Source organism: Sinohyriopsis cumingii, chromosome 7, assembly GCF_028554795.1.
Source record: "Sinohyriopsis cumingii isolate HCF-2022 chromosome 7, ASM2855479v2, whole genome shotgun sequence".
Classification (NCBI taxonomy): domain Eukaryota; kingdom Metazoa; phylum Mollusca; class Bivalvia; order Unionida; family Unionidae; genus Sinohyriopsis; species Sinohyriopsis cumingii.
Window position 1 is genome coordinate 119,856,407 of NC_142967.1, and position 144,179 is coordinate 120,000,585.

General features: G+C 36.7%; 1 protein-coding gene across 3 annotated transcripts; it reads right to left on the reverse strand.

Annotated features, from left to right (window-relative positions):
- Positions 1 to 2,716: 2,716 nt before the first annotated feature.
- LOC149796021 (carnitine O-palmitoyltransferase 1, liver isoform-like) lies at positions 2,717 to 90,661 on the reverse strand. Of its 3 annotated transcripts, none has more exons than XM_089965935.1 (17): positions 90,411 to 90,660; positions 78,847 to 79,001; positions 74,208 to 74,330; positions 69,383 to 69,491; positions 61,078 to 61,272; positions 58,291 to 58,395; positions 54,815 to 54,946; positions 53,709 to 53,763; positions 43,114 to 43,243; positions 38,568 to 38,707; positions 36,060 to 36,259; positions 25,993 to 26,146; positions 9,827 to 9,898; positions 6,678 to 6,838; positions 5,594 to 5,750; positions 4,378 to 4,494; positions 2,717 to 3,464 (listed from the first exon to the last, which is right to left on the reverse strand). In XM_089965935.1, the coding sequence occupies exons 1-17, from the start codon at positions 90,533 to 90,535 to the stop codon at positions 3,267 to 3,269; spliced, it is 2,328 nt and encodes a 775-aa protein (XP_089822061.1). In that variant the 5' UTR covers positions 90,536 to 90,660; the 3' UTR covers positions 2,717 to 3,266. The 3 variants fall into 3 exon arrangements, with proteins under 3 accessions (XP_089822061.1, XP_089822062.1, XP_089822064.1); XM_089965936.1 differs by lacking the exon at positions 25,993 to 26,146 and adding an exon at positions 32,316 to 32,463; XM_089965938.1 differs by lacking the exon at positions 74,208 to 74,330 and having other exon boundaries at positions 90,411 to 90,661.
- Positions 90,662 to 144,179: the final 53,518 nt, after the last annotated feature.

Below are 144,179 nucleotides of genomic sequence, written 5' to 3' on the forward strand. Positions count from 1 at the left end.
AAACATCTGATATTATTACTGTTTTATCAAATTGAATCGATGAATGTCATATGAAAATAACAATACGTAATTGATATTTTTTTAAAAAGGATAGCTGTTAACTTTCATTAATTCCAATTTGGAAAAGTTGTATGGTAGCCAATGAAAAGATACTGGGTACATCGCTCCAATGAAGTGTATGACTGTAGTACAGTTTATATGGGTTGGACTATTCTTGTGAAATTAGATATGTATTACTATTATATATCATTTACCTTCTTTTAGGAAGAGGTACATCTGTATGTGACATACTGGTGTTGTAATTTATACTGGTTGTAAAATTACCACCATGTATTAAAGATGTTTCAAACACAATACCAGCTGATAATCATGTGTGAAGATTTTTACTTCATGGTTGCCTTGCAAGTTTATATTTTTTTATTTTTGGGGGTGTTTTACAAAGTTTGAAACATTGCTGTTTGTTGCTAAATCTACAGTATATTGAAAGAGAACTTAGACTGAAGTCAACTTGGGCAAGTTTGTACCCACAGCTATTTTTTTATGAAGCTACTCAACTTTCTTGGCCCAACTGGTGCCCCTAAATCTCCATTGCTCATCTGGCCCCCAGGTGAATCCTTGGTTTTTCATTATCTGTGTTTCTTACGTCCACCCCGTCCTTGTCTTTGTATGTCTCTCGTTAAACTCAAAATAATTTAAATTAAGTTGACAATCTTGCTTTAAAGAGATATCTCCCCATTTGATGTTTCTGTGTTCTTCACCTCCTCCCTGCACTCCAAAGTGCTAAGATATTGTTAAGATATTAAGTGTTTAATAAGGTTGATGATGTATTAAGATCCAACAGCTAGGATTCAAAGAGGTTTATTCATGTGATCAGCACTGAGGGCATTAAAGCCCAACATTGCCATTTTTCATAAATTTCACCACTGTTCCAAAGTAACTAAAATTTGGAAGGATGGAGATGATTTGTTACAAAAGCTATCTAACATAAACTGTTCTTTGAAATAATCAAGGTGTTAGATTTAAATGACATTCAAAATTTCAGTTCAGAATGAAGTGGTCACTTTCCTTTATTCAGTCAACGAAATCACTCGTAATTCCATTTTTTTTCAAGAGTGCTCCAAAAGTAGTGATGTGATACATTTGACCGATTCCATTAATGATTAATAACAATAACATTCGCATATGGCACACAAATTGATTAAAGAGGGAATGAAGAGAGGCAGGCTCGCAGGATAGAATGAAAATAAAGAGTTCTAGTTTGTATGCACATATTGGCATTACTTACTTTTTGAGTGACATCTGAATGAAGATTACTAGTTTGTGAGAGAATATCGCCAATGGTTACTTTTTGAGTGACCCTTGAATGAATATTACTATTTTGTGACAGAATACTGCCCTTGGTTACTTTCTGAGTGACTCTAAATGAATAGTACTAGTCTGTGAGCAAATATTCTCAATGGTTACCTTTTAAAAAGTTATTTTGGCATAATCTAAACAACTCTAAAGAAGAAATGTTTTACGCTGGTCACAATTTAACTTTTGCAACAAAATGTTATAGGTCGCAAGATCCACAGGCTTTCCTGAAATCAAAAAACACTATCTCAATTAACCATTATTCATTTCTTGAAGTTAAGAAATACTATCCCAACAAACCATTATGTTCTTGAAGTCAAGAAATACTATCCCAAAGAACCAATATTCATTTCTTGAACTCAAGAAATACTATCCCACTCAAAGAACCATTTTTCATTTCATGAATTCAAGAAATACTATCCAAAAGAACCATTATTCATTTCTTTCTTAACTCAAGAAATACTATCCCAAAGAACCAATATTCACTTCTTGAACTCAAGAAATACTATCCCACTCAAAGAACCAGTTTTCATTTCATGAATTCAAGAAATACTATCCCAAAGAACCATTTTTCATTGCAGGTAGTCATAAAATACTATCCAAAAAAACCATTATTGATTTCTTGAACTCAAGAAATACTATCCCTGTCAGAGAACTGTTATTCATTTCTTAAATTCGAGAAATACTATCCCAGTAAAAAAGCCGTTATTCATTTCTTGCAGCCAATGATGTTAACTGTGGATGAGTAATACTTGCTGGGAGTAATATTTTCTAAATGCTGACTGTACCTTATGAAATAGTGCTAGTATGAATGTTTGTTTAGATTTGCTTCTTGCTTCAGAATAATTCTGATAATACTGGTTATCCCCTGTACATGCATCAACAGCAGACTGAAGGGAAAAAATACTGATACTGTAAAACTTCTCTGAGACCATTCCAACACAGTGTTTACTCAGTATGCTATAATTAGTTAATGTCAGTCCCTTTTAACAAGGAAGGTATAATCATCATGGATCCCATTTCATTATTTAATAAACAGTACATGTATCTACAAAAATACTATGGTTTTGCAGGTCACATTTGAGCAAAGTGCTATTGGAACATTAAAAATGATTTATGGCTTTGCTGTTCACATATGAGCTAAGTGTTAGCAGAGCATTTCAACTGATGTATGACTTTGCAGGCTGCATATAAGCTTGGTGCTAATGGAACATTACAACTATCTACAGCTGTGCAGGCCTATTTTGTTATGCTGAAAATCACAAGGAATTATCAGAGTGGTCTAAATGTACTACATGCAATCTGGAACAGTAGGGTGGTCATAGTACTGGAGATGTGAATCAATGAAACATTGAAGAAAACATTTGCTTCTATGAATTTTTATTTTAGCGTGGTATCCTAATCCAGGGTTTTATTGTACAAGTCAAAACCAAAGTGGAAATCAATGAAAATTATTGATACTATTTGTTAAAAATTCACCTTACTTTCAACAGCCATTACTCAAACTAATTGGTCAGCAGAACTGTTTTGGTACAAAGGTTTCAAAAGGTCAGATGCTTCAAAACAGTTCATGATTTTAATCTTGTACCTGTACAAAATTAAAGAAAAACCCAACAATTTATATGATCAGAGTAAAATGTAAAGGTAAAACTCACTGGGTGATATAGACATACACTTTAAGTTACAAAACCTCTTACTGCAGTACAATTACACCAATCAAAGTAACAATCCAAATTCTCTGCAACTATACAGGATAATGTCTAGAATTACATTAAAGACAAGAGACTGCATTTGGATTAAATATTCAATCTGGAAAGTTAAAGCCTTTGTGGCTACATTACATTCATTCTTTAAAATAAAACAAGTTTTTTGTGAATGCATGACAATTTTAGAATTTAATCTAATATAAAACATCAACAATGGTCATTTCCAAACAAATCCTGCATCTGGTCCAGTGTTTCAAACAACAGTCTCATGAAGGTGCTGGAGTTAGTGTGATTAACTGACTTCTTGGAGGACACATGGAAGAAAAACTTGAGATCTCCTGGAATCATATAGGATACTCCATATCCATCATCTGAAACAGGTCCAAACCCTCCACCCGGACTCACCTAAATATGAAAGAAAAGAAAAAAACCAAACCCAAATAAAATAACAGTAATTCAAATTCCCAAAAACTGAATACAACAATCCATTAATATTACAATCAAATGGTTAAAGGTAAACACTTTAAGATGATGACTCACATTTATGTGTAGGTGAAAGTAGGTCAGGGTGACCTGACTTTAGGTGCAGGATAAAGCAGAATGCATGTTAATGATGATTTATATTTATATTTTGAAACAAACACAGGGAATGTTACTCAATCACATGAAGTTTTGGTGATAAACGTATTTTAAAAAATTAGTATCTTTGAACATTTGCCTGCTTCTTAAAGGGCATGGGTAAAGTCACTGAACAATTGACATTTAGTGTTTTGAGGGTGCATACTATGTTTAATCAGTCATTTTACTGTAACTTTTGCTTTCTCAAAGAGTGACTGCTTTGTTGACTGACGTGGTTAGAGCGTCTACCTCAGATGAGGGAGGTCATGGGTTCGAACCCCTGCCGAGTCATACCAAAGACTTATAAAAATGGTACTAACAGCTGCCTCGCTTGGTGTTCAGCATAAAGAGGTTAGTGTTAGAACTGGTCAGCCTGGTGTCAGGATAATGTGACTGGTGCTAGATTCCACTATAAACTCCACAATGCAGACATCATAGCAATGTGACTGTAATTTTTTTAAAGCTACATTAAAAATCCAAATAATACACATGCACTGTCAAAGCTTTAAAAATGTTATTGTCCCACTAACAAATTGCACAAATTTCAAGACTTTACTAGTTAATTGCACCTGAAATGATCTCAGACATAATCATTTGGCTTTATTAAGGAACATTAAACAATTAAACGAGTTTCTTTTGATAATAATATCTACATATCAAAGAAAGAAAGGCTTAAAAAGGAAGAGATTTTGATCCCCACCATATCCCTGTATTGAGGCAGATCACAGTTCGGAGAGGTGGCTATCTGCTGCTGAGGTTGCTGACTTGTGGAGAGAGTCCAGGGGATGCTGAGGGCTTTCTTCAGAAATTCACAGTCCTGAAATTAACTAGATCTGAGTTTTTGTTTTTGCACATGTAAACTCTAACTGCAAACCTAAATGGCCAGGTCCAAGAAAGATTCACAAATTTAACAAAAAACTGGAAAAATTGCTCTACTGGCATGAAAATCCAATCAGGTCATCAGGTCATACAAAACATGCCTGCTAAGTTTCATTTATCTACATCAAGTGGTTTAGGCCAAATTGCACTAACATAATATTTTAGTAAAGCGAAGTAAAATAAAAGTTTTAAAATGTGTAAAAAAAATTGTAAACCTGCTGTAATCACCTGAACATCTGATCAGAACATCTATGGCTGAATACAAATAGACCTACTAAATTTCATTTGCCTATGTTAAGTTAGTTTTTTTAATTAATAATCATGATTAGGTTTTTGTCAGAAACCCATAGTCAAAGAAGTATAAAAATGCATTTACAAAATCTGAAAACTTTCTGCTATGGCTTGAACCTATCTAATCAGGCCATCTACATTGGAAAGAGTGTTCTTGTGCACAATCCGCTAAAACTTGAAAGAATACTGTACTTATGATGTACATAAAGACAGATGGACTGGACCAAATCACAATACTTGTTTCGGGGCATAATAAAACACGTGTATAAGATACCTTGCTTACCCCAGTATAGTACACAACTATTAACAGCTTAGACCCAGATCTGCTGGTACATAATTCCATAGTAAATCAGGGTCAATGCTGTCTAAGATGGGTACACACTATACACATAATTCTGTTTTCTTTTTGGAAAAATTATATCCAAGCAATAGTAGGATAAACAGAAGTTGGATACATTATCAGAAGTTAACCATAAGACACAGCAGGCTTCCGAAGATGATGCTAACTAGGTTAAAAGATAACATGTCTTAATTTTCCATATTTTCTCAAAATTAAAATGCCAATGCTTAACATCAAGAATGTCATGAAAGAGGAAAATTAGCCAGCCCACTTAATCGTCATATTCCATTAAACATGGGAATTATTACATAATCAATAATCTGAAATGTTTGATCAATTTCCCTAGACTAATCTCTGCAAGAAAACCTGGTGCTATATGATATAAAGTATACATAAATTTACTCACATATTCAAGTCCTTTGCTGACAACATACAGAGCAAAGAGATGGCGATCAATCCCCTTTCCAGTCATAGAATCTTTATAAAGTTGTTGGTGAACTTCACATGCTTTCTGTAGCAAGCGAATCTTCTCCTGTTTTGATACATTTTCATCTAGAAAAGCCCTGAAATGTATACATCATTCACTTAAATTTGTTCTAACCTCCATTTTTAAAGAAAACCACCTTGTTAATCACTTTTTTACAATGAAATTTTGACCGCTCCATTGGCCTAGTGGTTAAAGCATCTGCCTTGGATGCGGGAGGTCGTGGGTTCGATCCCCGGTCGAGTCATACCAAAGACTTACAAAACTGGTACTAACAGCTGCCTCGCTTGGCACTCAGCATTAAGATGTTAGTGTTAGGACTGGTCGGCCTGGTGTCAGGATAATGTGACTGGGTGGGACATCACGCTACATGTCTGCAGCATGATGCCCAAGTGCTAAACCTCTCTATAAACTGTCACACTGCAGACATCATAGTGATATCACTGAATTTTTTTTAAAGCTACATTAAAAATCCAAATCACACACACACACACAATGAAATTTCTTGAATCTGCATATCATTACACTATCAACTGAATTCTGGCAAGTGAACTACATGTACAGAAGCATTCCCCATCTTGCTCTAAAACAGTTCTGTTTGGCCTGTAGACAATATTCAATGACATCCAACTCATTTACATTAAATAGTTACAGTCAACCAAGTTAATATAGAAAATATTTAAAAATCAGTGAGTTGGACTTGCACCACAAGATATTATTGGTATGTCTTCTGAGCTTTTAATATATCTTATATTCTTAACATACAATTCATTTTCTTCTAATGCTGAGGGTTCAACTATGTATATATATGTATATATAATTTGACAAGTCTATCAATTTTGGTAATATTATAAAACAGGCCAACTGCTTTATTAACTTTTCTGCTTTAACTGCAATATTTTCATTAAAAAATGTCTGTGCTGAATTACAGGTAGACAGATATGAATGTAGTTAGGTACAAATGTAGATAATTCTAAAAGTTCCATCTCTGTTCATTACGACTCACCTTACAAAATCACACCCTTCCAAAGTCAAAGACCTCACAGTTTCTGTTCTTCCATGCAGATAAAGGCGTGTCATGGAAGATTCATATGTCAGTGCAAACTTGCCAGCATCCTTGAAATAGGTCACCTGCAATGCCATCTGAATGTATGCATCAGGACTAACCTGTAAATATCAAATATAATGAATCAAGATGAAAGCTATAGTGTACTTGTCCATCAGAAATATCTGCCAAAAGGTTAAATCACTCATATACACAATCAATAACTGTCTGGAGTTTTCATTAGACCCTTTTCATATTATCACCTCTCTGTCACTACTCTCCACTTCTAGCGAAGATTATGCATGGTTTTAGCGAAGGACATTAAATTGTCCTTGCTAATCCTGTAGAGAGAATGAACAAATGAATGTAAAAATAAATAAATGAAATGAGTGAATGGTGAAAGAATTTGAAAGTTTTTATTTGTCCAAAAATGTTCAGATCATAAAATGACAATTAACTTGTAAAAGAAATTTAAAATAATATAAGGGAATGCAACTCAATTTTGCAATTTCAGATGTGATCAAAATGATACTTTTCACAAGAGGCTAAAAGAGGGCTTCATATCACTCACTTTCTTACATAACTCAGCAGCTGACCATTTCACTAAGCTGGATTATGTAGTATTATAAAAACACAACCTATGTAAATTATCTCCAGAATTGTATAGAATGTCGATTTTGTCTATTTTACTACATACTGTTACAAAAAAATTCTAAAGATAAAGCATAATTAATATACACAGTCTCTCACTTATAATCAAAGACAACCAAAATTTTAATACCAACCCATTTATTATCGTAAATAGTCACTCAAGTGTTGACAAACAGCCAATCAGATGCAAAATCATCTCATTAAAATGCATGGATCTTGTTCTTAACTCTACTCATCCAAGATCTTTGTGATTTAAGCCTATTTACCGAGTTTGATCAAAATGTGCACAGAACTACAGCCTATAGAGTTGTAACAAGCACAGCAAATTGCATGCAAAATCTTCTCATTAATACGTGTGGATATTGTACATTACTGAACTCTTGTCATAACCTGATCATACAAGCACACATTCAATGTTTGATCAAAATCAGGTAACAAATATGTCTTCCAGACTAATAACAAGCCCAGCCAATCTGATGCAAGATCACATCAATGGATCTCATCATTATCAGATTCATCCAAGATCCTTAAGATATATACTTATATCTACGCATGATCAAAATTAGCTCAGAAACATGGCTTCATACCTTGTAACAAGCTCTGAGTATCAGATGCAAGATTACCTCAATAACTGTGGATATCGTTCATTATCAAAGTCACACAAAATCTTGATGATACATCCAGAATTGCAAAAATGTCAGCCAATCAGATTCAAGATTATCTCCTAAATACACTTGGATCTTGCTCATATATCAAACATCTTGATAACATAAGCCCAAGTTTCATCAAATCTGTATCAGAAATAAGACTTCCAAAAGTGATAAGAAGCCCAGCCTATCAGATGCAAAGCACTTCATTAACATGTGTGCATTTCACTATAACATGAAGTATTAATTCACAATTTCCTGAGCAATTTGGGTTATAAGGCAAAAATGGGCCCAACCATTTTGTAATTTCATGTGCTTTTGAACTGGGATAATAGTCAAGTGAGACAGTTATCATCTTATAGTATCAGAAATCCTTGGATGCTCACGTTACATGATCAAACTGACCATTCTGAAATTTTGAATGAGCAAAGTCACATATGATTCCTTGATATTAATTTAAGTCTATTATTCACCTATGTAGCCAGGTAATTCAAAACTGCAAGTGAAGGTAGAGTTGTGTTATTGCATATGTTAAACAATATTTCAGAATGAATGTAACTCAAGTCATACATTAATGTGACAAGACTATCTGCCAGGTATTTCATCAAAATAAAGGACATTTTAGGGAACTTGTGCAGAATATAATGCAAAGAATAGTTTATTAAACTGCAAAACAAGTATTATATTAAATGCAAAGAATAGTTTATTAAACTGCAAAACAAGTATTATATTAAATGCAAAGAATAGTTTATTAAACTTCAAAACAAGTATTATATTAAATGCAAAGAATAGTTTATTAAACTGCAAAACAAGTATTATGTTAACTATTTTTGTTACAAGTTAACAAACAGATCAGACGCAGAAATATACTATACAGATCACAGAAAGGCCTCATCAAATGACCATAACTCAAGAGCTACATGTCTAAGAACAGCTGACATGTGCACTGATGTGTTCATGGATAAATCTGTCTGCAATATTTTCAATGTTTTATGAAAATGTGCGGCTCCAAACCACCAATCAACACCATTACAAATTGTGGGGTGGGGTGGTGCTAATAAATCTATCTGCAATAATTTCAATGTTTTATGAAAATGTATGACTCCAAATCACCAACCAACACCATTACAAATTGTGGGGTGGGGTGGTGCTGATCAATCAGGCTATAGATTTTATTTACTTTTGTGTGAAACAATTTTTCATCAGTACCATCATTCATGCATTGGGCAAAGAGTACTTCTTTTTGAGCTCAATGATCACTGTTTGTTGGGTCTTTAAATTTGTGTTTTTGATGCAACAGAAAAATCAACAAAAACTGGTATCCCTTGAAACAAATTTTCTTAAAATAAATTCTGTTTGAGTTATCACAACAAAAAGAAATAAACTCTGCTCCCTAAAAAATCCAGCCCTTTCATGAAAGATGAAAAAAAAGTCTCTTAGTCTATAGATCGTATAAAAAGGTAAGTAACCTCAGTGGCCAAGTGGTCTAAAGCTCTCTCCATTACGGATCACTGCCATCTCACCTCTGTCTGCATGGGATCGAGTTTCGGATTCGGCCAATGTGGGTATGTGAAAAAGCTTGCCAGTAGCTTCTCGAGGATCTGTGGTTCTTTCCGGGGATTTCTTGGGTTCTTCCTCCACCATTAATACTGGCCGCCATGTATAGCCTATCGTGTGCTGAAAAATGGCGTTAAACCCTACAACAACAACAACAGATCAGAGAGTATGTAAACCATGGTTGGATGTAGACTACACAAGAATAGTCATGATGGTCAGAATAATTAGTACCTTAGCACAACAAAGTTTACTTACCTTACATGTTTTGATAAAGCCCTTTCCATAGCGTGCATATTCACTTATACACAGATCCAGGTCATCCACATTCTGTAAAATATTAAACCAAGACTGAACACAAAGGAAAATGATTTTTGAAAAGTATAATATGATTTGGAAAACAAAATATCACAGCTCAAAAGTCAAATTGAACATTGGAAGTTTGATTTCTTGACACCTTAGTTTTAAACAATATTTTGCAATATATACAGATATGTGAAGACACTAAACTAAGTGAAGGCGACACTCAGCTATTTTTCACAAGTTATCACATATTTTAATGGTTTTCATTCTTTGATATTCACATAATTTTTTTATGCATAAAATTTATTTATTTTTTCCAGGGAAATTAACGTAATTTAAATAGTTGTCTCTCACTATAAAACACATCTTTATAAAACAGTCTCTGATATGACATGAGTGTAACCATATAAAACACACCTTTATAACACAGTACCTGATATGACATCAGAATTATTATAGAAAACAACACACATTTATAACACAGTTACTGATATGACATGGGTATGACCGTATATAAAAAAACACAGGTATGGCTAGGAATTCCATAATAAAGTACTTAAGTATAACACAGTCCCTGATATGGCATGGGTATAGCTTGGGATTACTTTTAAAATAGTTGGATTATATTTTTCCATATAATGTAGAGATGCCAATCTCTAAGCATGCTTGTCATAATGTTTTAACAGAATATAGGTTGTCTGTCTGGAATAGGTAACTCAACTTCTATACCATCATACTGCATACACATACACAACTTCTATATCATCATACTGCATACACATACACAACTTCTATACCATCATACTGCATACATATACACAACTTCTATACCATCATAATGCATACACGTACACAACTTCTATACCATCATACTGCATACACATACACAACTTCTATACCATCATACTGCATACACATACACAACTTCTATACCATCATACTGCATACACATACACAACTTCTATACCATCATACTGCATACACATACATCTATACAGTTAGAAACAATGAATGCTGATGCCAATCCTCCAATTGCAAACCTTGAATTACTTAAATATTTATCTTTAGCCAAAACAATGACCATAAACATTAGTACTCACTAAATATCCATATCCTTTTTTCTTTTCATATCTTCTGCCAGATACAGTCTGACTGGTTTCTTGTTATACTCATATTGTTTTATACATCAGAAACTACATTCTTTGTATCAATCTATCATACTGGTTCTTAAGTACTTCTTGTCTCTACTTCTGGACAAACAGAGCACTCCTGTACAAGATTTTATCCTTTAAATTATATTTTCCATAATTCTATTAATTTAGAATGCAGAATTTTCACTAGAAATAAATGAATGTCAGAAAAATGTAAAGACATACTGTACATTTTAGATGTACTCTATGAAACATTGATTTTCACGAAATCACTGCTAGGCAAATATTTGCATCCAAATGACAGATTACCATGACCTGCAAAATAAAAGTTCATGGATCCGTTCTACCACTCAACATATTAAGTGCAAAATTAATGGCAATGGTGTCAATTATGAAATTGTTATTACTGTACTTGACGAAGTGCATTTAAATTGCTGTCTATAGAATTTCATGTTGAATACCCATCATGCAAATTTATATCGTATCTCTGGTGTCTAGAATTTGAATTAAAAAGCTGTTTTTGGAGATGTGGTCAGTGCAAGTTCAAGCTGAGTTTTTTATGTGCGTTATAATGTGAATATCATTTAAGTGATGTTTACATGCCCATAAGTTTTATATATGCAACATGTGTAATAATATCTCAAGAACATCACAAATGACATCATAATGTAATGCAAAGGACAGGCATAATTACCAAGGCATATGAATGTATTTCAAAGTTATTTCAGTACTCTATGATGAGACTTTGGCAAATTAAATCAGTACCCTAACCATGTAATAAACAGAATCTTACATTTTTGCTCATTCCAAATGAAATTTATTAACTCAATAAATTCAATCTTTGGGTCACCAAGGCTTGCAAAATAAATGACTTGTTTCATGAGGTTCATTTGAAATGAGTACTCATGTAAAATTCTTCATTAATGTCATTTTATTGCATTGCCTTGATTACTTGAATACCAAAGGTTACTATTTAACAGTACAAACAAATTTTATGCCAATAAATGATGTAATGGCATTGAAAATCTGCAATACTGGTATTCATGAGTCATCTATAATACTGTTACTCAAGAGCAAAGTCTACAATACTGTTTATTCACGAGTCACCTACAATACTGTTACTCAAAAGTAAAGTCTACAATACTGTTTATTCACGAGTCACCTACAATACTGTTACTCAAGAGCAAAGTCTACAATACTGTTTATTCATGAGTCACCTACAATACTGTTACTCAAGAGTAAAGTCTACAATACTGTTTATTCATGAGTCACCTACAATACTGTTACTCAAGAGTAAAGTCTAAAATACTATTATATATGAGTCACATACAATACTGTTAAACATGAGTACATTCTGCAATGTACACTTTAACCCTACAAAGTTAATCAAATTTTAGTAAATGTTTCTTTTTATTAATTTCCTCGCAATTCTGAGATTTTTGCATATATAATTTATTGTGTTGCAGAAAATAACGGGAATCGTGTGAGACGTATATAATAATATTATGAATAAAAAATTACTCTTTACTTTTAAACTCTACACACAAGAGAGTCCTTTTAATCTTGAAAAACAGTAGAGAAATTTCTCAATTTTCCTGATTGATAAAACAGAATTCCAGGAAAATGCATTTTAAAATGTGCAATATTTATTACATGCCTTCCTTTTCCAACACTCATAGTCCCTTGTCCAAGCTGATTTTTCACTCCTCCAATTAATATTGGAGGGCCACGATTGAAAAGAACATGGTCTCAGTCTGACCACTTAATCACAGCCAGCCTATGGAATACCATTCTCTTTAAGTACAAGCCATCATAACATGGAGCAAGGAGGGAATCTGTGCAATAGTAACCAGGTAAGTATTACATGATTAAAAAAATGTATTTTAATAAAAGTAATACATAACCTGCTACTAATGCATTGCTGAATTTATCAGGAGGGAGGCTGATGGTGACAACAAATCTGGTATAGAAAACTACTGTACTTATCTTTATAGTAACAGCATTCACAATTATAACCTGGTAGAAGGTTGGGTCACATGTTGTGCCACCATTAAAGGGATCAACGAAAGAATGCTTTCACTCTGTTGTGTCAAAGACTGAAGTCAAAAGGAGAAGGTTGTGTGAAACTGTCTGAGGGTAGCTCTTATAACATCATCCAGAGACAAGTGATTAAAATAGGCCCAAGTGTTATTAATAGCCACAATTCCATTAGCTTAAAGTTTTATGAAAAAAAGGCTCCTCTCAGTGAGGGACTGAAAATATCTCTTGAAAGTGAAGACAATCCACCTGGAAATACTGGTAACTGAAATATCAGAGAAACCCTTAATAGGTAAGAAGAGATGTTTCAACCCTTCTTCCCCCTTTAGAAGAAGCCAAATAAAAGCATAAAGCCCTAGCTGGTTAAAGAGGCCTAAACCCCAGTACAGATACAACTGTGCTTAGGGGTCTTCATAGGAAATGGAGCTACTGAAAGTAGCTCATTCTTGGCCTGAATCCCAGGTTGGCAAAGAAAATAAACTGAATCATGATTATCACTGAATGGAAAACAACCTTTTCCACTGATAAGGCATGAAGCTTGCACCTTTTGTGAATGATGAGGAGAGAAGGATAACAGTCTAAGAGTTAGATTCTTGAAGGAAGCAAGACTAGAGGGTTCATAAGGGGGTTTCAACAGTACCCAAAGAACAATCAAATGATTCCATCTAGTTATTAGTTAGTGAGATACCAGTCTTTGAAACACAAAATACTTGATAAGAAAGATGATATCCAATGGCAGAAACCCTAAAGAACTTGAGTCTTAGAAATTTGTGCCCTATAACCCTTAAGAATCAATGTGGAATATTCTCTTCCCACAAAAATGAATGGTAAATTTTCAACTGTGCTCAAATGGAGACGACTAGGATCAATGCATTTCCTACAGAATCACAGTACATTCTCCACTTTGCATTGTGAACCTTGAAAGCAGATTCCCTCCATGCCTGGATGCTGCAGTTGGTAATTTTCCTCAATATCTGGTCCTCACAGATTGAATGCTTGAGATGATTCAAGCATGAAAGTGGAGAAGATGTGGGTTGTTGTGGAGAAGAAAACCCCTGTGCTTAAAAAGCATGTCAATTCTCTGGTAATCTCCTAAATTCATCTACAAACAGGTCAAGCAGGTCACTAAACCATGACCACTGAGGCCAACAGAGCTGAGCAGTGGAGATTCTGACTTGGTGGAGTATCTGTGAAACTATAGCAAAAGGTGGAAACACATCCACATACAGTGATCCCACTTCAGACAGAAAGCATTTACTGTCCAGACTTGTTCTTCATTCCTGTGGCAAACAAGTCCACCAAGGGTCTCCCACACATCTGAGAAGTGACTATGCTACTGATTGGTGTAGGAACCATTCCATAAGGATTGCAAGGCTCCTTCTAGAATGGCTGTCCATGAGTATTGTCCTCTTCCTTAGGATATACTGATCCTCAGAGAATGATCTCAGAGATGGCTGCCCATTGGAAGTTCCAGACTTCTGGGCAAAGAGATGGAACAAATGTACATAACTGATGCCTGGAGTATGGTACTAATGACATGTTCTCTGAGGTGACCAATAAACAACAACACCTTATGAAGTTTACACCTCCTGTAAGGCTTGATAATATTGCCCAAATGTTTTTGGGTTTATTTAAAATAATGGTTAATTCTTCCCAGGACCAATCTCCATGAAGAGGTAAACCCTCTGGCTCTAGCTGAGATCATGAATATAATTTGTTGATATACAGAAAAGAGGGAGTTTGGACAGGTGAACTGGGACTCCTGCCTGAAACCAGTATCGATTTCCACACCAATGCAGGTGGTGGTGAAAATAAGAGCCTAGGGTATCCAAGCTGATAGAAGAGCTCTGTGTGGTCTATAACTTGCTAGAAGAAGGAACTGAACAGGATGCAAGTAAAGTCTTCATAAGGGAACCAAGTCTGCAGCAGAGATCAGTCATCAGGTGAGAGAGATAAAGGTCAACTGAAAACAGGTTTTTGAAATGGAAGGTCTGGTCAATATACTGCCACTGAAAACCTCTCTAAGCCAGTGAGAATCTTTTTGTCCAAAGCCAGATGGTTTGGACAAAAGTCTGGAGGAAGGAAGAGGAAAACATTGTCCACCATCTTGTTAAACATCCAAACTTCCTTCTCTCCAACATTTGATGAATAGGTGAGAAGTTGTTGCAGACATGAAAGGGGAGAGACATTTTCTATCAGTTCCAAAGCAAACTTGTTTGAGTTCACCATGAAAAAAATAGCACCATCATCCTGAAGTCACCACAGAGATGAGACAAGACTGTCCCTCCTAGTGTCTCCTTCCAGTGAGGTAAACAATGAAATGGTGCTGCCCTCATCCTGAAGCTGCTCACTGGAGGAAAGACTAACCCACCTAGTTGATCTCCCAGGTGAATATGAACTCTTCTAAATCAACTAACCAGTGAGTGGAACCCACCATTCTTTTAACTGGCCTAGGCCAGAAGAGATGGTGCAGTCCCATCCTTTGTCACATTGACCCTACCTTGAAATCAAGGGATGGACATCCAGGGTGACATGGTGAGGAAGATTCACTTTCAGGGAGGATGAGTCCCCTTATCCTACTGGGATTAAACTGAATCACAAGGAGGGGGAATGCCAATCGGATCTCCCTCACTAGTCTGGTGAGTACTACCCATCTCTTTTAAACACTGACAAAGAAACAGCTGGGATATCAACTCTATCATTGTCTTCAGACTGATAATCAAACCCTAGTGGCGGGTGATTGACTCCTTATGACTGGTTTTTGATAACCAGAGTTCAGTCCCCAAAGACTAGTCCAGTGATAAAGGTTTGAATAAGGTCACTGCTCTTCTCTCTTAGAAATTCACTAATATCATTTGTTGGGATACCAACCTTGTGAGGATACAGGTCATTCCTAAGTTCTCAAGTGTTTTTCGTTCCCTGCGAGGAAAAAAAACCCAATACCTCACTGGCACTGACAGCATTGCAACAAACATCAGGGATATTTTGGCTTTATGTGCTTTCTAAACAAGGAGGCAGCAGAATGTTCTTGCCCCACAGGGGCAGTAGTCTTCCCCGACAGGGTAAGATATCCAGACCATTCCTGCGATTGGAAGTGAAGGTCCATTGAAGATGCAAATAGGCACCCCTCTTTATCCCCTTGAATGTATGGCAATTTTCAGCTAGGTCCCATGCCTGGTCTGAAAAAGACAACAATTTGGACAATTAGGTCCATGCATGCACACATAGTGTATGTTATTCAGGTAGGGTTAATATCCCATGTGGCCTTCTTGCATTCACATCTACCATGTGTCATTTTGTAATCCAAAACATTAAAATATGCACATAAAATCTAGAACTAAAACAGACAAGACAATACTTACCCTAACACCAGAACTATCAAGGAGGATAAATTTTAATGATGGACTGCTTGCTAAGCAAGGTGCAGACAAAAAAAATACAAAATGAACACAAACACTAAATTAATGCAAGGACGGAGAAAACCAATGCAACCAATACAAATAGTACATAAAATACCAGAATTTAGCTTAAAACTGAAAATGTGAATTTTGAAGAGTTAAGTAGCACACATGTAACTCGTGCCATCGAAGGGAGAAAAAAATGGAAATGTATAAATGGATATGCTGGCTGTGCCTAAGTGTCATCCCAGGGGAAAAAGAATGGAAATATATATGCTGGCTGTACCTATGTAGTCTGATTAGGATCATATTCTGGCCCTCCAATACTAACAGGAGAGGGAAAATTAGCTTGGACAGGGGAATAGGAGCCTCACAAAGGGAAAGCAATATGACCATAGCAGGCATTGCGTTACTGCTCCCATATTGCAGTACTTCCTTTACATTTCCACGCATGTTGAATTTCACTGATAAACCCATAATTCCAAACCAAGCAATAAAAACAATCTCAATTTAATCCGGAAAATTATGTTAAGTGAAACTGGGGTAGGTGCAACTCTTCTTATGTGTAATGTCACTGTCTTGATTTTCCTTTTCTTTCATTGATATCATGTCTATATATCTAGGTGTTACTAAAAACTGTGACAATTCTGCAGAGACATGATAAAAGTTATGTGCATATGGCAAAACTCAAGCTCAACAAACACAATATACATACTTCCACCGATGTGTAATGACAAATGAAAACAACTCCAATTTAATTCAGTAGTCATTAGTGTTTGACCTGAACTTAACCATAATTTTCACAACAATAAAATTAATTTCCCAAGTAACTATTAGAATAATAGAAATAAAAATTAACTTGCTATTACACTTTTTTGTAATCCTAAAACAACAATAAAATAAATTAACAGAATGATTTCATGTTGTAATCTTCAAAGGCACATCGCTGCATTCAAATAATTTTGTTCCGATCTTTACCAGTGAATGATAAGTAAATCCTGTCTAATATGATACAGATGATTCCTTGTGATTTTTATAGTAATCAGTTGTACATGATGCATCTCAATAAAGAAACATCAGCCTCAAAGTAATTATATTTCAACTGTTCACTATTTTCTGATGAGGTACACCTGCCATCATTTTAAAGAACACACAACATGGACCCAGATCTGCTGCTGCAGAATGTCACCAACAGGTCAGGATCCACACTTGTGTCTGACAGACCTGGGTTCATTATACTCATAGCTATTATACATTCCAAATATTAAAATTCAACTGTAAATTTTCAGTGTTCATTAAGTATATCAAAAACAAAAAGAAAACTGATAGGAACTGTAACAATAAAAATATGAATTCATTTAAATTTGTATAATTACAACAGCAATGTGACTGGAAGTCTATTAACAAACAAATCTTAAATCTACATAAAGATGTATGGAGGTCCCTCACTGTAAAGTACAGAAGTCCCTGATACAACACAGGTATGGTCAAGGATTCCGTTATAAAGCACTCCAATATAGCATAGTCCCTGATAATACACAGGTATGGCCATTGACCACATTAAAACACACTCCTGTGTAATACAGTCCCTGATCAAACACAGGTATGGCCATTGACCCCATTAAAACACACTCCTGTGTAACAGTCCCTGATCAAACACAGGTATGGCCATTGACCCCATTAAAACACACTCCTGTGTAATACAGTCCCTGATCAAACACAAGTATGGTCACTGATCCCATTAAAACTCATTCCTGTGTAACATAGTCCCAATGAAACACAGGGATAGCCATGGACCCCATTAAAACATACTCTGGTGTAACATGGTTCCTGATCAAATGTACCTCGAATAAAGTAATGCCACATAGTTCATGGTATGTTTTTATAGCTCCCTTGCAGCATTACAGTGTGACCACTGAATGTAGTATCTGCATGAACAAAGCCACACAAAACAAGAAAAAAATTATTAACACAAGCAATGATTGACTACTTCATATTCTAAATATCAATAAACTTAAAATCATCTTGATAACAGATGTGCAACACACCAACCTTTTGCACAAGTAATAATGGATAGTGTAAGCAACAAGAATGCAGTGCCTCACATACAAACCCTGTCACAAAAAATAAAACACTGCAAAAATTACCACTATAACTTGATTGTTGACAGCAGAATTTAATGTTTACATCAATGTCAACAAAAGTGCTGCTGAAAAAATGTTCATCTATGTCTCATAAAAGTCCAGGTTATGCAAGAAATTGTACTTCAATGTTGTATAATTAACCCAAATGTTTCCTCACTGAAACAGTGCTATGAACCAGCCCAAATGTTTTCTCACTCAAACAGTGCCATGAACCAACCCAAATGTTTCCCCAGTGAAACAGTGCAATAAACCAACCCAAATGTTTCCCCACTGAAACAGTACTATGAACCAACCCAAATGTTTAACCCACTGAAACATTGCTATAAAATAACCCAAATGTTTTCTCACTGAAACAGTGCAATGAACCAACTCAAATGTTTCCCCACTGAAACAGTGCTATGAACCAACCCAACATATGTAAATTTAATCGAATAAAGACGACGATCAAAAACATGAGGCTCATGACATGCATGTCAAGCTCACCCAACCCAGGGATATCCCAAAATCCAAAGTGGGTAGGATAAAATGGAACTGAAGCAGATGTCATCTATAGATGACATATTCCTCTGGTCCCCTGCTTATGTAACAACCAATGCTAAAAGTACACTATAGTCCAAATCTGAATTTATACACTTTACTAAACTTTGCTTCCATGGTAACTGAAAAAAATATTGAATTTGGAAATTTTGAAATATCAAAAGCAATTTTCTTGATATCTGTACCAACTTGGGTTGAACCTGTACCAACTTGGGTTGAATCTGTACCAACTTGGGTGGAATCTGTTCCAACCTGCGTTGAATCTGTACCAACTTGGGTTGAATCTGTACCAACTTGGGTTGAATCTGTACCAACTTTGGTTGAATCTGTACCAACCTGGGTTGAATCTGTACCAACTTGCATTGAATCCTTACCAACTTGGGTTGAGTCTGTACCAACTTGGGTTGAATCTGTACCAACTTGGGTTGAACTATTTTAAATGGTGTAAGAGTTATAATCCAGAAACTAAAATGGCTAATGAACAGAGAGACTGATGGACACAATGATCATCCATCCATAAAATGTTCTTGGAGGCTAAAAAGAAAAAAAAGACGTCCCAACCCTACCCAAATATCTGCTAGGAGACAATTTTTGTCAAGGATTTCATATACAAGAAGCACACAGGTACAGAGCACATCAGACATTACAAGTTTTGCTCCAGAAATGAAAGTATGAATAGTTGATAAATGATGATGAGACAAACGGACAAGAACATTAAAAATACTTAAACAGAAGGATCAAGAATAGCAAATGGCTCATCTACATCAATAGTCTAATATGTATACCAAATTTTAGAGAGTTATTTCAAATGATTCAACAACAACAGCTTGGATGATAACTGGATGTCAAACAGGTAAAAATGTTGGAACACTGAAACTAAAGTGTTGTGCACAGTAAAAGACACATCTTGAATATGTGAACAAGAATAAAAATAGAGATCTTTAATAATTTTGGTGTTATATTTTGGAATAGGAAGTGTGAAGGATATAAGAATATAAAAACCAAAGAAAACAAGGTTCAACTACACCACTCTGTGTGCCAAATTTCAGAGAGATGTTGGAAATAGTTTTAGAGTTCTGCCTCAGAAACTCCAGTGTGGATAAATGGATGGATGGAGAACTAAATGAATTAAAATATTTAAAAATATTAAAACTAAAGTATTGTGAATAGAGAAGGGCATGTCCACAGCACCGGTCTAATATGTGTACCAAGTTTCATTGAGATATCTTTAGTTTTGCCCTAAAAACAAATCTGTAGATAACGAATGAATGGATCGATTGAAAAATATACATAAACCTAAAATAAATACTGAAGAATTGTGAGTAGCAAATGGAGCATGATCCTCTAGTAAATATGTGCATATACCAAGTTTCATAGCGATATCTTGAACAGTTTGAGAAATGCTCTGGAAATTAAAGTGTGCAGAATAAAGGCTAGATAGCAAAATGGACTAAATTATTAAAAATATAGCAAATTACAAATTGGGAATCACTATGGAACTTTGCCCCCAAAACAAAAAGTTGGATAACAGATGGCTGGATGTACAAATGGACAAAAATATTAAAATCTTGAAATTAAAGATTTGTAAAAAGCAAAATGCATATCTTGACCACTAGTCTCATATGTGTACCAAGTTTCATAAAGATAACATGAATGGCCAGAGTTATGCCAGGAATGAGTGCATGTACGATGGACAGATAGCCACAAAAACAGGCAAGAATGAAAATACTAAAGCTACAGAATTGGGAAGAGCAAAAGATAAAAGTAGTTCAATATCTGTGCCAAGTTTCATAGCGACACTTTGAATGATTTGCTAGTTAAATATCTGTGCCAAGTTTCATAGCGACACCTTGAATGATTTGCTAGTTCAATATCTGTGCCAAGTTTCATAGTGACACCTTGAATGATGAGCTAGTTCAATATCTGTGCCAAGTTTCATAGTGACACCTTGAATGATGAGCTAGTTCAATATCTGTGCCAAGTTTCATAGTGACACTTTGAATGCTTTGCTAGTTTAATATCTGTGCCAAGTTTCATAGTGACACTTTGAATGATTTGCTAGTTCAATATTTGTGCCAAGTTTCATAGTGACACCTTCAATGATTTGCTAGTTCAATATCTGTGCCAAGTTTCATAGCGATGCCTTGAATGATTTGCTTGTTCAATATTTGTGCCAAGTTTCATAGCGATGCCTTGATGAATGATTTGCTAGTTCAATATCTGTGCCAAGTTTCATAGCAATGCCTTGAATGATTTGCTAGTTCAATATCTGTGCCAAGTTTCATAGCGATGCCTTGAATGATTTGCTAGTTCAATATCTGTGTCAAGTTTCATAGCAATGCCTTGAATGATTTGCTAGTTCAATATCTGTGCCAAGTTTCATAGCGACACCTTGAATGATTTGCTAGTTCAATATCTGTGCCAAGTTTCATAGCAATGCCTTGAATGATTTGCTAGTTCAATATATGTGCCAAGTTTCATAGCGACGCCTTGAATGACCTGCAAGTTTAATATTTGAGCCAAGTGTCCACAGTGACACTTTGAATGTTTTTTTGAGCGAAAGCAAAGGCACAATAAAAAAGCCATGATTCAGTTTCCTTTCTAAAACATTCAAAATTATCAACAATATCAGAGATTTACAAGTGAAAGACTAATATACACTCAGATACAAATAAATATGTTTATGTCCAATAATAATGATCTGAATATTTAGTCTATAATCACAGAGAAATATTAGCTATGTAATTTGTTGCTTAAAAATACATGTCACTAGTCACGTAGACCCTCAACTTGATTTTGGACAGAGGTCAATTACAAAATACATATAAACAGAACATATAATCATTGAGAAAATCCCACAAACAATATAAATTAAATATAAATAACATGGACAAATCAACACAGCAAAAGCTATATCCTGTATCCCCATGTATTATATACAGTGGGGGGGGGTCAAGTGTGTTGCATTCCAGGATGGATTTCCCTGTATTACATAGCAGATGGAATTACCCTGCGTCACTTGGGGTGGATTGGTAATAAAACGAGAGCGAAAAACTTTGAATTTTGGTAATCTAAGGTGTGAGCAGATGATGTATGGACTTATGTTAATGGCATGCCCATCATTCTACAGATAGAAAAGACAATCATAAAACATTAACACTAGGTTACTCTAGTGCATAGATGTACAATCAGATGGACAGATTGAAGTTTGCACTGACACTAATGTAACTGCTATAATGAGCTTCTGCTTATCACAGATTAGAAGTTTGCACTGACACTAATGTAACTGCTATAATGAGCTTCTACTTATCACAGATTAGAAGTTTGCACTGACACTAATGTAACTGCTATAATGAGCTTCTGCTTATCACAGATTAGAAGTTTGTACTGACACTAATGTAACTGCTATAATGAGCTTCTACTTATCACAGATTAGAAGTTTGCACTGACACTAATGTAACTGCTATAATGAGCTTCTACTTATCACAGATTAGAAGTTTGTACTGACACTAATGTAACTGCTATAATGAGCTTCTACTTATCACAGATTAGAAGTTTGTACTGATACTAATGTAACTGCTATAATGAGCTTCTACTTATCACAGATTAGAAGTTTGCACTGACACTAATGTAACTGCTATAATGAGCTTCTACTTATCAGAGATTAGAAGTTTGCAATGGACACCAGAGTAATTGCCACAATGAACTTCTGCTTATCACAGATTAGTAGTTTGCAATGGACACCAGAGTAATTGCCACAATGAACTTCTGCTTATCACAGATTAGTAGTTTGCAATGGACACCCGAGTAATTGCCACAATGAACTTCTGCTTATCACAGATTAGTAGTTTGCAATGGACACCAGAGTAACTGCCATATTGAACTTTTGTTTACTAAAGATTAAGATTGTACTGGACACCAATGTAATTGCCATATTGAACTTCTGCTTAAAACAGGTTAGAAGTTTGTACTGAACACCAGTGTTATTGCCATACTGAACTCCTGCTTATCACAGATTAGAAGTTTGTACTGGACACCAGTGTAATTGCCATATTGAACTCTTGCTTATCACAGATTAGAATTCTGTACTGGACACCAATGTAATTGCCATATTGAACTCCTGCATATCACAGATTAGAAGTTTGTACTGGACACCAATGTAATTGCCATATTGGACTCCTGCTTATATTGAATTCCTGCTTATAACAGATTAGAATTTTGTACTGGACACCAGTGTAATTGCCATATTGAACTCCTGCTTATCACAGATTAGAATTTTGTACTGGACACCAATGTAATTGCCATATTGAACTCCTGCTTATCACAGATTAGAAGTTTGTACTGGACACCAATGCAATTGCCATACTGAACTCCTGCTTGTCACAGATTAGAAGTTTGTACTGGACACCAATGTAATTGCCATACTGAACTCCTGCTTATCACAGATTATAAGTTTGTACTGGACACCAATGTAATTGCCATAATGAACTGCTTGTCACAGATTAGAAATTTGTACTGGACACCAATGAAGCTGCCATAATGAACTCCTGCTTGTCACAGATTAGAAGTTTGTACTGGACACCAATGTAATTGCCATATTGAACTCCTGCTTATCACAGATTAGAAGTTTGTACTGGACACCAATGTAATTGCCATATTAACCTTCTGCTTATCACAGATTACAAGTTTGTACTGGACACCAATGTAATTGCCATATTGAACTCCTGCTTATCACAGATTAGAATTTTGTACTGGACACCAATGTAATTGCCATATTAACCTTCTGCTTATCACAGATTACAAGTTTGTACTGGACACCAATGTAATTGCCATATTGAACTCCTGCTTGTCACAGATTACAAGTTTGTACTGGACACCAATGTAATTGCCATACTGAACTCCTGCTTATCACTGATTAGAAGTTTGTACTGGTCACCAATGTAATTGCCACATTGAACTCCTGCCTATCACAGATTAGAATTTTGTACTGGACACCAATGAAATTGCCGTATTGAACTCCTGCTTATCACTGATTAGAATTTTGTACTGGACACCAATGTAATTGCCATATTGAACTCCTGCTTATCACAGATTAGAATTTTGTACTGGACACCAATGTAATTGCCATATTGAACTCCTGCATATCACAGATTAGAAGTTTGTACTGGACACCAATGTAACTGCCATATTGAACTCCTGCTTATATTGAACTCCTGCTTATCACAGATTAGAATTTTGTACTGGACACCAGTGTAATTGCCATATTGAACTCCTGCTTATCACAGATTCGACGTTTGTACTGGACACCAATGTAATTGCCATATTAACCTTCCGCTTATCACAGATTACAAGTTTGTAATGGACACCAATGTAATTGCCATATTGAACTCCTGCTTATCACTGATTAGAAGTTTGTACTGGTCACCAATGTAATTGCCATATTGAACTGCTGCCTATCACAGATTATAATTTTGTACTGGACACCAATGTAATTGCCATATTGAACTCCTGCTTATCACTGATTAGAATTTTGTACTGGACACCAGTGTAATTGCCATATTGAACTCCTGCTTATCACAGATTAGAAGTTTGTACTGGACAACAATATAATTGCCATATTGAACTCCTGCTTATCACAGATTACAAGTTTGTACTGGACACCAATGTAATTGCCATATTAAACTCCTGCTTATCACAGATTAGAAGTTTGTACTGGACACCAATGTAATTGCCATATTGAACTCCTGCTTATCACAGATTAGAATTTTGTACTGGGCACCAATGTAATTGCCATATTGAACTCCTGAGTGTCACAGATTAGAAGTTTGTACTGGACACCAATGTAATTGCCATATTGAACTCCTGAGTGTCACAGATTAGAAGTTTGTACTGGACACCAATGTAATTGCCATATTGAACTCCTGCTTATCACAGATTAGAATTTTGTACTGGACACCAATGTAATTGCCATATTGAAGTCATGCTTATCAGATTAGAAGTTTGTACTGGACACCAATATAATTGTCATATTGAACTCCTGCTTATCACAGATTATAAGTTTGTACTGGACACCAATGTAATTGCCATAATGAACTCCTGCTTGTCACAGATTAGAAATTTGTACTGGACACCAATGTAATTGCCATATTGAACTCCTGCTTATCACAGATTAGAATTTTGTACTGGGCACCAATGTAATTGCCATAATGAACTCCTGCTTGTCACAGATTAGAAGTTTGTACTGGACACCAATGTAATTGCCATATTGAACTCCTGCTTATCACAGATTAGAAGTTTGTACTGGACACCAATGTAATTGCCATATTGAACTCCTGCTTATCACAGATTAGAAGTTTGTACTGAACACCAATGTAATTGCCATATTGAACTCCTGCACATCATTGATTATGAGCTAATATTCGACAAGACTAGCATATCAACATGAATCAATATAAATTAAACTTCATTCAATGCAAAAGTCAAGTTCAAATTAAGAGTGTTATTGATCTTAAATATTGTTGACAAATGTTGATAATCTAATCTGACCAAGATATCATTGATGTACAATGGTAACCTAGTCTGATCACGATTAATGACAATCAATAGAGTTTTAAGTTACTAAGCAGATTTGGATGTTAAGTTGATTTTTTTAAAAACAAAAGTATTAGTGTTACTAATATCTATATATATATATTTGATACATTTTCTCCAAATTCAACGTGAAAGCAAAAGACTAGTTTTGAAACAAGCAACAAACACAAACATATATAAGGAGTAAACACATCAAAAACAAAAAAAAAATCTCAAAAGAAAAAATCCGGACTAAGGGAGAAAAAAAGCATATCACCATGTACCTTCTGTATAAATGAGACAGCTCTAGTGATAATGGAAGACAGAGATGATGAAATCTCCCATTCCAACCACAAGGGGTGGCACAGAGGCAGCTCATTATCCTCAATGTGTAAAAGTTTGCAGTTTCCGTCACTATCATACACACCTTCAAACACCCTAAATTTAAGAAGGAAAGTTATCTGTGATATCAGTTACATGATGTAAGACCATAAGAAAAAGCAACAGCAAGAAGCCAAAAGAAAAAAGCCATACAACATGCAAGAAATAAACCACTTGCTTCCTTTTTTCCATCTCAGGCCAAAGATTTGCACACATAATGTAAAGTATTTCACACTGACCTATTTTGGGTCAATTAAAGCAATGTGTAAGAATTAAGTTTGAATAAACACAACTGCACTGGCAAAATGAAATTGAACACAAGATCTTTCCTTGAATTAACACCCTGGTCAAAGTGACTTTCTTTTGTAACAGTGATTTATTTCCACTCCAACTGCATACAGACGTCAAGTTTCTGACAGCATATAAATGAGTGCTATGATACAAATCTAACCACAAACGTGACACATTTAAAGTTGCTTATATTGGCTCACTTCAGACAAAGCAGTACAATTGTTCTTACACATTACAAGTTTCAGGGCATCACAGACAGTGGCAAGTGTGACACTGGAAGCGAAATGCACAAAACCCAACACTATTAATAATTAAAATGCTAAACCTGCAACAACAAAGCCAAGAACTCAACACTGAAGGTTATGGCTTAAGCTCTTATACAAATGTTTGCCAGGAAGCATAAAAATATAACATATACGTTTATATCTCTTAAAAATAATAAACAATTTAATGATTAGTCACTCTATATCCATGAATCTCCAGCTTGCATGCTACAAGCAAACAAAATTAGCAGCACCCACCAAAAATTAATTGATAAATGACATGATTTCACAGATCCTAACTGATGCAGGGATATCATCAAGTTGGCACTGTGTATATGTGATTTAGATTTTTAACGTAGCTTTAACAATTTTCCAGTCATATCGCTATGATGTCTGCAGTGTGGCTGTTTATAGCGATGTCTGCAATGTGGCAGATTATAGCAATGTCTAGCACTGGGGCATCATGCTGCAGACATGTAGCATGGTGGCCCACCCAGTCACATTATCCCTATACCAGGCCGACCAGTCCTAACACTAACCTCTTAATGCTGAACACCTAGTGAGGCAGCTGTTAGTACCATTTTTAGAAGTCTTTGGTATGACTTGGCCGGGGTTCGAACCAACAACCTCCCACATCTGGGGCGGACAATCTAACCACTAGGCCACCAGTACAGTCTCAAGTTGGAACTAATTATAAACATTAATTTGCCTAAATTCCATTAGATATTCATATGAAAATAAATTAGGAAAAGGAATTTCATCACAAATATTTTTTTAAAATTTCAGACAAATTTTAGGTTTGTGAAAGCTGCTTGTTGAACCCCAAAATGATAGAAAAAAGAAGCTTCTGATCCGTACTGGACATGTTTTAATTTTGAATTTTGAATTTCTTTTATTTATAGTGTGAATCATGAAAGATAGTAGCACAACACTGACTGCAAATCAAAATTTACTACATAACAATTTTCAACTAGCTTAAATAGAGTTAATTTCCACAAATTCCATCCAAGACAGATTATTACTGTACACTACTTTAATTATGGCAACTGAAAACTGAAAACTCACCATCACAAATTCCAAATATTTTGGTACAAATTGCCAAACAGCATAAACATGTACAATTAATTGGATAAAACTGGACAACAAAATATAAAAGTAAATATAAGCAAAATGCTGAAATTACACAAAGTGCAAACTGAACTAAAAGATTTATAAAAGATGTCAGTGTGCCATTTTACTGTGCAAGTCTAAAATTAAAAGCACTACAAATAAAATCCTCTTGATTAATAAGAATGTGCAAAAGGAAGCATTAACCTGTGATGAGGAATGAGAAAAGATGTATGATAACTGTAATTTCTTTACTTTTTTAAATACTTCATTAAGTCTGTAAATAATTATAGATAAAATCCTAATGATAATTTTGAACTTCAGTACTAAAATATGGAAATATCTGAAAAGTTGTATGTTCCAATAAATATTTGAAAAGTTCTATGTACCAATAATTATTTGAAAAGTTCTATGTATCAATAATTATTTGAAAAGTTCTATGTACCAATAATTAAAGTACAAAACATAAATATCTCTGTAATGAATTTACTTTGTCTCACAATATTTGGTATTGCCTCCTATTTCACAATGTTGTTTTCAGTAAATTAAAACTAAACTGTATACACTGCAGTCGTTAATGTACCAAACCACACATGATGGCAGAAATGCAAATAGTGATCTAACAAAACCGGAAGTAATACCAAACATTCACAGCTGGATAAAATTCAAGAGTATGATTTTATGGATTGTGGGTGTACACAAAATTAGTAGTGCAATATACAACACAAAGCAAAGCTGGTTATTTGCACAGTACAGAGCTACAACAAAGAAATCAATGGGGTAACTGATCATGACAAGAAACAAAAATATTACATAAATCTTAATTTATTACTAAATAAAGACTTATAAATACTTGCTTTAAGTACTTTAAAATTTTCCTATAAAAAAACAAAATGCACACTTGGCATAGGCCAATCTAGCTTTGCACACTTGGCATAGGCAAACCTAGCAATGCACACTTGGCATAGGCCAATCTAGCAATGCACACTGACATAGCAATTCACACGTCAGAGGCAAACCTAGCAATGAACACATGGCATAGGCTAATCCAGAAATGCACACTTGGCATAGGCCAATCTAGTAATGCACACTTGGCATAGCAATCCACACATGGCATAGGCAAACCTAGCAATGCACATATGGCATAGGCCAAGCTAGAAATGCATGCTAGACATAGACCAAGCTAGCAATGTGCATGTGGTATTGACTAATCTAGCAATGCACACATGGCATAGGCCAAGCTATCAATGCACACATGGCATAGGTCTAGCTAGCAATACACAATAGACATAGGCCAAGGGTTAGTTCCACTGCCACAGACTCTAACTAGTCGGTTTTACCAAATATGCATTTCATCTGCATTCTATTTGCATTCCATTCATGTTTGCATTGCATCTATCATCTCATATGGTCTCAAAGATGCACTCTGACTTTGTGTTTATCACTTTCATCAATCATTTCCTTTCACTTTTACTCTTCTGGAATGAAAGGTAATGCATGTGTTGAAGTTGGGGTTTCCATTTTTGAAAGTGCTAAATGGAGATATAGCTTTTATATTTTGTCTCATGAAAAGTGTGCTTTAATGAAACACAAAATACCAAAATTGCAAAAGACTGCATACAATTTATAGCAGATGTAGAGTATTTGTTAGTAAATTCTATTATTATGTTTCACTCCAATAAAAGTTGTATAGATACAAAAACCAGTAATATCATTACATCAATGGCAGTTGGTTTTGAAATGTCATTTAATGTCTGCATATTGTTCTGTTTTTGTTTATCATTCAACATTCTGTGCTTTGCATTTATGCCATCCATTGTGATCAAAATTTCTTTCACCATTTTGTTAGTGTTCATTCAGCAATCAGTTTACATTTATTCTACATTCTGTATTTGTTTCACATGTAAAATTACCTATTTCAGGGTCTGTTTCTACATTCTGTATTTGTTTCACATGTAAAATTACCTATTTCAGGGTCTGTTAGGTATTTATGCTTTTGGATGCAAGTCAAACTTGATTTACACGGATCAACAAAAATGAGAATATTCCAAAGTCTATATTTGATTATTATTCCAGAAAACAATAACTTTCTTTTTGTATCTGATAAATTTGAAAATAAATTCTAGTGTTTTGCATACAGCCTTAAAAAGCTTGTTTATGGCACAGGGGATAATTTCACAGTTGCTGAAGTTGTAAAGTTTAATAGCATGCCATAATTAGTGGCTATATGGTGTAAAGTTAACTGAACAAGAAATATACAAAAAATACATGTCTCTACCCTACTCATATCATATCATTAAAGACCAACATGTAAATTTCCATTACAAAATACATGTCTCTACCCTACTCATATCATATCATTAAAGACCAACATGTAAATTTCCATTACAAAATACATGTCTCTACCCTACTCATATCATATCATTAAAGACCAACATGTAAATTTCCATTACAAAATACATGTCTCTACCCTACTCATATCATATCATTAAAGACCAACATGTAAATTTCCATTACAAAATACATGTCTCTACCCTACTCATATCATATCATTAAAGACCAACATGTAAATTTCCATTACAAAATACATGTCTCTACCCTACTCATATCATAGAATTTAAGACCAACATGTAAATTTCCATTTCAAAATCTTACTTTTATCTAGCCTATCTAGTTTAAGTTTAATTTTTTTATAAAAAATCCCCATTAAAAATACTATTGGGATAAATTGGATCTTGTATAAACATTTAAACTGCATTCTTTGGAAAAAATATTAAAACGTGAGATAACTACATCGTATAATTTTATGGCTCTTCCAATGAAATGTAACAAAAATGTTTTCCACCACGATGCACAAGAGTTAATAAAAAAGTATAGACCAAAAATAACTGACGATTTTAGCATTTACAAAAGGAGAAGTATTACTTGGTACAGTGTGCCTCACACATTCATAAGAAAATGTAAACAACCAGATCGCCACGACAAAGCCAATTCATAACTAACAAAATGAGGGATAGCAAAGAATAGTGTAGAAAGCACATGATCTGACTGTACAGCTGTTGCAATAACATGATTTGTGCCCAACTTAAAACCTGGCAGGCAACCATCTGAATGCAGTGCATGTTTACAATTTAGGAAAGCAAGTCTTGTTAACCTCCCCCCCACCCAAATTAAAAACAGTGTTAAATAATACTATTTTTATATCACAATAAAAGGGTTTCCCAAACTGAATGATCTAGCTGCATTTGGGTGGTAAAAACTTCAGTTGACATTCTTAGTCTATGCAAAGAACCACACTCATAACATTTGTTAAAAATTGATTTGGGGAAGGAATGCAAGAAATTAGTCACATTATCATAATCTTTATATTGGTTAGATGAATTGATGCAAATCACACCAACAAGACTAAGGTAAACCATGATGATTACTATGGCAGAGAAACGAAGTCATAAGCCCTGTGCACAAGTGCCCCATAATGAACTTTCATTTGTACAAAAGTTTTTAGACACTGCAGTGTTTTAAGATTAATAATTTTTCAAGTTACCACAAAAAGCAGAAACCTGAATTCAGTAAATATATCATGCCCTCATAATATCTTCCATTTAATAAATAAATTAACAGTAAAACACTTGAAGTTATTGATTGCTTTTAATCAGCGCTTCAAGTGGATAGAAATAGAATTTCACCCCTCCCCAAATTTTCCAACTTCTGCCCCAACTCTCCTTTCATTTACACCCTGTGTGCTGACTGGCCCTTTATGCAAATCCCTGCAAGATACCATCCAACTGTCAGTCTGCATTAATTCCTAGCAGGTTTATTTCACTAGTTTTCTGCTCACAACCATTTTATGACTTTTATCGTTTTTATCAGTAAAGAGAAAATATAGAATATGATGAATTGATGAACTGACTCCTAAGTATGGTTAACCAAACATGGACCATTATTAAACTGGCCCCCCCCCAAGTTTATTAAAGATGTAAGCATAATTATTAAACTGCCCCCCTCCCACCAGTTTATTAAAGATGTAAGCATAATTATTAAACTGCCCCCCCCCAAGTTTATTAAAGATGTAAGCATAATTATTAAACTGCCCCCCCCCAGTTTATTAAAGATGTAAGCATAATTATTAAACTGCCCCCCCAGTTTATTAAAGATGTAAGCATAATTATTAAACTGCCCCCCACCCCCCAGTTTATTAAAGATGTAAGCATAATTATTAAACTGGCACCCCCTCAGTTTATTAAGTGTGTAAGCATAAATATTAAACTGACATCCCTCAGTTTAATAAGTGTGTAAGCATAATTACAAAACTGGCACCACCTCAGTTTATTAAGTGTGCAAGAATAATTATTCAAGAAAAAATATACTCATTGTGCGAAATAGGGGAAGATAGGGACAAGTGCTTCATTTTTATTATTTGCCATGTGATTAGTGCTAAGTTCCATTATTTGCCAAAAAAAGCAAGTTTAGAGGGAAAGCAAAGTTCATTTTAAGTGTTGAGAGCCTGTAGGAAAGGAAAGAGTTATTACATCACTGCAAAAAGGGTTCCAAACACTTTTATTTACCTTTCGTACAAATTCATTGCTTAATCTTACAACAGGGGCAAGCTTGCTGAAAACATCCCAGACTAGCCGCTGGGGTTTGGATAAAGGCTGATCAGGCGTGCGGAATTTATCATCAATAGGAGCTGAACAAAATGGGCCAACAATAGCTCTGTGCAGATCAAATAAAAAAAAGAAAAAGCCATAACAACATGAGAGATGATTTCTTTAAGAGTCAACCCATTACCTCTACATGAGTTTCTGGCTACCTTTATGCAACATTTCACAACAACAAACTTAGTGGACCAGTATAAAGAAGTTAGAGGTAAGAATTTCAAAAAAATGAGTCTAATATGAGAAACTTGAGGTCCTAGAGAAAATCTAACTACCAAACACTCTGCTGGTGGCTGCTTTAGATGTGAGTGGTCCCATAATTTTAATGGTGCTGGGCTTCAGACATATTTTTTTTTGGCCAAATGCATCAGCACTACAAAAATCATTTGAGTCAATGGGAGAAAAAGCCCAACGACACACAATAGCTGCCAAACAAGATTTGTCTGTGCAGGATTCGAACCCACAACATGCTGACTGCAATTCCAACATGCTGATTCCTGAGCCCCATGGCACCCTAAGTAAGAAACAATAGTCACTTTTTAACTGTAGGTCACTCAGAACCACATTCAGAGTTGAAAAGGATGCAGTGATGGCAGCCAAAAGCTCACGTGAAAGCAAATGAATTTTCTTAACGTCAAATGAAGGTGTTATTTAGTAATAAAAATTGTATTCTTTCTGACATATGATAATGGCACAATCAAGAATACAAATCAGTCTCCAGCTAACCGAGTTTTGATGTACCCCTTGTGTAAATGACTTACAACAGAATCACAACTATACAGAGTGATGGTACTTTGGTATACCTTTGTGTAAAAGAGAACAGAATTGTTACAATACAGAATAATAGGAATTAAGACGTTCCTTTGTATAAATGAAAACAGAATTGTTACAATACAGAACGACAGGAATTAGACATTCCTTTGTGTAAATGAGAACAGAATTGTTACAATACAGAACAATAGGAATTAGACGTTCCTTTGTATAAGTTGCTACTATAGTGAGAAATGGGACTTTGATGTACCTTCGTGTGTGTGTGAGTGTGTGTGATTTGGATTTTTAACGTAGCTTTAACAATTTTTCAGACATATCACGACAATGTTTGCAGTGTGACAGTTTATAGTGATGTCTAGCTCTGGGGCATCATGCTGCAGACATGTAGCATCAAGTCCCACCCAGTCACATTATCCTGACACCAGGCCAACCAGTCCTAACACTAACATCTTAATGCTGAGTGCCTAGCAAGGTAGCTGTTAGTACCATTTTTATAATTCTTTGGTATGAATTGGCTGGGGTTCAAACCCACGACTTCTGGCATTCGAGGTGGATGTTCTAACTACAAGAGCATCCACCTCGGATGCGGGAGGTTGTGGGTTTGAACCCTGGCCAAGTCATACCAAAGACTTATAAAAATGGTACTACCTTTTGTGTAATGACTTACAAAACAAAGACAATGAACTTTGATGTACCTTTGTGTAAATAAGTTACTACAGAATCGCTAACTATACAGAGCAATGGGACTATGACGTGCCTTTGTGTAAATGACCTAAAACAGAATAAAAGTATTACTTGCATATTGCTCCAGACAAATCTTTCTTTCAAGTCCATTATGAAACCATAGTTTAATTAATAAATTATGAAAGTTTTGGTCTTCAACCAACATCTCCTTTATTAAAACAATAAAAGTTTTACCTGATAAGAAACAACAAAGCTTTTTTCTCAAAAATGATGAAAAGATTTGTCAAAATTCACAACAATAATGAAAAAGTGATTTGCATCATGTATAGGTTACACTTTCTCAATATGTTTTCACATTTTAAAAAAAATGTATAACTAAATTTAAAGTTTAAACTGTTCTTTTCATGATCAAGACTGATTATTAAATCATGCAGGGCAACTCTACTGCACATAAATGCAGTCATGCATATCAAATGGATACAAGAGCATTTAATTTCAGGTATATGAAAACAATTAGTAAGGCTTATTTTTAGAATATGCATTTATTGAGAAAAAAAACACCACCAATGCATGCAAACAACACTTAAGTAAACTAAGTCCATGACAAATTAGCTAAGCAAAACTCCACATTTAAACAGGATTTACTGGTGCAAAAAATGTTACAAGTTCAGCAACCAGTTTTGCATTATTTTTGCATATAAATCACATGATAACAAGTGACAACAAAGTGTCAAAAAAAAAAGGATATTTGTTTGTATTACCAGTCTGAACATCAAGAGTCAATTAATTACAAAATCTTAGAAATTATTTTTAAGGACTTCGGCACCTGAAAACCAAAAAGATTATAATTTAGCAGGAACAAGTACACTGAGCAAACTACAGATGTAGTGGCAGGAAAATAAGTTGTGAACGAATCCACGATTTTAAAACTTCTTTATTTTAATTTTTTGTTACAAATACACAAATTAAGTCCTTAAGATCTGGTGGTTTCTAAATAATATTTTTGTTTGGACTCGAGGAAGAGTAACAGTAGTGATATAGTTTCAATCTATTGTAGATTCATATTGGTGTTTTACATCACATCAACACCATTAGGCTATTTAGTACCTTGCCAATTTCAGGCTGATCCAAGGGTAGGATTCAAGCCCACACCCTTCCAGTGGACTAACTACTGGGTCACCATGGCTCCTGTTTCCATTAAGTAATCTCTTACAACATGCTGGAGGGTGTATTTTGGCCTATTCTGAATCCCCTAGTATGCAAAGAGGGAGGGGATAGTAGATCCAAAGTGGACATTTAACATCAATGTAGATTACAATATGTCTATAAATTATATATAATTGCCATATTGATGACACTGTCCTCCCAGTACAATATTCTCTTTTTTGTTACTTTCCTTGCTGATGATTCCTTACTGATCCATGCTGTAGGTATACTACCTTTCGAAAAACACTCAATAACATGTCTCAAATCTAAATAAAACTCCTCAGCCAAATACCAAAACAATAATATTCATTAATCTCACCAAATTACATGATAAATTAACGTTTTTTTAAAAATGTACATCTGTGAAATTACAGGCTTTTATGCACCACTTTAAGAAAAAGTACAAATAAAACTAGGGCTATCTTAATTTTAAACATTGCAGTAAAGTAATGCCATTTTAGTTTTAAAAGTATAGAAAATCAGACAGAAAAGTAAGGCCAAGTCAAACAACTGAACAACAATATCTTTACTCACTTCTCTGCTCCTGTAATCAAGAAAAAACATCTTTTCCCAGAAATAAATAGGTTCCACACTACAGTAACCAACCTTTCTCTGAACAAGGCTGACCTGCCTCCTGTACTAGTCATGAAGTACAAGAAATAGGTGGGTCAGGTTGCCATGGCAAAATCAAAACATCTGAGCACCAGATGTTCCCTTAAAACTGCATTAAATTCCTGAAAAGAAAGCACTGAGGGGCAAATAACCTCTCCATAATGGTTAGCACATAAATTAATAAACAAATGTATCAACAATTTTCAACAAGCATGTATAGTTGGGATGATTTTTTTTAAAATGAGGGAAAATGTATGAAGCAAAGTGAAAATAGGGAAAAGTAGGTCCATTTGAAAGCCTGAATTTATGATTTTGTAATAAAATCAAAGAATAATTTTCAAGAATAAAATAATTAATTTTACAAAGTCTAATTATACATACTCTTGTGTCATGCTGAATTCAATTACATGAGCAACCACAGGGGCATCAGCATAGGAATGTTCACAATTCAAACCCATGTGACCATCAGAAAAAAAGATCATGCTTAATGACTTGTCAAACCAGATGCTGCTTCCATCTCCATGGAACAAGAATTTTCCTCGGCTTGAAAAATCAGAAAAACTTCTTGTTTCCAAGTTTATCTGGCAAAACAAAAGACAAAGAATATGTCACAATTTTACACAAATATCATATCTAGTAGAGTTACTCAGTATTACCAGTTTACTGATTTACCACTGTATTTTTTCTGGTGGTATGTACCATGGTATGAAATGTGGTGAAACATATATAGCTAACTCCTACTTTCAGATTTGAAAAACAAAACAACTACAACAACAACAAAATTCCTCATTATTTCCTAGCATATCTGAATGTTTTAAGTAAATGTATTTGTTTATAAGACAAAAATAACAGCATGCTTGTTTTCAGTCTGAACTTTCATAATTTCTGAAATCCATTAAATATTTTCTCGTTTAATGAGTAAATGTGTTTTATGTTTGCTGACCCTCTCTGCTAAATATCTTACCAGGATGTTGCTAGAAAAGTGTAGGCTTCAGTATTAGCTCTTCCCATTTTTATCAATTAAGCTTTCCAATGTGAACATGATGTCCTTCACATTATCAGCTATTATATAACCCTAATCATCTCACTCTAGCTACAGATGTTAGAAATTATAAACAAATAACATATGCAAAGCAAATTCATCTGTATAAAGTACTGGCCATTTAATTTAGGCAGGGAGGAGGGGCTGTGATTTTCCTGAGCTGAAATAATTTCTTTTATCTCAAGATAATTAATATTATTTTTCCAAGTAACATCATGCATATAATATAGTGTTATTTTTGCTATAAATAAGAGCAAGATATTTTTCCAGCTAATGACAGACAGAAACCAAACAAAAAGTGTCGGGTCCCTGCTCCAGAACACTGAATTGTTGGTCCCTACTATAAATGTGGTATACCATGGTATATATCGCAGTATGTTCAGAAATACTGCAGTACAAAATTCGTTTTGGTACCCAGCTGTAATATTTAGTATGGGAAATTTTAAAATGACTTTGTTTTAATCATATTTGTATGAAGATAATCTGATCATTGGAATGAAACATTGATATCAATAATGTTTAACCAGACAAAAGCAACCTGAAAAAATGTTTGAAATATGCTACAAGTCCTTCCATTAACCTGCAGATCAGCCAAAAACGATTTTATAAATTCTTCTGGCTTATATCAGCACCAAAAGTGCTAAAATGTACTCTGCTTACATTTAAGTCAGATGAGAGTGATCTCTCCTTGGATACAGGGACTGGTGCCAAATCCCATGACAGTTATTCATTACTAATGCAGTGGAAGTGCTCACTATTTAAGAGCAGGGCTAAACTTGGGAGGCATGCCAGTATTATGATAGGGTAAGTATTACTGAAGAAACATACTTTACTTTTTCAGAAATTGGTTTCTTATAAATACCATGCCTGATGATAATTTGTTCTTACAAATCCAGCAGAAGCAGAGTAATCCATATTGTTACAAAGCTACTTATCTGGGCCCTACAAAGTCAAATTAGGTCACTATCATGTTTACCAAGGTGTTCCTTTACTAAAAACTGATAAGTTAAAAACAAAGCTAAAAACAAATTTACTCCATACATTTGTTTGTATTTCTATTTATACCATCTAGAGAATAAAAACTATTGTATGAGCAATAGAATATATTCACAGATATAACTGTCTGGATCCAGTTAACTGGAAAAAATGTAGTTACAACTAAACAAGGTTTACTGAAGTGAATATATCTCTCAGTAATGGTAACACTGACTTGCGAAGATCTGTCTCTTTATTATGTATACCCTGTTATATACCTGTTTAAAATAGTCATTTCTACATATAAATCTCTCTTATTTCTGTCATAATAATTAAAGCTTCATTTCAAGACAGAAGTATTTTAATACTTATATTGTGGCTGCAGAGATGAACAAAATCATTCTTATGAACTGGTCCAGGAATGGAAAATTTTAACTCGTGAGATAATATCAAACATAAGGCTTTTATGATTCTTGTGGCATATTCTCATTCTTAATATGCAACTGTCTTATCTGCACAACGAATAATATTGGATTATTATCATATTAATGAAGCTATAGCACAATGATATCAAACTGATAATGTCCATGTAGATTTAATTTTATGACAAATTATCCATTCAAAATCTGCTGATCTGATGAAAGCTCATTAAAATTAAATACAGAAGCAGCCTATCTTCAATATTTAATATTTCACTGTGCATGTGTCTGAGTATTTACAAAGCAGATGTTTGGGTGTTCATGTTTTGCATTTGACAAGGCTGCATGAGAACTATGTATGATGTTTTGCAAACAATCAAGAGATATATTCAACAGAAGAACCTGTCAGGAGTGCTCCTTCTTACGTATCCTTTAAATCTCTCACAGACTTACACAGAATAAAGACTTCTCAACTGCATCTAATGATTCTTTATTAACCCCATCAGAGAAAAATTCTTTTCGTGCTTTGGCCCAGGAAGTTCTATCTAAACCTGTCAAACTTGGAATGTTTTTACCGGCAGTGCTAGCTTCATCTGTAAATAAAGAAAAAAGTACTCTCATGATCTTATTGGTTCCTTCTGGTTTGTGGCATGGATTTATTAGCTGCTTTTATAAATCGGAATTTTATGTGCCAGTTCTTGTTTTGCACATGCCTGTTTTAAGAAATTCTGTATAAGCAACAGACAAAAGAAAATGTGTCAAAGATTGAATGAAACTCCTGGAAGAGACTGACACTCTTAAGGAAATGTGAATTCATGAGAAGTAAATTTCTCATTTTCTTTATATCATTTTTAATTCATGCACATTTAAATCATCTTGGATAATCTTAAGAAACTCCAACCTACCAAATTCTGTGATGAACATTTTTTCTTTAACATGTTCACAAGATAATTGGAGTACAACATCTTTTGGCATGGACTTTGACCTTGAACCGAACAACAATATGCTCATCTCAGATATTGTCCAGATATATCCATGTGCTAAGTTTGTTTTAATCCATAATTGATATCTTTAAAAAGGAAACAAGTTACTGAACTTACATCATATTCTTCTGATATATCCACAAACTGCAAGATGTGTTTTAGTTAAAACTCCACACCAATGCCACCACTCTTCAAGAGAAATAGTCATATTAAGACTTTTCAATGGTCACCATAGTTGCCATATCGAAGGTCAGCTCACCATCATTTTTATTCAGGATTTGCTGCATGTTGTTACAGTAATTTAACCAATATCCGACTGTTAAGTATCAATTATATATTAATGTGCAAAGTAATGGATGAATTTTTTATGCATGTCACAATATAAACATCCATACCAATACTATATTATGTTCAAGAAATTGGATGACACTGACATATGAACTTAAGCTGGGAAAGTGAGAAAATAAACAAACAAAAAACAGTTACTTTCTAATGGGTTGGGTTATGTGTGGATAATTCAAGAACTTGTTGTTATAACCAGTTTTCTAATAATGTTCAGACAATGCCTAATAGATTCTTCCTTTTATATCTGGAACAGTAAGATATCTGACCGTACCAAAAATGTCTTTCAGTCAGTATCAGTCATTACAGGAAAACAGAAAACAATATTTGATATTAGGTGTGCCTTTTATCTAATGCAGAAATTTTGTCAGTAAGATATCTGACTGTACCAAAAATGTCTTTCAGTCAGTATCAGTCATTACAGGAAAACGAAACAATATTTGATATTAGGTGTGCCCTTTATCTAATGGAGAAATTTTGTCAGTAAGATATCTGACTGTACCAAAAATGTCTTTCAGTCAGTATCAGTCATTACAGGAAAACAAAACAATATTTGATATTAGTTGTGCCCTTTATCTAAGGGAGAAATTTTGTCAGTAAGATATCTGACCGTGCCAAACTTTAAAAAGAAACAACTAAAGCAACATTTAAATTAGCTGAAGACAATTGCTAATTATATTCTGTTTTAAGATACAAAAAAATACCTCATTGAATTGTATTATCAATCCTTCAAAAGATACATTTATAGGTCCAATGGATAATAATAAAAAATGTGTCATTTCTCACTTTTCATGATTTGTTTACACTATGCTGTTGAAATATGGCAATTCATATGAAGTCTCTTGGAGAAAAACCCACATCTTGGATGTTAGAAGGCATTCTTCTCATGTAGGACCAAGAAAACTTTAGGATGGAACTGTATGCCAAGTTTCATGACTTTCCTCCGAGTAGTTTAGGTGAAACAGCAATAGTGATTGTGTGTTTTAATGACATTTTAAGCAGATGATAGATTATACATGACAGACGGTATATTTCATGGAAGAAGAACCCAAGAAACTCCTGGGAAGAACCATTGACCCATGAGGAGCAACTGGCATACTTTCTCACATATGCACACTGGCCAAGCTGAGACTCAAAAGCCAAGCATACAGAGATGAGATGTCAGTAATCTGTAATGATTAGCATCTTAACCACTCAGCCACCTAAGGCCCCAGGTATCAATAACAAACAACTGTAAATGGTCAATGGACACATGTTGCACCAACACGTAATCTCCTCTGATTCTTGACCAGTTGGGCTAAAATCTGCTGTAGTAGCATAAAATCTAATTAGGTCATCTACATATAAACACAAATATGACTTCCAAATATCATTTATCTCTATAGTGTTGCACATTGCAAAGACCCAGGCAAAATTCTCCCAGCTTGGGCGGCCAGTACCATCCTAACTTTAACAAATCCCAATATCACTATACAGGGACAGAGGTAGATAAAATGTCAACCTAACAGCTCAAACAAGACATAACACTACCTCAAGTGGTTTTTGTTTAATTGTGCTAATAATGTTGTTGTCTAAAAATTAGAAGTAAAACATGTTCAAAATTGTATAAAAGAAACTGAAAAACTGGTTGGGAGGGGGTGCTGAAAATCTAATTAGGTAATTTACATATGCATACAAATATGCTAACCAGATTTAATTTGTCAACACTGAACAGTTTTGTGCAAACTTGCTAACATTTCTCAGTATAGATGGATGGAAAAATCGACAAACATACATATGGATGGACAGGACCAAATTAAGATGGGGGTGGTGTAATAAATATCTAATAAATGGCCATATTTTTTGGTGGGGGGAACAACCTGAAATTTGTAACATAACTGGGTGCTGCCATTGTAAGTTGTTAACTAGTCAAATCCAACAAAGGGAGACAATTCATGAGAACAGGTTTGATTAGGCTATCACCTTTTTCTGAAACTCAGCAATGTGTCACAAAGAGAATGAGGAAACTTTCTTCTACAGATGACAGCCACAAGACATCCTGCAATATGAAGTGCTTACAGCATTGAAGAATGTATGAGACCCATGTTATTTTTTCATTCAAGTAGCAAGTAAGAAGAGGACGTCATTCAGCATCGGGCATAAAATAAAATTCAACAACAAAATACCATAGATTCCCACACTGCTTATTTTTATCCTAAATTATTTACATGAATTCATGTGACTGATACTGTGGAATTTTATATTTTTATAAACAAATTACTTGTAACAGATTTTTCTAAATTTACAAGCCATAACTTATATTGCTGAAAAAGATAAACTGACTGCTTCCAGCATGTATGGTATCCTTTTATCTCTTGGAAAAAAACATTAGCCAATTTGGTGAAAATTGCTTAAAAACCCCTGTCTCCATAAAATATAAAGGATGTATACCCCCCCCCCATCCCTTTTGTGGCAGTGTTTTCATTGAAAATTAAGTAAGCCATTGATCGTGCAAGTATAATAAAACCTGATTTGAGCCAGCCTTGCTGTAAGTGATCACCTGTAATTCACAACCAAAAACATGTGCAGATTGATTTTGCTGTATAAATAAAATGGCACAAGGGCCAACCTGTTAAATGCAGTCTGCAACCAAGTTTTTGCAGCAAAATTATGTTTCAACTTTGCTATGAATAATTGTATTGAAAACCAGGTGTAAACCCAACAGACCTTGACTGAATCCTTTTTAACCAAATATGCTGAGTAGAGTCTGCAGGCAGAGTGTGGGCTGTTCTGAACTGAGATGCACAAAAAATGAGAGAAAATGTTGAGTCTGGTTAATGATTCCTAAGATTTATAAGGTAAAGTTATATGCTGTAGGCTGTAGATCAGACTTATGTACTTATCAAAAACTGCTATTAGTGTGTCTTTCAAGGAATACCACTCAAGGATGCACAATCATTTCAAAGGATCATATTGTTTATTTATCTGTTGTGAAAACCTCCACCATGTCAATAATTGCTTGCTAAAAGATCCTTTTACTGTTTTTACTGTAGCACAATGGGTACTGCCTTACATCATCTGCGTCTGCATTTACAATATATATTATTTGTATTTTCTGAGTGAGTTAATTACATAGTTATTGTAAAGGTCCGTATTCTTTGTTGTTTTATCAATGTTAGTGTTATTAAAACCTGCAAAGGAAGCCAAATCTGAGTCCTCATCATTAGTTTTCCTTAATGCAACTGTTACATTCTTTTGGTTTTTTTTTTTAGTTGGTCCATTTATTATTTATGTCATAGGTGGCTTTAGGCTGTAAATTAATTTACTGCATGAATGTTATTGTAGTAAACTTAAAAATTTAAAGACAGAATCAGTAAGTGTTACCTTAAAGTTAACCTTTAAATTCATATGATATATTACTATAGTTTACACATGAACACAGAATAAAAATTATATTGTTTATTAACGATGCATTTTTAGTGCTATATAATCATTTATTATATAAAAACATGTAATATTTTAACAAGATCAATAAAAAATAAATATTTGTACAATAATAATGGGTATTTTTGGCTGTTATGTACTAAAATATTATTACATACTAATGCCATAACATGATCCTTTTGCCAGACGTATGATAATCTCTCCAGCACTTTAATGCACCTCAATGCAAAACAAGACACTTTTTACAATACCCTGATGATTATCAGCATCCTCTATAATCCAATCCAGCTGTCTCTGAAGATTCCTGGGGGTGATAAGTTTCCTCTTGGCATCAAACAGCTCCAGCTTGTACATCAAGCCCTTTCTGAACACCACTATGTGCTGTAATATATGAAATTTAAACTCGATTCACTTTATATCATAACAAGTACTAAGAAGTTATACAACATGCCCTTAGAGACTTTGATGGTGATGTACTGAGGTCCTTCAGGTGCTGGAAACTGGAGAATCCAGAACAATCTTCCAACTTGCGGAGACAAGAAGAGGGGTTTAATGTCATTTTCCACAACACATTATTGGCTGCATCATGCAGAGAAGGAATATAGAGAGGCAGTCAATATAGTCTGGCCTGGGCAAGTATTGAACCTGTGATGCTAGCAGTTTGAGTCTAATATGCAAAACAACTCTGCCACCATGGTTTCCTTATTTGCTTGAGCTATAACCCGGAACTAAACCCAAATGACAACAATGGTATCAAGTCCCTAAACATCTATTTTATTATATCTCCTGAGTTCATTTTTCAAATCTTTGTTCCACTTTATAAATTTTTTTTTAGAACAATTACTTCTGTGCTAAATGTTGCTCTCATAATGAAGTTTAACATACATCAATCTCATCTTGAAAAACATAATGATTTACCGTGGTCTGAAAGTATATCTTGTAACAATGAGATACTATTTATCCATTCACTAACACTAATGGAACAAGCTTAGAGATAAATACTTTTATTTGCCATGTCCAGGATTTCATAACATCACTACAATGCCTAAGAAATGGCAAAGGTTATAGATTCTGCGCTAATTCATGAACAGGCATGTAGAGTTTTTCAAGGGGTATTCAACGGTTTCCAAAACAGAACTTTTCTAATGGAAAGTGGGTCACATTCCAATTTTTATTTGCAACCACTCTTTATTCTTAGCCAGGCCATATCTGATACTAAATTAGTCACCCATCTGCAAATTAATATCTACACTGCAGCAGGGGGACATTCCTCCATGTGGCAACTAATTGTGTCAAGTGTCATTTGATCCACTCAATTATAACAAATGTTTAAAAATTTATTCATTAGTTTTGTAAAATACACAAATAACATCTTTAATTTTAAAAGTTATATTTTTAATTAGTTTAAACATTCTTTCTTCCCACTGGTAAATTCAAGAAGTTTGTACATAATTCATGGAATTTTTTAAAACACAAATCTTTTCAAGAATTCAAGAAACAGTACTGTAGTAATACACATGCTTCTCACCTCTAATACCATGTGGGTTCAACCACTGGTTATATCAAAAGCAAATACCACTGGTTTTATCAATGCCCATCTTAAGCATCCTCTGCTATTAGTGACCACCTATCATTTACAACCACAATCATCATGCATTGATTAATTTTATTATACAAACGCACTACCATCAGCAACCACCTGCAGAATGTGACCAGGATTTTCAGGGAACAAAATGCAATTTAACACAGCTACGAACAATTATTTTATAAAACAAAGAAACATTGCTAATGTTTATTTAATCTGTTGTAATCAATGCCACTTAGGACAAAGTGCAAATCATTTTAAAAGAACACTGCTATGCATGACTGCATCACAAAAACAGATAAATACCACTGACCTTAATTTAATCCTCAGAAGGAACGACCATTTATGAGAGTGTTTGTGCAATAAAAAATATATAAAAAAACCCACAATAATCAAGTCTGGCTACTGGTTCCCAAAATCTACAGGCAATGCAAGGTGCAGTAACAGATTATAAATCTTGCTACAGTATACGTCACTAACCGCCACTGTAGTGCTGAAGTCCTCTGACTCTCCAGTATGATTAACCATTGCTTCTTTAAAATGAGCTGTCACAAATGTACATAGGTCAAAGATCTGTATTAATTATAGTGCAAAATTCTGAAAATGCCTTTATGAGAACTTCTTGAAAGGGCTTCATTATAATGGCTGAGTATGTTGTCTGCCTTTGGAGTTGATATGTAATTGCAGGAACGGCTGAGGTCTTTGCTCTTATCTTTAAGGAGTGGTTATCATTTTCCAGATTTGACTATCATAGTAAACATTTTGTGATGTTTGCTGATTTTTTTAATGCTACTATTACTAAAGCCTACATCAAATCATCATCGGTTTACTGTGGTGCAGGCCTGTTACACGCTTTGTTTATAAAGTTCATTTCTTTACATTTTCAGTAAATTAATTCATTTTGGTTTTGTCTTCAATAATTTTTGTTTGTTTCTGGATGGGTTCATTCTGTCTTTTGATTATACATACATACATATATATATATATATATATATATATATATATATATATATATATATATATATATATATATACACACATACATACATACATTACACAATTTAAATTAGTTTCATGTCCCAGCACTAAATTTTAATATCAGTAATGCACTATCTACTACCCTGCATGATTAATTTACCTATCAGAATGGAGGTTGACAGCCTCAATGACCATGGTATAGAAAACTAATCCACAGTTCAGAGACAACTGCAACTAAAATCACAGTCAAAAGTTTCAGGCACAATTTTTAATTTTAGTGGGATTTTAATAACTGCATGTCCTAGATACAACCTGTAACTGTGGTTATGACACACCTTCTAATGATGTATACCAAGTCTCATTCCAAATGGACTGAAAGTTATAGAGTAAAGAGCATGGTTCCCATGCTTTTCTAAAGATAAATTTCTAGGTTATTTCCAGGGATTTTCCAGGATGAAATAAAAAAATTCAAGGTTCACATATGACCATTACTGAATGGATTTAAAAAACATTTTAGATTATAATACATGCATTTTCTAAATCTAAAGATGGTTCTCTTTCAAGACCCTCCAAAATATCTAAGCCAGAAAAGATGATCATGTACAAAACCACAAAATGTATCACATGAAACAACTTTGATTATATACCTTTAAAGTGGCATGTAAAATCATTTCAATGTACAAAATAAAACTTCTAACTTTATTTTGCTGACCTGCATTATATTGCTAAGTGGGAACAACATAATGAACATAAATTAGATTTGTCTCCTTTCAGACCTTTAATTCTAAAATTGTTATTGTTGTTGTTGTGGGGTTTAATGCCATTTTTCAGTACACGATAGGCTATACATGGCGGCCAGTATTAATGGTGGAGGAAGAACCTGGGAAAACCCTGGAAAGAACCACTGACCCATGAGAAGCTACTGGCAAGCTTTCTCACATACCCACATTGGCTGAATCTGAAATTCGAACCCATGCAGACAGAGGTGAAATGGCAGTGATCCATAACAGAGAGCGCTTTAGACCACTCAGCAACTCAGGGCTTCTAATATTAAAGAATTCTATAACAATATATATGTGCATCTTATAGACAGTAAACACTTCCTATTACAGCATATATATAAAAAAAAACAACAAACACAAATAATTAGAATCTTGTCTTGTAACGAAGAAAGTTTAACCCTGAATTTATCTTTGCCAATAAAATCCCAAAGAAGATTTTTCAAACAACCTAATCTCCTTAAGACATTCTGGTTAATAATCCATCATTTGAAAAATGATTTCAAAAGGATTTAATTAAATTTTGATAAAAGACATTCAAAATTATATACTATTGTAAAAACAATGACTAAATTTTCTGTAAAATTAACTTGTCTTCTTGTAATTAGTTAAACCAATCCCCAAACCTGTATTGATATAGGGGATCGAATTTTCTTATTATTATATAATACACTGTACAAGGGATGACAATTTCTCATTTCAGCTCTGAGATTCAACAATTTGGACTATAAATTTGGTTTAAAACAAATAGCAGTCCATTTTCTAATTCAGGTTTCCTCTGATTATTCCCAGCCCATTTTTGATATTTGGACATTTAGGTTGGGGTGTGGGGTCGTTGCATTTGCACATAAAAAATTTGGAATTTGTCACCATGCAGAAGTGACATATGTTAGTCCTTTACCAGGGAGCCTAGAAAATTTAAACTTATGTTATATCGACTTATACCTGCATGAAATCTATAGGAAAAGGATTTATTTTATAAGAAATGGCAAGTATTATAATTGTTATGTCTTTAATCCGCTGACAGACTAGACAAAATTACGGCATTGATGAAACCTGACCTGGCATTCATCATTTGCATTACTAGTCACTTCGCAAATATCAAATGACGACATCGGAAGTCAATTAGTCACGTCATATCAACAACAAACTCCATTTTAATGTTGTATAGAAATTCAATTATATTAAATGAAAGTCAGATACTTTTTGTAAAAACCAGCAATCTGGCCAGTCTGATTTAACAAGCTGAGAGCACATGTCAACGTGGCAGTCATGTGATACAACAAAACTCCAGAAATTGTTCTTGGGATATATAAATATGGAAAATTTAGTTTTCTTTCGTTTTTGTATTTTTACTACAACCAGTATACGACCTTCTTTTAATATTATTATTATTTTTTCTCTACAACATCTGAAAATGTGGATTGTTAGATTTATGTACTCATGCAACTAGCAATGCAAATTGCGAGTACACCGCTCCCTCGATAACTTGTGCCCGGATAACTCGCGATCCTGCTTATAATGCGGTGTCCGTCTTGGTTCCCGATTTTTTCCAGAGAAAATGTATCTAAAATATCTTTAAAATATGCTGAACATGAAAAAATTACGATAAGAACTGATAAATTAAACCTTGATACAATGCTCGTTTTATCACCGAAAATGGTGATTAATGCCCGTAAAAATATAATCCATATTTTGAAATTTGCAAGTTCTAAATAAGAATTAATTTCAGAGATCTCAAAAACGCTTAATTACGCGTGTTTGGACGCCAATTTTTGATCTGGGACGCAGAAAATCACTGAGGCGGGAGTCCTCCATACGCATGTAATAGGTGTGCGGGATAATTCAAAGATTTGCCAGTCCTGTTTCAGCCACCTGCTTTGTGGGAAAATGTGTTGATCAGTTAACTGTGCTGGTATTTACAACGACAGAATTCAGTGACTGAAAGACTCTTTGATGTACATACATGTTGCCATTTTATAAGAGTACATAAAAAAAAGAAAACATGATGCAACAGCTAGGCGGCTAGTTCAAAGGCTTTGAATGGCGGCCGGGTGAGATATTTAGTGATTGAATTCAGAGGCAGAAAGACCCAGTTTTAAAATCCTAGCGAGACCTCTGTTTAAAGATATCATATATTATGTAAGTTTTTATGATAAATAGTTGTCAGTATACTGTAAATAAACAGTCTGGTGAAATAGCGATCAATGAAAACTTCTGGTAAATGCTAACAGGTGGCAACAGAGAATGAAATAAACACCAGTTAAACGTCTTCCTGTGTGAAAGTCACGTTATAATCCTTTAATTCCGTTTCAGTGTAAACATTATAATCACAACATATTCTGTTCATTGAAAACACGAAAAGAGTCAATCGACCGTCACATCGAAACCTGTGAGTACTTCTGTGAGAACCTAATTACATGCCAGCTTTGTTTTGATCAACAACTTGGGGAAGTGTTTGTTGCATTAAAAAATCGATTACAAGAGACCTGGGGTGCTGGATTAAGGGTCTTGGAGCTGCCTTTGACGTAAAGCAAAACAGTAAAAGAGACAGCGACGATGATAGTGACTTCAAAGGTCTCAGTGAAACTGATGTCATTAATGCCGAGGCTGTTTGGGAGAAATTCGTACAGACTCATGGTCCTGAGGTGGGCGTTTCTCTTGATGATATGGAGGAGTGGATTTGTGCTGACAATGATTGCCCCACAGCCGAATACATGTCAGATGAAATAATAATTAATTCTATAACGAACAAATTTTCAGCAGAAGACGATTCTAACTGGAGTACCACAAGTGTTGAAAGTGATGCAGACGCAGATCTTGCACCACCTCCCCCCTCTGCACAGGAAGCAATCAAATATTTTGATATTGCCATAAGGTGGCTGGAGACCCAAAATGTTGACTACGTAAAGCTCATGCGTTGAGAAATCTGAGGGATTTTGCTTGGCGGGAGAGAAACCATAGAGTACTGGTAACACAAAAAAAATAAAAATAACTGATTTTTTCAAAAAGTGAATTGACATTTGTCAAGCGTGGCACAAATGGCAAGTATTAACATGTTCTAATTTACGTTGTTTTAAATTTGTAGACCAATTAAATATGTTAGTACTGATTAACCCTTGTTTTTTTGTTTTCCATTTTACTTCTATCGCATTCAAATCTATTGTTCGATCAACACTGTTTCTTGAAAAGAGTCGATCTTTTGTATATAAAAAACGTCTAATTTGGATCAAACAATAAAACCAGAATGTATCCAATTCAACATAAAAATTAGTGACGTAGTACACAATGTGTGAAGTGGTACACATGTTAAGCAAACGGAAACCACGTGGAATAATGTTTTCGATGATCACCTCAATATACTGTAATTTATCCTGCAATTATTGTTGCCCTATGAGGAAATAATGAATAAAGTACACCGTTATGAAGAGATATTTATTCACAGTTAATCTCAGCACGATTATAAAGTGAGTATTTAACACTATAATCTGCCTACCCCCTCCCCTTATTTTTCCTTTATGTCGTCGATCACTTTATTGGTTTTGGGCTTATTTTATAGGTCCCTTGATAACTCGCGCCTCACTTATAGTGCGGTCGATGTTTCTGGAACCCGATGTGCACGAGTTATCGAGGGAGTGGTGTACCAAGTCACATTTATCAACGCTGTAGTTTTATCATGTCTTTCAACAGATTAAAGACATAACAATTTTAGTACTCACAATTTCTGAGACAATAAGTAATTTTCATATCCATTTCAGGCATGTATCACTCAATCTAACAATGTTTAAAGTTTGCTAGACCATCAGGTAAGCAGCTATGCTTTGGCACCATGATGTTTGCCTCTTGTGATGCTAGACTGATTTTCATACCTTCCATGTAAGGAAAGATACGGATATCAAGCTGAAAGTGAAAATAAAAGTCTACCAGATGAATCTAATCCAATGAGAGTTTGAATTGACCCTCTGAATATTCTGGTTAAAACTCGATAAATTTAACTCACAATCAGTTACGACTCAATTACGTTACTGTTTCATGCATCAAGTGGTGGCGGAAAATTCCAAGGTTTTTCCTGACTTTCATCAATATTTGCGAAATTCCAGGATTTTTCATGGTCAGGAACAAAATTATCATTTCTCCCGACTTTTTCCAGATTTCCCGGTAGTGTGGGAACCCTGAGAGAGGAAGGCGTGACCAAAATTTAAAACTAAATGAGCTGTTACCTTGAATGCACAATGAGGTACAAGACACACTTTCTAGTGATGATCTATAAATACACCCAGTTTCATCCCTTAATCTCAAACAGCTTTAAAGTTAAAGAGTGAAGTGAAACTGTGATGATAGATAGGCATATGAATAAATGGAATAGCAGATGGACAGATGGACGCAAAGATGCTATGACTGAGCTGCACCATTTTTATTTAGCACCAACAAAACATGTGTTAAGAAATCTATCAGTGAAAAACTCCTTGGTAGTGCAAGCACAATTTCATCTGGAGTAGCAATAACATATTTTCAAGACAGCAATAATACTTTGGAAACAACAATTCTAGACCATCCATAAGACCACACAATGGGTTAGACATAAAGGACACACTGGGTAACAGATGAAGGACAATAATAAATACCACACACTGGGTAACTGATGAAGGACAAGTATAACATACCATACACTGGGTAACAGATGAAGGACAATAATAAATACCACACACTGAGTAACAGATGAAGGACAAGTATAACATACCACAAACTGGGTAACAGATGAAGGACAATAATAAATAACACACACAGAGTAACAGATGAAGGACAAGCATAACATACCACACACTGGGTAACAGATGAAGGACAATAATAAATACTACACACCGGGTAACAGATGAAGGACAAGTATAACATACCACACACTGGGTAACAGATGAAGGACAATAATAAATACCACACACTGGGTAACAGATGAAGGACAAGTATAACATACCACACACTGGGTAACAGATGAAGGACAATAATAAATACCACACATTGGATAACAGATGAAGGACAATAATAAATAACACACACTGGGTAACAGATGAAGGACAATAATAAATACCTCACATTGGATAACAGATGAAGGACAATAATAAATAACACACACTGGGTAACAGATGAAGGACAACAATAAATACCACACATTGGATAACAGATGAAGGACAATAATAAATAACACACACTGAGTAACAGACGAAGGACAATAATAAATACCACACACTGGGTAACCGATGAAGGACAATTATAAATACCACACACTGGGTAACAGATGAAGGACAATAATAAATATAATAAATACCACACGCTGGGTAACAGGTAAAGGATGATGACAGATACCACTCACTGGGTGACAGATGAAGGATGATGACCCCAAATACTGAACACTGTTTGACAGATGTAGGGCTATCCAATAAGACCACACACTGGGTGACAGATAAAGATAACAAATACCACACATTTGGTAATAGATGAAAGATGATGACAGATACCACACTGGGTGACAGATAAAGGATGATGATCAATAAATATCATACACAGGTTGACAGATGTAGGACCATCCCGCAAGACCACACACTGGGTGAAAGATAAAGAACTATACAGTAAAACCTGTCATGAGCGACCTCTGCTATGAGCAACCACCTGTCATTTCCGACCACAATCGTAATGCGTGGATCGATTTTACTATATAAACACTCTGTTATGAACGACCACCTGCTGAACGCAACCAGCGACCGCGATTTCTTGGCAAAATTTGCATTTTGACACTGCTATGAACGACCGCATTGCCAAAAAAACAAAACAGATTGACACCACTGACCTTAACTTAATCCTCCTTTGTAAACACTAGAGCTCGGGATAAATGTAGTATACAAACAAAGTGCACATTAAATAACACTATAGCTGAACAACCATATATCGAGATAAACACCTCTAACCATCATTTAATCTTTTGTAACAAAGACTGCATAAATAGTAAAGATTGCTCTAATGAAGTATTTAAAAAGAATTTGTCTTGCTACAGTACCAGTTCTGTGAAATTTACAACTCCAGCGTAAGTACATGTCACAAACCGCCATTGTAGTGCCAAAGTCACGTGAATAGCCAGTAAGAGTAACATCAAAGGGAGTAATGATGGATATACACAGTCAATTTAGAGGTTTGTATGTTTTCTTTATCTTTATGAAAACTCACAAAACGCCGGTAGTCCTTATGTCCCAGTGAGAAATCGTTTGAAAGGGCTTCAGTGTAGGTTTGAGTAAATTGTTTGTCTTTCCAGTTAATCCATAAGGCCTGGAGGGTGAAAGAGCTCATTGTCTTTAATACTAGTAAGTGAGAATCATTTCTGGATTTTTTTAAAATTATTTTTTTATTTCTTTTGTTAGTGTTTCACCAAGCCACCATCTGTTTACCTAGGTGCAGATGGCCGCAACCTTTGTTTATCCAGCTATAACGCTGTTGATTTAAACTTTGTCTCAGAATAAATGTATTGTTTCTTGATGAGTTAATTATGTCTTTTGGTTTCATTCATTGGTACATAATATATATTTATTCCACATTTCCCCAAAACATGATCAAAACCGATAGTCTTTATAATGTCAACACTAATAACAATGGCAGAACCTCCGCTGAAAAAAAGAAAAATTTTAACACTGGAAGAAAGGATTAATGTCATTGAAAGAAATGAAAAAGGGGAGACCGCTCGCAAAATAGTAGTCAACTTAAGCGTCGGTAAAACGCAAGTTCAAAATGTAATCAAAGACAAGGAGTCCATTAGAAACGAATGGCGGAAAGGTGCACAAGCACAGAGGAAATATGCCAAGGCACGACGGACAGTTTACGGAGACCAAACAGCTGAGTAAAACATGTCAACAAAGAAGTATAATGGATTTCTTAAAAAACAAGTGAATAAGTGTATAGAATAAGATATATACATCATATCTAACTGTTCATTTTTTGTACATATTAATGTGATGTTGAAATATAAATTTTATTCTCGTTGTTTGATAGATGTATATCTTTATTATATAAAGATATTTTGAGAGGAATGCATGCAATATTTAACAAGATTTATGAATAAAGGATATGATACATGTACAGTGAGTATGGGTATTATTTATTTTTCAACAATGCTAATGACTGACCCTGAAAACCAGTCCATTTTCACACACCTCTTACGAGAGACCACCTGTCTTGAGAGACTGCTTTTGGTTGGCAGAAGGGGCGGTCTCTCATAACAGGTTTTACTGTAATAACAAATACCACATACTGTATGATAGATGTACGACCATCCCATAAGCTCCACTGGTCTTAAACTAAACACAAATCTACAAATCATCCTCTATAATATCCCAGCATTTGAACCTCTATCCTAAACAGTTTTTGGATGTAAAGGAGATTAAAATACATAATTACATTATCATTTTATTGTCACCAAATAACTGATGGTTGACAGATAAGAGAACTTCATTAAGGTATATACCTTGGACTCGGCTGAACTATAGTGTATCAGTGTGTCACAATCTTCCCCTGGAATTCTGCAATCAGAAATACACTAATAAAATAAATGGATCATAAATGTAGGATGTTTTGAGGTTGTACTGGTCATCAAAGTGACTCAATGTGTCATGAAAACAAGGTACAACATAAGTACTACAAATGGCACATAAATCACCCATCTTATTGCCTTTTTGCCTCCTAATAACCCCAATCTCTGAGCTAAGTACTTCACTAAATGATAAGGTGTGGAGCTGGGTAATGTTTCATCCAGATTTGCCAAGATAAAACAGATACAGCTTAGAAAACGAAACAGTCCACTCAGCTGCATTGTCCTTTTATGTCCTTTACCTTGAGGCAAGGGGTGTGCCTAAATACACAGGACACTGTTGTGTCAAGATATATAAAAGGCTAAAGTTTCATTAAAATAACTTTGCTAGTTCAAATGTTATTCTCTGGACAAGGATACAAGTCAGTCTGTTTCCCTTGCTGTGACCTTCACCTTGAGTCATGGGTATGGCTATGGTGTGCATCTAACTGTCTATAAAGGATATATAATTGGCTACATTTATTAAATGTATCTTAAGTGGTTCAATATAGTACAGCCAAAGATACACATCAGAGAAAGACCATTTCCGTTTCTTTTGATCGTAAGTATGAGTGAACGGATATATATATATGGCACATGTCACACCATTTAATCATGAAATATATTTGGGCACAATCTTATAAAATTCTCTTCAACTGTAGCAAAGTTATGGGTGAAGACAAACAAATTACCCAAATTAAGGCAGACATAAAAAATCTTATCATTCAACATAAAAAGTACATGTATGATGATCTGCCAATGTAAAATATCAATCCATTATGGACAGGTTTCATTTACATTGGGGTTAAAAATCTATATAAAATTAAAATAAGTAGTCAATAAACATTATCAATGGTAAATAGGAGGCCTCCATACTGATATGTCTGCTAATGCAAGTTTCAATGTAGAAAGGCAAACTGACAGACATATATTGATGGATGGATAGGTGTGTAGGCAGACAGACATACAGACAGAAAGACCAGAGAGACAGACAGACAGAATACCTGGTAGTGGAGAAGACTCTCTCATACTGAGCCATACAAAGAGGGATAGTGTTTCTGATAAATAAAGGCTGAATTTGTTCCCTGTCAATCTTCTGCTTTATCAAAAAGAAGTAATACACAACACTGGCTGCCCTGAAACATAATACATCATATCCTACACTACTTAAGTAACAATCAACAAACCACATGGCTACACTGCAAACAAGATTTATCCTTTTGAATCTATGATTTTGTTATAAACAAAAAGTCCATTAACATATTTATAAGTTACAGAGATCCAAATCATTGAAAATACTTATCAGGAATCCAAGTACAGTGGAACCCCGCTATAACACGATAATTGGGGTCTGAAAAATTGGATCACATTAATATCGGGGTCAAGGTAATGTGGGGGTTTTACAGTATTTTACTTTTCTGATTCTGAGAACAACTCATTGGCACATATATGTGTGTTCATGTCTAATGTATATGATGAATAGGGTATCAAAACCATTTACTATCATGCCGTCGTGGCATGCAGTTCATTTATAATGCATGTAATTCCATTGAAAAACTGCACAGATTTACAATATTCAATAATTTTTTTCCCACATCATTGTGTCTGAATTCAGCATCTAATATACAGTATGAACAGAGTATCAACACCATTTACTTGCCGTCTGATATCGTACCTTTGGCATATGTAACTTCAAAAACACATGTACAGTTCATTACGTTCCAGGGTCTATGAACGGTGTCTGTACAAATTTCATACAACTAAAATTTTCTCATATGCGTTTCCATGTACATTTATCCATTGTAAATTTCCAATAAGTAACGCTTGTATGCCTATTTGTCTGAACGACTACAGCAAGAATAATTAACAATCAACACATGCTTTCAACGTGCATATAACTTTTACTTCAGATTATGTGAATATCGAAAGAAACGTGTGAAAACTACTATACTAATCATTGTGCAAAGTGCAGAGAATGACTTGCTTTTGTGAACTTGCTTTTCCATAATGGTAAATTATTTTTATAAAAAATAGGAAATTAATAACGAGTTCATAAACAAACATTATACCCATGTAAAACCAGAGAACTAAGTGCAGCAGGGCTGCAATGGTCACGAGTCAATTTTTTAAAAACGTTTTAGCTAAACACATGTACAATTTCATACCCTTTCAATTTCCAGCTAATAAAGCGGGCATTATTTACTGGTCAACTGATTGCACTTAATGCCACTGCCAAGTCTATACAATATTTTGGCGGCTTTCATTTTTTGATGTTTTTTAAATTGTGAGAATCTTTTATCAACCACCGCATTGTCTGCTGCTTGGTTGTGAAGAAACACATGTCGGCTATTGTTTGAGCAGCGATTGTATACAGAATTAATTGAAGACAATCACAAAGACAACCTACTGGCTTTACTTATGGATCAGCAATAAGTAACATTTCCAATAATGTTTATTTTGGCATAACACTTCAAGAACCTGGTGAAATGGTTAAATTTCAGAAGCCAAGCCACGATTGTATTAGATTCGAATTCACACGTGAACTTTTCCCCAAAATGATAAACATTTTACACACTATTTCTTGTACTTTAAAAAAAGTATTTTTCCATGTATGAGAAAAATACACGCACATGTATTTAAAATTTTAAGAACCACACCACGATCATATTATGTATCATATTATATTCTAATTCATACACGATCTCTTCCACAAAATGATAATAATTTTTTTGCGCAAAGTGCAGAGAATGAATTCCGTTTGTAAATTTGCTTTTCTTTAACAGTAAAATATTTGTATAAAAAAAACAGGAAATTAATAATGAATTCATAAGCAAAAACCATACACATGTGAAACCCAAGAACTAAGTGCAGTAGGCCTGCAATGGTCACGAGTCATTTTATACATTTTTTAGAAGTTGAATGCATGTACAATTTCATATCCTTTCAATTTCCAGCTAATAAAGCAGGCATTATTTACGGTCAACTGATTGCATCTAATAATACTGCCAAGCCCAGCAAACATCTTGGCAGCTTTTGTTTTTTGATGTTTATTAAACTGTCAGAACCTTTTATCAACCATCACATTGTCTGCTGCTTGGTTGTGTATGCAGTTAAAGAAGATTCACATGCTGGCTATTGTTTGAGCAACAACTGTATACATAATTAATTGAAAACAATCACAAAGACGACTTACTGGCTTTACTCATGGACCATAAATAAGTAACATGTTTGATAATGTTTATTTTGGCATAACACTTCAAGAGCCTGGCTATGTTGTTAAATTTCAGAAGCTATGCCATGATTGTATTATATCAAAATTCATATGCGAACTCTTCCACAAAATGATAATAAATGGTTTACACACTATTTCTCATACTTAACTTTCATATTAAAATTTCAATCCACCTGATCCATGCATATTTAATCGAAATGAAACAAACAATACAGTAAAATGCTAACACCACAAACAATACAGTAAAATACTAACACCACAAACAATACAGTAAAATACTAACACCACAAACAATACAGTAAAATACTAACACCACAAACAATACAGTAAAATACTAACACCATAAACACTACAGTAAAATACTAACACCACAAACAATACAGTAAAATACTAACACCACAAACAATACAGTAAAATGCTAACACCACAAACAATACAGTAAAATACTAACACCACAAACAATACAGTAAAATGCTAACACCACAAACAATACAGTAAAATACTAACACCACAAACAATACAGTAAAATACTAACACCACAAACAATACAGTAAAATGCTAACACCACAAACAATACAGTAAAATACTAAAACCATTGCTTGAAGCACAAGTACCAATTACATATTATGTATATATACAGTAATTACAGTCCAGTAATAAAGCTCACACAACAATAACAAGACCAATAAATAAACATTGTGTCAATCAAGTCTCCTGATACATTTGTGCCGTTCCTATGTAAGTAATCCCAAAGGTCCAGCTTCATCAAAAAATAATTAGTTTCAATGTCTTGTAGGGGAACAAACTTGTACCATTCTTAATATCATGACTGTTGGAAAGTACTAATGAGGCAACCTTATAGACGGTGTTTCAAGATCATGCACAAATATGCTCCAATAACCAAGTGGCATGATGTCACTGGGCACTCAGACAAAAACATGGGGCAAGGGATCGATCTTGACCAGTATTTAATTTGTGCTAATACTGGCAACAATACTGTCTAAACTATTTGAGTGACTATCCTGTTGTTGTTGGCATATTTTTATCCTTTGGTATTCTTTATATTAGGTAAAGAGGATAATTCATCAAATCAATTACATATAAAGATGTAAAAAAAACTAACAAAGGCAAAACATGAAACTAAAGTCCCCAAAAAATGTTTTTTGATCATAATCACAAAAGCTGATAATCAGGAAAATAAATGAAACCACAGCAAATTAAATTACATGTCTTTAAGTACACACTAACCTGGCTGTTTGGCAGCTGGTGGGAATCCAGCGGCATTGATCCATGATATAGTAATTACTGTTGATAGGTAATGGTGTTCTGTTCATCAAGTAAACATACTTCTCCCTGTAAGAATGATAACGAAAGGTGTATATTTTTTTTTTAAATTGTGGTCACAGCTTTGCGAAAATTGATGACAATTCCACCTGCACTGTTTTGAGAAAAAGCATATTTTTGCATCAAAAGCACAAAATAATTCCATAACTCACCTCATGAACTATATTCTCAAGAAATTCTCCAAAAATGCCCATCAAAAAACTTCCGACTGACAATAAATTGCAATCAATTCACTTACAAGTTTCACATGCAAATGACAAAACAACATACCAGTACTGCTCTTGTTAACTGAATGGATTGAACATACGTCATTTTCACTAAAATTATGAAATAATAAATACAATTTATCTCATCTATTTTTGGCTAAATTTAGTTCTGCACCATTCCAATAATTTCAATACATTATACGACTGAACATATTTTTAGTACAACTGAACTAAATGTTCAAGGTTTAAGGTTGCTAACTGCTCTCCAATACTCCAATACTCGTCAGGCTTCAAACGCTACAACACACTGCTCTAAGTACGACACCCAGGAGGCACAGACGAATAGTGAGCTGCCCATTATAGTATGCAAATAATTTTATTTGAGTCTCCTTATACTGTAGTAAAAATTGCTTTAGTGAAAATGTTACAATAAAAAATAATAAGAGTTGTCTATCTCACTGTTCAATGATTTTTTTTAAAAATCCAAAAGGACTTTTAGCTTCCTTCACAAGATCACTGACTGCAGACCTCTGATGACACTGTGATTATTAAGTTCCACACCTAACCAGCTCGCAGTAGTCTTCTGCTCCAGACTTCCCCCTAAATCACTTTATTTTATGAAGATTGGAAATGTCTTCTCTGTTATCATTTGAATGTATCGATAACAAAATGACTAAATTCAGCCTACAAGAAAGTTCAAACTTCACTGGTCCTGTGGCTGGGTTTTTGAGGTTGCTGACTGCTCTCCAATACGCCACCAATTTAAGCTTACATGGACGAGGAAGTTCCTGATCTGGGCTGAAGGGTTTCAAATTTAGTTAACAAGTCACTTTTGGCACTGGGTGAAATAACATGTTTGGCATCTGAACATGAACAGAATTTAAAAAAATAGAAGCTGCCCACCCTAAATTTGCTTCTAAAACATCATAACCAACACAATAACAATTAAACAAATAAAAAAATTCAAAATCTCTTAAGTTTTTCTGTGGATATCATTCTTTTGCTGGTCTCTCCCTCCAAACTACCTCTGAAAAAAGGTAAGCTGATTTTTATTCAAAGACTTCAAAATCATGGACCACCTTTGATCTCTTAACTATATAAAAATCCTCAGGAAAATATCCTACATTTGGCCTTAAACTCTCCAGATTGTAAAAATAAGGTAATTATATAATATTCGGTCATCCAGGCAACTGGGTATAAACATGATGATCACACAAAGTAGATTCCAAGAAACGTCCACAATTTACACACCATTTTGGGTCTTGCTTTATGCTTATTACAAAGATCCCAGGAAATGTCCAGAACTATCATACCATTTTGGGTCTTGCTTTTTTGCTGCCACATTTTTTGGCATAAGCATTTCTTTTAGGAAAACACTTAAGAAAATGTTTCTCACTGCATTATGCTCCAAGCTCAAAAGTCAAGCTGACAGGAAAATAAAAATTATAAATATCAAACATGTGGATATCATCATTTTGCAAGCTGGACTCTGGCCTCCTTGTCATCTTCATATTTGAAACTTTTTTGTTAGTTCAACCTGCTGACATCTGCATAGGCTGGTGTGTGTGTGTGTGTGTGTGTGTGTGTGTGTGTGTGTGTGTGTGTGTGTGTGTGTGTGTGCATGTTTGTGTTTCAGATCATTTGCACTAAAAATACCAGACCTTTTCTTAAAATTCAACTATTTCTTGAAAATGTAACATAACCTATTCTGATTTCTTTATATTTTTTGTCCAAGTAATTGCTAACATAAGATGGTATTGGTGCATCAGAAATTATAACAATCACATACAATTTAATAAAAAGTACAGAAAATGAAGGAAATATACCAGGAACTTAATTAGGAAAGTAATACCCCAGAGGCCCATTCAAAGAATTCTTACTAAAAAGTGTTCATATTTAAAAGTCTTCATTAATTAATATCTTTTTCTTTATCTGGTATTGAAGCAATATAAAAAAAAAGAGTTCAACCAAGACACTAAGGATTGTCATTTGTTACATATCAGTCTCATCATTATTCCCTTTTTCTTCCTTTTCCAAGTTCTGAGGAGTAACACAACTTGATGGGTATTTAAAATTAAGTCATTTTCTGTCAATCAAAAGATCTGACCTTATGTCTTAGCGTAGCTTCACCAAACCCTCTGGCTTAGCTTAGCCGTATCAAGCCTCATGTCTTAGCTTAGCCTTATCAAACCCTATGGCTTAGCTTAGCCTCATCAAGCCTCATGTCTTAGCTTAGCCTTATCAAGCCTCATGTCTTAGCTTAGCCTTATCAAACCCTATGGCTTAGCTTTGCCTTATCAAGCCTCATGTCCTAACATCATTATTTTACATTAAAGTTTTTTTTAAACTTGTATATTATTTCTGCTACTATTCTCACTTGAAAATATTACAGCTTTTTTGAATAACACTACATCTGAAGATATAAATTTCCAGAATTTCAACCATACACTGCCTAAGACTTAATATATTTTGTAGAAGTTCTTACCACCAGTCACTGACATAGTTTGGGGACCACCAGGACTTCAGATATAGGATCCTCTGTAACTTCTGGCCCAGAGTCCTCTCGAACTCTTTGGACTCCTTCTTCAAGGTCTGAATAATTTCTGAACCATCACCATAAAGGGGCTTCAGGGAGTGAATAAGACCTTTCAGGGTATCCTTTAATGGTGGTACATGCAGCCTATAACATAAACAAGACAAGTTCACTATGTAAACTAAATTACTAAATCCATGAGATAGTCATATCATTTAATTAGCAAAGATTATAAAGTATAAATAACAAATGTTGATTCATAAAAGATGGCCAAATAATTAATAAAGAATTTTCAGTTACATGCAACCTCCCAAAAACTGAATGGACATGAATTTATAGCAATCTGAAGATGCAAATGTCGTATACTGAAAACTGATCATGTATCAAATCATTCTGGGCCAAGGATAGACAAGCTCAACTGATATCTGTGAGAGAAGCTTCCCCCATCAAAAAAGTAAAAGTATGCAATAACCCTTGCAAAACTTATGAAATAACATGGAATAGTCAGGGACATCTTCATATGATGACCATGATATGTACCAAGTATCACTGAAACCCATCTGTAATCTGTAACCCCAGTCCCATGTACATTTTAATGGAACAGCCCTAAGACTAACTGCAGTCAGAATAGTGTAATACAGTAAAACCTGTCATGAGCGACCTCTGCTATGAGCGACCACCTGTCATTTCCGACCACAATCGTAATGCACGGATCGATTTTACTATATAAACGCTCTGTTATGAACGACCACCTGCTAAACGCGACCAGCGACCGCGATTTCTTGGCAAAATATGCATTTTGACACTGCTATGAACGACCGCATTGCCAAAAAAACAAAACAGATTGACACCACTGACCTTAACTTAATCCTTTGTAAACACTAGAGCTCGGGATAAATGTAGTTTGCAAACAAAGTGCACATTAAATAACACTATAGTTGAACAACCATATATCGAGATAAACACCTCTAACCATCATTTAATCTTTTGTAACAAAGACTGTATAAATAGTAAAGATTGCTCTAATAAAGTATTTAAAAAGAATTTGTCTTGCTACAGTACCAGTTTTGTGAAATTTACAACTCTAGCATATGGTGTCATTTGTAAACTGCAGTAAACCAGACTAAAGTACATGTCACTAACCGCCATTGTAGTGCCGAAGTCATGTGAATAGCCAGTAAGAGTAACATCAAAGGGAGTAATGATGGATATACGCAGTCAATTTAGAGGTTTGTATTTTTTCTTTATGAAAACTCACAAAACGCCAGTAGTCCTTATGTCCCAGTGAGAAATCATTTGAAAGGGCTTCAGTGTAGGTTTGAGTATATCATTTCTTTCCAGTTAATCCATAATGCCTGGAGGGTGAATGAGCTCATTGTCTTTAATGCTAGTAAGTGAGAATCATTTCCGGATTTTTTTAAAATTATTTTTCATTTCTTTTGTTAGTGTTTCACCAAGCCACCATCTGTTTACCTAGGTGCAGATGGTCACAACCTTTGTTTATCAAGCTATAATGCTGTTGATTTAAACTTTGTCTCAGAATAAATGTATTGTTTCTTAATGAGTTAATTATGTCTTTTGGTTTCATTCATTGGTACATAATATATATTTATTCCACATTTCCCCAAAACATGATCAAAACCGAGTCCATTAGAAATGAATGGCAGAAAGGTACACAAGCAGAGGAAATATGCCACGGCATGACAGACAGTTTACGGAGATCTGAACGAGCAAGTATGGGAGTGGTTTTGTGTTGCAAGGAGTAAAAACATATTAGTAAGTGGAAAGTTGATTCAGGAAAAGGCAATAATTGAGATACATGTTCAGACCAAACAGCTGAGTAAAACATGTCAACAAAGAAGTATAACGGATTTCTTAAAAACACAAGTGAATAAGTGTATAGAATAAGATATATACATCATATCTAACTGTTCATTTTTTGTATATATTAATGTGACATTGAAATATAAATTTTATTCTCGTTGTTTATAGATGTATATCTTTATTATATAAAGATATTTTTGAGAGGAATGCATGCAATATTTAACAAGATTTATGAATAAAGGATATGATACATGTACAGTGAGTATGGGTATTATTTATTTTTCAACAATGCTAACGACTGACCCTGAAAACCAGTCCATTTTCACACACCTCTTATGAGAGACCACCTGTCTTGAGAGACCGCTTTTGGTTGGCAGAAGGGGCGGTCTCTCATAACAGGTTTTACTGTATATAACACCATGCTACAAATCAAAAAGGGAAATAACTCTTACTAAAATGGTGGGAAAACAATAATTGGTCGATGTGCACATCTTCAGAAAATAATAACAACAATTAGTAGCTAATATGACAACATCCATCAGTTGTTGTTGCTGTGGGGTTTAACGCCATTTTTCAGCACATGATAGACTATACATGGTGGCCAGTATTAATGGTGGAGGAAGAACCCGGGAAAACCCTGGAAAGAAACACCGACCCACGAGAAGCTACCGGCAAGCTTTCTCATATACCCACACTGGCTGATCCGAGACTCGAACCGACGCAGATAGAGGTGAGATGGCAGTGATCCGTAACAGAGAGCACTTTAGACCACTCGGGGCCCCTCCATCCATCAGTAACTTCAAAACTAGAAGAGTTCACAAGACTATGTTACATATTGCATCCATAATTTTTTTTAAAAATCCAAAAAGTGTAATTATTTCTTCAGAAAAAATACAAATAGTGATTGGCAATGGACCAACATGTACATCTTCTGATGAAAACCAAAATATATCCCAAGTTTTGAAGCAATCCACTGAAAACAAAGAGAATCCTTGTAACAGCATTCACAAGATTATATATCATATACTGCATCCTGCTGGTAGTCGAATGAGGTTGTAACTCCAACAAAAATCATAGTAGCAGTGACTTTGTCAATAAAAGCATCTTCAGATGACCAAAATAGGTACAGCAACAGCTTTCTTCTGAGACAACCCCTTCTGCCAATAAAAAGTGTTCTCTCCAGGCTGGATGTCTCTCATAACAGGTCTGTGCAGGAGGGTCAGTTTTCACAGTCAAAATATAACTGACTTTAAAATGGAAATTTTTTACGATGACCATGCATGTATTTTATTATTTATTTAAAGTTATTGTGCAAAGCTTTACCTGCATTCATCTCTGAATAATTTTATACAGCAAAAGCCATAAACACTTACCATAACAATTTACGCTTATATTTCTGAAGATTTTAACATATCCGGGGCAGTGGTAATAATGACTGGAGCAGTTATGATCAAGCCCTGGGTAAATACGGAATATATATGCACCAATTAATTCACCGAATAGAATAAACTACCCAGAAATAGAATACATTTATTAGAGACAAAAGTGGTAAAATGGGTAAACTGGAATAATAAAGTAAATAACCAATACTCCATGTTGGACAATTGAAGAGATCTCTGACGGAAATAACTAATTCTTACCTATAAGGGATATATTATATATCACTTTTACCTGGCACTTGTAATGAATTGAAATGTTAGTCTCTTATAAGTGCATAATATTAAAACAATATTAATCCATGCTTCACCTATATTTTACATACAAGTCGTTTATATGGGGTTTAAAGGAGACTAGAAATCAAAATTTTCCTTTTACGTATGTAATTCTCTACAGATTTTAATTCGACTGTCATGTTTGTAAATTAAATATCTTAAGCAGGTAGTGATTTTATTGCACGGAAGATACCAAGATTCCGTAAATTGCCGAGTTTTTCCGAGTTTTGATGAGACGACAGATCACGTGGTACCGTGACGCAATACTAGCCAGTCCTCGAATACAAACATAAACATTGGCAAGCGAGGCAGACGGAAGGAGACCACATCTGGGTTGCACATTCAAAACTTGAATCTGCAGTCTGATATAATAGTTTATGTACTGTACTGGTCAGTGCTAAAAGAAATGTTTTAGGCGCAGGCCCCGGGCTGGTGACTTAAATAAACTCAAACCCTGACTGAAATTCCACAAGCCCGGACAGTTCATACCTGTCAACTCTCAAGCCGGGAGAAAAACCTCCAGATTTTGGGGGTATTTCCTCATCTACATCCCGATCTCGTAATATCTCTAAATTTTTTGCAGTGAAGTCCAGATTAATACATTATGTCTGTCAATTTTCATTTGTCAGAAGAAAAAAAAAACAACCCCAAAACATTTATAAATAGATTTAACGTATGCAATCCACAGTCTAAACTGCCACACTGCAGACATCGTAGTGATATGACTGAAAAATTGTTAAAGCTATGTTAACAATTCAAATCACACGCACACACGTCTAAATCCGGCACTGGACGAATAATTAATATCACACAACAGTTTTGTTTCTTTTTTTTTCTTCTTCAGTAAATAGAACGTGAAAATTAAACATTATTCAAGTAAATTTCAGATGTTTTTAAACAACTACAACAGTACTATAGTATACAAAAATTAAAAGAATAAAATAGTCACCAATTAGCTTAAATGAATGATCACTCTGAAATTTTCTCTGCAAACAAAATCGCATCTCCATTTCCGCCAAAGAAACTTGGCCAGTTAACACCGGACATTCCTCTACCGCATATGTCAAGTTTAATTACCATGATTAAATTACAAGGAATAAAACAAAATATACCATGCAGTATATGTGGCCCTATAGAACTAATTCTGAATAAATATTTTGTTCAGCAAACAGTGTTACATGCATTAAGACTTAAACCAAAAGTCCATGGCATCGTAAGTAACAACAAAATAGGCATTGTTTATTTGGCAAGCAATTGCTGGTGCTTACACATACACACACTGTCGAACATGGTTTCTTTGAAGTATGTCCGAAGGGCAGTCCTTTTCACAAGATCAATGCAAGGATAAGGAGTATGTTCATTAGTCACACCGGCTTTATTGTTTGCGTACTTAAATCAAAACTTTAGCTATTTTGCAATTTAGCCAGAGCTGACCAGAATATGCAAAATGGGCTTGTCCTGGGCGAATAATAAGGCGTATCACATGGATAAAAGGTACGTCCCATGGGTGCTCGCACATTGGGGCAAGGGGTTGGGGGTTGGGTCAATAGCCCCCCCCCCCCCGTGTCTATTGTCAGCCATTTAATGTGAAACTTTGACCTCTTTTCATTTAATCGCTGCTATTTAAACTGCCCAAGGAATAGTTTTATATCAGTTCCAATCATTACAGATTACCGTTTATACATACTACATGTACACAATGATTTTTTTTTAAATTTGTACTTTTTATAAGATTACTGAAAATTGTGTTTTCTCGAAACACGACAGGTTTAGAATCTTACTTTTGGCAAAGCCTCCATTTGATTAAAATCAAATCTAAATTTCACCTTGGACAGTAGTGATTTGATTTAGATGGTGCCGTGTTAAGGCATGTATGTCAACATCTTGAAAATACATTTACTCATTTCATCCGGGCGATCAAAGTTTCCTCAGCCAAACAATTTTTGTTTCGATAAGCCTGACGGACACCTCACTTTGAATACAGGATAGGTCAGAACTAAAACCAGAGGGGCCCAGGGTGTCGGGCTATCAGATTTATTTTTAGCACTGCTGGTGTAGATAAAAGATCTGTGAATTGATTGTTGTATTTTGTGGTCACTTACTCGGCCTTCTGCCTATTTTCGTAACTCGCACGTTTAACACTTTTCCCAGGATTTAAAATATTCAATGTTATGTCTGGAACAGCGCCAACTTTTAGTCTAGGCCTAGCATTTGGGTATCCTTGAGCTGCCATTTTTTCAGAATCCCTCTCGTAACAGTCCTTTGAGAAATGTAACGAGCACAGAGTGCTGTATGGTGTTGCTTTGAAATCGACTTGTTTGTAATAATTTATCCATTCTTTCATTATGCCTTTATCTTTCGGAAAAGAGAAAAAAATGTTGTCCACAGGCTTTTCTTAATGTTCTATTACACCAGTAAGCAACGCAAAACAGTATTGTCTTTTACTCTGGCAACTCCCATTTGGGCTGCTGGAGTCGCTACTATGACGTCACATCCCGAAAGTAACCGAATAGGTGCGGAAATTTTGCATACGAGGTCACGGAAATTCAGCTCCTAGAAGATAGGCCAATATTTTAATATTGGCATTACGGCCGCAGATGATACTTCAGAATAAGGTTTTCTGCTACAGTACTTTTATTATTATGCTATATTTCCATTGGTTTCTGGTCTCCTTTAAGCCTTCATTAGCGGAGTATAAGTGAACTGTAAATTCTTGGACACTGTAGTTCTCTGACCAATTATTTATCGCAAAATAACCTCAAGTTTAAGGTTTGATGCAATATATAATCCAAGTTCAATGAAGGTGCTGCTATGATTTTTTCCCCAAAATTCATAACTTCCCACCAGATTTATCAATTTCAGTGGGTTGTATCAACAACAACAAAACTGGACTTCACATTTCCTTTAAAATACTCTAAGTTTTAAAAAATACATTCAACTTCGATAAAACTTATTTACAAAGCTAGAATAAGCAATGTGTGTGTGTGTGTGTGTGTGTGTGTGTGTGTGTGTGTGTGTCTTTACACATGTGAAAATTGCATAAATGCGGACCTGAATGAGAATACACAACCAAAAAAAATGCAGACACACTTTGTAAATAAAAAATTTCTGAGCATCAAACAATAAAGCATTTTTTTACAATTACATTTAAAACAGCACTATTTGGAACCAAACACTGAAATGATATATTCTAATGAACATTATCATAATTTGGATGTGGCCATGCTTCCTCTCCTGTTTCTGTAATTTAAATCATGGCAGTGTCTGCAGCTTTGGAATCATGTTATGCCAACTTTATCCTATGGTGGTTTTGTTTTGTTGGCTCTTTGTGCTTTCCAATATCATGTGGGATATATATATATATATATATATATATATATATATATATATATATATATATATATATATATATATATATATATATATGTATACACATCTGTTGTAAAATGACCATCAGAATGTTAAAGAAAACTCAACTGGCACCAGTGAGTTTAAACCTGCTTTCAAATTTTGTTGTAAGGGCATAATTGATAATGATAGTTTATGCTTTGAACATATATCTGAGAGAAAAATTGTATTTGTTATTTGGGAACTAAATTATGTTTATGTTTATCACTCTTATAAAACCTGTGCAGGCAAAACTGACTTGTCAATATGTGTATCTTTGTATGATAACCAGAACATGTGCAAATTTTTAGTAGTCCATGCAAAAGGTTCTGAATATATTCCTTCTAGCTCCAAATCAAAAGTGCAATAACACAAGCAAAAATTGCTTCAGTCAAGTGTTTTGATGAAATGTGCATCTCAAATAATGGCCACGACATGTACCAAGCTTCACCGATATCAACAAAAAACCCGGGAGACTAGTTTTCCTCCATACGCTGAATTCAGCAAGAAGATAATAAGGGCAATAGCTCTAATAAAAATTGCATGAACACAGCATTTTTAGGTGATAATCATGAAATTTACCAAGTTTTATGTAAATCCATTTAAAAAAAACTGCAGGACTAGTTGCATACACAAGATTGTGTAACGGAAGGAAAGATGGCCACCATGAATTCATACATATCCAATGAAAAAAAAAGGTCGGTGACCAACCTCCTGTATTGTGGTATAATATTTTTAAGGAGAGATGCTATGGTATTCATGGTTTAGTCAAAGATGTACTAGACAATGGCCACAACACAAATTTAGCCCAACATAACAAGCAGAAAGAATAAAAAAGAAAAGACTCAGGTAAAGTAATGTTATCACAAAATGTTTTCTGTTCTTTAGAATGGAGAAGCATAAAAGGCGTTATGATTTGCAAATTTAATCCACCTGACTCCATATCCAAAACATTTTTTTAAAACATATTATATGTCAATGCCACTACTACAACTGTACTATAAAGAGCTGTTGAGCTGATGACAATAAAAGTTTCATCTGGTTTATTATAATTAATTTAAAGTTTTAATGTTCAATTAAATACAAAAATCTGAATACACGTAACTTAATCACTATATTCTAATACATAAAAAGTTTTCTCACTTGTGTCCATGTGCTGATGACCCCACCCTAACCAAAACTTAAACACTTCTGAAATGATTTCCATGCCATAAAATTGATACGTATGTCGCACAATGCTAATACAGGTGATATAAAAATTATTAATATCACATATTCTATAAAGGAATCTGATGTAAAGAGCATGTTTTAATGTGTAAATGAACTCTACATACCTAGGCAAACTCTGCTGACATCCATATAATAGAGGACTGTAGCCGCCGACCAGTCGAACTACAAATGCCCAGAGTATTGTGCTTGTAGACTGTGTCTTGGGTTGTTCATCTGAAGAGGTAAAATCTAATTTTTAATTTCAATGGCAGCAATCAAAGTATCCATGATATTGGTGTGGCCATCGGAAAAAAGTAGTGGAAAGTAGTAATTGCACAAAAAATGAGTAGCAGAAACAGAGATATACCTTATTGAACATATTTACAACCACTGATTTAGACTACGGAACTTCAGAACAATCAATTTCCAGCTCTTATGACAAAAAGTAATGCAGCCACCTGACTTCTCAAATTACCCATTCTCTGGCAATTTTTGAAGAATACTATGCAATAAATGAGATAGAGGACAACAATTAAACCTTAGTATGCATCAAGAAAGTTTCAATAAAATCCTTCTGGCAACATGGGAGGAAAAGCTAAGGCAAACTTCATCCTAAAACTGTACTTTTCACAATATTTCCTTTTTGAAAATTTCAAAAAATAAAGTTCTCCAAAATGACAAAGAAAAACGGTAAAGCCTTATTTCCCATCATTTATTCAGCCAATGAAGTTTCAATAAAATCCTCTAAGGAGCATGAGAGAAAAATATAAATAAGAAAATACACACTGCACATCTAATGTGACAAAAATGCCCAGGTTGGCCTGATTTTGATCACCTGGGTAGTTGAAATATGTCAGCTTGTAAATGCAAATTCTCTGAAACTATAAAAGAAAAGCCTGGTGCACATAGTTGCTTTATGTTAATTTGATTTATATTTTTTCCTTGACCACATATGTAAAAATATGTGATCATTTTCTCTGCAAAAAGAAGCCAAGTCATTTATGCTACCATCACTGTCCCCTGGATCTCTCCATGGTCCTGAGCACTAGGCCCTAATTCATAACTTCAAAGCCCCTCCTTTATGGTATATACTTTTACCTGGCATTATAAAGGAAATGATCTGGGAGTTAATTTGTGCAGTGGCCCTCCTCTGATGCCCTGCCCATTAAGTTATAACTTGGAAACCAGTACTGAATGGAGCTGTGGTGGTTCAGTGATTATGGCACTGGCCATGCAACCAGAAGTATACAGGTCAAGTCCCAGACTAACTACCAAGTTTATTTTCATTTTTAAGGTCATAGGTTTAAGTATTCCAATAATTTAATTTGAAAGTGTTGAAGAAGGAAAGCATATTGGGATTTCATAAAGCTGTTGCATATTAAAAGCTAAAACTTAACAACTGTACAGTTAAAATATTGTGTGAGTAATAGCACTGAATATATATACATATACATATATATATATATATATATATATATATATATATATATATATATAAAATGTCAGACAGCAATGCACAATACATGTTGTAACATATCAACAACAAATGTTTCCGTCACTTTAACATGGAAATACTAGCAAGTGACCCCATCTATACTTCACCAAACTTGCTTCAAAATAATCATGAATTACAAAATGTGGTCAACATTTTAGCAAAATATTTCTGCAAATAAATTTATAAACTTGGACATGGTTTTCAAACAAAAATATTCTTCTTAAAGCAAAATCTTGTTCTTGCATAAATTTCAATACATGAAGATATTCTGATACTTAGATACATTTATTGGAGTACATCCAAGATATTTTTAGTTTGGCAGCCAAGAAGGTACAGTGCATAATTAGTAAATTCCTGCATAGCTTTTTTATACTTATAAAATTGTTTTGTGTGCACCATATACACACATAACCATTCCTGGTGTGTTTGTGTGTGATCTGGATTTTTAATGTAATGGATGCTTTAACTACTTAGGCCACTGGAGCAGACTGGATTAGTTGGTCTGAGCCCCTTTCAAGGTGTTTTGCATAGTGGCTTTAGTTAGCTTTTCTTAGACAATGACCATAAAGTATCATGCCTAAGGACACAAGTCAGCAACCAATATGGCCTGGTTTGGAATTAAATCCAGTACTCCTGCATAGCAATCTCACATGCAGACCACTGGTAACCACAATCTGGTCTTAAAAATGTAATAATGTTATCATATTATTATCAACATAGACTGTTACTTGATATATTGTTAATATATATTCTTTCTTCAGTTTATATTGTAAATCCTTTACTATGTATTTTTCTTTTGTTTTTTTAACAATATTTACTTAATGTATTGAAATTTAATCATCTTGTATTAAAATAAAATTATATTTATTTAATGATATTTTGACAAAAGGAATGATTCTGTATAACCCAAAAACTGTGATTATAAATAGTCATGATCACTGATTACTTCCCTTTCTGTACTCTATAAAGAAAAACAGCGCAGTAAGTTGCGTTATGTTTAAATATCTCCAACGTTTTTCATTGCTTATGTTATGGAAACAAACATTTTAAGGTTTCTTCAGCAATAATTGGTGGCACAGCAGCAGCATTGCTCTGGTAATGAAAAACCCATATACCAAGATGCATTGCGTCAAAGTGTATTCAGCACTTGTTTTAATATCAATTTGTGTATTAAAAAAATTTCATTTCACTAAAGGCAGCAACATTTGCTTATGGAACACCATTTGTATAAATATGAAAGGTGTTCAGTGCTTATGGAACACCATTTGTAAAATATGAAAGGTGTTCAGTGCTTATGGAACACCATTTGTATAAATATGAAAGGTGTTCAGTGCTTATGGAACACCATTTGTATAAATATGAAAGGTGTTCAGTGCTTATGGAACACCATTAGTATAAATATGAAAGGTGTTCAGTGCTTATGGAACACCATTTGTATAAATATTAAAGGCTTTCAGTGCTTATGGAACACCATTTGTATAAATATGAAAGGCTTTCAGTGCTTATGGAACACCATTAGTATAAATATGAAAGGTGTTCAGTGCTTATGGAACACCATTTGTATAAATATGAAAGGCTTTCAGTGCTTATGGAACACCATTTGCAAAATATGAAAGGTGTTTAGTGAGAACACTTTCAGTCATATTTGATCAAAATCTGTTCAGAGGTACCTAAGGAGAAGTTGCCAAAGGTTTTCTTTTTTCAGCAACCATGGACATACTTGATGTCCAGAATGCCTTCTCAAAAATTTGGTCAAATTCTGTTTCGTAATTTTGAAAAGTTGTTTCAAACATTGTACATTTTTATTATTGACAGTCACACTTGATGGCAAATTGGCATCATTTACATAATACTGAAATCATTACAGAGATGCTTTCTGACATATTGGGCCAATCTGTATTAAGCAGTTTCTAAGAATCCATCATTTAAAGCTCTAATGTTAATAATGGCAGCCATATTTCATCGTGGATTAGCATCATTATGTCATGATGATTTCTGATAATCTGGTCAAATTTCCATTGAGTAATTCTTAAGAAGTTATTTGAAGATTAGTCTAATTATTAGACCCTGCAGCCATATCTGAAGGCAGAGAGGCATCATTTAAATAAATTGGGAACACATCCATGCCAGGATTCTTTCTTTTAAAATTGGTAAAATTCTGTTGAGCAGTGTCTGAAAACAAGTTACAAATATCAATAAAAGACTAAAGAAAAATGCTGTAAGGTCACTAGGCCTCATGGCCAGGTGAGCTAAAACACTGCTGTAGTAAGTGAACAACCCTTGTAACAAGTAACAACTGGAAATGCCTTTGTTTTTCCAACAGGACAGCTACAGCTTTTACAGATAATGGAATGCTTTATTGCAAAATATCAAACACTTAAATTAAAGAATCTTAACAACGTTGACGTTTCTAATTACATTAAGCTGGAAATGTATCTGATTCCCAGTTCTGAAAATTCTAAAAATCTAATTGGCTAATAACCCAGGCAAATCATTCCTTATACATAATCTCAGACAGATAATATGAAACACATTATGTAATATGAAATTAATATGACAACCACCTTTTCAGAAACTCATGATAGGCTATGGCTTTAGCTGGTGCAAGAAACCAAAAGTTTAATCTGTCACTCATAATCTGTAATTTTTTGCTTCAAACATAACTGGCCATGGCATAGAATAAATGCACATTGCATGATTGGTTTTGAGTTGAACACATTTAGACAAATGGCTGCTGACTGACAGGTTGTCAGTTATAAGAAGAATTGTAATTGAAATGAAAAGTTTTGAAAGATTAAATGTAATGAATTGATGGAACCGGGCTTATATTTCTGTATAAATATAAAGCTCAGCACATATGATTAAATTTAGATATTGCAAGCCTCCAAATGAGTGTTAATTTCTACATGTCGAATAGTCCAACTGGATTTTATAGAAACACGCTTCCTTTTTCTCTCAGCAATGGCCAGTTAGTGAGAAATTAGTTTACGAAAACAGCTTCTGTTTTCAGTCATCTCATTAAGTTATGAAATGCAAATAAAACAACATCTAAACCTTAAATTAATTTCATTTTAATTGAAAACATTTGCATCTACTCATCAAAGTGCTTTATATTATGTCCATACATGACTACATTCACATTCAAATCAATTCAATAAAGAGGCTTGAATCTCCTACATCTAGATAACATTAAACACTCTTAATTTTTGTTGTTTGTTCCTAAGATTTTTTTAATGGGGATGAAATCATTACATGATGTTTTAGCAGGGTGGCTAGTAATATTCTAAAGTGCCTAATTACATTTTACACTTCATCTTTGACTCGGCTGAAGGATATTAAACAGTTTTGGAAATTCCCATCCACCCTGCTTAAACACCATGTAACAGACAGTCCCCATCTGATAATCTGCTGAAGCAGAAAAAGCAACACAGACACAAATTTCCCTCCAGGCTTACACATCCATCCTCTGTAGGAAAGAAGGGCTCTCAGAAGATATCTCCTGACATACAACAGGATGAGGAAAAATACAAAACCAGCCAGACAGGAAATCAAGAGTCCTCTCACTATGGCAGGCCAGTCTGCAACAATTTTAGAAGTTTAGATTTATGCATAGAAAATTAAATGAAAGCTAGTCATCATGATTTTAATTTGTACATGTTACATAGTGAAAGCAGGACATCAGTGAAGCATGCTACCTCAGTGTCAGATTAACACTACACCCCAGATATCATTACATAACTAGAGCTATGACTGATACATTGAAAAATAACCAGCTAATTAGAATTCACTAGAAGGACCTTAAACAAGGGACCTCATGTAGTGAAGAAGAAAAAAAAAATGAAGAGAATGGGCCATCTGCAGATATAACCCCTCTAATATAGGATGTGAAATGCTGAAAATTTAACTCATTCAAAGTTTCATCAATATAAGTGCATAAACAATATGGCTAAAATCCAATATTCCTTCCAAAATTTATGCTGCTGAAGCCAACAACAAAAAAGAGGGACAGTCAGAAGCCACAACTCAGTGACAACAAAGCATACAGCTACTTTAATTCACTCAAGGCCTCGTCAGTGTAAATCTGCGTGTTAAATATTATTGAAATCAAACCTTTCTATTCACAGTAATGCTGCAGAAACAAAAGTTAAGAGGACAGACATTCATGGGGCATAATTCCTGTCAATTATGTCATGGAATACTGAAAAGTGCTCTTGTTGAATGTCTCATCTAAATAAATCCTTATACCTAATTGGTTGAAAACCAACCAATAAATCCTTATACCTAATTTGTTGAAAACCAACCAATAAATCCTTATACCTAATTTGTTGAAAACCAACCAATAAATCGTTATACCTAATTGGTTGAAAACCAATTATGTCATGGAATGCTGAAATGTGAGCTTGTTGAATGTCTCATCTAAATAAATCCTAATACCTAATTTGTTGAAAACCAACCAATAAATCGTTATACCTAATTGGTTGAAAACCAATTATGTCATGGAATGCTGAAAAGTGAGCTTGTTGAATGTCTCATCTAAATAAATCCTAATACCTAATTTGTTGAAAACCAACCAATAAATCGTTATACCTAATTGGTTGAAAACCAATTATGTCATGGAATGCTGAAAAGTGAGCTTGTTGAAAGTCTCATCTAAATAAATCCTTATACCTAATTGGTTGAAAACCAACCAATAAATCCTTATACCTAATTGGCTGAAAACCAACCAGATAAAGTTATTCTGCAGCATATGTATCAGTAACTACCTTAAATAGCCACACTTCAGCTGAGGCCTCACATAAAAAGTATGCTGTCCACATATCTTACTTCTATACTCATTTACAGGTACAATACACTGTAAACCTTTTGAGGAAAACCTATCACAATATACAATTTATGGTCATTAGTATCCAAAGTTTACTGCTGAATAACATATTTATTCTGACTTCCATATGCTCTAGTCAGTAAGGGTGTTCTTTATATGCTCAGGTCTATATAGCATGAACAAATTTAGATAGTCATGATCTAGACCAGAAATACTTAACCTATGTTAGTAAAGCATAAAATGGAAGTCACAGTGACCTTCTTTGGGTGTAAGGATATTTCACTAATAGATATGTATCCCATGATCATGTTTCTTGATCTGAACATAAACAGCACCCCTAAATGAACTCTGAGCCGAAAATTTCAACAAAGTCAGTGCCACATGAAATATAAATCACGGAGACCACTGTTTACAATAAGGGTGTTGGACTTATCAAGATTCACTCGAACCAACTCCAGCAAAGTTCATGATTGTAGGAAGGATAGCATGCATATAGCACATCAAGTGGTCATGAGCTACAAGCATGAACATAACTAACCATGTAAAAGATGACACATTTGTCACGTTCATTTTTTTTTTTTGTATGAAGGGTGTGGTACTAACTGAGATGCATATCATCTTCAATTTCAGCAAGAACAGAGCCGATGAAATGAACATCGAATATAAAATTTACCCCAAGTTAGTAAACAGGTCTTGAAAATAGGGTCTATGTGTGGCAGGTCCAGGACCTAGCACCCTCTGTGGAAGCCAGGCCCAATATACATGTACATATTAACAGGTCTGAGTTCCACCAAAGGAACCTCAGATACAATACAAAAGAGTTACAAATGTTCTTTGCATCAGCATGAATTTGGTCAACTTTAAGCTGCATGCACCAGGTAAAGGCCATCTAAACCAAGAAACTTCAGACAGGTCTAACAAGAGTTTTCCTGTCTTCCCAATATTTGTCCAGCATTCTTTAAATAACTGTGATACTTTGAATCACTGTTGTTGTTCTTCTGTTGTGTTGGAGTGACGTTTTTCTCATTCTGCTTCCTACAGCTTTTTGAATCTGCCACTGGATGAATGGCCAAAATTACATAAACTCATAACTTACAGTCAATGTTAGAGAGGAACCATATATAAAGGTCGGTTCACCTTTCAATGTACTAGGTAGTGATTAATTCAACATTATAATTTGAATACCATCTTTTGCATCAGATATTGCAAGTCTCACTTAATAAGGCTTCAGGTGGAAGACTGAAAGGTTCTATTTCCAAGTAACAAGTCCTAGTCTCTTTGAATGAGAGTTGTTTTAGGTCCTGATGCTTTGATGTGCTTGTGGACTGGTAAATGAAACTAGAAGCAAGAATAGCATAGACTCACACTATTCTATATACACAATGGCCCAGTATAGCTGTCTAGTACACAGCAAACCATAACTACACTTGAAGTAACATTAATAGGAACAGGTTTCTCAAGATATCTCCGTTAATATTTTACATTCACTGAAGCAAGAACCACAGATGAATAGTTGTAATTTCCATTTCTTAGAAATTGGGAGGTCCAATATGCTTTTCACAGATTTAGCTATGTCCAACAGTAAAATCTGCAGGCCCATGGACCTAAGACCATCGCTATTTTCAGGCCCGTGGACCTAAGACCTTCGCTATTTTCAGGTCCGTGGACCTAAGACCATCTCTATTTTTAGGCCCATGGACCTAAGACCATCGCTATTTTCAGGCCCATGGACCTAAGACCATCGCTATTTTCAGGCCCATGGACCTGAGACCATCACTATTTTCAGGCCCATGGACCTGTGACCATCACTATTTTCAGGCCCATGGACATGTGACCATCACTATTTTCAGGCCCATGGACCTAAGACCATCGCTATTTTCAGGCCCTGGAGAAGGACAAAATATGGGTCATAATGGCAACTTTCTGTAATGGGGGGGGGGGGGCCATGGCCGAGTGGTCTAAAGTGCTCTTCATTATGGATCACTACCATCTCACCTCTGTCTGCTATGGTTCAAGTCTCAGATTCAGCCAATGTGGGTATGTGAGAAAGCTTGCCAGTAGCTTCTCGTGGGTCAGTGGTTCTTTCCGGGGATTTCCCGGGTTCTTCCTCCACCATTAATACTGGCCACCATGTGTAGCCTATTGTGTGCTGAAAATGGCATTAAACCCCATAACAACAACAACTGTAATGAATGAGTAGCACCTATTTGGATGCATACCCTCATCAACTTTCCTGATTTTAGATTGGAGAGTATGTACATAATACATAACATGCAAAAGACCTATGTAGTCATGAGCTAAACTCAAAACTTTAACCAAAGCTAAAACAATGTATGTGATGGTCACAGTAACCATCTTTTCTGTATTTGTGTGTGGTACTAATTGCGATGTATAATTTATCTGCCATGGTTTAATAATTATAGCATAAATAGTCATAAGCACAAAATTTAACCAAGTCAGTGATCACTGTAATATCGTCATACTTGCCTGTTTTGGTGACAAGCGTTTAAAACACATCAATAGGCATCCCATCAATAGTATTTGTACAGGGTGCAAATATGCAAATATGCCCATGCAGCCTTGAGCTAAATGCAAAAGCTTAATCTATACCAGTAAAATGAAAAATGTAGGTCACAGTGACCTTCTGCTTAATGGGTATGGTACTAGTAGCGATGCACACAATCATCTAGTTTCATAATTTTAGCATTTAGAGTGGTTAAAAAATGAACTTAAAACACACACACACACACAAAAAGTCGGTGAACAGTGAAATATGGGTCCCCTCATTAAGTTTCATGAGTCCAGTGATAACAGTGAACAAAACAACTAAATGCAGAATCTTACCTGAAAATATACAACTAATGTACATATATGTATAAAGTTAGTCCCCTTAGCCCCTCCCGAGAGGTCAGGTGCTAGGACCTAGGAAGAAAGAAAGGCTGAGATGCAGTAATGCTGTATGCATGTAAATGCTTTCATACGTATAGATGCCAATGCCTGAAGCAATACAATATTCCTTTCTTACACCTGACAGAGGCAAGCTAAAAATTCATATCTCATATTATATGGAAGCAGTGGAGTTTCAGTTGGTATAGTGCCGCACTCACTGGTCATGGTTTTGTCCAATCCAGCCTAGGACAGTTGCCTTGGTGACTCCTTGGAGAGGCAATTACCATAGCTCCCATTTCCTTGGCATGATACAGCCAATAACATGTAAAAGTACCATTAAAGAAAACAATAATAGTATTACATGTTAACAGCAAAACTTTTACCTTGTGGTATATGCATTGTTGCTTCAAGCCAATGCATCCTGGAGGTGATAGATGTACACAATTCCCAGTCACCAATGTACAACACTGACAAAAGCAACACCAGCATACACAGGTTCCAGACTGATGTTGGCCACATGCCATTCACCAACAGATTTCTAAGGAATAAAATAAACAGTTTGTTAGAACATATGGTTATTGCAGGATGACACTGGAATCAAGAAATGCAAAGTTTTCTTGAAAGCTAATACATATAGAAGATGTCTTGTGTTTCTTGCTGTGAACTGCAGAACAGGGTTAGAAGCAACAATTATGGTTACCCAGTAAACATTTTCTTGCAACTAGTTTTCATGTGGATTACTGGACAGTAATATATAAGGGGAAAAAAAACACCTGAATTTCTAGGCCAAAAGTAAATGTGATTCTGGTTGGGTGACCATCCCTGTTTTTTGTTACCAACAGTAACACTTTTTTATCCCCAGACTTAAAAACAAGAATGTAAAAAAAAGTTCCCAAATTAATTTGTTCACCTACTTGTGCAAGTTTAGCCCAGTACATCAAGTACTTGTTAATATATATATATATATATATATATATAAAAAACTTGCAAACATGTTAGTTTTCATACTTTGAGAAATATTATGTACATTTAATTTGTATTGTGAACTTGACAGTAGTCATGACTCTAAGATATTTACTAAAATTTGAGTTCTAGGTCAGTCTTGTCAACAGGTAATTTAAAACTACGTTCTTTCTGTTGGAAATCTATTACGTCATAGGTCAAGTGAAATTTGTATATAAAGCAGACTCATTAACAATTATTCATGCATGTTTCGTATCTGTCTATTATTTTATATCTGTGTTCAGATATAATCTGAGAGAAATTATTTATTTAAACTACTGAAATTACAAAGTACTCACCGACTTTTTGGATTAAAACACTACTTTGGAATTATTCAGAACTTATTCAAAGACATTCTTGTATCACATCAGGACATTCAAGGCTACTGGAATTCATTTTGGAACATACTATACTTTTGTGCTTGTTATAAAACATTAATTTTGGAAATTAATTCACAATACTGTTAAGCGTCTCTTAAATTTTCCCATAGCTTGCAATTAAATTATTTGTTGATTTTACTAAACCTGCTTGTTTTGCTTCTTTCTGTTATACAGTATAAGACATCTGAAGGAATCAAACAATGGTTTCGGACCCTAAAAAGCTTCTTAGGTTACCCCAAGCTACCTCTACATATCCCAACTCATGCTGCCACTTACATGAAAAAAGAGCATATTATTCGTAATGTTTCATATATGACAGACTTCTTAAAGGATATAGAAAAAAGCACAATTTACCAAATGAGCATTTATGATGATGGTACGGCCAACAAAAGGATACCCTTGTAATGATGTAGAATGCTGAAAATTCAACTATTTCAAGGTCACATCAAAATAAAGGTACATAATAAATTTGATTACAATTGAGCCACTCTTGGAAATCTATGCTGCAGAAACAAAAATCGGGGGCATAATGCTGGTAAATGATGCAGTGGAATGTTTGATATAAAAAACTCAATCATGATGTTGTCAATATATAAAAACTGCAAGCCAAATTTAGTTGAACTCATGGGAAGAGTTATGCTGTAGAAACCAAAAGTAGGAGGACTGTAAAAAAAGGGGCATAACTCTTATCATTATGGTGGAGACCTGGAAACTGAAGGTCATTCAAGGTCTTATCAATATAAAGTTCATTTCCAGTTGTGGTAATAAAAGCCAATAATTGTTGATAAAGTTATGCTTCATCAATGAAAGTTAGAAGGTTAGGAAATCAAGGTCCATAACTCTTGTAAATGACACAGAAGGCTGAAAATCAAACTCTTTTGAAATATCATCAATATAAAGCTACAAAACAAATTTGGTTAAACTTGAATTATTCAAAGTAATATTGCATGCAAAAAAAAATTCTTGATGGAGTGATGAAAAAGTGTATTGACAACATGATTACATTGGGTTTCTGACTTCATCAAGTATGACACTGAAATAATGGAACAAGTGAGGCCCAATGACCCCTACCAAATAAAAAAAGGGGGCTTATATAGGAAAAACAGTTCACAAATAACCATACCTGCATCTTGTTCATTCAAAAAAGTCACACAAATCATTATCACATGACCTCATTGCTCTGTAAAATCCTATGGTGTAGTGTTTTGAAATAAAAATGATAGTTCAAAAATATTTAATTTATGAGGAAATTAGTGAATCATGATAGAATATTACTACTGTAACACTTATGTCACAAAACTGAAACCAAAATTGATATATTCTGCTACATTTAATAATTAGGTATCTCCCCATTTCATATTTTTATAATAAATTTCAATATAATTATAATTTAATAATTTATGAGTTTTTCTTTTGATGTGCAAGAGTGTTTTATGATTACTGACCCTCTCTCATAAGTATCTTGCCTGTCTGTTGGCATCTCACTCAAAGTTAACTTGCCTATTATAACAATAATGTAGCTAGAAAATTGTAGGTTTTATTGTCAACACATCTTATTTTTATTATCAAACTCTCAAATGTCAGCACAATGTCTTTAACAGGATGTCAGCTATAACATAAACTTAAATATCCCCCATTTTAGTTACAGATTTTAAGTGGCACCTTATACATCAATTAACAGAGACACGGTGTATTTATTGATTAGTATCTAGGATACTGACCATTTAATGGGGAGGGAGGCTGCAATATTTGTCTTTTTTTACAAGATAATTTTTTCTTCAAATAATGATATGGATATAATATGAATATGATGTGGATATAATATGATATGATATAATATGAATATGATATGGATATAATATGGATATGATATGAATATGATATGGATATAATATGAATATGATATGGATATAATATGGATATGATATGGATATAATATGAATATGATATGGACATAATATGGATATGATATGAATATAATATGAACATGATATGGATATAATATGGACATAATATGGATATGATATGGATATAATATGGATATCATATGGATATATTTTGATACAGATATAATATGGTGTTATTTTGCTTTAAATCAGAGCAAGATACTATTTCCAGCTACTGAGCAATGGAAGTTGCTTCCTAAAAAAGTGTCAGGTCTCTGCAGACTGTGGCACATATTTTTTTGTTGTACCCTGCTCAAGGCAATACATATTAAGGCTTGTAATAAGGGTTTTTTTTCACTAGCCCACAGGAGAACTGTAATAAAAATTGTACTGATTCTAGATAAATTTCACTGATTCTTCTAACATCAGCAATTATATATATATATATATATATATATATATATATATATATATATATATATATATATATATATATTCAGAATAACACTGGAACAAAACCTTTTTTGCCTGGTCAATACAAACCTGATTCCCTATACTTTTTGTTATCAGCAATAAATATATTAGTGCTTGATGCCAGTAAACCAGGCTAGTTAAACATGCACAAAGACTGTTCCAACAATAATCACAAGAATTCACTTGATGAGTGGATAAGTGGTTTAACACTTTTCCATTTGCATGGAGAGTATTTATTGCACCTGGTCAAGTGCAGGATATTGGTATGTACTCAATTAATATGACAAGCAAATAAACTAACCATTAAACATAATGCAGGATATTGGTTGTTGTTGTTGTTGTTGTAGGGCTTAACGCCATTTTTCAGCACAAGATAGGCTATACATGGCGGCTAGTATTAATGGTGGAGGAAGAACCCGGAAAACCCCCGGAAAGAACCACTGACCCACGAGAAGCTACTGGCAAGCTTTCTCACATAACCACATTAGCCGAATCCGAGACTTGAACCGACGCAGACAGAGGTGAGATGGCAGTGATCCGTAACGGTGAGCGCTTTAGATCACTCGGCCACTCGGGGCCCCCCTCAGGATATTGGTATGTACTCAATTAATATGACAAGCAAATAAACCATTAAACATAATGCAGGATATTGGTATGTACTCAGTTAATATGACAAGCAAATGTTGTTGTTGTTCTAGGGTTTAACGCCATTTTTCAGCACAAGATAGGCTATACATGGCGGCCAGTATAACTGGTGGAGGAAGAACCCTGGCAAATCCAGGGAAGAACCACCGACCCACGAGAAGCTACTGGCAGGCTTTCCCACGTACCCACGTTAGCCGAGCATTGGACTCGAACCCACGCAGCCAGAGGTGAGATGGCAGTGATCCGGAACGGTGAGCGCTTTAGACCACTTGGCCACTCGGGGCCCCGACAAGCAAATAAACTAACCATTAAACATAATGCAGGATATTGGTATGTACTCAGTTAATATGACAAGCAAATAAACTAACCATTAAACATAATGCAGGATATTGGTATGTACTCAGTTAATATGACAAGCAAATAAACTAACCATTAAACATAATGCAGATTCCCACTTTATTTGATACATCTAACAGAAAACTAATTGTTAACTGTTATGATAGCTCCTAGGCTAGTAGTAATTTTCACTGCTCCAAGAGATTAGTGAAGGCTTGGGTTTTAGTGATCTATGGGTAAAGTCACCAAGCACAGGTTAGCATTAACATTGAGCCCTGTGTGTGTGATTATATATGAATGGGCTACCACCTCCCTTACCCCAATAATTTGTTCTCATTTCCCTTATTTTGTAAGCAAAGCAGGACATTTATTCTTCTCTCTCTGTAAGTAAATCCTACTATTAAGTATCTGTGTTTGTTCTTGCTTTCTCTTTGTATTATGTGCACACTGTATATTTTTAATAAATTATAAAATAAAGTTGGTTTTTTATCTTGTTTTTTTTAAAAAAGTTAAAAATATATCAGCAAAGAGTTACATGACTGGATGGAATTTGAACCCAATGAACACTTGTACGTCTGAGAGACTACCACAGCCAGCACACAACCTTTGTTCCGTACATAATGTATATGTGGATACTAATGCATAAAATCTGTGTCAATTTGGAGATATGGAAATGACAACATATTAAAGTCTAGTACAGTATGTATGCACTTATCTAGTAAAATCAACTAAATATTTAACCTAATTTATTCATAGCTTGATTGCTGCCAAACTATCGTGTCTTCATATGCTCTTCATTATATCAAATTTAGTCTAACTTATTAATGTCTTTTTTAAGAATTTGTCTTAAATGTTTCCTATTTTAAATGAGTTTCCAAATTTGGTAGTATATCAATAATGTTTATATATGAATCAATCATTGTTGTCCCCAAACCACTAATCATGGCAGGGTACTACTTGCCTTACAGGTATTTTCAACATATTTGGGTCTCTTTTGAGGTCACATATTTTAAGAAAGCTGTCACTTTTATTCATATAATATTTGCACTATGAATGAAAACTTTTTGTAAATTTACCAAGTTGATGCACAAACTGCACCAACAGAATGCTAGCAAATGCATGTATTAAAGCTATGGAGATTTAAATCAGTGCAACCCAAAAGGGCAAGGCATTCTCCAAAAAGCGCAGAGTACATCCCAGAGAGGCAACACCCAGGATGGGTTGGCAGTAGCATGCTCCTAAAACAGGCTAGGGACAACTGGGACTATTGATTTGTATAAATCTTTTCTTAATGGCCTTCATCAGTCAGTGGTCTCTTCATTACATGATAAAGCAGGACAAAAATCTGCCCATATCTTACCCCTGAAATACCAAACAATGCTTTTGTTCCTGTAATTTTAGGGGTGAAATGATTCATCGATGCATCAAAGATCTTGCCATCTCAATACCGATGTTGACAGGTGATACCAAACAATACTTACCCTATACAAGTAACTTTAATGTCCAGCAGTCATGAATAACATTTACCTATCTTATTCTTTAAATTCTGAATTCATCAGAAACAGCCATCACAAGCTTCTGTCAGCAAAAAAAGAAGAACTTTTGACAAAATCCAGTCTCCTTCTACAAATTAATAAATGGTGACTAATATGTGTAGTTCAAAATCACATACCCTTTGCCGATTCCGTTCTAATTTGTTTATCCAATAAGCATGTTCAGTGACTGATAATATATCAATGTAAAGGAGACATTCCAAACTTATTCTCCAAGTACAATTAAAGTACTTTACTGATAATTTAATACCCACTTTTATGCAAAGTTTGTCAGTTGCATTGTATCTATCTACATCAGGAAAATTTGGAGACCCAAATTACAGCATCTCATGCAGTGAACAGGCTATATTCAACTCTGATTGGTCGTTATTGTTTGCTTCATTCCAAGGTAAACAATAACCACCAATCAGAATCAAATGAAGCTTAATTACTGCATGGCGCTGTCAGAAACAAGTGCGAGATGTCGCGGCACTTGTTTTGCATGTTTCTGAAATACACGTACAGTGCGTGGAATCTAGTTGTTAGTCATCTCTGTTCCTGTGTCTGGCATTGTTCAAGATAAGATTTTCCTTTCACAAGCAAACTGCACAATTTCTTCTGTTAAGACAACTCCATATTCCAAATTTTAGTCAAGGCATGAAAGTGGTATTGTTATGTATATCAACTTTGTATTTTTCTTGCTTTTATAAATGATTATATATTATATATATCTCTGTATTTTGTACTTGACCTTTGTCCAAATCAAGTTAATGGTGCAACAGGCCAGTGAGGTTTATTCTTTGAACAGAATACATAGCTTTTTCTCTATGATTATGGATTAAATATTCAGATCATTATTAATAGTAAACATCTTTACTTCAATCTGAGTTAAAGATAACAGTCTTGATTCTGACCATAGAAACTTCTAGAATGGAAATCTCCCCATTAATCTGATGGATTATTTCCTGAGAATGGTAATTGCAACCATGGTCAAAGGACTGTTACACACTGCCACAATCCAGGCCATTGGCACATTAGTACACATTAGCACATTCAAGACTATGGGTACATCAATACATTCAATAATGAAATTTATTTAGAATACCACTGGAATTCAACTGGAACTTCATACATTTGGATTTGTGATAGAACTTTTTGTACTAATTGGGATTTAATTCACAATACTACATGTTCTTTTTAAATTTTAACTTTGTATTCAAGAGAAATAAATTATCTGTCGAATTTTACAAAACTTGTTAGTTTTTGCTTTTTTCTGTTACTCAGTTTAAAACCATAGTCATAACGGTATTAAGACCTTTCTTGAATTACATTATTTTCAAATCTGACTTCCTTTAATCGATTTCAGTTAAACCATGACCAGTTTGAATGTTACTTCACATCATAATGATATTTATAAAAACTGTATTCAAAACAAAAAGGTGTCTATGTATTTTAAAAATAGCAATTGCCAGTATCTTCTCATTATCTTGAGAATAATTTTCATATTAGGATTTTTTTTATCTCCTTTCTCTAATGTGACAATGTTTCATTTCTGCACAGGAAAATATTCAGGATAAATAGGATAAAATCAAATATTTTAGATCATACTCTAATTTAAATTTTTCAAAATAGACATGTTATATTATGTTCTGGTCTCACAAATTCACAATTTCCTTCATTCTGAAATTCTATTTTCGTTAACAATTAATGATATAAAACATCCGATCAAAAATTGCTCAGTTCTAAAATTAATTTTCTAATACCAATATATTAATGACATAATCTTCGATCGTTTGTTTCAAAGCTTTATTTATTAATTTATTTATTTAATATGGTAAAGTTATCAATAACATATTGGTTCAACACCATCTTTTTAAACTGTGGCTTAAATGAGAAACTCACAGGAAAACACTTTCAGGTTAATTAGAAGAAACATCAAGCATCAAGATAAACCCAACTCAATGAATGATTTTAAAACATACATTTTGACTTCTGTAAAAGACAGACCACTTCCAATACACATTGACCCAATGCTGTTTTATTTTCACAACTCTCATGTAATTTGATGATATCATTTGTAAATCAAATACATGTCAATATTATTATCCTCAATTAATGGCAACGGACTACTAATAACAATAATCATCATCATGTGATCATTATTGTTATTTCTTATAAAAACAAATTGTATTATTAAATTATTACCCATAAATATTATGATATTCATCCCAAAAATAAAGATTGGAAAGAAAATACTTAGAAGTATCTAGTGTTGTTCCGATTATCGATTATAATCGATCATCAGTTGGTCGAGCGAACCAAAAAGATAATCGATTGTGAAACCCCATAATCGATTATGTGTAAAGGGAGACTACTCTTTAGTTGTATGCACAAAGGTTAGTAAAACTCCCAGCCACTAAAGTTGACCTGAAATCTATTAATTCCCTTCACAACTACAAATATAAAACCATATGATATTTCATAGGTGCAAAATTTCATAATTAGGAACACATCCATTATTACATGATCAAGTTGTTAAATAATTGAATTAATAAATTTAAACACATTTTGATGATTTGTTTCAGTTTTAAATGCAACATTATTTGTAGTATTTGTAAACAATGACAAACAAGAAAACCATGTCCTTCTACACTTAAAATTATAGACACATCACATATGAATGAAAGGATTTTGGGGGATTGTAGCAGTATTTCAGTTGCATATGACTTATCAGCCATAAAAAGTTGCGTTCATTTAACAAAGAACAAAACTAACACACAACACAATAGACAAAATGTAATATTATTATCAGGTTAAAGTATACACGTCATTAAAAGAGATTACTCCTGTACATTTACTAACATCTTGAACTATTGATCAAAGATATAGCTGAATAACAAACTAAAATTAAAATTTGCTCTTAGTAACCGATTATAATCGATTATCAGTTGGTTAAGTGGAACCAATTATCGATTATGAATTTCTGACCGATTCCCATCACTAGAAGTATCAAAAAACAAGATAGCTTGTTTTCTTGTTGTTTGTAAGTAGCTTAAATAAAATATGCAAAAGAGACTTGCCTGTATTCACAATGAAACACCTTCTCTCTATTTGTCACTCAAGTTTAAACAAATATATTTAATCCAATAATGTTATAGTGGCAAAAGATTTTTTTGTGTGTGAAAAACAAAACTGAGACAAGACAAATACATATTTAAACACAAAAAATGGAATTTGTTGGACTGGATTCTCTCATGGTGCCAAGAATCAGATTATGGGGAAGTAACTAACTTTCACTGGTTGGGCCATATTTCAGAAGTTATCTGCATGCTTGCCTGTGAGTAACAGTACCAACTAATGGTAGATTTACATCCTTTGTACAAACTGACACAGTCAAGATGCTGTTGAATTTGGTTAAAAATTGTTTGCTTTCTGAGGAAAAAGATATGCAAGAAGTACTGTTTAGTAATGGTAGCTGATTGGCATCAACTTGAAAGCCCTTTCTGCATGATGCTTAAACATTCATTTAAAATTGGTCAAATGTTTTTGTAGTGTTATGTATATATCATTTAATTTAATTGTTTGTTTGTAAGTTTTAAATAAAGTGTTTTCATTATATTACTTGTTACTGAAATGTAACTTTATTTACTTGAATGGAGTTCAGTTCTGAGTGATTTTGTTTATTTCTGATGTAAACAACTTTATGGAAACATTGTATCTAATGCTGACATAGTTCCTGACCTTAATTCAGAACCAGTGACAGTTTGTAGTAAACAACTTTTTTTCATTTTTCTATTCTTTCTCAGAGTAAGATTCATAAAGTAGCATCAAGGCCATACATTATCAATTAGGTTTTTCCTGGGGACTGACCCATATCTGGACATCTGTTTTGCACTGTAGCTAGATTTATTGCTGAAGTTTTGAGAAAGAATAGTCATTTTTGCCTTAACACTGGAGGCATCCATGTGTTTTATGTTGTGACCAGTTTTCAGCTAATTATTTTATTTAATTTAAAGAAAAATGATCTTTTCCCTGGAAATGCTCTAAATTAATTCTTGGACAAGGACATTTAATGAAATTTATACAGAATTCAAATTGAAACATTATTTTCTGTGATTCAACAAAGAACTGTTGACACATCAGTATGACACTTACCACAACACATGTCATCACCTACCACTTTGGATTTCATCGGGATTTGAATTCAGTTTAATTAGAACTTTTTGTTTCTAGGCCTTCTATTGTTTAAATTCTTGGATTATTTTTGGACTTGATTCGTAAAACTGTATGTTCTTTTTCTCATTTTAACTTGTTTTTCAAGGGAAAATAAATTATTTGTTAAATTTTATAAAGCTTGTTCTCTTCACTTTTTTTTTGTTACATTTTGTAAGAGCCTAAACACGTAACAGTAGAACTGGAAAAATAATATATCATGAGATGGATGGCACAAAATATTTTATGCACACAGGGCCATACCATAAATCTCTCTCTTAGCTTTCTGATATATACAGGGTCATCTCATAACCTCTCTTTAGCCTTCTGATCTACTAGCCTTCTAGCTATGATACCAGATACACTTAATGGGGTTGAAATGTATACTGAGTGATCTACTTCATTGGTTCTGATAATTTCATGAAGTTAAACAATACACTGAATTTTCTATTCACCTTCAAAATAATGTTCTGAACAAAGGATTCAAATAGCCTCTTTCTCACATTACAAAGAAATGTCCAATTCCAATCCACTGTTTTGTACTTTGCACTAGGCTGAGGAAAAGTAAGTCTGGATATTTGTCCTTTGGATTTCATATTATTTAAAGAAGACTGGGAATTCTTGGGTCAGCATGAATCAGATTTACTGAATGCAATGTACTGCTTGATGCTATTATCTTAGTATAAGTACCACAAGATTTAAAATGTGAAACAACGCATTCACAGTAAATTCCTTTTTTGAAAATAATGAAGTCATTTATTTTTGGGATAAGAATTCAAAATGTTTTGTTGTTCATATTCCTCAAATTCTGTTGTGATAAAGTCAAATTATTATACTTAAATCTAAATACAAGTGTATGGTGTAGAAAAGTGCCAGAACTGGGAAAAGCCAAAAGTTAAAAAATGTCTTTTAATTTTGCTAGCCCACATTCTACATTTAAAAGGTTGCTGGACAAATGCAACCTGAATTTACATTTAAAATGTAGTGAGGTCATGAATAGTTATGCTTTAAATGTAGTCAGATCACCAATTACACTGGTGGAGAATTTCCATTTTGAAATGTATGAATGAATGAAAAGAGCCCCAGTTCATATCAGTTTTCACTTAAAAGATTTTACATTGGAGGTGGGGTGTTTTTCTACACTAGATCAAGGACGACGTTTTGTTGAAAGAAACTATTCAACAGGCTATTGGCTCTAACGTCATACATCGGCAGAGTGATGGCCGAGACCGAATCCAAGGCACTTTTGTAGCAGCCCGCCCCCCCCCCCCCCCCCCCCCCCGTAATCGATTCAGTTGATTCGCCGGTGAGAGAGAATGATAACAATCGAATCAAAATATAACCAAGTGATTATTAATCCTTGCTGTGTGAGTGTGTTAATGTGTGTGTTTGTCTGTGTTTTATGACGTATGCATTTTAAAATGCATTCGCATAAACTACATTCTGTTTGCCACCCCACCCCCCGCAACTTTAGACTTACCGTGCTCGAAAAAAACTGCGAATTACAGACGCTCTGATCGCAAGATAAAAATCATGTTCCGGGCTTCTTCCCTCGTCAATTCTTCCAACACGAAGTTCACTTACAGCACTCCTTGCCTCCGCCATTATGGGATGTTGAAGGAAACTTATAAATATTGATCACACTGCACCTTCAACAGCAGACAACAATACTGCCTGCTTCGACAGCTACCAAACACTCCACTATTGCTACTGTCAACTATGCGCGCTGGGTGCATCTATAGCACTGTTTTATTTTCCGGCACGAACTAGACTTTGCAATAGATAAATATGTGTATTTACCATAGGTACCAGGGGTACCACTGGGCTATAAGATTGACCCTATACCTTTGTTGTACAATTCTTATTCATAAACACTGCAAGTTTCAAACTTGTGGGATTTCAATTATATCAATGCCAGCTTTGAGAACTTAACTAAATATCTAATTCAACTGATATTCATCTTCTAGCTCACCCAATTTTAATTTTTTGATATATTTTTTTTTAATTTTTAAAGCCAACATGCTGCCACCCACGCTTTTTTGTATTAAAATAGAATGATTCCTGTCTCAGACAGATATAACGTTCTTTATAAAAACAAAACACACTTCCATCATGAAACAAAAATAATTTGATTAAAAAAACAAAAAATCAGATTAAAACCTCTACAGAAAGCGCTCTGGTGGCTTATTGGTTAGAGCGTGCGCTTCGGATGCAGGAGATCGCGAGGACGGCCGAGTCATACCAAAAACTTATAAAATTGGTACAAACAGCTACCTCGATAAGTGCTCAGCATTAAGAGCTTAGTGTTAAGACTGGTCGGACTGGTGTCAATTTAATGTGACTGGGTCTGCGGCTTTATGCCCCAGTTCTATATATTATAAACTGCCACACTGCTGACATCGTTGCGATATGACTCGAAAATTATTAAAGCTGCGTTAAAAATCCAAATCACACACAAAACCTTTGCAGCGTAAATGGCCATGCCTATTATTAGCCTTTTATGGCGTCCTGAGTTACGCAAGTAATGCAAAGCCACGCTCTTACCTCTATAAAATCAGATACTAACTAGATTCAAAGTAATTTATCATAAAATATAAAATCACACAGTCCATTTTTAACAAGAAAAGATGAGACATCTTCAATCGAAATTATGTTCTACTGCATCTCGCTGTCACCAATCATTGTAAGTAATATAGTGGGGCACCAAAGGGACAATGGAAATACAAGTCAAAAAGGTCGTGGGCACGTTTGGGGACAAGGGGAAATGAACATGGGGAATTTTAACATGGGTAGGTCTCTACAGGGACAAAAAGTATTGGAAATGGAACAGGTCGGGTGAAGTCACAGTACTGGAGATTGATAACAATGTGGCAAGGGGGTGACCTCAATCGGACCAAACAGCGGGGGGGGGGGACTAGAACGCTTGACAGGGTGGGACTGGCGGGACATAGATATATATATATATATATATATATATATATATATATATATATATATATATATATATATATATATATAACATATACAACATACAGACAAGCTTTTATACAACCGACTAAAAATATTTAGGTAAGAAAGTAAAGAGGCATATGAGTGGCCCTGAAAAGGGCTTTGGTTTTATGTTAACATCATTCCATTAGCACAGAGGGCATCGCATATGTCTTCTTCTCTTCCTCAAACTTCTTCTGACTTATGGACCGCAGATGATGACTCTCTTTAAACAGCATTGTACATCCTCATATATTCTTCTTTTCCAAACGCTCGTATCGGTGATACGGATGATTGTCCATGATGATTTGACATACATGGGTAAGTCCGTACGGAACAGCATCGACGATACGAGAGTAGATGATTCAACAGTATTCCACAGCTGATTCTAACTTCACATTCCCAATATAGATGGACTAGCGCCTGTGCGCAGTGAATCCATGCGACAGAGTTTTCAAACATGACGGAATCTAAGAAGACGATGCATTGGGTTATACCGGCCGTGGAGTCGAGAAGCGTCGGCGTAGCAGCGGCTACCAAAGTCAACACAGTCCTACTTTCATAAGAGATCGATTTTAATTGGGATTTAGTCAATTTTCTCTCTTCTTCGCAAGAATTTGTTCCGGTACCAGCACCTTCTCCAACTTCTACTTCTTTACCACACATCGAGGATTTGAAACAAAGACAGAAAGAAGAATTGGAGAAATTTTTACAACAGCAGAAAGAAGCTGACAAAGATTTTCTCCTTCAACAACAACAACGAGAAGAAGAGGCAAGAAGAAAACGACAGAAAGAAGAAGCCGAGAAGAAACAAGGTCTATGAGAGAAGGAGGACAGTGAAAATCAAACGGTGACGGTACTCTGAGATATTTTAGCAGAGTTAAAGAGTCTGAATCAAATTTATCAGACTTCTTTAATAGGACCCAAGAGAAAAAGACCTTCCCGAGCCAAGCAGCCCAACCCTGTTACTACACCAAAGATATCCATCCTAGTGATTTCTACCAAATAACCAACAGGAGCCAGTCAAGAAGTAGGCCTTGGCCGTGGCACAGGCTTAAGGTACTGAAAGTGGATCACGTTCCGTTCCTGAGTTGTAGTTTTATTTTTGTTAGAAAAAACAAGCACCCAACGGTCCGTTTTAGGGCCACCCACTTCGCTCGAAAAGTTATACTATTCATTTTGCCAAAATCAGTTAAAACTCGAACCCTTTTTTTTTTTTTGCCCATGATGTACGTGTGTGAATGTGGGAGTGTAGGTCCTTATTCTAAAAAATCAAAACCAAGAGACACTTACATTTTCTGTCTGGTCTCTTCTGGTACAAATTTTACAATCTTATTCACAACACAACACTTTAAAAAATCATAGACTTATTCTGTGTTTTTGTTCACTCTCTCCGTTTTTGTTGAATTTCTTCACTTTCACAGGTTTTTCTTCCTCTTCTTCCTCACTTTCTCCTCGTCTTCTTTCTTCTCTTTTTTTTTTCTTCTCTTTTTGGACTTGTCTGGGTTCTTCCTTTTGGGAGGGTACCTTTTCTTCTTCCTGTTCTAATCCCCTCTCTACCACCTGCTCCTGTTGTTTTCTAGAGCATTCTGAAGACCAATGTCTTTTTTCTTTACAATGATAACAGGTGTCTTGGCTTTTGTCTCTTCTGGCACCTGTCTTGCCTTTTTGACGGTCTGGATATTATGTAGCCCAATGCCCTTTTTCTATCAGATTCAGCAAGTATCTTGACTTTTATCTCGAAAGGAGGGGAAGTAGTGTGTCGGATTGTCTGAAGAAAACTTTCGTATGACGCATCGCAAAGCTCTGATTAGACTTCGATCTGTGTGGGCTCTTCCATCGTTCTCGTCGGTTTGAGAGTGAAATGAATACTGGGAGGGAAAACACTGACAAATTATATAGGGAAGACACTGGTCTGACATGGATATAGGGACCCATGGCGTTTAAAATGTAGTCATTTGACCTTTTGCAGTCAAGATGAAACGAACGCATCATTTTGAGAAGAAAAGAAAAGAAACCAAGAGGCCGAAATGCGATTTATAGTCTCGCACAGTAGCTGAAACCTTGGCTCAAATTCATGCCAGCGATTTTGAAGATGATATGAGTGAGCCAGAATCCAGACATAGAGAGTCTACACCCAACCAAAGTTAACCATCATTAACCCCTGAAAAGTACTACCACATTCGTGAAACGGAAAAGCGGTCATCTATACAATTTAGAACCACGGCTTACACTTACACGGTGAAGTTTAAAGATTTCAAGTCCAACGCACCGCTGGAGAAAGCAAAAGATTTCATCACCGACGTGTGGGATTCTTTGTTGACCACACTGAAACGACATTGTGAAGCCAAAGAAGACGATCGCCTGAGATTTTCCATTCATCACGACAGTTTGAAGTAGACCGTTTGAATCGAGTTTAGCAGCCAAGCAGAATTGACACCTTCCAAAGTCATCGACAAGATTCAACACGTGCAACAACCCAACGACAAGTTTCACATCACCGATGGAAAAGCGACACTGTTCATGACCAATGTGTCTCTTCCCCAAGGGACAGGACGCAAAAAAGCGTTACTGGGGGACGACCTTCGCAGCACCAAAAAAAAGCCTCGTCGTAATTAACAACCGTCAAGACAAGATGTGTTTATCCCGTGCCATCGTAGTGGGACGAACGTATGACAACAAGGACGACACTGTAGATTGAAAGAGAACTTGGGAGAACATTCGAAAAGCGAAACGAGTCAAACAAAAAAGAGAAGCAGAACTCCTGTTAAAGCAAGCGGGACAATCCAAAGACACACCCTGTGGCATTCCTGAAATGCAAAAATTGCCAGACGCCTTGGCGCCACGCTGCACATTGAAAGTGCACCCTCAAGAAGTGCGCGGACCACTGTTGTTTCGAGGCAAAGATTTTAAAGACTGAAAATACATTCACGTCTACCATCACGATGAACATTTCGATACCATTACTAGCATCACCGCATTCTTGGGATGCAGTTATTACTGTGAGAAACGTGACTATAGCTATAACAATCGAGAGCATTACAAGCATTGTGGATCAAAATGTGAGGAATGTTTGGCCCCTCAACCATGTATTGACGAAGGACAACAAAGAGTGCATTGCCCTGCTTATCAGCGAACTTTTGTCAGCCCTGCTTGTTACCAACAACACCTAAAGAAGCAAGGTTTACAGAAAAAAAAGTGCTTGCCAACTGCTGAATTGTGCCCTACTTGTGGACAAGGCATACGTATCAATAATGTCAAGGCACACGTATGTTCAGGACAGAAACAGTGTCATATTTGTCACCAAATCGTGGACTTGGAGCACGAATGCTACATTCTAAAATACCATTCCAAACAAGAAAAGGAAGTTGGCCATAAGAAAGGGAATGTCATCTTTTTCGATTTCGAATGCATGCAAGAGAATGGCATTCACATTCCTAATTTGTGCGTGGCTCATCGAGAGTGCGAGAAGTGCATCCAAGAGCCTGTCTTTAGTTATTGCCATCACTGTTGCAAGATTCCTGGAGGACATGAAAAAATCTTCCGGGGACCGAACACGCTGACCGATTTTGTCCAATGGATCTTAAACCCCATCGACGAAACGAGGAGTCAAGAGGCCATCGAACGTTATGGAGATTGTCATCGCCATGCCACGGTGATGGCTCCCATTTTTTCGGACTAGATGGACAGTTTCTTTTGAGATACTATGCGGAACAAAGTACCTAACGTCCTAAAGTGACTTTGAACGGAACCAAATTCATTTCCATGCAAGTGGGACAAATGCAGTTTAGAGATTCGATGAGTTACTTAGCCATGCCTTTTGAGTCGAATGCCTAAAACATTTGGAATGATAAAAATGACCAAAGGCTATTCTCCCCACTTTTTCAATACCGAAGCCAATCAACACGCCGTTCTACCCCGTTTGCCTGAGACTAACACCTTCGAAACCGACAACATGCGTACCGAACAACGAGAAGCTTTCTGTGCTTGGTACCAGACTCACGCCTTGGACCCCTTCGACTTTCGTGAAGAAATGTTAAAGTATTGTCGTTCCGACGTGGGCATTTTACGGCGTTGCTGTGGAAAATTTCGAGAATTGTTCATGGAACAGGGAGAGATTGATCCTTTGGAAGAAGCCAGCACCATTGCCAAAGTGTGTTTCATAGTGTACCACATTGCTTGTGCGACAAGGAAGATAAATGGATCCAACATGACCACAACGGGGGATGCGAAAAGACCATCGGAACGTATTCGGTGGATGATTTGGACTTCGAAAACTCCAAGATCATATCATGTACGAGTTTAACGGTTGCTTATTTCACAGATATCCCCTCTACTAACCTGAACGTGACACAAAAATCAGTTTTTACAACGGACCATGGAAGACTTATACGAGGCCACTTGTCAGCGGCTCTTGAAGTTAGAACAGCAAGGATACCAAGTGGTGGACATGTGGGAACACGAGTACGATCACCATTTGAAAACCGATCCCGAGTTTAAATGAATAGTGGAAAGTAACAAGCTGGTGGACCCACTTAAACCGAGGGACAGTTTGTATGGAGGATGGACAAATGCCACCTGTTTGCTGTACCAAGCCGACGAGGAGAAAGGAGAAGAAATCAAATACTTGGGCGTGTGTTCGTTGTATTCTTACGTGTGCAAATATTGTCGCTTTCGCGCAGGGTATCAGCAATTGCTGACGCAACACATCGACCTGGACAACACTCGACAATACGAAGGATTGATTAAATGTAAAGTCTTGCCTCCCACGGATTTGTACCATCCCGTTTTACCTCACCATTGCCATGGAAAACTGATGTTTCCCTTGTGCCGTACTTGTGCCGAAACGTGCAACAAAGACCAACTTTGTCAGCTCACCCAGGAAGAACGCGCCTTGACGAGAACGTGGGTCAGTGTGGAATTGTTCAAAGCTCTGGACATGGGATACCAACTATTAGAAGTGTACGAAATATACCACTTTTCGAAGACAGAACAGTACCACAAGGACGACGGGACACATAAAGGCATTTTCGCAGACTACCTGGATGCCTTTTTAAAGCTGAAACAAGAAGCCATCGGATATCCTTCCTGTTGCCAAACTCAAAAAGTACAAAATAAATTCAAAGATAAATACTGGGAGCAGGAAGGCATTAATTTAGACCACATAGAGAAAAACAAAGGAAGGAGATCGTTTGCCAAACTGATGTTAAATTGTTTGTGGGGTAAAATGGAACAACGACTGTGTTTACCCAAGACGGAGTATTTCACAGAACCTTTCCGGTACTTCCGAATGATTCACGACAAAACTAAATACATGAAACACGTGGACGTCGCTCGCGAGGACTTGATCATAATCAATTACGAAGAAGAACTGGACTTTGCAGAAGCCGACGAATTTGGAAATATCATTTTTGCGGCCTACGTAACAGCCCATGCACGCTTAAAATTGAACGAAGCTATAGAACAGTTAGGAGATCCCGTCCAGTACTTTGACCTCGGACAGTTGCATCTACATCGATCGCCTGTGTCAACGTCACCCTGACATCGAAGGAGACCGTTTAGGAGCCTGGATGGACGAGCACCCCGACGACAAGATTATAAATTTTGCTAGTCGCGGTCCTAAACATTACGGCTACGAATACCGGGACCCACAAGAATAAGTGCACACGGAGTGTAAAGTGAAAGGATTGACTCAGTTATCGTACCAGTCAAGTGGTGAACTTAAGCGTATTGAAAGAAGCTTTGCAGGCTGAACAGGATTGAAACTTTAAAGTGACCACCTACGAGCCGCACAAGATTGTACGTTTACCCACTCACCAAATTGTCAGTCGACCTTTGGAAAAAGTGTATCAAATCGTGTACCAGAAGCGAGTGCGACTTGCCAACCACTTCACTTTGCCGTAAAGACAAATCGACATTGGTCAGCACTTAAAAAGGACAACGCCCAAGACCGTTAGTTCAATTTAACTAACAAGACCACTTCACTTTGCCGTAAAGACAAATCGACATTGGTCAGCACTTAAAAAGGACAACGCCCAAGACAGTTCAATTTAACTAACAAGACCAAGCGAGAAAGATGAATACTTTTAAACACACATCATTCAAGCTCGGCGACTCTCAAGTGGAATGCAGTGATGTGCCTTGTGATGAGAGCGATGCCAAATGCTTGGACCTCAGCGATGCAGTAAATCATCATGGGAACTTTGCTACTAATATCAAAACACCTACCATGCTCTTTTCCAAAGGAAACGAAAACTGATTATTGGAGGACACTACTTCAGCCACAAATATAAACGAGGATATTGGCCACGACCTAGCGATTCTTTGAGGACACTGAATGGATACTTTACAAGAGAACGTTCTCTATTTGCCTTTGGAGTTGAGAGAACTCATTTACCGAGAGCTGGTCAATATATAAGTTGAACGCAAAGAACAATTGCATCCGACACGTCACCGAGTTTTGAACCACTGATACCTGAAGTTTATAAGAGCACTGATTCGTTTCAGAGCGTTCCATTGGTAAGACATCGATGAATCGCGTGAGATTCTACCCACAAGAGAGGTACTTCGGCCAGGACCCAACCTTACATTCGCAAACCACGACCTGAGCTGCGGTGACCGCGTCTGCAGTAGCCTCAGGTTCTTCCACGTCTCCCTTGTTGTTGATGACTGACAAGCACAATTTGACACCGGTTCTTCCTCATTTGAGGAAACAATGGAAACCCACCTCTCCAGGAACATATTCTACAGCGGTGATACCCTCCTCCTCTGAAGCAGCAATGGCAGCTGGTCACAAAGTACCCGCCCCCAAAATCAAAGTAAAAGAGAGATTGGGCATATTGCAGTGTTTACTGGATTTGTCCAAGCAAGAACTGTCCCGATTTTGTCTGTTGAGAACCCCTCCACGACGAATGATGCCTGTCATCAAGTTGATACGACGTAAAGACAACCAGTGGCGACGTATTACGGTATAAAACAGACCTGCTCCAAAGAAAGAGAATCAGTGCTTTTGTGTTCCTGAACAAACAAAGATGTGATCCCCAGAAAGTCATCCTTCTTCTCACCCCCAAAAAAAGAAAAGGAAAGGACTTCGTCCTCGTTTAGTCAAACATTGGGATGGGACTTGTTGTCCGTCCTGTCTAAATCCACTCCACCCACGCGAAAACAACTCATTCAAACATCCATAGGAAACTGATGTTCGGACGAAAAATGACTTTCGTGCCTTACAAATGATCGATGGAATTTCATCGATGGTACAAACAACAGACCCCGCATTTGCCTCCCAATCTTCTTTTGACCGACATGTCCCAGTTACAACAAGAATTGCAATCGTTCATTGATCGCAACGATTTGTCCGAAACAGAAAATTCGCAAATGTACGGTCAGCTGTTGCAACGACTGCAACTCTTTCACCAGAAAGCTGTAGACGAATGAGCCCTACCAACCCTAGAAGATGTTAAGACCCTGATGAAACTCCGATCACCATTACCATCACCACTACTACCCTCAGCGGTCAAGACAGACGCAGCCCAACGGATAAATGAAAAAGTAAAAGCACGATAAGTCTTTCAAACACCGTCGACAGCTCCCATCCCGAATAAGATTGCAGAGTCTTTGTTGACACTTCCCCCACTCCTCAATGAGAAGAACTCAAAGACTTGGTTAAACAGATGATGTATACTCTTTCTTGGACAGAAGTGATAAGGAAAGAAGGGAAAATATAACTTAAAAAGAAAAGAATACCAAAGCCAGCCCATTACCACCCCCACCTCCACCAATGGCCTCTACTTTTACTTCTGTGGCACACCGGACACGTAAAACCGTTTCCAAACCACCATCTCACCCCATCCAAAGTTGCATCAGCGAAGACAGGGTGACTTATTAAAAAATGAAGAATGTGTTAGCCAGCATTTACAACGTCCGTCCCATCCTGCAGGTTATAGAGGAGTTCAGAAAGTGTATCGTGCTGCCAAAACTCGACTGAAAAGTCTCCGTTTACCTCAAGTGCAACGATGGTTACAAGAACATGCCACTTACACTTTACACAAACCCATTCGACGAAAATTTTCCAGAAGTCGAACCCGTGTGTGTGTGTGTGTGTGTGTGTGTGTGTGTGTGTGTGTGTGTGTGTGTGTGATTTAGATTTTTAACGTAGCTTTAACAATTTTTCAGTCATATCGCTACGATGTCTGCAGTGTGGCAGTTTATAGTGATGTCTAGCACTGGGGCATCATGCTGCAGACATGTAGCATGATTTCCATCCTATTCACATTATCCTGACACTATGACGACCAGTCCTAACACTAACATCTTAATACTGAGCGCCAGGCGAGGCAGCTCTCAGTACCATTTTTTGTGTTTTTGGCATGACTCGGCCAGGGTTCAAACCCACGACCTCCCGCTTCCGAGGGGGACTCTCTAACTACTAGGCTACCAGAGCGGTACACCCGAGTGGAGGGCATCGATCATCAAATGCAAGCCGATTTAGCCGATGTCTTTCATTTGGCTACCTACAATCGTGGCAACACATATTTCTTTTGTGCCATCGACGTCTTTTCCAAATTTACCTGGGTTTTGCCATGGACTTTCAAATCGAGCAGTGAATTAATGCCAGCCTTCCAAATGGTGTTGAAACAAAGCGGTCGTCACCCTCTTCAATGGCAAACCGACAAGGGCACGCACCTTCTGAAATAAGTCTTCAAAAGGAATTGAAAAAAAAGTGACATTCATTTATACACCACCGAGAACCCCAAAACCAAAGTCAGCATCAGTAATGTTTTCAACGAACCTTGAAAGATCGCATGTGGAAATATTTCACGCATCAACTCACTCTCAAGTCGATCCACGTCTTACCACACCTGGTCCAAGTGTACAACCAATCTTACCATCGGAGCATCGGACGTGCTTCCGAAGAAGTGACTCCCGACAACGAAGTGACCGTTTTATAGATCATGTTTGGTATGTCACCGACGGTGGCTGTCTCCAAGAAAGGTGGAGTGTTGGCAGCAGGAGATTGGGTGCAAACTGGCAAAACCAAACGCACTTTCGACAAAGGTTACTTACCCAACTTGAACGCCAAATTGTTTCATGTCACTTTACGAGTGCGTGGCCGTCAGCCTGTCGTCTTTAAATTAGAAGGCATGAACAGGGAAGTGTTAAAAGGAACGTTTTACTTGCCCGAGTTACAACGCGTGACCAAAAAAGATGAAGTGTACGACATCAAAAGCATTCTCGATCGAAGAACCCTTAAAGTGGGAAAACGCCCTGTCAAAGTAGTCAAGGTACGTTGGAAGGGATATCCTCCCAGTTTTGATTCTTGGATCGATGCTTCGCAAGTCATCGGCTACTAAAAGAAGTGATTATTATGCTTTTCAACACATCATCAGTTACCACAGTGACCATTCCTTCACCCAGTTCTTCTCTGCAAGATCTACGAAAGCAGCCCTTTTGGGTGTGGTGTGGATCACAAGAGCCTAAAACGAAAATCGTCTTTTCTGCCAAATCTTTGTGATGTATTGCGTCATCGGTGCTTCCATTGCCAATTTATGTTTGCAACAAGGAGACAAAACAATCGTGGACCATTTTACTGAGCAGTTGCATCGGTTACCTTATTCCCAATCCTTCCCTGAAATACCCCTCGAACACGAACAACGGGAGAATTGCGTCCAGCGTCAGTATCAACTTCAACAACAACAACCAAAGCAATCCTCTTTTAGACACTCCTGTCAATTCCAGTGACCTGTCGGAGAGCAGAACTCTGGAATTATGAACAACAACAACAAATTTTACTTAATGCTACCCAGTGACAGTTCCATGGAGGTGTTCCCCAATAACATTTTGTGTTGTTACACGGCCTAATTACCTGAGGCCATCCATTGGGATGTGGCTTTGGTGGAAATGATATACCTTATGCAAATTGCAAGAAGAAATAAATAAAATCGGGTTTCAGGTGAAACAAAAAGTCAGCAAGCAATCCATTATTAAGCATTTATATTGTGAACATTCCGCCAGGCATTTATTTTAGCGGTGAACATTTGGTGGACACAATTGCTGACAGGTTCGAGGCATCATTTGGTAAAGCCCTGAATAGAGCCAAGAAAAGTGCAACGATTGAGTACCTTAAAGTGGCTCGTCATCTACTGATAAAATTTCAGGATACCGACACTTTATCGGGTTTAATGGTAGTTTGTTTGAAATTTTGGGTGGACATCAATAGATGGTAACACAGAATCTGAGCCCGAAGATCAACAGTAACATGGATATTTACAGGTCTTTTGGATCCCCTGTAGAAGTGAACCAAGGACTCAGTTTGATCTTTATGTATTCCAATGTGGTGGAGTTCAGCATGGTTGGACACACATCCGTGCCCTTACTGCGTTTCATTCCTTTCAATGTGGACTTCATCACAGACAATGACCAGGGAGGTGGAAATACGTATCAAGTTCACACGAATTGGTACATCTTTACTATTTACCCGTCAGTAAGTCATTTTTTGACGATGTAAACATTACTATAAAAGGAGATCATGGACAAAATATTTCATTCACCAAAGGAAAAGTCGCGGTGGTCCATTTTCGAGAAGATTCTCTTAAGAATTGTAAGTCATGTATCCAGTGTACCGAGGAGTCGTTCGACAGTGAGGACATGTTCATTTTGGGTCAGCGAGAAACTTTTATAAATGCCCTTGACGTTACCGATTCAGGCGTTCATGCTTCCCTGACGCCACAGTAAGGACAATGCAGAAAGAGACGACGAAGACAGCCCTCCAGAGGACTTCAGCCTCCAGAGCTGGATATGTTTGCCATGTCACCCATCATGATGACGATGCGAGAATTTCATTGGGTCAAATTTCATCTCATCTCCTCTTTGACGGCCTCAGCTCCCATCGAGTTTGAAATCAAAGGACAGACCGTTGACTACATTGATCTGAACAGCAGTTACTTGTACCTCAAAATCAAAGTAAATGAAACTGATGATAGCGATCTAGATGGCGATGAGGCAGTAGCTCCCGTCAACAAATTCATGCATTCATTGTTCAGCGAAGTGGATTTGTAATTGAATAACAAGCTGGTCAGCAGCATGGAGGCTTACAGTTAACGATCATACCTGGAAAATCTCTTGACGTACGGAAAAGAAGGAAAAATACCCATCTGGATGCTTGCGTGGGATGGAAACCTGACACGACGGGCAAGTTCAATGAGGTGGCAGATAAAGATTGCACCAATAAGGGATTCGACAAAAGTCGAAAGAAAATTACTGGAAGCTGAAGTTTAGAACTGATAGATCTCTTGCATTTGAACATTGGTTACAAGAGAAGTATTTGCTGAACGGCGTGGATGTTAGCCTGAGACTGAATCGTAGCAGTACCGCTTTCCAAATGATGGCTGGTAATGTCAATTACAAAACCAACATCGAGGAAGCCAGACTCTAGGTGCGACACCTGGGAATGTTACCTAAAGTGGGAAACGACATCAGTCAAACGTTGAACAGAACAGCTGCCAAATATCCGATACGACGCCACCGGACAGTTAGGAACCAGCAGCAGTCACGGCATTACGTACGAACATTATTCACGAGGCTACGCTTTTTGTGGGCTTTTGATTTCACTCCAGACCAAGGCAGAGACGAGGACCCTTCCATCCTATAAAATCCGGCCAGATTCGTGTGGAACTTCAGTTTGCTAAAGCTCTACCTGAGACTGTTAACGTCATCCGATATACCGTATTTGATACTACGATAGAAATAAACAGTTTGAGAGAAGTCATTTCAGACTATTAGAAGCTATGGAAGACAGTAACCCATCTTTGAATGGTGGAGAATCTATGGAAATGGAATGGGAGGATACCTTAGAAGAAGAACCATCCACCAAAAAAGATAAAGACGAAGAGGATATAGTAATGAATGCCACATGGCCAGAACAAGAACAAGATTTAGTCTCCTGTTTTACCAAACACCTGGCAGAAAATAATTACAGAGATGATCAAGAAAGAATGTTATGGCTGTCAAAACGATCATCCCAGTATATATCACCACGATAAATGTCTGATGCTGAGTCAAGAAGAAACATTGGACGAGTATCTGGACGAAGGTTGTGGTTTCATCTCGGAAAAAGCCGTGTTGCATCAGTGGTATGAAGACTTGCGAGATAATTCCACTCCTCCAACGATGGCTCAAGAGATCCATCGCATCGAAGCTCTCTTGGCTCAGAGTGCGGAGACGAACCGAAGAAACGGTTACTTGTCAGCGATTTTCAAGCTGAAAGTTTGGATTGAATTGATGACTTATCATTACCTGTGAAAAAACAAGAAAAACAACAAAACGACACAAAAATTATTACCCGTTGTACCACAGTTCGTACACTGCTTCTTGGAATCCTGTCGTGTTTGATAAAGGTGAACTGCCTCATTGCAAACCTCAAGACTATCAAGCTTATATCATCAACACGGACGACTGTGATCTCCTAGGAACCCACTGGGTAACCGTCTACTTTCCCCGTGTTGGTTGTGTGGAGTATTTTTATTCGTATGGACTGCCACCTTTGCAAGACGACATCATCGACTTTATCAGAAGAAATGTCCAGACGACACGATTCAATAATGTGAAATTACAAGACACAGATTATATGGTGTGTGGACAATATTGTGTGTATTTTCATCATCAACTCAGTCTTGGATATTCTTTAGAACATTTAGTGACTTACTTTAATCGTCACTCTTCTGGAAACAATGACAAAGTAGATCGATAATTTGTGACCGTTAATGTTATCTTTTATCTTTAGCTAGGAAACGTAATGTACATCAATGGCCCAATGACTTCCAACAGTGGAAGTCTAGTTTAACTTCACAACGTTGTCAACCTTATCAAAACTAGTTTGTTATTTAAAAAATGTTTGTTTGAAAAAGTACGTTTTTATGATTAATTGTTGGATGTTAGTGGTCTGAATAAAAAAATGTTTTGTTTTGAAAAAATGCGTCTGTCGTTTGTATCCAATTTGTATCATCATACATGCTCTTAGACTTCCCTCTATCCCTCACCCTCAAATCAAATATCATAGCGTTCCAACTCTAAACATTGTAGGAATGTTTAGACCATCCATTGTTGACTCATCCTCCCATGAAGATGTGCCCAAGACTAGTCAAGCTGAACGAAGCTTACGTAAATTTGCATCGTTTCAGGCAAAGCCTGATAACCAAACCTGAAGATAGAGAATGTCAGAATGCTGAAAGTGACCGAAGACCCGATAGAAGAGCTCAGAGAGGAAATCAAGAAGGATAAAGAAGAATGGACGGAGAAGTCGACTTCAGAAGCGGAGAGAACAGCATCAACAGCAGCAGAAACAACAGGAACCAGACAGAGGTTTTGTCGACTGCCGTGTAGACACGAAAGAGTTCTTCTCTCTCCGAAGAAGCAGACCCTCACCTGTGGGAAAGCCGGTCGCCAGATAAAAGATTGCCTTAACTCGCCGTCCACAAAAATCAATCCTTTCCGGGGCTACCCCAGTACTCTAGAAAAGAGATACTATTATAATTGCCAATTTTATGTAAGTTAAAAAAGATAGAAGTGTGTTTATAAGCACTTCATTTCGTTTTTGTGTAAAAAAAAATAGAAGTGTGTCTATAAGCACTAAGTTTATGTAGCTTGTCAAACTATAGTCTGTTTGTTTTTGTTTGTAGTTAAGGTTTGTAAGTAAATAATGAGTGTTTCTTTTAGGTCCGCGCGTTCAATTTTTCGGGTGATGATATGGGTCCTGTACGTATTGGTCTCAGGGATTGTTTTCCTTCACGTACGTGATTGACAAATATAAAGGGGAGAATTCGTTAGTTTGGCTACCCATCATTGATTCATCAACTGAAAGAAGATGAGCAGACTTTCCAAGCTTCTGGAACTTCAGATGCACCTGGAATATGTCAGACGAATCCTGGACTAGTAGGCCATGAAGGCGATTGCAGAAAGTGCAAGAATATAAGAAGAGGAGGAGGAAAATACGAAGGAAGACGAGAAAGAAAGGAAAAGAACGATCCTGCCTCACATCATACTTAGACCTCTGTGTGAGATCAAGCCTGAAATGAGACACCCCCACAAGCAGCACCTCTACAACCAAAACAACATTGTCAACAACAACCACAACCAATACTACCAGTACCAGTACCAAGAGCCGCTGACCCCCAGACATAAAACTGGGAGGAGGAGCCGGAGAGACAGCGGGAGCCACGACAAGGACAGCGTCCCCTGGTATGGCATAGAAGAAGACAGAGGGAACAAATCTTCAGAATCCCAGAAACTGAAGATTGGGGTTCTGAAGGCACTGAAGAGGGGTATGCGCTCCCAACCACAACAGTGAATTGGGAGCAGGACTGACGTCGTCGTTGTATCTGTGGTGCCAGACCTGGAAGATCATTATCCAGGTGCATCTCAAGTTCCATATAAACAGCCCTTCGCAGCGCTATCCAGATCTCTAGAAAAGAGACTATAAAAATTGCCAGTTGACGTATATGGGGTGTAGTGTGATTATAAACACTGACTCCTTTGCTGATGTAATCTCGTGTGTGTGTGTGTGTGTGTGTGTGTGTGTGTGTGTGTGTTTGTATGAGTTGGCGTAGGTTTGTGTGGATAGTAGATATTGTGGTGGGGTTTTTTCCTTCCTTCAGTGGGGTGAGTACAGTGTGTGTTTGTATGAGTTAGTGGAAGTTTGTGGGAATAATATATTTCGGGTTTGTTTTCACTCCCTTCTGCATGAATAGCAGAGTGTGTGTTTGCATGAGTTGGCGCACGTTTATGTGGATAGTAGATATTGTGGTATTTGGTGTTTTATCATCTTCCACTGTGAGGATAGTATATTTTGGGGTTCGTGAATAGTATATTAAAGTTTTTTCTTCTTCTTCAGTGTGTGGATAGTATGTTTTGGGGTTTGTATGTCTTAACGTAAGTTTGTGTGGATAGTAGATTGTATGTGAAGTGAGTGTGAGGGATGTTTTCCATCACGTCCGTGCTTGACAAATATACACTCAACCGTCCGTCATTCGTGCCATTCTGTACGGAATACTCAAAGAAGATGGCTTGTAACACCATCGACAACATGAAGACATCACAGGAAGTGGTGGATATTTTGGGGATGATAGAAGAGATGCTGGTAAAACTGGAAGAGGATCACTATGAAGATGGAAATAAACAATTTGAGAAGGTCTAAGGAAAAAATAAGGGAAGTGATGAAACAAGAAAAAGAGGAAAAAGAGGGTGAGGAGGATAGAAGAAGAATGAGGTGAGGAACGAAAAAATAGAAAAAGAAGAGAAAATTAGAAGAGGAATAAAGAGGGGAAGAAGGAGAAACAGGAGGACGAAAAGAATGAGAAGAAGATAACAAAGAGTGTAGGGCAGAAAAGAAGAAGATAGTGGAGAAATTAGAAGAAAACCAAAGGCCCTTTTCGGGCCACTTATATGTTTCGAAAATACTTGCTTTATTGTCAAACTTTTTTTAGACGGTTGCATAGTTGTTTGTGTGATAGATTGATGTTTATCAATCTATATCTGTACGTTGTACGTATTATGTATGTCTATGTCCCTCCAGTCCCACCATGCCAAGCGTTCTAGGTATTTTTGTCGTTGTTTGGTCCGATTAAGGTTAGCCCCTGGCTACACTGTTACCAATCTCCTGTACCGTGACGTCACCCCACCTGTTCCATTCATATTGTCCCTATACAGGCCCAATAATTTTTGTGCCTCTAGAGACCAAACCATGTTAAAATTTCCCATGTTAAATTTCACCTTGTCCCGAAAAGTGCCCACGACCTTTTTGACTGGGATTTCCATTTGTCCCAAATGTGCCCCTCTATACTACTATTGTATTTCGACTGCATTTCGGTTTTATTTTATCAGTCTCTTCTTAAGCTGGAACAGCGAAACTCCACATGAATGAAGCACACACTTGAATAGGGTGCGTTGTTATCTATTTTTTAAATCGAGTCTCTGAGTAGTAGTTTTGCTGCTATTTGAGGTATCTGGTACCGATTAGGGCTAAATTCCTTCTACCCCTCCCAACGCACACTTTATCCGGCGACTAACGCATGTGCCACAATGAATACGCGAAGGCGACAAAACACGATGTCAAAAGTGGAGTCGCGCGGTAAGCCTATCTCCAGACAGCCCTAGCTTATCCACTTTCATTTTTTCCTTTTTATTTTTTTTTTCCTTTTTTTTTACACGCGTGTGTATCTGTTATTGCAAGCCGTTTGGGCTCTCAAGCGAAGTTAACAGGGCGAGCCCCACCAGTGGTACCGAATTAGCTAGTGTTTATTGTACCACTGTTATTAATGATATGTGGCTTTATGCCTGTAGTATACTGTCTGTGTCTGCATTATCCTGTCTCTTGTAATAGACAAGAAATGGTGGTTTCCGCTTTCAATCTAATTTTCAAAGAGGATCCGAACATTTCTTGCCTTACAACAAATTATTGACCTCAACAATGTGAAAACAGCTAAAAATATTTTTCGTGGATGTGCAAGTAAGAAATTTAAGACAGAATAACCATTCTAACATGCCACTTATTATAAGTGTGTGGGACCACGTATGCGATAAAACGAGCCATGTACACATCGAAAACAATAGGCGATGGAATGGTTCTTTTCTAAAATGGTTTTGTTTTTACATCGACAAATAGGTAAGGGTGTATCACATTTATTTTCGCCAATAATGTTAAGTTTATATATGAGTTCTTTTCTTTTACTGATAAGAGTTATTGTAGCCTAATCGGTGAGCGCCTTCCACTCTTGATTGAGACATTTCAGATTCGAATGAGATATACTTTTCTTTATTAAGCAAACGTCGAGCTTAGGTTGGCTTGTAGACAAAAATGAAAGTAAAATCTGATGATTTCGTATCATCGTCCATTATAATTGCACGATACGTTTGGTTATCTGAAACGTAGTTTGGTGTGAAACAACATCTGAGCCTTCGAGGATGTCCTTGACACCCTATGAGCTCGTCTGGGCTTCCAATTGACACTGACTCGAAAACATCTGTAGACAGTACGAAATCAATGTACAACAACTTAAGACATTAATATATGCTTACAATTCTCAAGAAATATTGTTCGCAAGCTCAACCCGACCTGAGAATGCGTCCTTTTCTCGGGAGAATATAATTGTTGAGAATCACCGATTGATACGTACAGTATTTTGAAGTGATTCATGAGCGTAGCTAATGCGGAAACAATTTAATTCCCGAGAAAGAGTGTACTTTTGATCTCACAAAAAATAAATTAAATCACTATTTCGATTAAATGCCTCAGAACAGATTTGTCAAAAAGGCCCAAACGAATTTTTTTCATTTTTCAAGTACAAGCATTTGGATAAATTAATTGAGGTAGGTTTTGTGTTGGAACAAGAACGACAAAAAAAAATGACCAGTGAACATAGCAATGGGCAAATTAGTTAGATAGATACTTTGGACACTAAAAGCAGCAATGGCATCTACCCCCAACTCTCATGAGGTATACTAACTGATTTACAACGAAGCAGAACAGTCGATGGGAGAAATTCTCCGAATCCTTCTTTTAGTCCAATGAAGTAAAAAAAAATAAAACATAGATAAAACATTCAATCATTTCAAGAAAATTAGATTTTGTATGCAAATGTACAAAACCTGGTCATGTTTGAATTTGACACTATTAGATAATGGATCAATTGATTTGATGTGGGACTAGACCGACTTGAGGGAGATTCTTAATATGCTTGCAAACGAAGTTTACAGACATTCCAAAAAGAACGTGCCTGTTTATTTGTAAAAGCCTGATCAAAAATTCCTATTACCATAACACAAAAATAGTGCATGCCTTTGATGGTCTCCATGAAATTCAAACATAAAAGCTAGATTTTGACCTCAACACTCAGATACCACTATAAGAACACGGGGCGGTAAAACGAAGGAGACTGAAAAAATGCAACCAAGCTTATAACGTTGTGTGTATATAAAGAAGCTCAATGGCATTGGGACGCAATATAGGAGTAAAGTTGCGAAATCAGCTATTCCGACGATGTGAATCTGCAAGTGAGTATCAATCATCAAAGATAAACCACAGCGATGATATTCAGGATTCAAGCGATTGCAGTTTCTGATCCTGGTAGAGTAAAACTGCTACAAAAATATATTATTGGAAATAGTGTTCTACACTTGAACGATTCCCCCGACAACGTGCAATAAGGATTCTAAGCGGTACGACAAAGTAAGGCATGCTTGTATTATTCGGACTCGCAGGTGAACTGCTTCCAACTGTGAGGAAACTTTGCGAAGTAGCAGCGCATTTGCATATAGTGCTGAGTCAATGAATCAAAGTAACGGTGCTTTCGCCTTTCACTGGCACTTCTGGTATAAGATGAACAGTTCTGTCGTTGCCGACATTACTGGGCCGGTTTGTGCCGGTTCCAACGATGCGGAAATATGCATGGACACTTTCGCAGAGGTTTGCTCATTCGCGAAGGAGCTTACCCGTACGATTATATTAACCACTGGGAGAAGCTTGAGAAAATGTTTTGTCACATATTAATGCTTTCTTTTTGTTTCTGTGCCGCAAAGGTATTTTCGCCAAAGAATACACGAACGTGAACATTGTCTGGTCTGCGGTAGGTTACAAACTCTTGACCATAACGATATGCACGGATGTGTTGGTACTCGCAAATGTCTTGGAAAAGTTTAGTGATACAATGATGGGTGTGTACAATCTCGATCCCGTGCATCACTTCTCGCCGCCTGGAATGACACTGAGCGCTTTATTGTCAAAAACCAAGATTTGCAAAACGTGTCAAGCTTATCCATATCCAACGCAAGAAACATAATTATGTAGTCCCCGTCCACAACTTGCAGTGGTATATGCGCCTGATGACGCGAGTCCACCGGGTGTTAAAGTTTTGTCAGCGCGCGTGGTTGGCGTTGTAAAAACAAATGGATGTGGATCTGCGCATGGTCGCAACTAACAAGTTTGAGAAAAACTTTGTCGAGCTCATGCATAATAACATCTTTGGCAAAACGACGGAAAATCTTCGGAAACGAATCATAGTTGATCTTCTCCGAGATAGAGAGCAAGACAAGTTCAAGTGGCTGATTGCTGACTCGGTGTTCTAGCCATAGATGATCTTCGATGGTCGATTAATTGCTGTCCATAGTAAAACAAAATCATAACTAAGGCTGACAAGGCCAATCTATGTTAGAATGGTTATGTTGGGCTTATGCATATTACTTATCACGAGTTCTACTATGACAATATCAAACTGCAGTACAACGACAACGTTAGGATGCTGAAAATGCGCATATATTCGTTGCTGATGCATATAACCATTGATGACGTCTACGTAGAAACGACAAAGGCGTCTCTGGTGAACGAGTTTGATATCAGCGATTATCCAAAACCCATTCGCTATATCATGAACAAAAAGAAATTCGAAAGGAAATTCAAACACAAGTGCGAGGGTAAGCTCATCGAAAAATATATTAGACTGCGCCCCAAAATGTACGCGATCATGTCAGAGACTTCCAGATCCATCGATAGATCCATATGATTCAACAAAACATCAAGAAGGATGAAGAAGCTCCTCGAGTTTTTGGCAAAACTATCTGCGGCACTAAATATAGGTAGAATTCACATACTCAGCAAATCTTATAAAGTCGCGGAAACATCGCATGAATCTGTATCGTTGCACCAAGTTGTGCTTGTTCCCCCTGGACACAAAGCGGTGGATTTTCCAGCATGGGATGGTGTTACCAATTATGTGTACGGGCACGCATGGATCCCCAGAACATGGCGGTAATTGAGTATTCTCGAGATCGACTTGTAATTCCTCTCGCACTAATACTCGACATGGTGGAATAAGTCCACTCTTCTTTGTCTCCCGTGGATGCGGTCCACTCAAGGTTGTTGGCGCTAAATGTCAGCACGTTGGTTGTCACGAAACAAGTATTCGGTTCGAGTTCTTAAATGCATCGACGGATAAGAAGCACGGCGTTGTCCGCCTACCAACTTAAAAGGGGCTTAGAAATTCAGCTTGTCCAAGATTAATGAACGTGCCTGTAAAACCACTTTACTGTTCGAGGCCACTACATTCTTCCGCCGCATCGTATCAGTCTATTTCTAGTCGATCACGCGTCTGTTTTCTTCAATTGAAGCCGCGCCGCCCACTAATGAGATCGCACTTCAGGATTCATAACCAATTCTTGCGCATACTTGTCCCATAATAAGCGTTCCGCTAGTGTACGGTTTAATCATTCTACAATGGCCTGAATAAGTTGTATGCTGACATGTCTTGGACGCATCTGCACTTGATCCTGCTACAGCAATGCAGCTATGGCTCCAAGAAATATTTTGCTCGGGAGCACCTGTACAAGACATGTCTTTATTATCAGCGGACTAGCATAGATGCATTTGAACACGTCTGCGACACTTGTTGAAATCTGCTTTGCTTGTTTGTACATGCTAAAAGCATCCAGGACTGCTAGAGCATAGTTTTATGTAGGTATTGGACCATGTTGCAGATACAAAAACTAGGTTCCCGACCATGTTGGAGACACAACAAATCAGGTACACGACCATGTTGGAGAAACAACAAACAAAAAAAATCAGCCTGTTGAACTTCGTTGAGTGTCCTGACATCAAACAACATACGGGAAATCTTCCTTGGTGCGGGTAGGTAAATTTTGCCAAAACATATACTTCGTCAGCCACGTTCGATCATAAAGTACAACTTTGGCCTTTGTTACTTAATGAAGATTCATGCTGGTAACGTGTCCGAGCTCCGGTCCGTTATCGTGTTGTTGTATATCTAATCTTACTCCAGGCCGCAGTTATTGTATTCAGGGATAGGATTTTCGGCAGGATATTTACTACATGGTGTATCGGTTATTTTGGTCAATGCAGGAGCGACATCACCACCAGCAATGTGAACACCCTGCGCCTCTAAGGCCGATGGAACTGGATGTTTCACGAACATAACTTTTTGGCCCACATCAGACGCAAGTTCGACCGTCTTCGACTCTATAATTACTTGTTACAACCAGAGGTGGATTTGCGGTACGTGTTTTATGGGGCATCGCACATTATATGAAAGCATGATTGAATTATACAACAAGTGATATTCAGCATGGTATCACGCAAGAGAAAGAAATTTTCCTTAATTACATTTCTCTGCGCCGGTGGAATTTCGACCACCCAAGCATGATGTAGTGTTTCCAAACTCTGTTCGTGCGCTGATCATGGGTCCAGGCAGATCAGAGGAAACCCAGCTTTTGCTCAGTCTGATCATACGATCATGCCATATTTACATGAGATCGGTTGTATGTGATTGCACTATCATCGTCCTATCAACTGTATTATGATCTATTCAATGAATTTTTTGAAGAGGTTGTCGTCGTCGGTCATTGAGTTCTTCTCCGTGATCGCTGAAGCACTGGTCATGGACGACCTTGATAAATACGACGAACGAAGTTCGTACACCGGTGATGAGTTCTGAAATGACTGTGATGCTCGTGGGAAACACTTCGTGTTTTGCGTGCAATCTATACTGTGATTCAACAGTTGATGTAAATACAACACAAAGAGTTATCTCAATGATCACAATCTCATCAACGAAACCAGAATTCGGTGTGACGTTACTGCAACTGTTACTGCTGGTGAACCACGCACGCTTGAGATTGCATTAGCATCGCTGCGAATTTCTAATGATCGGCCTAAAAACCGATCACAAAACCGTTTGGCGGTCTTCCCCCAGATAAATAATTTGTAATTTCATTAGACACTCGCACCAGTCATCGGAGGTACATCAATCTGAATTATTATTGGAGCTATATCATTAGTTACCACTGTCGCTAGTGGTGCTAGCAAATAATTTCGATGCGATTACATTCACGAATACGTGTATATTTAGAGCTGCTTGTAGCGGCACAAAGCAGTCTTAGCACTATCAGTAAACTGTGTTCGGTGGTTATCGACGATAAGCACGTCCGAATTTGAGACTATGCTGGCGGAAATAGAAAGTCACCGACAACTCCCAGCACAAAAAAAGATACCGTGTGGTTGCGGATTTATAGACAATAAAGTCGAGTAAATACAACCTTCACTGTAATGGATTATTAATGCTAATCATTTATGGATTACATATTGTATATAGCTTGCTTGCCGAGTCATGTGGGAAAGAGACTGTGACGATAATCAGGACCAAAAACGAAAAAAAAAACTAAACCCTAACCCTATTATGATACTATTTTAGTGGGTCCCCGACGTAACTTCCAGACCTGTAATGATGCCTCCTTGCCCATTGTGCACTATATTCAGAATATATACTCACATATAGCCACATTATGATATAAATATTATTAAGAATAAACAATTTCCTTCAAATCAATGTAAAGTATGACTAAATTTATCTCGAATATCACAACCAAAGTGGAAGAGGAAATAATGCTATAAAATAGACTGGGACTACATTTGTAGGTATTGCCTGCTAAGTAATTGTCACCAGCTGGCGATTCACTCTTTAATTTTATATGGCATTCCCACACCACCTAGCTTGGCAGACTCGCATGTGTGGCAGAAGTTTTAGGAAATAGTTCCACACACTTGACCACTTATTTCGTTTGTTGTGATGTCTTGCTAAAGTCAGTTTAATTAATTGTTTTCATTGTAATTTGAATTAAATAAAATTCGTCGTATAATTGTCTTGTCAATGTGCTATATGGTTGTGGTGAGATAGACTTCCTAATCTGATCTACCAAGAACTGAACACAAGAGCAGGAACGTCGTCTCTTCTGTTCTTACGGAAGAGACAGAGAGAAAAGGAGAAGAGGGAATATAAATGCACAATTTCAGGCTTTGAATTTACCAGAAATCTAAAGTTAGTACCCACTTTTAAAGAAAATGAAGAATATAAATATTTCTCCCACATTAAGAAAATTCCTTAAAATTTGAAACTGCCATGAGAACATTGGATTTTATGACTACAAAGTCTACTTATTGGCAAAGCTCGTGAAGTGTACACCATTCGCTCGGGTGGAGTTCTCATAATTTTCATCATTCGCTTCGGATCGCAAGGCTGATGTTAAGATGCACTACAAAGACACCAATTCATTCACATCTACGATGTTTGTGCGTATATGTCATCGGACATACTGTTTAATGACTTTAACATATGCGATTAACACCAAGATCGTTCACTGTTTAGAAACACCCACAAAAACGAAATAAAAAATTTAGCGAAGAATGTGCGGGAAAGTCAGCATAAGAGTCTGTGGGACTGGACCGTGGTCGGACCTAAGAGAGGTAAGAACATCAAAATAGATAAAGGAATTCCCCGTTTTATTGAAGAGAATGATCTCAAACATGATATGCATGTGGAATGTTACATGTTCTAAACAATGTAAGTCTGGTCGCGTCAAAGAAACATCGCAAGGGCGTATAGCGATGTTCCAAATGAGTGTGACACAACTTGACACCTGGCGATGGATATTAGTCGACGGAAAGTCACTTGCGCATACGGTCACCATCCTATTATGAATCAACTTACGACTGGGCACAAAAGGAATTAAAATAAACTTTGTTTGTAGTTTTGTATGACTTGCAGTTCTTCTCGCACAAATGTTCTGCTTGGTAGACGTCCACTCGCCAATGGCTCTATATAGTAAAGTCATGGCTGTCTCCGAAAAAAAAAAACCATTCCGTCTGAGATTGTAAAATAATTGATGGACCAACCGAGTCCGTAGCACGAAATTGCCCCCTCCCCCATTCTAATTATCCAGGTGCAGACAGATACTGAACGAAAATGTTCCGAATGAGTCTAACACAGGTAGTTGTAAAACTGATTTATGCTTAACGGTGACAGTCTTCTATCGAATCGCCTTAGTAGGTTTCAACCCAATCATGAATGTGATTTCATTATGCAGATATGTTATGATTCCTCCAAGCCGTGTTACCCACTTTCGAGATCGTTCTTTACGACGCATTAACAATTCTTGCGCTTACTGATGTCTGAATAATGCAGGTGTACGGTTAAAATGTTCCACATTGGCTTCATCGCGATATATGTTAATATCTCCAACACGAACCCGTACCATGTTTTGTTAACAACGCAGGAATGGTTCCAATATATATTTTGACCAGGTCGACAGGTAACAGAAGTAACGATGTTAGCTTACCGCGTGCGTAGATACGTTTAATCGCATCTGCGACACTTGCTGAATTTTTATATGTCAACGGTTTGGCTTCCTTGTATCTAATGGTAACAGCTACAATGGTTAACGCATACCTGTAAATTCGCCTACATACACGATCCTAAGGGCAAAAAAGATCACAACCTTGTGAACTTAGTTGGGCATTTTCAAATCAAAACATCCGTCCAAAATCTTTTTGGTGAGGGTAGGTGTATTTGCCACAATGCTTGTTTGGTAACTGTGTCCGAACAACCTGTGGTGACCTTTGACAACATAGCTAACAATAGTTTCACCTTTCCAATAACCACGAGGACTACATCATCTAGCGGACAAAGTTCACTCAGTGGCTAGTTTATGTAGCAGAATGAAGCGGAGTTGGGATTAGATTTAGCAAATACAATGAAATCAATTTCATGAATGAGATTCTTATTTTCAATATAATTGAATGATAAATGAATCTGTTACCAAATTCGTGCACATAAACTTCAACAACGGATTTAACAGAATGATCATCACCGGGTACAAACTGGTTTAGGTTGGTTGTTAAAATCAAGTTGTATATCCACTCGTGTTCCACGTCCACATTAATTGTATCCAGGAACGTGTTTACCTCAGGATATATGCTCCATGGTGTTTCCGGTAGCTTTGTTAACGAAGCAGCGACACAACGCCGACTTTTCTAAACTTGCGTTTCCGTTTACCAGTAGACCTGGAAGGTCTGGAACGGGAGGTTTTAACAAATGTGATATTTTTTGCTCCACACGGACCACAAGTTTCAGTAATCTAAGTTTGACCATCACATATTTAAACTCGTGTTAAATTTGCGGTACGAGTTTTCATAATGCATTGCACGAGATATTTTATGCATTATTGTGTAATGCAACAATTGATATTTAACATAGCATCACAAAAGAGAATAAGCTCCGCTAATACCGTCATTGAGTTTATTGTGAAGGCAAAGCCAAGAACACCCATGTACGGTGACATTTTTTCAAACACTGTTTGCGTGTTAATTATCGTCCCGACCATATTTGGAAAACCCAACTGTTGTTGAATCTAAGTTTGAGTTGACTAATATGGGATCGTTGTACTTGATTGCCCCGTCGACAGACTATCAATCGTATTATTATGTACTCAGGGAATTTACGGAGGCGCTTCATTCGTCGGCAAGAAGCAAATTGTCCACTATTATTTTATTTTGATCCGAATGAGATATATCTTGTCGTGTAAGACGATGTTTGAACACCAACAAAGCCAGCGAGAATATTTTCCGGAGATCGATACATAAAACACCTATGTGATCTATGTAACACAACGATAAGTACACTTGCTTCAAGTAATCACAGACAACTGCAACATGTTGATAAATAAATTTACTATCACTGATTCGTATGGTCTCTCAAACATTCTTTGGACATGGTGTGTTGGGATGAGTTTCGGAATATGTTTGCGGAGGTCACTCAGGACTTGTATAGTTTCGTCACTACTGACTTATCCAAATCATCCAGAAAATATCATGCGGGTCTTGCCATGTCAATTTATATACAAAGAAAACCGCCAGCGACGGCATAGCAGAGTATACTGACGGACGCCTCAAAGCTGCTTGCGTACACCTGTGACTTGACCGTGGATATGTAGACGTCCGGAAATGTATAAAATATTTGTGACAGAGGGCTAAAACAAACCGTTTGCACCGCTGATCAAACCAACAAAAGAGATCATAGCCAACATGGCGAAAACCGCGAACGAGGTAAAGAAAGTTGCGAGGGATGACAGGAATAGAAGAAAAACCTGGTCCGAAATTTAGGACATCCCAATCAACTGAACTTGCCGGCGCAAATGGAAAGATTCCGAAAAGGCACCCAAGACCTTGACGAAGACTTCAAAGCGGCACTTGTGAATCTTCTGACACCACCAATAAACGTGTACCGGTCAATGCTACCAACACCAAGGGCATTATTTTAATCAAACCGGCAGTCAATGGTTCTTTGAAAAATAAGTAATTTCCGCTATTAAAGCACTCACAAAATGGAAACTGCACGTGGAGAAAAAAAAACATCATATATAAAAGATGTTTTAACCAAGTTGGTGCACAGGGAAATATCTGTGTTTAAAGAAGCCACAGCTAATTGTTTGTTCGTAATAATAGAATATGTAGTGCATTTAATAATAAAGCAGCTGACGTTGACTAAGGCAACGCAACGTTAATAGAATTAATGAAAAAAAGTAGATAGACACAGAAAAGGACATGTCGCTCGTCTATCTCTACCAGAATATCACACAAACAGAGATCATCATACGAACTTAGTCATTTTATGAACCTGGACACTCCTACGAATTTTCAGCAACTGTGGAGAACGAAACACAGGAAGAACCACATGTTCCTCAACAGTAAAACTCCACCTGCACAGACATTGGATGAAATGTAATAAAGACACGTATCACCCAAAATATGTCTGCATCCTGACGTGAAAATTTACCTGCACCCTCAGGGGCAAAACCTATATGAAGAAAACCACCTGCACACATGCGGAAACGAATGACCGCGACATCAAGAATAGAACAAAGACGTGCAAAACCCCAAGAGAATCAAAGACATGTATCGTGCACACAGGGACAAAAACGTGCTTATGTGCAGTAGAAACAAGAATTTGCCTTATTGCTAAGAGAACAATAAGAAACGACCAGGCTGCCAGTGGAACAAAGACGTGCATATGAGCAACAACAAGAAAGACTTTCTGAACCCACGCAGGAATAACAACAACAAAGATTTTCTGCTCACGCATTGGAACTACAAGGATGTTATACACCCAACACCCAATAATAGCAAAGACAAGTAGCATCGAAAGTCCAAGAGAAATAGAACAACGTGCAACTATAAACAAGCAAGAACATTTATCACCAACAATGACCGGACCACCTGCACGTACACTGTAAAAAACAGTTGACCTAATATTATATCTCAGCCCTTTGTGAGATTCCCGGAAAATAATTCGTTCTTGGACTTCCCACGGGAGCATTCGAACTTGAATCAATTAGTAATGAGACCCGACAAAAGATCACATTTGTGACGAAGCGCAATTCTAAAATTTTCATAAGTGGACAGACCCTACGCTCAGCTCTGTCATCTCGATCGAATCTCCAACGTATGTGGTTGATATAGTCATCGTTGATAACTGACCTCGTGCTGGCCTGGGTATATTAATAACATTTATACGGAACAACTAATTCTGCGTGCACAACCCGACGATACCAGTTACGAGTTTGTGCCAGATTGTCAGATTTACCTCGACGGTTCATGTTAATCTGACCTGTGAGCTATAAGTGGCTGTTTGAAACTTCAGCCTTCACAACGCGTACGTCGCACGTTTATATAGTGTTTGGGTTGGCCGCTTCTGAGAATCGCATGTGTCTTCCATTCAAAAATCCCCGGTTGAGAAACCTTCGCTTTACCCTTGTGGAGCGTACATATTTGGCCTGCCTGGAGAGATCTTGACAATACAACTAAACATTAGAGACATTAGTGGTGTTTTCCAGGGATTGTTTCCAAAAGCATCAAACGTGTTCGTAGACCTCTCATCGCGTTATGCACCAAATGCCAAACAAGGAGCTTGACGAATCTTTCATAGCATCAGTTCAATAATTTGGTATTGCAAGCTGTTCGATCGATTCGAGATCGAGTACGACAATTATTGATTCGGACACAACCAAACACAGATACATTTTCATCGAGAGCAACAATGCCAGCTTCGGTTTGTAATATCATCAATGAAGCCGCTCAACAACGCATGTCTGATTCAAAATCAGTCTCAATGCAGTCAGTAAACTGTTCAGATGGCTGTCAAGGATAAAATAATTTGGATGGATAAGTTCGAGGCCATAGTGGCAGAAATGGAGAACCACTTACGACTTTGTGCACAGATAGTGAAGCGAGGCGTTAGCAACCCAAACAGACACTTTTGTTTCATACAGTGAAAATCAAGTGGGTGTTTGCTAGTGTATATTAACCCGTCTGCGGCATGTTAACTAGTGTATAGGCCTATCTGCGAAGTAACATCATTTGTGTACATATAAGCAAGGCTCACCAGGGGTTTATCTGCAGTTGCTTATATCACATACCTGCATTTGATTTAAGAGTAATGGCATGGGATATAGAAGTACGTTAACAGAACTGTATGTCTAAATACTTTATATATCAACAAATATGTACCATTGTTTTGTTACCGCGTACAACATTACCTTAGGGTGGATTGTTTGTCGTCTTTGGCTATTTCAAAATTGAAACCCGATTACATTAAGCCTTGGATTTCACCATAAACAGGGCACTTATAGTATAACGTCTGAGTATTAACTGAATTTTGTTAGGAAGCTGTCCATATTGAGAGAGCAATCTTCAGCAGTAGAAATATGTGAAATATAAAATTGCATTCTTTTTTCACTATCCGTGTGTAGTGATAGAATTGTTTAATATATTGAACGTTCCAGTATTTATTCTAATTTTTACAGATAGACAAATAGTTAGACTGTGTCATATAACGCCTTTATATTATATAGACTATGGTCTATTTCAAGTTATCCATTTTTAACTGAGCAGACGAACTGAATTCATTTATACGTTGCATGTATTATACGATGAGTAGTGTTCCATTTCCTATAATTCAATGAGATTATTCTTATCGCATGCATATTCTTGAACGAAACTGGTTATTATAACAATAATTTCGTTTAATGGTTGAAGTGTGTACGTATGCTTAATGTTTATCATTGCATTCATACTTGACCGTCTCTTGTGTACTACACGTCTCTAGTCTATATAACGGGTCTGTATGAAAACTGAGGCTCTCAAAGGATCCTTCATCCGACTGGGACAGGCGGGCCATGCATGGTGGCATGCTGACTATTTAACGACAGCTGTGGAATCGGACATAGCTCGTGATACATCAACTGGACGCAAACACACACACGTTAGATTTTTAAATCAATATCTAATATCACTGTGAAATCATTAATTCATTATCACGAAATAAGTGCAAATTAATAATACATATCCTACATGTGGATGAAACATTACTCATTTTTTTGTACAAATTCAATAGTTTGATACCATTGATGATAGATGAAATATTCTTTATGTTTGTGTTTAAAGTCTTAACATTATTCATCTATGATGACTGATCCATATATCATACCTGCTTAAAAGTGATTTGTTCATAAGTTGCTTACGTCGATTCTGGTTTGGTCACTCGTTGAAGTTACACGTTCTGATTAGTTCCAGTAAGTAAATATATCATTTCCTTATATCTGATGTTTAAGTCGGTGCGTATCATTCTGCTAAATCTATGGTTGGAGTTTATACGCAGGAGTATGGTGTCCGATGCGATTCATCGTTTCATTACATTATAAATAAACATCTTATTAATGAAATGTCTTTTAGAGTTTTCGCTAAATCCAATCCAAACCCGGCTTCATCCAGTCATACCATCTCAGTTGACCCAATCCAAACCATTTATTATGACAACACTGCCTCCCATTGGTAACAAAACACAAGTTAGTACGCACTGACATGATAGCTCAACTGAGTTGCAACGTTGCGTCATTATTACCTTTTTTATTTACAGTATTCACTGTCAGCTACTTTTCACCAATTTGTACAATACAAAATAACAAATTGTGTACAATTATAGAGACATTTTTTCTTATCTTGGGAGAACTCAACCGCACTCAATGTAACGAATAGCCTGGTCTGAATTTTAAGTTAATATACTTAATTAATCCGCACGAGCGTTTTATTACTTTTTACTTTATAAAAGACCTTCAGTAATGCGTAAAGACCATTTTATAAGCTTATAATAAGGCACGTGCTGCGACATTAGATTCGATAGTTGATGACTGGATGAAGGATAAAAACTAAAGATTTCACCTCATCCAAATGAGGGTCATAAGAAAATACCCGATGTAGCAACTTCCCTAAAAGCAACATATTAATGGGTGTAATTAATTGATATTGTTGCCATATGATTTCCTAAGAACACACCTATCAATACCATTCTGATAACGTTTTATGAATTTTAAGCATGCGTGAGATCTTAAAATTGGTATACATAACCGAGAATAAAAACATGTTTATGTTATAGTTTGAAACACGATTAAGTTAAAAAGTTTAATTCTCGTTCTGACCCACGACTCCAAGCAACGTGGAACTTTCATTCTGCAAGATGGCAAAAGTACCACTCACCGGACCTCTGCTAGGTCAGCGCTGTTGGTGACCATCCTCAGCCTGTAAGCAAAACTGTTCTAGAAGACTTCCTACATAGTCAGCACAGAAAAATGCTTATACATATTGGACTTCAGCTGCCGATCATACAAAGCTCTCCACAGCGGCGCGGAAACTTCCGAAAAAGCAGATTGGACAAGTAAGCTGATATACTGGAGTGTATCATAGTCACCATACCATCTCGCTGCATCCCAATCAAGGAATCATACCATCGCATCCAAAGAGCCATATTCAAGGCAGACACTCAGTCTCTCCCTCGTGGTCGTCGTCAAGTCTATACACCCTGTTTGGATGAAGAATGTCAGGCTGTTCTCAAGGAATATGAAGCACGTGGAAACACAGACATAGTAGATCACCTGATCGGTTCCCTGGACACTGCCAGGCGCACTCGATGCGAGCAAACTACAAAACCACTCAACTTTACGCGCTCCAGCCAGAAATGCTGGAGCTAATTCAGAAGACTTGGCACCGCTCGGCAACCACCAGCTCAAGCTCACCCTGTTGTCAAGCCAAATGCTTATAAAAAGTGGCAAAGCACCCCTCGAGAAACAGCATCGACGTCAAGTACGAGATGAGTGGCGACAATACTGCCGTCGGAAGTCAGATGAACTAGATCAAAATACTCCAGAGGCATTTACAAAAACAGAACTTGAAACTGTGCTATGCAGCATGACATCGGGGAAAACAGCGGGATATGACAATATTCTGCCTAAGTTCCTGAAGCATCTTGGCCCTAAGGCAAAATAATGGCTTGCTGCTTTTTACAAAGGGGTTGTAATGGAAAAGTGCATGCTGACTTTGTGTCATAAAGCAAAGATTATTGCGATACCAAAGCCTGGCAAAGATTCCAACAATGCGGGCGAGTTATCGGCTGATCTCCGTGCTTTCAGTCTGATTTAAGGTATTGGACGAATGATTCTCCAAAGAACTGATCCTGACTTAGAGAATATCATAACTGCTGAGCAGGCAGACTTCAGTCGTGGCCTTAGCACTTCCGATCAAGTCCTTGCCCTGATTATATTTATTGAAAACGGATTTCAGAGGAACCTTAAAACAGGAGTCGTTTTTTCTGGATTTAACAGCGGCATATGCCACGGTCTGGTATTCAGGGCTGCTGTTGAAAATTTCCAAAGTATTACTGCGGTGGATAGTTGAGACTATTGACCTGTTTTTTCGCAACAGGCGCTTCAGAGTGCACATCAGAGAGATCTGCAGCTCGTGGAGGCGTCAGACTAACGGACTCCCACAAGGGTATGTTCTTTCGCCATGTTTGTTCAATTTATATATCAATGACTTACCTGTAACACAGTTGCGCAAGAACATATATGCAGATGACATTGCTCATGGGACCCAAAGTTGCTCATCTACTGAGTTTCAGGGTATACTGAACAAGGACCTGGAGAATATGACGCACTTCTTCAAGAAATGTCGTCTACAGCCAAGCGCAACAAAGACAGTCTCCAGTGTCTTCCACCTTAACAATGCAAATGCAAACCGTGAGCTTTGCGTCTTTCTCAACGGGCAGCAAATAAAATATGACCCGACACCAACATACCTTAGTGTGACTCTGGACAGATTACTGACATTCTGCAACCACCTGAAGAAAACTGCAGCAAAACTTAGCAATCGAAACAATCTACTTCGCAAACCGGCTGGCTCAACCTGGAGTCCTAGTACTCAGACAATCAAGATATCAACAGTGGCCCTTTGTTATTCGACAACCGAGTATTGCACTCCTGTCTGGGCTCGATCATCCCACACTAAGTTAATTGATGTCCAGCTCGACACAACAATGGGAATCATCTCTGGAACACTACGTCCTACTCTTTTACCATGCCAGCCAGTACTCAGCAATATTCCTCCTCCTCATCTGTGTCGCCAGGAAGCAACCACACAAGTATAGGCTAAGGTCTATGCCAGTGAGAAACTTCCACTGTACATGGACATTACCTCACATGCAGCAGTCCGCTTGACTTCGAGACGCCCAATCTGGTTAGGTCCGTTGCCGCAGGATATGATAGCTATTTCGGCATGGAGTGTTGAGTGGTCTTCAACAGATGTTATAAACCACTCTCTCGTAGCTAAGCCAATTGTCTGCCCTCCTGTCTTCAACCTTCCACGTCATCTGTGGACCACACTGAACCGCTTTCGGACAGAACAGGATTGTTGTGCAGTCAATCTTGTCCGATGGGGCCAGGCTGCTAGCTCTTCCTGTTGCAGTGGAGCTCTTCAGACCATGTCACACATTGTGAGCAACTGTCCACTGAGAAAGTTCCCCGGTGGACTGCAGGCTCTGCACGTTGCTGATGATGACGTTGTTAAATGGCTGAGCACGCACTGCACACGATAATAAAAATAATTTTCTTGTGATAGGTAAATATTGTGCCCTAAACAAGCGACAGCGAACGTTGCAAATTATTCCACAATCCATCAACTGATGCTGTTAACCGACCTTGGATTGTAATGCGTGTATTCTCTTAAGGTGCTTTGTAAGAAAACAAAATCATCTAATAACAAAAGTATTTTCAAAACGTTAAGGCGCGCTAAATATAATTGACCCTTAGCATCAGAGAATGTAACTTTGGACCAAAACGCGGTGGGCTGGAGGCGGGTGCTGTTTTAGAAAGGGTCAAAAGATTTTTGAGAGTCAAACGGGAATTTAACATTCGCACTATGTCGGTTCGTATGTTTGATACTAGTGTACCAGGAGGTGATGGTCTGCAATCTGAACAAAATACCATATGACGTCATACCTTCATCCTGCGTTGTGAGTGTGTTTTTAAAAGTGTAGGACTAGGTGACAGTCTACATTCGAACGGAAATACCGTATGCTGTCACATGTTTCATACATTACGATTTTTTTCACATGACAAACCTATAAAATCAAACAACATTGCTAGTACAGACAGACTCCTCGTAATAGATTGTTACAATGAAGCTGTGAACATGACGCCTGTTAAATTCTCGTTAGACACATACATTTTGACCTATTTAACACAGTACTCCCATTAGACTTCCACAACCTCGTCACATACGTAGCATTTTTTTTGAGCACATTAAATATACAGCCATCATTTCCTTCAGACTGACATCCCCATGTTTACAAATGATGATAAAATGAAAAGCGGCTTTGTGGCTATCTGCTTACCTTAGGTCAGAAACATCGTATACTTCCATGACAAAGTGGCACAGTCTTAGATTATTGGAAATTTAGTTTGACTCCATAACGTTGTCAGCCTTGTAAGTATGTTGATAATTAATATTTTTGGCCAGAAAAAGGAAGAGACAAATCTTCATGTTTCCTCTTCCATTTTAAGTAAGAGTCCTATTAAACTGTTTATTTTAAGGGGAAATGCAGTTGATGTATTTGTTCTGCGTCCCTCTCTCTCTCTCTCTCTCTCTCTCTGATACACACATAAACACGCACACATACACACACAAAACAAATCCCTCATATTGAAAAATGACATCATACCATATTTTCTTTCCTCTGCAGACTGTCACCACAGGGTACATTGACGTATGACATTATGTTGTATCTACTCTGGAATGCAGACCGTCAGTAGCAGCCTTAGCAAATTAGCAAATGCGGGCCCGATTTGGATCATTTTGGCGTTGCCCCCAGGATGTTACGCGCGGGACCCCCCAATGAGCACTACATTGGAATACACTTTAAACAAGTTTAATACGATATTGAATTTTAAATTTTCTTCCATCGCCCTAAAATTACTTTCTTTCAACAAATATATATATATATATATATATATATATATATATATATATATATATATATATATATATATATATATATATATATATATATTACTAACGCGCGGAGCCCCTGTGAGTGCGGCGTCCGATTGCCCAAATCGGTCCAATTGGCCTAAGGTCGGCCATACAGAATGTTACCATTTCATGCTACGCTGTTCCTAAACATATGAACAAAATGGCACTTAGGTTGAATTTCTGTTTCACTTTCAAATATTTTGACCCTTCTTATAACATAGCACCTCCCCCTCCCCTCCCCCGTCTGGGAAATGACATCCTCTAGTGCTACCCTTACATTCAGTAGAACAACTTTGAGAAGGAGTGGGGTGTCTAGACCAAGGATGTCTAGCATCATGGTGTCGCTTGGATACGATCGAAAATAAGACCCGGGTAGATTAAGAACTGCTTTGCTGCATCATGTAAATTCTCATTAAAGCCACAATTACACTTTTCGTCTCTGGAAGATATTGAAATTATTTAATACAAATTATGCCGTTAAAGTGTTAGGGTTTTGCTTATTCCGTTTTAAAGGAAAGGTTATCTTATGTAGGTATACGACCCAGTTACACCAGTCAACGCTCAACCAGAAGGCAAATGCTTTATCAAGATTTGACCTTCGTTTATTGATTATCGTAGTCTGACAGGCTAGACAAATTGTACTAACTGACCGATTTTCTAAGCGGAGATAGCTAAGCCTGCTTATTTACACAGCATTTGTGATGACACTTTGCTTGTTGTTTTTATTTTGATGACAAAAAGAAAAAGAAAGGAAAGCACTATATAAACGACGATGTTAAGAATGCTCTGAACATGTCTAGAAAATGAGATAACAAATATGGAAGTTATGACTATCTGAAATTTGATGTTATATAGTTGTAACCAAATAGGTGTATACATGCATGAGCTCCTTTGGGTTCAATTTTAAACGTTCATATATTATCTTCGTTACTTAACCAGTGGAAATGGTGTATATTATTTGTCTCTAGGGCGGTCGAAAAGTGGTTATGAAAATATTTTAATGATTACAAACCACTTCACTAGGCGTACATATGTGTTTTCAACCAGGAACCAGACTCGTAGAAAAACAGCGAAAATTTTGTGTGACATTTTAATTGTACATTTTGGCTTCATGGTAAGCCTTCAGTGACGAGGAACGTAACTTTTAATCACACATCATCAAGAAGCTATGTCGTATCACCGATGTGGAAAATAGCCGCACATCCCTATACCTTACCATGGGCAACGGCATACACGAAAGTTTCCACTGCATCCTTTTCATTCTCGTGGGTCGGTGGTTCTTCCCTGGGTTTTCCAGGGTTCTTCCTCCACTAGTTATACTGGCCGCCATGTATAGCCTATCTTGTGCTGAAAAATGGCGTTAAACCGTAGGACAACAACAACAACAGCATCCTTTTCAACATGTTTCTTATCCTACAAGAGAATTAAAAACAGGATTAGAGGACATACCTAACACCGATTGTACATGCATATAGCTCTAAACCCCACAAGACTACGTCATTTGCTTCATGATTCCTGGTGTTTGGGAGACAACTTCATCCAACGCTACTTGACGTCCTGGGTATTCCATCCATCTGATCATGGATAAGAAAAACCCACAGTTCTTATAACCAAGACTTGAACAAATCTTGACTTTGCCTATCAGACAGTCGCCAGAAAATTCATGTGGTACGAAGGCAACAAAATCTCAAGTAGTAAGTTAATAGCGGTTTGAGACTATTTGCTGATTTAGGTAAAAGACTTAAAAACCCATGCACTCACCCAAAGACTTTGTCCTCACTTCACAAGTATACGTCCGCACGTGAAAGTTGCCAACAGGCAATCATGCAAGAGGATAGTCATTTGGGATAGAAGACCTCAACATTGATCAGTAACCAGAAAAACTGCTATTATCATATGACTGGACATCTATTGACCACTGTTATGATTTGCATAAACACACGCGTGATAAACTGATCACTAGTTTTGAAACTGTAATACGGACAGAACCTTTGAACATACGTGAAGCCCCAAACACAAATATAAATACAAATACAGACACAAATACATGCTCAAGTACATACACGAAGATATACGCGAACATACATGATTTGCATCAATACCTGAATGACAAATAAAGTGACCACTATTACAAACACAACCTTTCTACGTGATTATAGCCCTCAGTTATCAGCACAACCGTCTCTAAGTACAGTGTTGTTGCAGATCGATGAATATTTGCATACAGACTTAGTATAGTCTCTGTGTCGTCTCTTAGTATAGCAGAGGTGACTCCTAAAAGGAAGAATTGAATCACTATTTCCCGCGTACCGTTGAATTCTGAAACGGAAAGTGACCATTTCTTGATTTAGTCAGCAAATTACAGTTCTGGATCACCTATTATCTGAAAGCAAAATTGAACATTTCTTGTCTTTATACAAGAGTCATCCAAATTTAAAATCGTCAATGTGAAACACACTCATATAATGGATGTGTGAAGGGTTAGAAATGTTTATGAGACCTAAAAGTATTATTCGAAGTCTATTTATAGTTTCCATTGCACGGAATCATGTCTAGGTATGTATTTAATAAGCCATGCAAGATTAGTCAAAATAATATAGTTTCATATTGACTTAATATTAGAAGAGTGCGCGCGCGTATTTATTCATTAGTGTCTTAAGTGCAAGATTGAGTTCTTTTATTTACTTGTCGGTGGTCTAATCAGTTCAGTTACTGAGTTATACTTATAATCAGGATTTTACAGGTTCGAATCAAACTTGCGGAAAATATTTGTTCTTAGTAAAAGAGGAAATGTAGATAGTACGTGAAACTGAAAGTCTATCTGGCGATGTAGTGTTGGTGTTAATTAGGAGTTTACATGTACGAAGGCATGCATCATTCTTTGTAACGGAGCTTAGTTAGAAACAACCACTGATCATTATACTCTGTCGTTTTCTACGCTAGAAACTCATCTGGATTTGCAAAATGGAATTCCAGTAACGAATCATTGCCATCTCACCTCTGTCTGCGTGGATTCAGGTCTCGGTCTCCGCCAACGTGGCTATGTGAGAAAGCTTACCAGTAGCTTCTCGTGGGTCGATGGTTATTTCCGGGGTTTTCTCGGGTTCTTCCTCATCCATTTATACTGGACACCATGTATGGCCTCTCTTGTGCTGAAAAATGGCGTTAAACCCTACAACAACAAAAAACAACAACAACAAACATGTCAAAACCTTTAGAATTATCGGATTTAATGATGCAAACCCGCAATTGTGGAGATCATGTAGTACTCAGTGATGGGTCATTTGAGTTCATCAGGGCAAGATCGACTGAATGAACTTAAGTTTAATAACATAGACTTTCCTTTACAAGTTAGTATATTCAATGACTTGGAGCAACTTAATCTTGGTATCGCTGTTAATGAATGCATTTTAAATAAAGGCGTGATCCTATACGGCAATAGACATATGCAGACGGGCATTTTAGTATTTATTTCTTGTTCTTACACAGACCAGAGTCATTGTAACATTACAAGTGGATCAAACATTTTCAACTAATAATATATCGTCACTGGAAGGACTTGGGTAGAAACTTTCCATGCAGATGTTTCTCACATTTGCCTGCCCGCGATTACGTAAGTCAGGAACAAAGGAATGGGTTAGCCGCCATGTGTATGTAGACCCTGCGTCTTTCGTAGCGATTCGTGTTTGTACAAGAGCCCACATCGTTAGGTGTCAAAACTCACATGTAGACGTTGGAAGTTTTGCTCTAGAACAAAGGACCCTCGATGCGGTTGTAAATCTCTCCGCGTTGACAGATGGCCTGAGGCTCGGCTTGTTAAGTTGGACCAAATGGGGTAGAATTGATATCCAATCTGATCTGAGGAAGGGTGGGGCGATCAATTCGAACCAGAATTTAACAGTCATTTGGGCTGGGAACGAATTAGTGATTGTAAGGCATCGTGCCGGGAAGCTGTAACAATAACTCTGGGAGCCACTCATGATCTGGCGGGTAAACCTAAGTACATTCTAAGGACATAAAGCTTCGTAAAGGGCAGTGAGTTATTTGCTCGATTGTTGCAGAATGTTACGGCATTGTAATTGTAATTAGGTGCAGTATGTATATTTACTTACTAGAATCGTTAGTACGTAGAATTACCTTTGTATTGTTTAATTTACATGCGTACTTGAGAAATGAGCTATGATTATGTAGATTGCTAGCTCGTCAGAATTAATATTGTAATTCGCTATTTGTTACTTCGTGGTAAACTAGTGTATTTATTCATGTGATATTCTAGATTTTGAAACTGTTGAATTGAATTGTAACTTTGGAAATGGTTGCAGTGTGTAAAATTAAATAGAATGGATATTTGAATATTTGTGTACACTTGTGGGAGTGTAATGTACAGATATGCGTCTGATTGTTGGGATATTGTTCAGAATAATGAGATTAAGTATATATATATATATATATATATATATATATATATATATATATATATATATATATATATATATATATATATATATATATATTGATGTGACGCAATTTAGTGATGCCTGTATGATAAGTAGGATACCGCTCTTTATTGCAACGTTGTTTTCTATAAGAACGTGTGGGGTTTTCGATGTGCACGAATGCGTGAACGAAGATGTAGATAGCCTTTATCTGATGATTGATTGTTGATTTAGTGTGGGGCGAGATGGCTAACAAAACATGCTAACATCCTTGTGTTTTTCGCAGGAAGCTTTTGGGGATAGAACTACTGGGTAGTAAGTCCTGAGTCACAGAGAGGGGAGACAGGATAGAACAAGGCAGTAGGCAGAGAACAAGCCTAGTCGCTCTAGAGAGAGAGAGAGAGAGAGAGAGAGAGAGAGAGAGAGAGAGAGAGAGAGAGAGAGAGAGAGAGAGAGAGAGAGAGAGAAGGAGGAGGAGGAGGAGAAAAGGAGACAAGAAGGGAAGAGTACAGGAAGAATAGTAGTACGGAGAACGCCAGAAGGAGGAAAGGAATTAGCAGAGTAAAACACAGATGAGTAGAACCCAAGTACAGAGGAAAACCATCTCACACTATAATCACGGGATGAAATAGGTTGTCACATGGTCGAGAGGAAGAAGATTGGTTGAGAAATTAATATCGTTTAAATTGTATTAAATTGTTATTCTTTTGAATTTCACCTTTGTGTTCTTGGTAATTTAATTCTCGGCATTGCTCACTGGGGGCTCGGAGCTTTATCTCTATCACTAATTCCACTTCCTGCAAAACGAGCCAGGGTGGGAGTTCCATAGTAACTTAAATAAAATATTGGGAGCACCCCACCCCCAACTCATAACAGTACGTCACAGAACGTATAGAACCCCACAATGTTTTTGGTATCGGACCAGTAATTATTTTAGATTTAGAGAACCAGTATACTTGCGGTGGGGGGGAATAAAATATGGAGTACTAAATATTTTAAGATGCATCCATTCTATATATTACATTCTGTAGGAAATGTAATAATGGTCCTATTCTGACTGAATGCATGTATAGTACCCAACAGCTACTACACAAGCTTAAATTTTACTGCGGTGGAAAGTTTCTCCAGGGACGCTGCAGAGGTTCTAATAAAAACAACGCTTGTAGCTGAATAAATCACATGCGGATTGTGTTATATCGTAGTCAGATGCAACATGCAAAGTGAACCACCAATTTTGCATCGTGTCCAGGAGTCTCTCAAGCCACTCAAGATTCCGGCGAAATGTATCAAAGCTCATCTCCTCCGCAGCCACGATTATGATGCACGATAATCGCGAAGTTTCTGCAGCCACTTACTGCTTGATTTGTGATGATCCCTTTAACACCGACTAGAGAACTGAAAGCTCTATAGTTCGCGATTACTATCACATTACTGGCATGTATAGGGGATCCACGCAGAACTCATATAACCAACATTTGTGAATTTGTTTAAGTAAAACAAAATTCCCTCTTGTGCTTCGTTATGGCGCCAATAAGAACAATCTCCACCAACAGCATAAAAAATGCATGATGTTCAGGATGGGTAAGCTGCAATTCACTGCAATTTGAATTCCATAATGGACAACTTAGTCAGTAATCTTGCGGCAGCAATTGAAGTTTTCTCATCCAGCGACCACTTCAAGCTATGGTACTGCTAACCGTGACAAGATGAAACTGATAACTAGAAAATGAATCTATTCCTAAGAGTACCAGGCCAAGTTTGACGAATCTGAGCTTCCACCTATCGTGGAATTTCATTTTTCGTTGACTCGCGAAGGTATTTCCCTCCAACACATTGAACATTCACACAATTTCTGGCTGCGTTTGTTCGTCAAAACATCGATGACTGTCATGTGCTGTATTTGAAGGAGATGTGTTTCTATTCGCGGATGTTTTTGAGACGTTTCGTGATAGAGTTGTGCGTGTGTACAAGCTCGACCCCCAATTCACTACTTTTTGTCACTGGGAATAACTTAGGATGCACTTCCATAAAAGACAAACGTAGAGTTTAACTAGAGTTTATCAAATTTATTTACTGGGCGTGGAATTCGTGGCGGGCTCTCCATGTCGAATTATTGCGACTTGCTCACCAACAGCAGAGATCTGAACGGATATGGCCAGTGTCCACCAAAACAGTTACATCATGTATCATGTATTCATTGGCAATGATGAAACCCATGACTGCTTGACATGTTTCGGGGCAAGATTTAGAGAGTGCGAAAGTAAAGAACATAAAAGTGACAGTTTTATAAACTTCACAGCAGCCACAAGGAGTATCCGGTAGCACATGATTTGCTAGTCTCGTATCAATGTGCGTTATAGGACGATTATGGATGCATGTATAAAGCCTGTTCCGAATCTTTGGATTAAAAACAATTATGTAGTTTAAATACGCAATCTGCAGCTCTATATGTGATTTGGAATGTGCATATATAAAGTCCCTCGAGTGTTACAATTCACCAGAGAGCTTGGATGACCACGTATATTCCGTTGAATACAATATTGCGCACCACAGAAACCAACGAATTTTAAAACTTAAAAACTTGGCAATACACTGGAAAATTTGTCCGTGATAGTAAACAAGACAATGTTACAGGATTTTTTACGAGACCCGATAGAACTTTGATCGTGGGCCCATTGCCGTACATAGTATAAAGACCGAAACTGATGCTGACAAAGCCTATCTACAGTGACGTGTCTATGTTGGACTTGTCCAAACTGTTCGTGTTTTATTATAAGACCAAACTGCCGTACGACGACAATGTGAAAAGGTTGTACACTGATACAGGATCTTTGTTGATGTATATTACAACCAATGATGTTTACGAGTGCACGAATGAGATGTTGCTGGTATATGAATTTGATTCAAGCGAGTAACAGAAAGATCATCCACAGGAGAGCGGCACTTGAGAATCGTGCACCACCCGAGTACCAGTCAATGAGGAGAAAATATCCGCAAAGTCTAAATAACAATGGTCGTCAACGGATCTTTGAGAATATTATAAAAACCGCTTTACGATTCTACCGAATGGAAAGGCTACATTTTGAAAAAGCTACCGAATGTAAAAGATGTATGGACCAATTGGGTAAAGAAGGAAATCACTAGGTTACTGGGTTTAAACAAACCCCTGGTCCGCTTTTTGATTTTTGTCAAAGAATACTTAAGAAAATAAAGCGAAATTAATAAAGGATTTTTTGCCCGAATTTGATGTGGAAAGTCTTTTCCACGCGAACCCAAACCCGGACTATCATACAAACCTGGACTCTCTTACGAATCTTCGCTAATACAATTTTCAACACCTGCAGACGCACGTTGCTTTTTATCAGGGCCTTCATCCGCAAAACGTATTGTATACAAACAGCTGTTCTTCGAGAGAAACAAATACATGGATCACGAACACGCGAAGAACAAATACGTGTTGTACCGCCCGCCCCCGCCCTCCCCACAAAAAATGAAAGTATCACCCGCACAGGAATAACAACGTGCATATGCACAGCAGCAGAAGTTTTGTGTTGAATGACTAAGAGAACAAGAAGAAACAAACGGGCTGCTAGCGAAAATAAAATATAACATGAGCAAAGGGAACAATGATTTATTGTGCCCATACCTCAACAACGTACAACTATATACCAATCAACACATGTATTACCCTCGCAGGCACAACAATCTGCTGTCACGGGTGAACAATATGCAGAGCTTTTTTTTTACAAAAACAAGAATGACTAAACACTCAGAGTGTGATAACATATACCATCCTCAACGAAGGACCCCGAATAAAAGGATTGATGCCTAAAAAAGCGATATAAAAAAAACACTTAGCACTGAATGTGGCTGTACTGGTGAAAAAAGAAGTTTATGAGCAAAGATAAAAAGAAAAGAGAAAAAGTAATGCCTTGGTGGACTGTGTGACCCTCACCAACTTGCAGCTCGGTTAAAAATACTCTTACGCTGGAAAGAACGCAACCGAAGTATTTAATGAGGCCGCATCGATTTGCTAGGTTGCTCACAAATGATATTGGCTTTAAATGATGTCTTGTGAGGTGGTTCATCGTGAAATCAATGCTGAGGTGCAACGTGTCGTTGCAAATTCAACTCCGAGCGTGACGATCTCATCACCGAAATCAGATTTTTGTGACTCTTTATAAACCCAATCACAGCGGAGTAAGGTCTCATTCTTGCGCGTTTATATCAGTTTGCCCAATATTCAACCGTGTTCACTGATAATTCCCCGAAAATAAATCGCTTGTGTTTTCGTCAAGCATTGGCGCCACCATGAAGTTCTTGGGCATTACACTTTCGCCTACAAGCGTGAATCACTAAATAATGAGATCTGACGATGGATCGCATTGGTGACCGGTGCAGATTTTAATATATACATACGCGTAGAACAACTCACACTTGCCCCGCCATCTTAATAAAATTCTCCAATGTATGTGGTCGATCATCGTTTAGAACAGTTCTCAATTGGCTTGAAGATATTGTGAGATTCCCCCAAGCGAACGAACTTTACTTGTCGGACGCCACAGTACCAGTTATAATTTCGCGCAAGGCATCGTCAGGATCACAGACACCATTCATGTTCATCTGACCGATGACTCTATCAGTTGTTGTCAGGCACTTTTGATTAGATATCGATTACTCTAACGGCACTATGTCATAATAGTTGGTTAGTTCATATTCGTTTTACGCTTGTGGCCTTGACGTCGCTCGCTACACCAATCGCTAAACAAGTTGCAGTGTGAGTCGTTGATAGCATCAAAGATGTTGCTGGAGATCGTTTGAAAAATCAAGGATTGCATGGTGAATCAATCGATCCGAGATCGACGACTACATTTAGCGACTCGAACACCACCAAAGGCGATTACACTAACATATACAGCGATAATGCCAGTTCAAGTCTGTAAAATTATTAATGATGCCGCTCAACAACGTATAGCTGATTCAGCAACTGCAAATTTGGCAATGGAAAGCGGATTACGTTTATCTTGCAAAAGGTATTAAACGACACCAGTAGTATACAAAATATGATCAAATTTAAAGATACATTTAATCCCGTGTTCGAAATGTGCGCGCCTGCGTTGGTAGATTTCAGCTCAAAATATTTTTAGTACCTGACTAGGTTCCCTGATCAACCATAAATAGATTAGGGCAGCACAAGTCTAGGTTTTTTCTTCTGTGTGAGGCATTCATGGAAATGAAGGGAAAACTGATACAGGGTAAAAACAACGACTACACTGCCGATTTTGTGGGATCGATTTATTAACAATGGCACCATGACGTTGTATAACTTTGCGCGTGATTCCATAGACGGAAAGGAAATCGAAGCTATTCTTTATAATATAGACATTGCCACGACGATTATCGGACTCGTCAGATACAGGGCTCATCAGATAATGCAGATCACGAACTGTAATAACCCAAGAGCCTACAGACTATACTGTACCCCTGTCGCTAATCCTCATTTTAAGCTTGGATTTAAACAGCGTGACGATGGAATTTGGATGCTGTTATCGTTGCTGGCTGGGTTGTGTTTCCAGCATTAACAATGCGGATGCTTCCACTAATCCATTCACTGGTCATGTAAGACCGTTTGTTGTCTTTTATCCTGTTTAAACCCACGTCAATGCTGTATTTTCTCGCGCACACCACAGCCACGCAAAGAGTCGATATTCAAAAATAGTTTTCATAGCAACTAAATACCCAACATGGTCTTCGCGCACCAAAAACCACGTGTTCGTGTCGCTTTCAAAATATAGATCGAAACAGTAATACTAAACAACAACAGAGTGCTATAATCTTTGATAAAATATGAGTGTGTGAGATTTCTTTGTGTTTAAACGCAATTAGGAACCCTCAACAGAAAGTGTACTTTCCTTTACAGAGAAACACGTCGTATGTACGTACCACAAGCTATTGTCATGCATTGGCCAGCATCAAAACATTGATACATGTTTACAGATTTCCCAACACGAATTTTCATCGTTGTATCCGATTTATTACTTTTCGTTGGAATGCCTTATATTGGTTTAAAAAGTATGTGGTAGGCATATACGTTTATGCAAATGTAGTTGTATCAGTCTAAGCCGATAATCCAGGCACACAACACCAGTGACAGGTGGTTACATATGCATTACGGTAATCCTCTCAGATAATTTTATGTTGTTGGAGGGCAAAGGTTGCCGAATGGGGGTCCTTGAGGAACCTATAGAAAACTAGTAACACAAGAGAGTGCACCTGTTACGTTTTCAAATAATAATGCCCTACCAGAAAGTTAAGGGTGGCCTTAGCCCAAAACAGCCTGCAGGAAAGAGTGCAATACTAACCGACTGCGAAATCATGTCGCGGCTTTCTCGAACAGTATGAACTGGAACTTTCCCCGTTTGGTTTACTTGACCAGGTCTTAATTAGTTTCATAAGGTCAAAAAAGAACACATCGGTGACACTAAAATTGTCAAAGTCAGAGGTAGCACAAATTCAACAAATAAGTGGAATATCTTCATTCCTCGCAGACATTTCAGCGCTATTAGCAGCTGAAGCTCTTGCTGCTGAAACGCACTCTCTGATTATTTACATGGTGTCTTTGCCACTCGATGTCTACCGCAATTTATGCCGTTGTCATATCCTTTGGACAGCCCCATATGCGGAAATTCTGTTATTAAAACACTGCATGCACTTGATCGTTAACCAACTCGAAAACGCCTGTTGATTTTATATTATCATTCAGCGAGCGCACACAATAGTAAACAAATGCCTATTAACATTAACGGACTCTCATTACCTGACCACACGGCCATGATGTAGATTTGATGTGGATTATTTACAGGCGCACCAAAGGTGCTTTCGGCATTGACCTCGCGGGCTGCGTCAATCGCTAAACCAGTTACAATGCGGTCTTCAATTGTCATTGATAGGTTTCCATCTAAACAGATTTGACCGAGTTTACGAACCCGGTTGTTTTTTATGTCGACCCGAAGAAGCTTGAGATTTTTGAAGATCGAAAATGAAAACTTAAGACATCTAACTTAAACATTGAAGATATTGTTTTGATACTGCCAGACGCTGTTGCGGAGAACCTGGCAGAAATCAATGAAATCGTCTGAAATATCGATTGCGCTTCTCAAAGTCTACGTCGACAGAAACACGTTAACGAAAGTTAAAAGTCTGGCCATAAAATTAGTAGATACCTGATTATGAATGGAAATTGAATTCAAATGATGCACCTACCCATCGACAATAGTGATGCTACAACGAAGCAATATGTGGATATAAAAATTTATGATATCTACGTCGTAACTGACAGCACCAGATTATCATAAAACGTTTGTTTTCTGATAGCATATCTAGGAATATATAAAGTGGGGGCGGAGCAGTAACTTATTTGGAACATCACATGACGGGTACTTTTTTTCAGATTATCACATGGCAGGTTTCATGCCAACGGTGACTTCAGACTTATTGCTAATAAATCCAGATCTCACGTACGCATCCAGTAACACATGGTATTCAGTTAGCAAAACAAAGACAAAATAACTGGAGGATCCCGATGCTAAAATATTAAAATTTAGGAATTCTTTGTTTAGATCAGATCCCAAACATAAGTCATCACAGTTTGTTTTGTTCATTTTGGTTGTATGATCGTTTAAGATCAACAAGTTAAAAAAATAGGAATACTTGTGGCAAATGTTTGGAACGAAGTGTTACACTGGTCAACAGTGAAATCATTACTGACTTGAAAAGGCCCTAATCTGTAGTATTTTGTTGTGCCGAACACGAATATAACCGTGAAAAATTTGTATTGGCTCTCGTTTTGAAGATATTCATATACCTCTTTTTCTATGTTTCACTGTGTAAATTTCTCCAGTAGGACTGCAGCAACATCCGGAATAATGATGTAACATTGCATAATACCATCATGCTCACATCATCCACAGTTGATTGCATCATTTTCTGATGCAGTGCAATACTAATGCCATGCGGCTGCTGAAGTAAGTTGACGTCAGCAGTGTACTATACATGTGTAGGCCTATTATACTAATGCCAGGCGGCTGCTGAAGCTGACGTAAGCAGTGTACTATATAAAGCCCAATCAGATAGGTTCAGCATTTAAAATATTTTAGACGTTGTGCGAGACAGTTCAAGCTACTGTTACATAAAACTTATTTTTTTATCCATTTACGTACAATAAAGAACAGTAATGCCTCGAAAGTGTGTTAATACCGCGGACAATTTTTGCTATATTTGTGGGGAAGTGACATTTGCCAACCAGAAGAAAAGTATCAATTCTCAAGTGAAGAAGGCATATCATCTTTACTTCGGATGCAAGGTTGGTGACCAAGACAAGCCTTGGGCTCCGCATATATGCTGTGCTACATGTACAACACAGCTTTCACAGTGGTTGAATTGCAAAAGGTCATCAATGCCGTTTGCAGTCCCAATGGTGTGGAGAGAGCCAAGCAACCACCTAAATGACTGTTACTTCTGCTTGGTTCCTCCTCTTTCCGGCGGAATAACGAAGCGAAAGAAGTCGAGAATAGTCTACCCAAACATTCCGTCTGCATTGAGACCAGTTCCACATGGTGAGGGACTTCCTATTCCAGAACCTCCAGCAGAATATTCTCTTGATTCATCTGACGAAGACAAAGGTGAGTCGACCTGTTCTTCTCCTGGTCCATCAGCATGCAGTGATCCAGATTTTCACTGTGGTGCATCATCAACCCCACACAGAATAACAAAGGAAGAACTAAATGACCTGATTCGTGATTTGGACTTATCAAAGAACAAGGCAGAATTGCTAGGATCAAGACTCCAACAATGGAATCTTCTAGAAGAAGATGTCACAATTACTGCATATCGAAAGCGCCACCAGCAATTGGAGCCTTTCTTCAGAAAGGAAAGTAATCTGATATTCTGTTCCGATATTGAGGGCCTCATGAATGCTTTAAAAATCACTCATGACCCACAAGAATGGAGACTATTTGTGGACTCTTCGAAACTGAGTCTCAAGGCTGTGCTTTTGCACAATGGAAACATTCTTCCATCTATTCCAGTAGCGTATGCTGTCCACATGAAAGAGACATACGATAACTTAAGGCAGCTACTGAATTCCATTGAGTATAACAAGTACAGCTGGCACCTCTGTGGTGATTTGAAGGTAGTTGCCCTCTTAATGGGACTGCAGCAAGGATATACAAAATACATGTGTTTCTTATGCGAGTGGGATAGCCGAGCAAGGGAAATGCACTACATGAGGAAGGAATGGACTCACAGGCAGAATGTAGCCATTGGAGAGAAGAATATCCAACACCCAGCTCTGGTTGAGGCTCAGAAAATCTTGCTACCACCCCTTCACATCAAACTAGGTTTGATGAAGAACTTCGTGAAAGCCATTGACCGGACTTTGCCAGCATTCCGATACCTGCATGAAAAATTCCCTCGACTCAGCGAAGCAAAGATTAAAGAGGGAGTTTTTGTGGGTCCTCAGATTCGAGAGCTTTTCAAAGATGACCGGTTCAACAACTTGCTGGAAGGTGACGCGAAACAAGCATGGAATGCTTTTCGCCTAGTTTCTACAAACTTCCTCGGAAATGTTAGGGCAGAAAACTATAAGGAACTAGTAGAAGACATGTTGATGAAGTATAAGAAACTTGGCTGCAATATGTCTCTAAAGATTCACTTCCTTCATTCCCATTTGGATTTCTTTCCTAGCAACTGTGGTATTGTTAGTGATGAACACGGCGAACGTTTTCATCAAGATATCGCAACAATGGAACAAAGATACCAGGGAAAATGGTCCACTACAATGCTGGCTGACTACTGCTGGACACTCCTCAGAGATGCTCCCGAACAGCTGTACAAGAGACAGGCGAAGAAATCTAAGATGTAGTCAATGACTTGATTTTTTATAGGTAGGCTATTACAGTTGACCTTTTACTATTGGAATGCATTTCGTTATGTAAACATTAATTTCTTGCAGATTACAAAAAAACTAGAGCCAATTTTGCAATTTGACTGTCATATTCGTGTTCAGCACATAAAAATTGATAAGAATTGACTAATTTTATTTCAGTAACATGACTTTTGTAAAAATTTGTTGTCCAGTGTTATTAGCATTTGTGTTTAGGATTTTGTTTTACTGCATTTAAGTGATGGATTATGACCGCGGTGATGAGGTTGCACAATTTGCCGACTCAGTGTTGAAGCAGCTGATGGCGGACGATAATATCGATAGCAAATACACTGGTCTGCAGATAAAATGCTTTTGAAATAAATATAGTCAAACTTTACTAATTATGGGTCACCGATAACGAAAATCATGCTTAAAATTGTAGATTGGTCCTAGTTTTAAAGATATGATACTAAGTCAGCATATTATTAATTTGAACTAGGAATGGCGGAGGATAAGTGGATTATAAAGGGAAGGGATATCAATTTAAACCGGAAATGACTAAAATACATCTTTGACTGGATCTATGAATAAATATATGAGTGTGTTTTGGCAGTACTTGCTTTTAGGCAAAACAATTAATGATGCAATGTGAAGCTGATATTGCGTCATACATAATATGAATTTCATTATGTTATTCCTAGAAGTCATGGATAATGTAATCGTAACAAAGCTTACATCACTCTGCTAAACAAATTGCCTTATATCAGCTCTAGAAATCATACAGTGTCGTGCCCTCTTTTTGATCAGTGCTTGAATTTGCAAACCGACACATATCTGTTTAACCAAAGTGAGCAGAGATGCCTCGTACTTGTGTGAACAGTGCATTTAACTTCTGCTACATTTGTGGTAAAGTGACTTTTGCATCCCAAAAGCGCATTATAACCACACTATGGTTAAGAAAGCCTATCACCTTTATTTTGGCTGCAAAAATTGGAGATTAGCACAAGAAGTGGGTCCCATACATATGCTGCAACACTTGTGCACCAAACCTTTGCCAGTGTTTGAACAGGAAAAGAAAATTTATGATTTGTAGAGAGCCAACAGATTATATACGCAATTGTTACTTCTACATGGTACCTCCAGTTGAAAAAGGTGTGTCAAAGAAGAAAAAGTGGAATGTACATTATCCAAACATTCCATTAGCTATACGCCCAGTACCCCACGGAGAAGGACCGCCGGTTCCTGATGCACCAGCATCTTTCTCACTTGAATCAGATGAAGAAGAGGATGAAACTTCTAATCCTGAACCATCAATGTCACATTAACGATCTATTCTCCCATCCTCCTACTCTGAACCACACCTCATAACACAAGGCAGATATGTTGGCATATATGTTGGGCTCCAAACTATAGCAGTGGAATCTACTGGCAGGTGATGTTGGATATTCCATGTTCCGTGAACATCAAAAGGTTCTTGTCCCATTCTTCTTCGATGGGGTGATCGCTTCCCTCAACATCGTTCATGATCCAGGTTAGTGGAGATTGTTCATAGATTCGTCGAAGACTAGTCTTAAATCTGTTTTGCTGCATAATGGCAATGTTTTGCGATCAGTTCTAGTTGGTCATGCAGTCGACATGAAGGAAACCTATGAAAACATGAAACAACTTTTGATGTGCATAAACTATTATCAACTTCAGTGGCAGCTTTGTGGCGATTTGAAAGTTCTTCTCATTTGCTTGGTCTGCAGAGTGGATACACAAAGTACTGCTGTTTTCTCTGCGAATGGGATAGTCGTGCAAGAGATTCCCATTACATCAAGAGAGATTGGCCTATCTGACAGTCATTGGAGCATGGGAGGAAAAGTGTACAGCATCCACTACTTGTTGAATCACGGAAGATTGTTACCACCCTTGCACATCAAGCTGTGTCTGATGGAGAACTTCGTCAAGGCCATGGGCAAGATACGATCAGCTTTCAAGTATTTCCTTGGAAATTTTCCAAGGTTAAGTAAAGCCAAGATGAATGAAAGTGTCTTTGTTGGTCCTCAGATTCGTGAAGTTCTTCGAGATGATGCATTTGACCGTGGCAAGGAAAAGACGGCACAAAATGCCGTCCAGTTAGTGGCAACACTTTTCAATTTTGAAAAAGACATCAAGAAGTTGGTGGAAAACCTCCTCAAGGCATACTAAAGCCTTGGTTGCAAAATGTCACTATTGATACATTTTTTGCACTCTCATCTAGAGTGTGTTTGCACTGAACTGCGGAGCTGTGAGCGACGAGCACGGCGAGTGATTTCACCAGGACATTGCAACAATGGAGAAACGCTATCAGGGCAAATGGAGCCCATCAATGTTTGCAGACTATTGCTGGACAGTGAGTAGAGATGCTCCATTTAGGCAGCCAAAAAGCGCCGAGTAGACACTGAATAAGGACTAAACAATGTCCTTTTATATACATAATAGTTTTTTGCCTTTTGTTTAATAATTAAATTTATTTGATGCTTTTTAAAGTGTTATATAGACAGGACATGTGAAATATTGTCATGTAAAGCAACCATAAACACATGAAAATACATAGGTTTACAGTTTATGATTAAAACTCTACTATCTACACAATAGACATAGACGTAAAATGTAAAAAGCTTAAATATCTTGGACACAGTAGCCAATCAGTTGCTGTAATTGTCATATTTGAATTCAGCAAATCAAAATCCATAATAAATAGCACATTATATCTCTGAAGCAGACGACTTCTAAAAAAAGTGACCAGTGTTATCTGCTTCAAGCTGATGATATTTAAACACTTTCTTACACTGAAATATAGCGATGCTAAAGGAAAAAAATATAAATCAACAACTGGGACAACCCTGATGTACCTATACCAACTCGAAACCAACTTGGAATCATTGCATTAGCACGCGATTACGCTCAATCATTGACTACACGGCCAGGCATGAAAACACGACGATGACGTAATACTCTCAGTCAAATCCATCCAATTTCCGTCCCATTTTGATTAAGTTTAGTTAAACCAACATTGATTCAAGAAAGAAAAGAAAGATCTCGACTGTTATTCAACTATTACTGACCCTCAGATTTTACGGACGTGAGAAAATAATCAAAACGGAACAACAACTGTAAGACGAAATCACCAAGAGAACCGATCTACTCGTAAAATTTAAACGCGTACGTGTGGTTGTAGATGATATTTTCTGAATCGTCGCAGCAATGAATGTTGGTCTGGATGTGGCCGAAATTACGACTGTAACAATTATTATAGACACATTAATCGGAATTGATGGTGGAGCCATATCAGCAGTAACCAGTGTGACTGGCGGCGCTTTCCAAATAATATCGTTACGGCTGTATGTGCGAATACGTGTCTATTCCGAACTTCTCGGGGCGGTACAAAGTTGTCTCAACACAATTACCAAGCTGTACTCGATGGCTATTGAAAACAGAACGATTAGTATGGCTGAGTTCGACAATATTTAGGCGGAAACGGAAAACCAATTGATACTCTGAGCACAGATACGGAACAGGAGCATTAACAACTCTGATTTACAGTCAGTGAAAAGCAAACATATGTTTGCCAGTACACTCATAGTTTCCGGATCTGGAACCATAATCATCACTTGTATGATTTTGATGTTGTTG

Excerpts from the sequence above, each read along its gene's own strand:
- LOC149796021 (XM_089965935.1), bottom strand. The coding sequence starts at position 90,535 with ATGGCGGAGGCAAGGAGTGCTGTAAGTGAACTTCGTGTTGGAAGAATT. Across the intron at positions 38,708-43,113 it reads GGATGCTGATAATCATCAGG|ATGAAGCTAGCACTGCCGGT; the intron begins GTATTGTAAAAA and ends CTTTATTTACAG. Across the intron at positions 6,839-9,826 it reads GCTTTATCAAAACATGTAAG|GTTAGTCCTGATGCATACAT; the intron begins GTAAGTAAACTT and ends TGATATTTACAG.